General features: G+C 63.5%; 6 protein-coding genes across 6 annotated transcripts; 3 read left to right on the forward strand and 3 right to left on the reverse strand.

The window, feature by feature from the left end:
• Positions 1 to 9,343: 9,343 nt before the first annotated feature.
• LOC135892265 (guanylate-binding protein 1-like) lies at positions 9,344 to 17,164 on the reverse strand. Its single transcript, XM_065419965.1, has 10 exons — positions 16,987 to 17,164; positions 16,418 to 16,545; positions 15,114 to 15,223; positions 14,670 to 14,872; positions 13,002 to 13,235; positions 12,282 to 12,562; positions 11,693 to 11,905; positions 10,505 to 10,607; positions 9,723 to 9,916; positions 9,344 to 9,490 (listed from the first exon to the last, which is right to left on the reverse strand). Exons 1-10 carry the CDS (start codon positions 17,162 to 17,164, stop codon positions 9,344 to 9,346), a joined length of 1,791 nt encoding a protein of 596 aa, XP_065276037.1.
• Positions 17,165 to 59,636: 42,472 nt separating this feature from the next.
• PAFAH1B3 (platelet activating factor acetylhydrolase 1b catalytic subunit 3) lies at positions 59,637 to 64,488 on the forward strand. The gene is made up of 6 exons (XM_065420287.1): positions 59,637 to 59,717; positions 60,520 to 60,614; positions 62,725 to 62,814; positions 62,919 to 63,035; positions 64,019 to 64,141; positions 64,222 to 64,488. Exons 2-6 carry the CDS (start codon positions 60,534 to 60,536, stop codon positions 64,486 to 64,488), a joined length of 678 nt encoding a protein of 225 aa, XP_065276359.1. The 5' UTR covers positions 59,637 to 59,717; positions 60,520 to 60,533.
• Positions 64,489 to 66,399: 1,911 nt separating this feature from the next.
• Positions 66,400 to 88,282, reverse strand: CIC (capicua transcriptional repressor). Its single transcript, XM_065420305.1, has 20 exons — positions 85,810 to 88,282; positions 77,313 to 77,462; positions 76,853 to 77,057; positions 76,299 to 76,428; positions 75,234 to 75,416; positions 74,807 to 74,972; positions 74,527 to 74,714; positions 74,082 to 74,301; positions 73,765 to 73,865; positions 72,421 to 73,564; positions 71,794 to 71,981; positions 71,594 to 71,724; positions 71,331 to 71,515; positions 70,574 to 70,798; positions 69,776 to 70,224; positions 68,705 to 68,955; positions 68,417 to 68,571; positions 67,883 to 68,014; positions 67,551 to 67,682; positions 66,400 to 66,695 (listed from the first exon to the last, which is right to left on the reverse strand). Exons 1-20 carry the CDS (start codon positions 88,280 to 88,282, stop codon positions 66,400 to 66,402), a joined length of 7,104 nt encoding a protein of 2,367 aa, XP_065276377.1.
• A 12,679-nt stretch (positions 88,283 to 100,961) lies between these two features.
• Positions 100,962 to 109,279, forward strand: ERF (ETS2 repressor factor). Its single transcript, XM_065420413.1, has 4 exons — positions 100,962 to 101,065; positions 107,080 to 107,314; positions 107,537 to 107,652; positions 108,138 to 109,279. The coding sequence occupies exons 1-4, from the start codon at positions 101,044 to 101,046 to the stop codon at positions 109,277 to 109,279; spliced, it is 1,515 nt and encodes a 504-aa protein (XP_065276485.1). The 5' UTR covers positions 100,962 to 101,043.
• Positions 109,280 to 112,553: 3,274 nt separating this feature from the next.
• Positions 112,554 to 121,123, forward strand: GSK3A (glycogen synthase kinase 3 alpha). The gene is made up of 11 exons (XM_065419966.1): positions 112,554 to 112,764; positions 117,597 to 117,850; positions 117,936 to 118,019; positions 118,233 to 118,343; positions 118,429 to 118,559; positions 118,856 to 118,959; positions 119,046 to 119,143; positions 120,049 to 120,144; positions 120,353 to 120,539; positions 120,610 to 120,711; positions 121,062 to 121,123. The coding sequence occupies exons 1-11, from the start codon at positions 112,554 to 112,556 to the stop codon at positions 121,121 to 121,123; spliced, it is 1,440 nt and encodes a 479-aa protein (XP_065276038.1).
• A 2,803-nt stretch (positions 121,124 to 123,926) lies between these two features.
• On the reverse strand, positions 123,927 to 126,425 carry LOC135892267 (zinc finger protein 526-like). The gene is made up of 2 exons (XM_065419967.1): positions 124,481 to 126,425; positions 123,927 to 124,436 (listed from the first exon to the last, which is right to left on the reverse strand). Exons 1-2 carry the CDS (start codon positions 126,423 to 126,425, stop codon positions 123,970 to 123,972), a joined length of 2,412 nt encoding a protein of 803 aa, XP_065276039.1. The 3' UTR covers positions 123,927 to 123,969.
• Between the last annotated feature and the right edge of the window lie 77 nt (positions 126,426 to 126,502).

Consider the following 126,502-nt stretch of genomic DNA (forward strand, 5'->3'; position numbering starts at 1 on the left):
GGCTCCGGCTCAAGGCGTAGTCCTTAAAACGCCCCATCTGCTCCTGGAACATGGGGTGCAGCTGGTCTGCGGGAGACGGCGGCTCACCGTGCCCTCCATCTGCTCGGGGGGAGCAGAAATGGAACAGCTTCCGGCAAGGGAATAATCTCTGTACGCAGCTGGACGGGGAGTCCTCCGAATCTGCGAGAGAAAGGGGGGTGGCGGGTGAACCCTGGGGTCACACCGAGTGGCAGGGGACGCTGAGGGCAGAGATGTGGCCGCTCTGGGGCAGGGCGCGGAGGCTGTTTCACACCAGTGCTCGTTTAGGACAGGAAGTGAAGCAGGCTCCTGTACCCCTCTGAGACGGCAGGGTGAGTTGGGGAGGCAGGATGGAACCTGAGCTGGGCTGGGGACCAGCCCGGACGCCGGGGTTCCTCTCCCCTAGGGGAAGGGCCCCGATGGCCATGCACCTTGCGGGGAGCTGAGAGCCGAGTCCAGCTCGTGGTCCGTGGCTTCCAGCACCTCGTCCAGGCAGGGGTCGGGCGCCACGTCCCGCAGGCACCACACGAAGTCGGGCAGCACGGTGCTCAGGAGGAAGCTATTCTGCCAGGAGCACTCGTCCAGCACTCGCACCACCCGGGGCAGATCCCTCACATACCTGCAGGGGGCGCCGTGAAGGAAAAGAGAGGGTCGAGCGACGGGAACCGAACTAGGCAGGGGTGGAGCAGGGTGGGGCAAATGGGACATGGGGCATTTCCCCTCTGGGTCACCAGCTCCCATCCGGCCCCAGGGCAAGGAACTGGCTCTGGGGGGACGATGGGGAATAAGGCCCGGGGCCTTTCCCCTCTAGGGGGCGCCGGCTCCCATCTGACCGCAGGGCAGGGACTGCCTGGCTCAGGGGGTAGAGAACGGGAGAGGGGGCCATTCCCCTCCAGGGGGCGCCGGCCCTGATCCAGCCTCGAAGTGGGGGGACCAGCTGGCACAGAGGGGCAGGGAATGGGACACGAGGCCTTTCCCCATCAGGGGCGCTGGCCCCGATCCGGCCCCAGAGCAGGGTGGGGGCCGTGCTGGGAAGGATACGTCAGGCGGTCGAGCTGCCTCTGGGGGTCGCCCTCACTCCTGGTGTTATAGACAAAGACGCTGCTGAGCAGCACGTTCAGGAGGAAGAGTCGGGAGAGCTTCGTCTCATCGCCCTGCAACGGCAGCGAGAGGCACATGAGCAGCGGGTCTAAGCACGCCCCCCCCTGCTCTAACCACTAGACTCCACTGCCCTCCCAGAGCCGGAGAGAACCCAGGAGTCCTGGCTGCCAGCTCCCCCTCTAACCACTGCACCCCACTGCCCTCCCAGAGCCGGAGAGAACCCAGGAGTCCTGGCTGCCAGCTCCCCCCCGTCTAACCACTGCACCCCACTGCCCTCCCAGAGCCGGAGAGAACCCAGGCATCCTGGCTCCCAGCCCCCCGCCCTCCCCACACACACACATTCACTCTAACCACTGCACCCCACTCCCCTCCCAGAGCCGGGAGAGAACCCAGGAGTCCTGGCTGCCAGCTCCCCCCCCCCAACCACAGCACCCCACTGCCCTCCCAGAGCCGGAGATAACCCAGGAGTCCTGGCTGCCAGCTCCCCCCCCCCAACCACGGCCCCCCACTGCCCTCCCAGAGCCGGAGAGAACCCAGGAGTCCTGGCTGCCAGCTCCCCCCTGCTCTAACCACTGCATCCCACTGCCCTCCCAGAGCCGGGAGAGAACCCAGGAGTCCTGGCTGCCAGCTCCCCCTCTAACCACTGCACCCCACTGCCCTCCCAGAGCGGGGAGAGAACCCAGGAGTCTTGGCTGCCAGCTCCCCCCTGCTCTAACCACTAGACCCCACTCCCCTCCCAGAGCTGGGAGAGAACCCAGGAGTCCTGGCTGCCAGCTCCCCCCCGTCTAACCACTGCACCCCACTGCCCTCCCAGAGCCGGAAGAAAACCCAGGAGTCCTGGCTCCCAGCCCCCCCCACACACACACACTCTAACCACTGCACCCCACTGCCCTCCCAGAGCTGGGAGAGAACCCAGGAGTCCTGGCTGCCAGCTCCCCCCCTCTAACCACTGCACCCCACTCCCCTCACAGAGCTGGGGAGGGAACCCAGGAGTCCTGGCTCCCAGCCCCCCGCCCCCCCCCCCACACACACACTAACCACTGGACCCTACTACCTCTTGCTCGGGGAATCCCTCCGTGTCCAGCAGCACCAGGGCCTGGTCAGGCTGAGTCGGGTGGGGCAGGCACCACACCCAGATCCCCGGGGAGCGGGGGAAACCTGTGGGGACGGAGAGGGGCACTGAGTGGGGGCTGTGGGAAGAAGGGGAGAAGGGGAGGCCCCAGGCGGCAGTTCTGGGAGACCCAGGCGGGCGGAAGGATGGGGGAGGACCAGGCAGAGGGATCAGGGAGGCGCAGGTGGAGGGGTTGGGGAGGCCCAGGCGGGCAGAGGGATTGGGGAGGCCCAGGCCGCGGACCGGGGAGGCCCCAGGCGGGCGGAGGGATTGGGGAGGCCCAGGCCGCGGACCGGGGAGGCCCCAGGCGGGCGGAGGGATTGGGGAGGCCCAGGCCGCGGACCGGGGAGGCCCCAGGCGGGCGGAGGGATGGGGGAGGACCAAGCAGAGGGGTCAGGGAGGCGCAGGTGGAGGGGTTGGGGAGGCCCAGGCAGGCGGAGGGATGGGGGAGGCCCCAGGCGGCAGATCTGGGAGGCCCAGGCAGGCGGAGGGATTGGGGAGGCCCCAGGCGGCGGATCGGGGAGGCCCAGGCAGGCGGAGGGATGGGGGAGGACCAGGCAGAGGGGTCAGGGAGGGGGGGTCGGCCAGGCGCTGATGGAGGGTCAGCGAGGCCCAGCAGAGGGATAGAAACGTAGCTGCGATTCCCGGGCCAGCGGGGCCCCCTGTGACCATCCAGCCTGACCCCTGACAGCCCAGCCCAGAGACCGGCCCCCAAACCAGCCCAGAGCCGGTCACCGGGAGACCTGCCCCGTCCGCGATGGAGACGCTCCGCACGCGGCTCCCCTGGTGAATTCCCCTCACCCGTCACAGCTGACGCCTGATTCCAGCCTGAATAGATCTGGACTCCCCGTCCCGCTGGGACTCCCCTCCCCCCTCTCCCCTATGGGTCGCGTCCCCCCTTCCAAGGTTTCATCCTCGGGCTTCTGCTCTGACCCTCTGCACCTGACCCACCTCCTCCCTGAGCAGAGCCGGAAGGGCCAGTGTAGGCGCCCGCCCTGGTGCTGCCCATTTTCCCCTTTTCTCCTCCTCCAGTGACGTCCCTCACGCTGCCCCTCACTCCCTCCCCCCAGCCCGGCCCTCCGGAGCAGCCGGACCCCTCTGGCCAACACCCCAGCTGTGCCAGGGATCCCGTCGCGGCTCCGGGCAGCCGGTTCAGCCACAGCTCGGTTTGCCTGCCAGGACTCCCCGCTCCGCGTTCCCCGCGCTCCTCGCATCAGGGCACAGGCATCGGAGACGCTGGGTGGGCGGGTCCCACAGGGACCCCCAAGCCCAGCTTTCAGCTCTGTCCAGGGCTGGGTGAATAGGGGGAGGCCAAGGCGGAGAGTCTGGGGAAGCCCAGGCAGGGGGGTCAAGGGAGGCAGGGGAGGCCCAGACGGGGGAAGCCCAGGCGGGGGCACAGGGGGATGGTGAAGACACAGGCAGAGGGAACGGGGAGCAATGGGGACCCTTCACTTCACCTTCGCCCTGCCCCGCCAGCCGGTCCATGAGGAAGGATTTCCCGGTGCCACAGGGCCCGAAGACAGCGAGGACGTGGAGGGGCCGGGTGAGGCCTCGGAGCAGGCCCAGGGCGGCCGGGTTCACCCGCAGGGCACCAGAGCTGGGCACCGGCTCTACCAGGCAGACGGGCTCCATGGCGTCCGTGGGGGGTCGGGCGCACGGGGCTGGGGGAGAGAGGGCAGTGTTACACCAGAGGCAGTGCAGTGGGGATGCCTGTCGCCCACAGAGCCTGGCCCATATCTGGGAGCCACAGCGCCAGGGGCTCTGGCCAACGGTTCGGGCCCATCTGCTCTCCGGGAGCGGGACCAGCCCAGGGCCCCGTCCCCAGACCTGTGCTGTGGAAGGAGGGATTTGTGGGTGTTCGGCCAGCTGGTACCACCAGCGCCAGGCCCACCCCAGGGCACCCACTCTGCACAAGGAGGGGGCAGAAGGGACCCGCTCTCCAGCCACACGGCCCCTCTGCAGGGAGCTGACTGGCTCTGTTTCAAAGAGGGGGAAACTGAGGCACAGAGCAAAGGCAAGGCTGACGACAGATCCCAGCCCCCGCTGCTCTAACCCACTAGACCCCACTCCCCTCCCAGAGCCGGGGAGAGAACCCAGGAGTCCTGGCTCCCAGCCCCCCCTGCTCTAACCCACCAGACCCCACTCCCTTCCCAGAGCCAGGGAGAGAACCCAGGAGTCCTGGCTCCCACCCCCCTGCTCTAACCACCAGCCCCCTGCTCCCCTCCCAGAGACGGGGAGAGAACCCAGGAGTCCTGGCTCCCAGCCCCCCTGCTCTAACCACCAGCCCCCACTCCCCTCCCAGAGCCAGGGAGAGAACCCAGGAGTCCTGGCTCCCAGCCCCCCCTGCTCTAACCACCAGCCCCTGCTCCCCTCCCAGAGCCAGCGAGAGAACCCAGGAGTCCTGGCTCCCAGCCCTGCTCTAACCACCAGCCCCCACTCCCCTCCCAGAGCCAGGGAGAGAACCCAGGAGTCCTGGCTCCCAGCCCCCCCTGCTCTAACCACCAGCCCCCACTCCCCTCCCAGAGCCGGGGAGAGAACCCAGGAGTCCTGGCTCCCAGCCCTGCTCTAACCACCAGCCCCCACTCCCCTCCCAGAGCCAGGGAGAGAACCCAGGAGTCCTGGCTCCCAGCCCCCCCTGCTCTAACCACCAGCCCCCACTCCCCTCCCAGAGCCGGGGAGAGAACCCAGGAGTCCTGGCTCCCAGCCCCCCCTGCTCTAACCACCAGCCCCCGCTCCTCTCCCAGAGCCGGGGAGAGAACCCAGGCGTCCTGGCTCAAACCTGGCTGGGGCCGTGCGAGGACCCCAGGCTGGAGCGGAGATGGGGTGCCGCAAGCTGTGAAGTGTCCCCGGCCTGTGGGAAGCAGGACTTTCACTTTCACTTTCGCGGCTGCCGACACTTCCCCCCACCCGGCAGTGAGGAGTCCGGTGGCACCAAAGACTAACAGATTGATCTGGGCGAAAAGCCCCTTCGTCAGCAAGCGGATGCCCAAATCAATCTGCTCGTCTTTAAGGGGCCACCGGACTCCTCAGTGTTCTTGTGGATACAGACTAACACGGCTACCCCCTGATACTTAGCGTTCAATCCGTGACCCTACGGGGGGAAGCGGGGAGCCAGGACTCCTGGGTTCTTTCCCTTGCTCGGGGTGGGGTCCAGGACTCCTGGGTTCTAGCCTGGCTCAGGGACGGGGGTGGGGTCCAGGACTCCTGGGTTCTCTCCCTGGCTCGGGGAGGGGAGTTTGAAGCTCTGTGTTCAGCATTCCTCTGTTATTGTTCATGTCGCTGCTGCCACCGTCAGGAACTAAATGAGAACGAGAAACGATTCCCCCACCCCTGCTGCTGAACAAACGCTAGACTGGCAGCCCCCCGTGCAGACACCCCCTCTCCCAGCGCAGGACGCAGCCCCTCTGGGGTGGGGCAGGGGCTGGGTATATGGGGACCGGGTCGGGGGTGGTTATATGGGGACCCCTTGCCCGGCGCAGGACGCGGCCCCTCTGCAATGGGACAAGGCAGCAACTTACCACCATGACCAGTAGCACTTTGGGACAGGAAGTTAAGGGCAATGTGTGACGAACTGGGACTGTTCTTAATGTGGTCTTTGAATGCTGAGTGGGGAGTGTGGCTAGGACGGTCTGCACTGGGGGATGGGAGACTGACCGATGGAGAATACCTGAGCATGTAACGTGAGAACCCAGGAAGGGGTTAGAGGCCAGGTGACACCTTTGCCCGGGAAACTGAACAAAGGCTGTGGGAGGGGTCGCTGAAGGCAGAGTCTGAGGGGCTGGCTAGTGACCAGGGTTGGGAGGCAGACGGGGCTCTGACCTCCCAGGGGGCTAGGGTGCCCGAGGACCCCAAGATGGACCTAACTGAGGGGGGTCCTATTGTCTGTGCCTGCAAGACCGGTCTTGGACTGTATTCCTGTCGTCTAAATAAACCTTCTGCTTTACTGGCTGGCTGAGAGTCATGGTGAATCGCAGGAAGCCGGGGGGGCAGGGCCTTGTGTCCCCCCACACTCCGTGACACAATGTCTTACCCGCTGACTGTGCAAAGGGAGTGAGAGGCTGAGCTGAACTGAGTCCCCCAGCAGGGGTTTAGTGGAGAACTGAGGTCAACGCCCCAACCCAGGGAAAACGGTCCTGGCCTTGGGGCTAAGACGACTCTGCCATGTCTGCTGGGCCAGGCTGCAGCACAGCATGCTGGGAGCTGCCACCTCCATGGGCCGCTCTGCAGTGGTGCATGCTGGGAGCAGTTGCCTTCATGAGCCCCACACAAGCAATGCCTGCTGGGAACTGTCCCCTCCCTAGGTCATGTGGGAGCAGTGCATTCTGGGAGCGCTTTACCTCCCTGGGTTCCAGCAGCGTATGACACTTTCAAAGGCCAAACCTCAGATGAAGCAGTGCATTCTGGGAGCTGTCGTCCCCACAGGCTACCTTGCAGCATTGCATGATGGGAGCTATTGCCTCTGGGAGCAGTGATTGCTGGCAGCCCTCACGTCCATGGGCTGCACTGGCGCATTGCATGCTGGGAACTACTCCAGCTCCATGGGCCAGGGATGCCATTTAGGGGAGGAAAGGGGGTCTTTCCCCCCTCCCCCCAAGTTTCGGTACATGTCCTAGCCCCAGGTGGAGCTCTTAACTGTACAGCCCTGGGCGGGTACAAAAATGTGTATCCACATCCGATCCGCAAAATTTGTCTGTGGCTCGCCGCTCCCGTGGCTTACTCTACTTACCATGGCCGGGCTGAAGCCAGAGCCCGGTCAGGGAGAGCCGCGCGGGCAGCTGTGGGGAGCCCCGGCAGAGTCACGGACCCTCCAGCTGCCCTCGGCCAGGTGGGGAGCCTGGGGGGTGGGGATACACCCAGGGGCTGCTCTCTGCCCCTCCCCACCCTGCACCGCGGGCAGGCGGAGGGTCCACCCCGGCTCCCCACAGCTCCACACTGGAGGAGCTGTTCAGGGGTTGCTCAGGCCCTCTGCCCAGGGCAGGTGGAGGGACCCAGTCTCCCCACAGCTGCCCGCGTGGCGCTCCAGCAGGGGCTGTGGGGGGAGCTCGGAGCCACACCCCGGCCACGGTAAGAACCAGGCCGGCAGCTGGGAGTCTGGGTCTCTCCACCTGCCCTGGGCGGGGGGCCCGAGCAGGCCCCAGCCAGGGCAGGTGGAGGGTCTGCACCACGGTTCCTCACAGCTGCCCGCCCGACTCTTACTGTGAGAGCCCTGCACAGATACGAAATTTGTATCCGTAGCCACGCTGCTATCCAGAAAAATGGTCCACAGATATAAAGCGGATACCCACAGATTTGCAGGGTTCTACTGGAGCGTGAGCTCAGAGAGGTGCCGCTCCCAGCTTGTGTCCCAGGGTTTTGTTTACAAACGGGGGCAGGGTGATTCAGAGAAGAAAGGGCTGGGTATGAAATTAAGGATCTGAAAGTCCTTAGATGAGCCTGTAAAACAGGAATCCCTCTGTGTGCGGGGGGGTTGGGGGCATTGACAACAGAACACAGAAGACACCCAGCCATGGTTACATTCAGAAAAGAGGGAGAGGTGAAAAGAAGGGGTGAAAACCAAGGGAAGGGCTAGTGGCCCCATCACCACAGTATCTGAGCACCTCACAACCTCTAGCCTAGGTCTCCTCACACCCCTCGGTGAGGCAGAGCAGGGCTCTTATCCCCATTGTACAGATGGAGCACTGAGGCACACACAGACTAAGGGCCAGATTTTCAAAGGTATTTAGGCCTAGGGGGATTTTCAAAAGTGCCTAGAAGGCTTGGTGCTTTGTAAACCCCACTGGATACCTGGCTGCATCTTTGGGTGCCTAAAGACCATTGAAACTCTGTCCCTAAGGCACTGGCCTGAGGTCGGCCAGAAAATCCATGGGGCTGGGGGAGAGAGTAAAACCCACGTCTCTCAGGGCTAGCACCCCATCCACTGCACCAGCCTTTTTCTCTGCTGCATGCTGGGGGGTGGGGAAGGAGGACTCTGATAGATGGGAGCAAAACCAAGTGTAACGATGCGGCCTCTGGCGGGACACAACTGAGAGTGTCAATTCAGGACAAATTGCTCAGAGCAGGGCAGTTACAACCCCAGGCTGGGGTTTCTCCACCTCTAAGGCACCAAACCAGACAGACAGAGAGGACTTCGGTCTCACCCACTGGCTAACCACGAGTCACACAAGCAATTCCCTCAGACACTCCAGTTTCCCAGTATCACCACCAGTGCCACTCGTTATGGGGACAAATGGTTATGAAAACCAATACCCCAGTAAAAGAAAAAAGGTTCTCCCGATCCCAAAGGACCAAGCCCCAGGCCAAGGTCAGTATACAAATCAGATCTTACCCACAAATCACGCTGTCGCCAATCCTTTAGAATCTAAAATCTAAAGGTTTATTCATAAAAGAAAGATAGATGAGAGCTAAAACTGATTAAATGGATCAATTACATCCAGTAATGGCAAAGTTCTTGGTTCAGGCTTGTAGCAGGGATGGAATAAACTGCAGGTTCAAATCAAGTCTCTGGAACATCCCCAGCTGGGATGGGTCATTCAGTCTTTTGTTCAGAGTTTCCATTTGTAGCAAGGTTCCTCCAGAGACCAGAAGCAGGATTGAAGACAAGATGGAGGGGTTTTCAGGGCCTTTTATAGCCTCCACCCCTGCTCCAAGTAGGGTGATCAGATGTCCCAATTTTATAGGGACAGTCCCGATTTTGGGGTCTTTTTCTTATATAGGCTCCTATTACGCCCCACCCCCTGTCCCGATTTTTCACATTTGCTGTCTGGTCACCCTAGCTCCAAGCTTGGTGAACTGCAGAAAGTAAATAGCCTAATCATCTAGATTTTTCTACAATAGTTTCAATTGTTGTATTCAAGAGTTAGTAACAAAGTAAGAATAGACATTAACATTGTCAACCTAACTGCAGTGTCCCTTCAGTGACTTGCCACAAGATGTCAGAACATGTTAGTATTAGAGCTGAGTGGGGCTGTTTATTCCATTTTATTTCTTTATATAGCAATTAAATACAGAGCTCCTATCAGCTAATTTCTAAGTTATTATCTGCAAAACAACCTGAGAGTTTTCAGGTGCCTGCGTAGCCCCTGGAATCACGGTTAAAGTTTCCTCTCACCCCCATCAGAATCCGAAATGGTACCACTTGCGCCGCTTGCGCCGCTTTCTCTTGTTCTGCATCTCCTGCATTTGCTGCATCTGCTGCTGCAACTGCTGCTGCATCTGCGCCGCCTCCCTCTGGAACCTCTCGCACAGCAGCTGCGCCTGGTCCTGGGGGATGGAGCCAGCGGAGGGTTAGCACCACTGACACGGGGCTGTGGGGAAGGGGGCAGCTGGGATAGAATCCAGGAATCCTGGCTCCCAGCCCACCCTCACTTTAACCCACTAGACACCACTCCCCTCCCAGATCCAGGCTAGAACCCAAAAATCCTGGCTCCCACCTCTCCCCCACCCTAGGCAACTCAGTCCCAGTCCCAGCTCCCCAGGGGCCCGGGGCAGGTACCTGCAGTTTCAGGGCCAGCACTCTCTCCTGCTCGGCCAGCAGCTGCCTCCTGTCCTGCTCCATCTTGGCCGTCAGCTGCCGGACGTGCTCCTCGTGGCTGCGCTCCTGGTCCTGCAGCAGCTGCTCCGTCCTGGCCTGCATCTCCTGGCTCAGCTGGGCCTCCCGCTCGGCCGCCTCGGCCCGCGCCCGCTCCGCTGGGGGGGGGGGGCACATGGTCAGGACCAGGGGTTTGGGGTGCAGAGGGGGGCCTGGCCCAGGGTCACTGGGTCATTGGCGCCCAGGAGGCACCGGATCTATAGAGCCAGAGCCCTGGCCCTGGGGTCTCCGCATCCATGGGCTCTGGATGTATGGGACCCTGGGGGTCACATCATCTTTGGGGCACTGGATCTATGGGGCCCTATGTCACAGCATCTATGGAGACTAGGAGTCTCCAGGCCTGTGGGGGCACAGAGCCCTGGCCCTGAGGTCACAAAGTTCATGGGGTACTGGATGTATGGGGCCCTGGGCTGGGATCACTGGACCTATAGGGTGCTGGGGTCACAAGGCCTTTGCCACCACAGAGCCCCTACCCTGCAGAGCCCTGGCATCTGTGGGGTCCAGGAGTCACAGGATCTATGGAGCCGTGAAGGCCAGGGGTCACGGGGTCTATGGGGCCATGAGGACCAGGGGTCACGGGGTCTATGGGGCCATGGCGTTCAGGGGGGTGAGTCTGTGGCCAAGGGATCACCAGATCCATAGGGCCGTGGGGGTCACAGGACTACGGGCCCCAGCTCTGGAGTCACCTTCGATCTCCCTCTGTCTGTCCGTGAGGCTCTGGTCCGTCTGCAGGACGGCCTGGGCCACCGTCTCCTTGGACTTCAGAAACTCCTGCAGCACCTCGGCCGCCTGGGGGCACCGGGGAGAAAGGGGTTGAGCTGGAGCCCACACCCCCTCCCACTTGCCTCCCCCAGATCAAGGGGACCACAGCCCCTCCTGCCTGCCCCCCCCCCACACCAGCCCCCCCAATCGAGGGGCCCACACTGCCTCGACCTGCCCCCCCACTGATCATGGGGCCCACAGCCCCTCCCTCCTACATCTACCCGCTCCCCCACACAGACACCAGGGGACCCCAGACCAGCCAGAGCCTCCACACTGCCCTCGCATCCCATCAGCCAAATATGAGCCCGGACCACAAACTGACTGAGGGATCCAGCGACGCCATCGATACTTCTCCCCCCCAGGGCGCCTGCGGGCTGCGTGTGCAGCTCAGAGCCACGGCCAGAGACAGAACCCAGGAGTCCTGGTTCCCAGCCCCCTGCTCTCACCACCAGACCCCACTGCCCTCCCAGAGCCAGGAGAGAACCCAGGAGTCCTGGCTCCCAGCCCCCTGCTCTCACCACCAGACCCCACTGCCCTCCCAGAGCCAGGAGAGAACCCAGGAGTCCTGGCTCCCAGCCCCCCCTGCTCTAACCCACCAGACCCCACTGCCCTCCCAGAGCCAGGAGAGAACCCAGGAGTCCTGGTTCCCAGCCCCCTGCTCTCACCACCAGACCCCACTGCCCTCCCAGAGCCAGGAGAGAACCCAGGAGTCCTGGCTCCCAGCCCCCTGCTCTCACCACCAGACCCCACTGCCCTCCCAGAGCCAGGAGAGAACCCAGGAGTCCTGGCTCCCAGCCCCCTGCTCTCACCACCAGACCCCACTGCCCTCCCAGAGCCAGGAGAGAACCCAGGAGTCCTGGCTCCCAGCCCCCTGCTCTCACCACCAGACCCCACTGCCCTCCCAGAGCCAGGAGAGAACCCAGGAGTCCTGGCGCCCAGCCCCCTGCTCTCACCACCAGACCCCACTGCCCTCCCAGAGCCAGGAGAGAACCCAGGAGTCCTGGTTCCCAGCCCCCTGCTCTCACCACCAGACCCCACTGCCCTCCCAGAGCCAGGAGAGAACCCAGGAGTCCTGGCTCCCAGCCCCAATTGATGCTATTCAGCCAATTCACCATGATCCCTTTCCCTGGCACCCTCTGGTATTTCTCCACCATCTCCCGTTGGTCGGCCAGGAGGCGCTGGTAGCCCCCGGGCACCGAGTAGCTCCCCTCGCAGACCCGCTCCTCCAGCTCCTGCGACAGCTCCCTCAGCGCGGCCGTGCACCGGTCCGACGACGCCACCTCGTTCTGGTGGCAGAGCTCAGCGCGCTTGGAGTCCAGCTTGTCCTGCAGAGAGAGGGGACATCGGAGCTGGTGCCCCATGGAGGGGAAAGGCCTCGTGCCCCATTCCCTGCCCCAGAGAGCCCGCCAGTTCCCTGCCCTGGGGCCAGCACCCCCTGGAGGCCCCATGCCCCATTCCCCACTCCACAGAGCCAGCCAGTCCCGTCCCTCCGCCCCCGGGGGCCAGATCAGGGCCAGCGCTCCCTAGAGGGGAAAGGCCTCGTGCCCCATTCCCTGGCACATGGAGCCAGCCAGTCCCCACCCTGGGGCCAGATCAGGGCCAGCGCCCCCCGGAGCGGAAATGCCCCGTGCCCTGTTCCCCTGTGGGTCGCTGCAGGCTGGGGCAGGAGGGGCTGTGCCCCCATCGCAGGGTCCCTGGTACCTTCAGCTGCCGCTGGTATTGCTGCTCGTCGTCCTTGAAGGCGCGCGCCATGAACGCCCGCAGCGCCTCCCGCTCGCACTGGGCGTGCAGCTCCAGCAGCTCCTGCACGGTCTCCGTGGGCAGCGCCGCCCGCCGCTCCAGCTGCTCCTCGTAGACAGCCACGGCCTCCCCCACCGCCGCCGAGTTCTCGATCTGCGCCAGGGCCAGCACCGCGCTCTCCATGCAGGGCACCGCCCCGCTGCGGATGGCGTCCACGTAGGTCACCGCCAGGTTCCCCAGCACTGCCGGAGGGGGCAGGGTCAGCGCCAGGTTCCCCAGCGCGGCCGGAGGGGCAGGGTCAGCGCCAGGGGGCCCAGCATGGCCGGAGGGGGCAGGGTCAGCGCCAGGGGGCCCAGCGCGGCCGGAGGGGGGCAGGGTCAGAGCCTGCTGCACATTCACCAAGCCTGGGATGCGCCCCCGTCCCCAGCCCTCTCAGAACGTTCTCCATTCCCCGTCCCCTGCCCCCAGGTATGCACCTGGGACATGCTCTAATCCCCTTCTAGTGCCCCCATTCTCCTGCCCCCAGGATGAGTCCCCATCCCCATCTCCCTGGGACGTGCTCCAATCCGCATCTCCATCACACATCACAGCCCTATCCTCTCCCAAGGGCCGCGTCCCCATCATCTCCTGAGGGCCAAACCCCAGTGCCCCCCTGAGGGCCGCTCCCCGATCCCCACTCACAGGTGCCCGTCACCACGTGGCCGCCGGGGAGGGTTTTGGTGCCCGCGTGCTGGTGGATGTGGCTGCAGAAGCACTGCGCCGGCTCCAGGAAGTCGGGGCTCAGCGCTGCCTCGGGCAGCTCGTCCAGCCGGGCCAGGTCGCGGCGCGAGGCCGGGCGGTCGAACACGAAGCACTTGCGGGAGGGGAAGTACTGGCGCAGGTATTTCTTGGGCAGATCCAGCTTCTCGGGCTGGCCTGGGAGAGACTGCCAAGGTCAGAGCCACGGGCCCAGCCAGCCTGGTACCCCCAAGCCCCTCCCCGCTGCCCCCATTAGACCCTCAGCCCCAGTCAACCTGGTACCCCCCAGCACCCCCCTGCTGCCCCCATCAGACTGACCCTCTGTACCACAAAGTAGCACCCTAGAACCCCCATATTCACACTGTTATATAATTATGATGTGTTTTGTACACAGTCTGCCTTGTGAGGGATCATTCTAAAAGTCTTGATCTCTTGAACATTAATACCCTGTTGGATTGGATATGCCAGCGCTGTATGGGGAGTTACCGCGTTTTGCTACGTGTGCGTTACTGAAATAGGTTGTGAGGTTGGGAACACCCCACAACCAGCCTTTCAGGTGTAACAATGGAGCAGCCAGACGTGCCGACGGCCCATTGAAGGGAATCCACACTCCCAATGGCCGTCCCAGAGACTTCTGAGAGAGCACGCAGACATTGGAGACGGCTTGACCAACGGGCCTGCCTGATCCCCATGTCAAAAGATCTTTCCAGCAAGCTGGAAGAAACTATAAAAGAGGGGAAGTGACATCATGGCTTGGCCTCAAACCCCCAAAGCCCAACACCTGGAGGACAAAGACTTTGAACTGGGGAGGACAGTCCCGGGCTGGAGGCCAGTCCCAGCCTGTGTATTGAGGATCTGTGACCGGCTTGTCCCATTTGTCAGGGTGAGACACTGCTTGAGTTAAATCCTGTTTAGTTTGTTGAACTCAGACTGCAATCAACTTTGATCTCTACACTTATTACTTATAATCACTTCAAATCTCTCTGTCTGCAGTTAATAAACCTGTTCTATATTCTACCTACAACAGTGCATTTGCTTGAAGTGCTTGGGGAATCTCAGCTCAGGTTACCAAGTCTACTGTATGTTCTCTCCACATCGAGGGAGGGGACGACTGGGTAATGAACTTACACTGGCCAGGCTTCTGACCAAGGCAGGACAGTACAGCTCTGGGATGCAAGGCTGGGGAGCTGGGGGAATTGGCTGCAGCCTCTCGATTGGTGGTTCCTGAGTGGCCGGGAGAAGCATTCGTGTAACTCAGGTGGGGGTGTCTGTGGGTGCCTGTGTGAGTGAAGTGACTGCCAGGTTTGTGGCTTAGCAACAGCATCACAGTATCAGAGGGAGACTCCAGGTTGGTGGGACAGAGGGCTCAGTGGTCCCACAGTCCAGGTTGTATCCTGGGGACCCCCCCAACTCACAGACCCACGGGCCCAGCCAGACTGGTATGCCTAGCCCCTCCAACTGCCCCCAGCAGACCCATGAGCCCAGATAGCTCAGCATCCTGCCCCACAGATCAGACCCACGGGCCCATCTACCCTGGTATCTTGCACCCTCCCTGCCCCCCAGATGAACCCCCCAGGCACAACCTGCCCGGTCCCCACCCATGGTTGGCACCTTCTCTGGGTTTCAAGGCGTTCTCCAGGTACTCGTCCTCGGTGATCTCCCGCCCGTCCAGCTTCAGCTGCAGCGCGAAATCCCGCACGGCCCACACGAAGGCCGGGAAAAACCGCACGAACTCGGCCGAATCCTCCCCCTCCTGTCGGCTGCCCCCACCTGCCGCCTTCACCTTGATGCGCTCCGTCAGCTCCGTCACGTAGCTGGGGGCCAGCTAAGGAACCAGAGACACGGTGCCCCCTGCAGGGAGTTCCTGAGCCCAGCACCCACAGCCCTCACCCCACTGCCCCTGAGAACCGCACCCAGCGGTGGCACTGGCTACTGGCACCTGCCCCAGACCCCTGTACCCATCAGGGTTCAACAGGTACGACCCGGTTATGAGGGGGCATCCCAGCTGCCCCCACCTCCTGGACTCCTGGGTCCCTCCCAGCAGGGGCAGGATACTGCAGCTGCTCCAGGGCGCACTGGTCGATGGTGCCCAGGCTGTTGTAGACCAGGGTGCCGCTGAGCAGCACGGCCAGCGTGAAGATCCACGCGTCGTTCTTCGCATCGCCCTGCGGGGAGGAAAGGGAGAAATCGCAGGGCGGCAGTGTCGGACCCCACTGCAGAGGGGTGGGGCAGGGTGAATATGGGGCAGGGAGCTGGAGCTCCCCCTGCAGGTCACAGAGGGAAGCACACCCCTCAGACCCCACTGCAGAGGGGCAAGGTTTTGGGGTGTTATGAAGTGGGAGATTTTCTTAGTGTTTTGCATGAACACTGTGTGTGCCTCTGTTTCCCCATGTGCTGTGTGTGTAACGAGGAGGTGGGAGTGGGGTTGTAATTGCAGGGGACCAGGTGTGACCTCGCCTAGCAGCCGGGACCCCGGACACCGGCCTGGAGATTGGGGACCCAGCAACTGGTGACCGGGGGGCCCAGCCCAGGTTGGGAGCAGCCAGTTCTGGACAGTGGGGGGCCAATGGGCTGAGGAGAGAGGGGCCCAGGGACCTGACCAGCCAGGTCCAGCCAGGGGGGAACAAAGGACGGCAGAGAGGGGCCCAGCGGCCTGTTCACCTGGGACTGAAGACAAAGGGCGGAGGAGGGGCGGGTGGGGGAGGAGATTTAGGGGGCTGGGCTGGAAGGAGAGGGCTGGGCTGGGCTGGGCTGGGCTGGGGACAAGGAGCAGCCGGACCCATGGGGACAGGACAGACCCAGCTGGCCGGGGCTGAGACTGGCCAGGCCCGAGGGCCCTGAGAACTGCCTGGGCTGGGTCCAGACGCTCAATAAACCTCCTGTGTGACGCTGGCAGAGTCACTGCAGGCTGGAGGTCTGGGGGGGAGGGGGGGAATTGCTCTCTCTGGGGGTGGGGGTCCCGCGGCCCAGATCGAGGGGACTCCCTGAGAGGGCCCATGGCAGAGACAGGCTGCTGAGGGCTCAGAGGTGCAGTCCCAGGAGGTGGCAGGGCCAAAGGGCCTGCCTGCAGAGAGAGCGTGCGATCCTCGCGGGGGGCTGTCACACTGAAGGGGGTTCCTCTAAGGGACCTGGGAGTATGTGACAGGGGGATATGGGCAGAGAGCTGGAGCTCCTCCTGCAGGTCGGGTGTGTGGGGAGGGGAGGGGGGATATTGGGCAGGGGAGATAAACCCATGCTGACCCCTGGACCACCCACCCCCAGACCCAGAGCCCCTCCCCTCCTCCAGGGGGTGCTTGGTCTCCCCAGGACTCGCTTAAAGTCTCCCTGGAGCTGAGACCTAGTGCCCCCCCCCCCATCACCTTCTCCACGTCGCCCAGCCCCTCGGTGTCCAGAAGCACCAGGGTGTGGCCGGCCCGGCGGGGGTGGGGCAGGCACCACATCCAGATGCCCTTGGTGTGTGACTGGATGGTGGAGCCCAGCGAGAACCCTGGGGAGAGAGGGGCGGAGCTGGGACAGACGCAGAGCGAGGGAACCCAGGAGTCCTGCCTCCCAGCCCCTCACTTCCTGCTCTAACCCCTGCACCCACTCCCCTCCTAGAGCTGGGAGAGAACCCAGGAGTTCTGGCTCCCAACCGGCCCCTCCCGCTCTAACCACTTAGCCCCCACTCCTCACCCAGAGCCAGGATAGAACCCAGGAGTCCTGGCTCCCACCCCCCTGCTCTGACAACTAGACCCCACTCCCCTCCCAGAGCTGGGGGCAGAGAGGGGCCAATGGGATTGATTGGCTGGCGCTCACCTATGACCTCTGTCAACCCTTCCCCACTACCCTGGATCACCCCACCGGCCATATAGCCTGGTTTTCCTCCCCACTCCCTGCCCCCGGATCAGCCCCACGGCCCCATCCACCTCATATCCCCCCCAGCGCTCACCTCCCCAGTCCTTGCCGGCCAGTCGGTTCAGAAGGTAGGACTTGCCGGTGCGGTACAGCCCAGCGATGGCCACCACCACCACGGGCTGGCGGACGCTCTGGAGCAGGGCCAGGGCTCGCTGGTTCAGCTGCAGCTCCCCATCCGGGCTGTTCTCGATCAGGCACATCGGCTCCTCCATGGCGCCTGGCTGTGCCGTGCCGGGGGCAACCTGGGGGCAGCAGGGCGGAGTTAGGCTGGGAGCAGGGGGGCACGGAGGGGGCTGTTTCCACTCCCCCCACCAAAGGCAGCCAGGAGGGGATTGGGGCTGGGCCGACAGGGGCCACTCACCTTGGCCAGGACCGGCAGGGCAGGTCGAGACGCCTGAAGCGGGACCACGTGCTCCATCTGTCCAGGAGAGACAACGGGGGGCAGATACATCATGGAGAGCGAGAGAGCGCGGCCGGATCTGCCACCCGCCAAAGGGCTGACGCACCCTGTCACCTGCCACAGAGCCGCTCAGCGCCTTTCCCCTCTAGGGGGCGCCAGCCCCGATGCACCCCAGGGCAGGGACGGGCTGGCTCAGGGGGGCGGGGAATGAGACACTGGGCCTTTCCCCTCTAGGGGGCGCCAGCCCCGATGCACCCCAGGGCAGGGACGGGCTGGCTCAGGGGGGCGGGGAATGAGACACTGGGCCTTTCCCCTCTAGGGGGCGCCAGCCCCGATGCACCCCAGGGCAGGGACGGGCTGGCTCAGGGGGGCGGGGAATGAGACACTGGGCCTTTCCCCTCTAGGGGGCGCCAGCCCCGATGCACCCCAGGGCAGGGACGGGCTGGCTCAGGGGGGTGGGGAATGGGACACGGGGCCCTGCCCCACTAGGGGGCACCAGCTCCCACCTAGCTACAATGCTCCATGGCTATAGTGGTTCCGTGTGTGACATGAGTTGCTGGGTCTCACTACCCCCCCCCCAATCGGGTACCCCACAGAGTAATCGCTGCCTTCCTGTTGGGAGCGGAAACCCCTCCATTAACTGGAGCCCGTCCCACCCCCACCCATTGCATCGATCCCATCGGACCCCCGCCCTGCCCCCACATGAGCCCCTCTGCATCCCCCAGCACCTGGGTGGATAAAAGTCAATTATTATTTTTATTTAAATCGGGTTTTTTTAAAAAATGCTTTTTGAGAAAAAAAACTATCTAAAGATAGTTTTAATTAAGCTACATTATAGCTCAAAGATCTCTCATCATGGACTAGGGATTATACATTCGAATTCTATAGTAGGAGACAATATAGTCATGTCATGTTTTGTAAATGAGTTCCAATAGTTCATGGATTAGGGACCCAATCTTATGGGGTTCCACAGGCTTCTGTATAGATTATTTAGTTAATCTTTCGACCTACCCAATGGGACTCAGTGCTCAGTCTAGAAGATACCATCGGAGATGCTTAGTTTTGCAGTTCTCAAACTGTGGATTTGTGTCTCCAGAGATAACATGCTAATTAACAGCTAAAATGTTTTTAAATAAATAAACAAATAATATAGAGAGGTGAGAAATAACAGACCTCAACCCCATTGTCCCTCTGCAAATTTGTGTATACAGAGTCAACCCCTTACCTCTCTCTAAAAGTGCAAAGTTTCAAAAAGTTCAATGAACAGAAGATTGTTGGGGGCGCAATAGATCTGGACAAGGAGAAGAAGACTGGAGATAAATGTGAGAAGGGAGGGACAGGCACTAGAAATGAAAGTGAAACTGTTTGAGCAGCATATTCCAGAAGTCTTGAGGTCTTTCTGAGTGTAACCTTCATTGATTTGAGATCTACCATACCATTCTCTCACTAGAAGGGAAAACCTATAATGGCAGCAGGCCGTAAAAGAGACCCAATATGGGAATATTTTAATGAATTTCCGCTACCTGTGGTTAAGACAAGCATGTGTGCAAAATGCAAACAGTGCAACAAAGAAATGCAAGGCCTGGTTGCCGGAATGAAACAACATCATGAGAAGTGTTCCTTCTCAGGAGGAAGCTGCGTTGAAGATGATGAAAGGAACATGTCTGAACATGCAGGATCTTCAGGTTGGTAAACTTTATTTCATATATTTTTCTTAAGGACTGCCTGTCTTCCTTCTGGACTATTCTTGAATTCTCATGTTTGAGCAAAAAATATAGTTGCTACTCTATGGTACTATCATCTTAGATGCAGTTGTGATAAAAAATAAATAGCTGAAATAGCAGATCTGCCTTTTACAATTTCACCTTTAAAGTACTGAGTGTCAGTGAATGCAATGAGTAATACTAAATGAGCAGTATGGTAATAATAATTAAATAACTGCATTGACTTATTTTGTTTAGGAGAATCCATCCTCAACATACAGGATTCTGAAGACTATCCACCTTCAAGTTCACCATCATTTTCTATAGTTTCAGAGTTATCTGCCAATGATAGTGTTTCAGTCACATCATGTGTGTCACATAGCCACAGTATATCACCTGTAGCAAAAAGAGAAAAAAACCCTCCATCATCCAGAAACAACCATAGAGAAGTTTGTGATAAGAACCAGCAGATTACAAAAAGAGGTAATTGACGAAAAAATTGCCCGGTTTGTTTATGCAACACACTCTCCTTTCTGTATAATTGAGAATCCACACTTCATGAATATGGTTCATCATTAAGACCAGGATAGAATCCACCCAACAGAGCCGATGTCGCAGGCAAATTGCTGGATAAAGTGTATGAAAGAGAAATTGAGCAGTGAGCAAAACGTCTAGAGGGTAAAATTGTTAACCTGAGTCTTGATGGGTGGAGCAGTGTCCACAATGATCCTGTTGTATGTGCTTGTGTGACAACAGAAGACGGGAATGTCTTCCTTACAGAAACAATCGATCCAGCAGGAAATGTGCACACACAGCAGAATACTTACAAGAAGTAGCAGTAAAACCTATAACAAACTGTGAAAAAAAATCCAATGTCTAGTATGCAGCTTGGGCACAGACGATGCTGGAAATGTATCCAAGATGAGAAGAAATTTAGAAGAGAGTCTCAAGCTAACATACGGTTGCAGTGCTCATTTGATGCACCTCCTAGCCAAAGACTTCAGTGTTCCAGAAATAAAGGCTAATGTTGCTGAAATTGCAAAATACTCCCGTAACAACCACTTTGCAGCAGCTGCTTTGAAAAAAGTGGGAGGAACCAGGCTAACTCTCCCACAAGACGTGGGATGGAACTCAGCAGTGGACTGTTTGGAGCACTATATCAAGAACTGGCCTAATTTGATGACAGTTTGTGAACAAAATTATGAAAAAATAGATGGCACTGTCACAGCCCAAATTCTCAACATTGGGCTTAAGAGAAATGTTGAACACATACTGAGTGCCCTGAAGCCTATTTCTGTGGCCTTGAACAAAGTGCCGGGAAATAGCTGTTTTATTGCTGACGCTGTGGAAAATTTGGAAGGAACGGAGTGAGATCTTAAAAAGAGAAATATGCAATGACAGAGATAAATTAGAAGCATTAAAAAAACGAATGGGACAAGCACGATCGCCAGCTCATTTTCTTGCAAATATTCTCAATACTCGGTACCAGGGTCAAGCCTTAACTGCTGAAGAAGAGGAGTTGGCTATGACATGGACATCCAGCAATCAGCCCTCCATAATGCCAACTAGAATAAACTTCAGCGCTAAGGGTGAACCATTCAAGAAATATATGTTTGCTGATGATATTTTAAAGAAAGTCACACCAGTGAACTGATGGCAGTCACTTAAGCACTTGGATTCAGAGACTGTTGAAGTGATAATCTCACTTTTAACAGAGTAGCTTCTTCTGCTGGTGTAGAAAGAAAATAAAGCAATTTAAATGTCTGTCTGGTGATGTTCTCCTCTTAATACAGCCTGGCAAGAAAATCCTCCAAATATTAATGATTAACCTGTTGAATTGGAGATAGTTCACCTCCCAATGACTTCATAAATATCTGCTTCAATTACCTTTGGTAAATGAAATAACCAATCATTCATTTTCTGATATAGCTGTAAAACTAATCTGAAAAGTTTTCAAAATAAATCACTTTAAAAATGTGTAGTGTGTACCTTCTAAAAATGAAACCTACATCTATCTCTGAGTTGTGAAGAATATGTATTAAGGTTATAACAACCAACAAGAATGCACTTTTATGTAGAAATCCATGATTAAATCGAGTCTTCCTGACTAGTGATTTAAATCAAATCCACCCTGTCCAGCACCCAGCCCGCTTCCGCCCAGCCCCTCCCTCACCTGCAAGTCATTGCAGAGCTCACTCAAGAGAACGGGCTCGTCCCGGGACAGCAGGTCCACAACGCGCTCCAGGAAATCAGCCAGGACTGGAGAGAGAGGACAGAGCAGGATTCGGTGGGCTGGGGGCTCCTGTCCAGTCACCCCCTCCCCCTCCGCCCTGGTCTGGCTCAGGTACTGAGGTTTGTGATGCTGCTGCAGGGTGGGCTAGGACTCCTGGGTTCCGACCCGGGCTCTGCGCTGGCCTGCTGGAGGCAAGTCACGGCCCTGCTTTGTGCCTCAGTTTCCCCTGCTGTACAAGGGGGACAATGATGCTGACCCCTTGGAGATGGATGGCTGGGAAGCACTAGAGAAGAGCCAGGGATCGTCATCGTTACAGGCAGCTGAGTTCCTTGTTCCCAGCCATCAAGGCGGGTGATTTTCCAGCCCGAGGCCGGGGCCAGAACTGGGCGACTGACGGGCTCTCGGGTCCTGGCAATTCCAAAAACGCAAATTGTTTCGAATCGAACGAAAGAATAAAACTGCTCAGAACTTCCAGCCAATTGAAAAGCCCAAATCCTGACCTTTCACCGACACCCCGAGAGCCCCAGCCTTCGGGGGCAGTTTTTCGGTTTAAATAAAATAGGAAAACTCAAAATGGAAAGTTGTCTTAAACTAAAAAAACAGACTTCTGCCACTATGAGAAGTTTGGGATTTTTTCCCCCCCTACACCAAAGACATGGAGAAAGCAAAGGGAATTCAGGGGAAATGTCTCTGCTGCCAAATCTGCATTTATCACCAAAACATTTTGCCCAGCAATACCCAGGTGCCTGACTTTTCACTTAGTAGTATCACTGCTATTTATTAGGTGTATTACGGTAGTGCCCAGGCCGGGCCCAGGACCCCATTGCGCTAGGTGCCATATGTTATGATTGCTATTTATTAGGTGTATTACGGTAGCTCCCAGGCCCATGACCTCATTGCGCTAGGCGCTGTACAGACACCCCACAGGCTGCCCACTCACCCCCAGCCAGACACTTACACGCCCCATCAACCACTCTGTTCCCCACCACGGTCTTCGGGCTCCGGCTCAAGGCGTAGTCCTTAAAACGCCCCATCTGCTCCTGGAACATGGGGTGCAGCTGGTCTGCGGGAGCCGGCGGCTCGCCGTGCCCTCCATCCGCTCGGGGGGAGCAGAAACGGAACAGCTTCCGGCAGGGGAATAACCTCTCTATGCAGTTGGACGGGGAGTCCTCCGAATCTGCGAGAGAAAGGGGGGTGGCGGGTGAACCCTGGGGTCACACCGAGAGGCAAGGGACGCTGAGGGCAGAGATGTGGCCGCTCTGGGGCAAGGCACGAAAGCTGTTGATACATGGACCCCTCGTGCATCATGGAGATGCAGCCACCTCTGGGGCAGGGCGCGGAGGCTGTTTCACACCAGTGCTCGTTTAGGACAGGAAGTGAAGCAGGCTCCTGTACCCCTCTGAGACGGCAGGGTGAGTTGGGGAGGCAGGATGGAACCTGAGCTGGGCTGGGGACCAGCCCGGACGCCGGGGTTCCTCTCCCCTGGGGGAAGGGCCCCGATGGCCATGCACCTTGCGGGGAGCTGAGAGCCGAGTCCAGCTCGTGGTCCGTGGCTTCCAGCACCTCATCCAGGCAGGGGTCGGGCGCCACGTCCCGCAGGCACCACACGAAGTCGGGCAGCACGGTGCTCAGGAGGAAGCTATTCTCCCAGGAGCACTCGTCCAGCACTCGCACCACCCGGGGCAGATCCCTCACATACCTGCAGGGGGCGCCGTGAAGGAAAAGAGAGGGCCGAGCGACGGGAACCGAACTAGGCGGGGGTGGAGCAGGGTGGGGCGAATGGGACATGGGGCCTTTCCCCTCTGGGTCACCAGCTCCCATCCGGCCCCAGGGCAGGGAACTGGCTAGCTCGGGGGAGGGTATGGGCAGGGCCGGCTCCAGGGTTTTTGCCGCCCCACGCAGCCCCAAAAAAAAAAAAAAAAAAAAAAACCCGCGATCGCGGTCTGCGGCGGGAGGTCCTTCGCGCCGAGCCGGAGTGAGGGACCGTCCGCCGAATTGCCGCCGAATAGCTGGACGTGCCGCCCCCCTCCGGAGTGGCCGCCCCAAGCACCTGCTTGCTAAGCTGGTGCCTGGAGCCGGCCCTGGGTATGGGGCACGGGGCCTTTACCCTCCAGGGGCATCAGTCCCAACCCAGCCGCAGGGCAGGGACTGGCTGGCTCAGGGGGGTAGGAAATGGGAGAGGGGGACTTTTCCCTCTAGGGGGCACCAGCCCTGATCCAGCCCCAAGGTGGGGGGACCAGCTGGCACAGAGGAGCAGAGAATGGGACATGAGGCCATCATACAATGATGGGGTCTAAATTAGCTGTTACCCCTCAAGAAAGAGATCTTGGAGTCATTGTGGACAATTCTCTGAAATCATCCATTGAATGTGCAGCGGACGTCAAAAAAGTGAACAGGATGTTGGGCATCATCAAAAAAGGGATAAATAATAAGACAGAAAATATCATATTGCCTCTATATAAATCCATGGTACGCCCACACCTTGAATACTGTGTGCAGATGTGGTCGCATCAAAAAAGATATATTGGAGTTGGAAAAGGTTCAGAAAAGGGCAACAAAAATTATTAGGGGTCTGGAACGGCTTCCGTATGAGGAGAGATTAATAAGACTGGGACTTTTCAGCTTGGAAAAGAGACGACTAAGGGGGGATATGATAGAGGTCTATAAAATCATGAGTGGTGTGGAGAAAGTAAATAAGGAAGTGTTATTTACTCCTCCTCATAACACAAGAACAAGGGGCCACCAAATGAAATTAATAGGTAGCAGGTTTAAAACAAACACAAGAAAGTATTTCTTCACACAATGCACTGTCAACCTCTGGAACTCCTTGTCAGAAGGTGTTGTGAAGGCCAATACTATAACGGGGTTCGAAAGTGAGCTAGATAAATTCATGGAGGATAGGTCCATCAATGGCTATTAGCCAGGACGGGCAGGGATGGTGTCCCTAGCCTCTGTTTGCCAGGAGCTGGGAATGGGCGACAGGGGATGGATCACTTGATGATTCCCTGTTCTGCTCATTCCCTCGGGGGCACCTGGCACTGGCCACTGTCAGAAAACAGGACACTGGGCTAGATGGACCCTTGGTCTGACCCAGTATGGCCATTCTTATGTTCTCCTATAGGGGACGCCGACTCTCATCTGACCCCAGGGTGGGGGGACCAGCTGGCACAGAGGGGCAGGGAATGGGACACGAGGCCTTTCCCCGTCAGGGGCGCCGGCCCCGATCCGGCCCCAGAGCAGGGTGGGGGCCGTGCTGGGAAGGATACGTCAGGCGGTCGAGCTGCCTCTGGGGGTCGCCCTCACTCCTGGTGTTATAGACAAAGACACTGCTGAGCAGCACGTTCAGGAGGAAGAGTCGGGAGAGCTTCGTCTCATCGCCCTGCAACGGCAGCGAGAGGCACATGAGCAGCGGGTCTAAGCACGCCCCCCCCTGCTCTAACCACTAGACTCCACTGCCCTCCCAGAGCCGGAGAGAACCCAGGAGTCCTGGCTCCCAGCCCCCCGCCCTCTAACCATGGCCCCCCACTGCCCTCCCAGAGCCGGAGAGAACCCAGGAGTCCTGGCTCCCAGCCCCCCGCCCTCTAACCATGGCCCCCCACTGCCCTCCCAGAGCCGGAGAGAACCCCGGAGTCCTGGCTGCCAGCTCCCCCCCCCCCCGCAACCACAGCACCCCACTGCCCTCCCAGAGCCGGAGAGAACCCAGGAGTCCTGGCTGCCAGCTCCCCCCGCCCCCGCAACCACTGCACCCCACTGCCCTCCCAGAGCCGGAGAGAACCCAGGAGTCCTGGCTGCCAGCTCCCCCCCCCCCAACCACAGCACCCCACTGCCCTCCCAGAGCCAGACAGAACCCCGGAGTCCTGGCTGCCAGCTCCCCCCGCCCCCGCAACCACTGCACCCCACTGCCCTCCCAGAGCCGGGAGAGAACCCCGGAGTCCTGGCTGCCAGCTCCCCCCCCCGCAACCACAGCACCCCACTGCCCTCCCAGAGCCAGAGAGAACCCCGGAGTCCTGGCTGCCAGCTCCCCCCCCCAACCACAGCACCCCACTGCCCTCCCAGAGCCAGAGAGAACCCCGGAGTCCTGGCTGCCAGCTCCCCCCCCCCCCGCAACCACAGCACCCCACTGCCCTCTCAGAGCCGGAGAGAACCCTGGAGTCCTGGCTCCCAGCCCCCCGCCCTCTAACCATGGCCCCCCACTGCCCTCCCACAGCCGGAGAGAACCCAGGAGTCCTGGCTCCCAGCCCCCCGCCCTCTAACCATGGCCCCCCACTGCCCTCCCAGAGCCGGAGAGAACCCCGGAGTCCTGGCTGCCAGCTCCCCCCCCAACCACGGCCCCCCACTGCCCTCCCAGAGCCAGAGAGAACCCCGGAGTCCTGGCTGCCAGCTCCCCCCCCCCAACCACAGCACCCCACTGCCCTCCCAGAGCCAGAGAGAACCCCGGAGTCCTGGCTGCCAGCTCCCCCCGCCCCCGCAACCACTGCACCCCACTGCCCTCCCAGAGCCGGAGAGGACCCCGGAGTCCTGGCTGCCAGCTCCCCCCCCCCGCAACCACAGCACCCCACTGCCCTCTCAGAGCCGGAGAGAACCCTGGAGTCCTGGCTGCCAGCTCCCCCCCCTCTAACCATGGCCCCCCACTGCCCTCCGACAGCCGGAGAGAACCCAGGAGTCCTGGCTCCCAGCCCCCCGCCCTCTAACCATGGCCCCCCACTGCCCTCCCAGAGCCGGAGAGAACCCCGGAGTCCTGGCTGCCAGCTCCCCCTCCCCAACCACGGCCCCCCACTGCCCTCCCAGAGCCAGAGAGAACCCAGGAGTCCTGGCTCCCAGACCCCCCCCCCCCCACAGCACCCCACTGCCCTCCCAGAGCCGGAGAGAACCCACGAGTCCTGGCTCCCAGCCCCCCCCACCACAGCACCCCACTGCCCTCCCAGAGCCGGAGAGAACCCAGGAGTCCTGGCTGCCAGCCTCCCCCCCCGCAACCACAGCACCCCACTGCCCTCCCAGAGCCGGAGAGAACCCAGGAGTCCTGGCTCCCAGCCCCCCCCCCACCACCACCACAGCACCCCACTGCCCTCCCAGAGCCGGAGAGAACCCAGGAGTCCTGGCTCCCAGCCCCCCGCCCTCTAACCACAGCACCCCACTGCCCTCCCAGAGCCGGAGAGAACCCAGGAGTCCTGGCTCCCAGCCCCCACCACCACCACAGCACCCCACTGCCCTCCCAGAGCCGGAGAGAACCCAGGAGTCCTGGCTCCCAGCCCCCCCCGCTCTAACCACTAGACCCCACTGCCCTCCCAGAGCCGGGAGAGAACCCAGGAGTCCTGGCTGCCAGCTCCCCCCTGCTCTAACCACTAGACCCCATTCCCCTCCCAGAGCCGGGAGAGAACCCAGGAGTCCTGGCTCCCAGCCCCCCGCCCTCCCCATCTCCCACCCCACACACTCTAACCACTGCACCCCACTCCCCTCCCAGAGCCGGGAGAGAACGCAGGAGTCCTGGCTGCCAGCTCCCCCCCCCCCAACCACTAGACCCCACTCCCCTCCCAGAGCCAGGAGAGAACCCAGGCATCCTGGCTCCCAGACCCCCGACCCCCCCCCGCACACACACACACACTCTAACCACTGCACCCCACTCCCCTCCCAGAGCCGTGAGAGAACCCAGGCATCCTGGCTCCCAGACCCCCGACCCCCCCCACACACACACACTCTAACCACTGCACCCCACTCCCCTCCCAGAGCCGGGAGAGAACCCAGGAGTCCTGGCTGCCAGCTCCCCCCTGCTCTAACCACTAGACCCCACTCCCCTCCCAGAGCCGGGAGAGAACCCAGGAGTCCTGGCTCCCAGCCTCCCTCCCACACACACACACACACACACACACACACTCTAACCACTAGACACTACTACCTCTTGCTCGGTGAATCCCTCAGTGTCCAGCAGCACCAGGGCCTGGTCAGGCTGAGTCGGGTGGGGCAGGCACCACACCCAGATCCCCGGGGAGCGGGGGAAACCTGTGGGGACAGAGAGGGGCACTGAGTGGGGGCTGTGGGGAGAGGGGGGTCGGGGAGGTGCCGGCGGAGGATCAGGGGAGGCAGGAGTTCTGGAGGCCCAGGCGAGGGGTTGGGGAGGCCCAGGCGGGGGGCACAGGGGGATGGTGGAGGCACAGGCAGAGGGAAGGGGGAGCAATGGGGACCCTTCACCTTCACCCTGCCCCGCCAGCCGGTCCATGAGGAAGGATTTCCCGGTGCCACAGGGCCCGAAGACGGCGAGGACGTGGAGGGGCCGGGTGAGGCCTCGGAGCAGGCCCAGGGCGGCCGGGTTCACCCGCAGGGCACCAGAGCTGGGCACCGGCTCTACCAGGCAGACAGGCTCCATGGCGTCCGTGGGGTGTCGGGCGCACGGGGCTGGGGGAGAGAAGGCAGTTTTACACCAGAGGCAGTGCAGCGGGAATGCCAGTTGGCTTCTGGAGGGGCCACGGTTGGGAGCCAGCTGGGACCACCAGCACCAGGCCCACCGCAGGACACCCGCTCTGCACAAGGAGGGGGCAGAAAGGACCCGCTCTCCGGCCACACAGGCCTTCTGCAGGGAGCTGACTAGCCCTGTTTTAAAGAGGGGGAAACTGAGGCATGAAGCAGAGACTGGGCCAAAGTCACACAAAGAGTCAATGGCAGGGCTGCAGACAGATCCCAGCCCCCCCTGCTCAAACCCACCATACCCCACTCCCCTCCCAGAGCTGGGATAGCACCCATAGCCTTTAAGGTGAGAAGGAACCATCATGATCATCTTTCTAGTCTGACACCTCACAGGCCACAGAACCTCACCCACCCCCTCCTGTAACAGGCCCCAACCTCCGGCTGAGTCAGTGACGGCCCCAAATCGCGGGTTACAGACTCAAGTGACAGAGACGCCACCATGGACACTAGTTTAAACTTGCAAGTGCTCCCTGCCAGAGAGGAACGTGAACCTCCCCCTGGGTCTCTGCCAATATGACCCAGGAGGAAACCCCATGGGTTCCAGTCCCCAGTCCCCCAACCCACCAGACTCCCCTCCCCTCCCCGAGCTGGAATAGAACCCAGGAGTCCTGGCTCCCATCCCCCCGCTCTAACCCACCAGACCCCACTCCCCTCCCAGAGCTGGGACAGAACCCAGGAGTCCTGGCTCCCAGCCCCCCACTCTAACCCACCAGACCCCACTCCCCTCCCAGAGCTAGGACAGAACCCAGGAGTCCTGGCGCCCAGCCCCCCGCTCTAACCCACCAGACCCCACTCCCCTCCCAGAGCTAGGACAGAACCCAGGAGTCCTGGCTCCCAGCCCCCCGCTCTAACCCACCAGACCCCACTCCCCTCCCAGAGCTAGGACAGAACCCAGGAGTCCTGGCTCCCAGCCCCCCACTCTAATCACTAGATTCCACTCCCCTCCTCGTTCTGAGAAAGAACCCAGGAGCTCTGGCTCAAACCTGGCTGGCGCCCTGCCCAAGGAGTCTCAGAGTGCAGGAAGGTCACAGATGTCCCTAGGCAGGGGAAAGCAAGGTCAGGGTTGTGCAGCACGTCTTTCGCTTTCATTGCTGCAGATTCCTCTTCTCACGCACAGTGGGGATGTGTTAAATCAGTGATCCTACAGGAGGAGGTGGGGAGCCAGGACTCCTGGGTTCTCTCCACACTTCTGGGAGGGGAGTGGGGTTTGGGGATTAGAGCAGCAGGGGCTGGGAGCCAGGACTCCTGGGTTCGCTCCCCAGCTCTGGGACGGGAATGGGGTCTAGTGGTTAGAGCAGGGGGGCTCAGAGCCAGGACTCCTGGGTTCTAGCCTGGCTCGGGGATGGGGGTGGGGTCCAGGACTCCTGGGTTCTCTCCCTGGCTTGGGGAGGGGAGTTTGAAGCTCTGTGTTCAGCACTGCTCTGTTATTGCTCATGTCACTGCTTCCACTATCAGTAACTAAATGAGAACGAGAAACGGTTCCCCCGCCTCCGCTGCTGAACAAACGCTAGACTGGCAGCCCCCCGTGCAGACACCCCCTCTCCCAGCGCAGGACGCAGCCCCTCTGGGGTGGGGCACGGCAGCAACTTACCACCATGACCAGTAGCACTTTGGGACAGGAAGTTAAGGGCAATGTCTTACCCGCTGACTGTGCAAAGGGAGTGAGAGGCTGAGCTGAACTGAGTCCCCCAGCAGGGGTTTAGTGGAGAACTGAGGTCAACGCCCCAACCCAGGGAAAACGGTCCTGGCCTTGGGGCTAAGACGACTCTGCCATGTCTGCTGGGCCAGGCTGCAGCACAGCATGCTGGGAGCTGCCACCTCCATGGGCCGCTCTGCAGTGGTGCATGCTGGGAGCAGTCGCCTTCATGAGCCCCACACAAGCAATGCCTGCTGGGAACTGTCCCCTCCCTAGGTCATGTGGGAGCAGTGCATTCTGGGAACACTTCCAGCAGCATATGACACTTTCAAAGGCCAAACCTCAGATGAAGCAGTGCATTCTGGGAGCTGTCATCCCCACAGGCTACCTTACAGCATTGCATGATGGGAGCTATTGCCTCTGGGAGCAGTGATTGCTGGCAGCCCTCACGTCCATGGGCTGCACTGGCGCATTGCATACTGGGAACTACTCCGCCTCCATGGGCTGCACTGGCGCATTGCATGCTGGGAACTACTCCGCCTCCATTGGCTGCACTGGCGCATTGCATGCTGGGAATTATTGCCTTGGTGGGCCCCTCCAGAGACATGTGCATCCTGGGCGATGGTACCTCTATGGGGCAGAGTTTCAGCCCCCTATTACGCAGTGGTTCAGTCCCCATCTCTACCCTTTTATCCCCCCCCCCAAAAAAATGGTTCTGTCCCCTTTTGCACAACGGTTCATTCCTCATTAACTCCCATGTACACAAGGAAGCAGCTCTTCCTACGTTTACAATGGTTCAGCTCAGTGGCTTCCCCTTTCCTTAGATGGTTCGGTCCCGACCGCAGGAGGTTCCCTCCTCCCCTATTATCCCGTCTGAGGCGCATCCGCCGCTGATTGGCTGGCTCCCAGGGAGCGCGGGAATGGAGCGGCCGCTCGAGCCACCCTGTTCCCTGAGGGGAGCGCGAGCCTGATTAGCTGCCCAAAGGCGGGAAAAGGGTTATCGCCTCTGATTGGACACCCGCTAGAAAGTGAGACGAAAGGAGAGGGGCGATTGGTCCACTCGTGAAAGGCGGCTGAAAGAGGCGCTGTGATTGGCTCCTTGGCTCTCGGGGCAGGCAGGGTTGGTTAGGTTCAGTCAGTGTAGGGGGAAGGGGCCAGCATAGAGCCCTCTGCAAATTCATGAGCCCTGAGGTACCAGGGCCTGCCCCCCATAGAGCCAGGCCATTCTTCCTGCGGTCATGTCAACCCCAGTGCACAGCCAGCACTTGGCTGGCAATAGCCACCGCCCCAGGGATATCAACCCCCGACGGCAACGGCAACACCAACACCGTTCCCTGGGAGACATCCCCACACAGACACCCCTGGCAACGTCAACCCCTGCACAGCCATCCCCCCTTGAGAGGATATCAACCTCCAATGGCAATGTCCCTGGGAGACGTCCACACACACAACCGCACACACAATGTCAACCCCTCCACCACCACCCTCCAAAGGGATATCAACCTCTGATGGTGACATCAACCCCTCCACAGCCATCCCCCCTGAGAGGATATCAACCTCCCATGGCGATGTCCCTGGGAGAAGTGACATCGATGCCCCCCCTCCCCCCAAGTCACCTTACAGGAGATGTATACCCTCTCCAAAAGCCTCCCTATGGTGCCATGGGGACATGCCTACAGGAGACATGCCCCCACCAACAACCTCCCTGTGGTGACGCCAACACCTCCACCCACCGCAGCATGATTGTCAACCTGGCCACAGAAGACACCCAAACAGCCTCCTCATGGTGACCTTAACTTCCCCTCCACCTACAAACCACTGTCCTACAGAAGATGCCCCCCAGCAACCTCCTGTAGTGACATGAACTCTGCCACAGCTGCCTCATCCCAAGGGGATGTCAAACCCCCACAGCTATCCCACAGAAGACACCCCCTGACACCGACCCAGTGCCAGTGGTGCCAAACCTTCCACAGCCGCGTCACATGGAGGGGATGTCAGCCCCCCCAAGAAACACCCCTCCAAGATCAGCCCTGTGGTGATGTCAACCCGCCCCCCACAGCTACTCCACAGGAGACTGTCACCCCAACAGTCATCCCATCTTGACACCAACTCACCCACAGCTACTCCACAGGAGATCCCCGCCCCAACAGTTACCCTATCCTGACATCAGCACCCCAGAGCTACTCCACAGGAGACCCCTGCCCAAACACTCACCCCATTCTGACAACAACCCCCCAGAGCTACTCCACAGGAGACCCCTGCCCCAACAGTCACCCTATCCTGACATCAGCACCCCAGAGCTACTCCACAGGAGACCCCTGCCCCAACAATCACCCATCCTAACACCAACCCCATCACAGCCACCCCACGGGAAACCCCCGCCCAGCAGTCGCCCCGTCCTGACATCAACTGCCCCACAGCTATTCCACAGGAGACCCCCGCCACAGCAGTCGCCCCATCCTGACATCAACCCCTCAACAGCTGCCTTGAAAAAGATTCTTCCCTCATAGTGATGCCAGGCCACGCTAGGCCTCACGGCGACAGCAACCCCCCTACACATCCACTGTATGGTGACTTACCCTGTCTGCTACCCCACAGAAGAACTCTCACCCACCTAGCCACAAGTGGCACCATTCCCCATCCCCACCTGTGCCTCCTCAACAGATGCCCCGCTGTGACATCAAGGCAACCCTGGCCACCGCATAGGGACGTCAACTCCCGTGCAGCCAACAGCGCCGCCCTGGAACAACTACCGCCCCCTGCCTCCCCACTCTCCCAACAGTGCCACCCCTTTGCCGCAGAATTGTGTGGGAGGTGGGAGGTAGCGTGTTTGGGCCAGAGTGAAAATGGGTTGGCCAGAGGTGCAGGTTGCATGGCCCATATATGATCGTGAGCCTGACACAAGCCATAACCTTGGTGCACAAAATGAGGCGGGTTGGGGGCAGATCCTGAGGCAGAGCCCCAGCCCCCCGCTTTGTCTGAGCTGAGCAGCTATGGAGATGCCTAGGGCCTGGGCTCTGTACCTGGGGTCAGGAATGGCCCTTGTGTTCACTCACTGCTCCCCCCTCAGGCTCACGGACCATGGAGGAGAGCGGCGACCCCTCCGCCACGGCAAGGCCACGCATTCAGTGCTGCCCCTCGGACTCCACCACAGATGACGGCAGTGCCCAGGACGAATGTGTCCCACCTGCCCCCACCCGCTCCCCGACCTGTGCCCGCTGCCGCAACCATGGCATCCGGGTCCTGCTCAAGGGCCACAAGAAGGGCTGCCAGTACCAGGGCTGCCAGTGTGACAAGTGCATCCTCATTCTGTACGTGCCGGGGCGTTCTCCCCACGGAGTCAGTGCCGAGCCCAATACGAGGGGCACTGTGCTGCAGGGAGCAGGGTGGGGGCTCAGAAGGGGGCACCCTCCCCTGGCAGTCAGGGCTGGCCCAATGCCCCAGCGTGGTTCTGAGGGGGGGCTCTCCTCTGGCAGTCAGAGTTGGCCCCAATGCCCCAACATAGGGCTGGGGGACCGGTGCTGCAGGGAGCGGGGTGGGGGGCTCTCCCCGGCAGTCAGTCTGGCCCCAATGCCCAATTTTAGGAGACACCCGTGGGGGAGGTCTGGGTTTGCACTGCCTTCTCTCTGCTCCCCTACAGGCAGCGCCGGCGTGTCATGGCTGCCCAGGTGGCCCTGCGCAGGCAGCAGGAGACGGAGCTGAGGAAGCAGCTGGCCAGGGGTTTGCTGCGGCTCAGGGATGGCTGTGCCACGGCCTCTCTGGGCTTGGCCAATCCCTGCGAAGGGGCCAAGCCAAAGGAGCAAGCAGCCGCAGGTGTGTATCTACCCCCCACCACCTGCAGACGGGCTAATGGCCCCCTGCTCACTTCAGGGCGACATCAGAGCTCACATCCAGCTTCTCTTCACACGCTCTCCTCCTTCCGCAGCCGCAAAGGAAAATGCCGAGCCGGGCTCCACGGCTGGACATACCCATCAGGGGACTGCAGGGCCCACCGACCACCGGAGTCATCAACCTGCCAGAAGGGTGATGAGGGGGAAGAGTATTGCATGTGGCCCCGAGGTGCTGGGCCTGATAGGATTGGAACTGGTGCCCCACAGAGGGGAAGGCCCCATAACCCAACACCCCCAACTCACCCAGTCCTTCTAACCCCAGTATGGATTAGAGTTGGTGCCCCATAGAGGGGAAGGCCCCACAACCCAACACCCCCAACTCACCCAGTCCTTCTAACCCCAGTATGGATTGGAGTTGGTTAGGGTTACCATTTTTTAAAATAACAAAAAAAGGACACTCCAAGGGGCCCCGCCCCCGCCCCCACTCCGCCCCCTTCCCTGCCCCGGCCCCACCCCAACTCCGCCCCTTCCCCAAAGTCCCCGCCCCAACTCCGCCCCCTCCTCTGAACGCTCCGCCCCCTGCTCCTCCCCCTCCCCTGCTTCCCGCGAATCAAATGTTCGCGGGAAGCCTGAAACAGGGAGGCAGCAGGTAAGCTGGGGCGGGGGGGGCGCGAGGAGGCACAGCCCAGTCCGGCCCCCTGGCCGAGCAGCTCGGGCCCGACTTGGCTCGGGCCCTGGGGTGCGAGCCCCAGTTCCAGCCGAGCACGCCAGCCCCGGCCCGCCCCGGCCCCGGCGGTTCCAGCTCGGCTCGGGCCCCGGGGCACCGGCCCCGGCCGAGCGGCTCTGGCCCGGCACGGCTCGGGCCCCGGGGCACCGGCCCTGGTTCCGGCCGAGCGCGCTGGCCCCGGCCGTGCGGCTCCGGCCCGCCCCGGCCCCGGCGGCTCCAGCTCGGCTCGGGCCCCGGGGCACGGGCACCGGCCCCAGCCGAGCGGCTCCAGCCCCGAGGCACCGTCCCCAACCAAACAGCTCCAGCCCCGGGGCACCGGCCGAGCGGCTCCGGCCCCGGCGACTCCAGCTCGGATCGGGCCCCGGGGCACCGGCCCGTCTGGCCCCAGCCCCGGCCGAGCGGTGCCGGACGGCGGCCAAGCACCGCCGGCCCCAGCAGCTCCGGCTCCGGCCCCAGCACGGATCCAAGCCCCACGACCCCTCCCTATTTTCCCAGACATGTCCGGCTTTTTGGAATTTTCCCCTGGACGGGGATTTGACGACCAAAAAACCGGACATGTCCGGGAAAATCCGGACGTATGGTAACCCTAGTCAGTTGGTGCCCCATAGAGGGGAAGGCCCCATAACCCAACACCCCCAACTCATCCAGTCCTTCTAACCCCAGTATGGATTGGAGTTGGTGCCCCATAGAGGGGAAGGCCCCACAACCCACTCCATCACCCCCCAGGCCCATCCAGTCCCACTAACCTTGGTCTGGATTGGAACCAGCACCCCCTAGAGGCAAAAGGCCCCTTAATCCATTCCACATGCCCCCAGAACCATCTAGTCCTTCTAACCAAGGTGCCCCTGGAAGGGAAAGGGCCCATATCCCATTTCTCAATTCCCCTTGACGCTGCCAGTCCCCTGACGTGGGGAATTCCCTTACAGAGGGGTTTGAGCTCCTCCGTGTGATCAGGCTGCTGCATCCCAGTGTTTGCTGTTTCCAAGCAGCTGCCTGTTTCCTGAGTCGTATGCACGTGTCCTCTGCATTGCTTTCTAGGAAAGCCCTTGGCTGCCTCTTCCCCACCAGCCTGAGGTGACTCAGCTGCCCTGGCCCCTTGGAGAATGCCAGCCACCCTACGCACCTTGGTTCCTGCCAGCTCTTCCCCTGCCACCACCCATCCTCTGCCAGGCGTTGCCCCAGGAGCCTCCCCTTTGCTTCTCAGCTCACCCAGGTGAGTAGCCCCATCTCCAGGATGACACGAATACAAGCCCCGGGGCCTAAGTGCCCTCTGGTGTTTCCTTGTCTCTTTACGATGCAGGATGAAAGGTTACAGACAGGGCGGGGAGGATTGGGCTGGACTCAGGGGCTCACTGGTCTGATCTGGGGGTCAGGGATATGGAGGTGCTGAGATACTGAGGTGGCAGGGATAGTGGGAGGATACCAGGCCGTGGGTCTGACCAGTCACAGCAAGAAAAGGGAGTGATACCTGGCTAGCCGAGGCCACTGGCCTGCTCTGGGGCGAGGGATACTGAGCTAGATGACTCTGTGGGTTCTGTCAGTGCGACAGCTCCTCTGTAAAGCTGGGCACAGCCAGGCTGCGGCTGTGCAACTCTCCTTAGCCGGGAGGAAAATGCATCACCTTGTCAACAGTGCCCGTAGCCCCAGCTGCTCAGCTCTGACTGACATCAGCTCGTATTTGTCTGGCAGGTTGTGATGGCGGCAAGATGACACATGCCCCAGGGGGTCTCGTGGCAGTCCCAGGACGGCTGCTCCAGCAGGCACCAAGCCCCCCCTGGTTCCCACCAGCAGCCTCTGCATCCACTGAACTGCTTGGGTGTGTATTTCTGCAGGGCCAGCAGCCCTGGCTGGAGCACGCTCACAGCGTGTAAAAGAAGCAACCTGAAATCGCATGGGAAACGACTTCTGAATTGGAGTATTTCAATATCTGCGGGCTGGAGGCAGCCTAAGATACTCCAGAGCCATCCCCTTTCCTGCCTGGTCCCACTAAACGCCAGCCTAGACCAGTCCTACTCTGTAAGCAGCAAACCCAACACCTGCCCCCGGAACAGAGCTGTGTGGTGAGAGAGCAGCCATGTTTACACATAGCAATAGCCACACGTCTGGTTAATCACACATGGGGAGGGCTTGGGGGCTAGCCAGAGGCTAAGGCAATCCACCTATTGGTCCCCATGGTGAAGACAGGGGGCCTCCATCAACTTTCAACCCTCAGTGCAGGTGTAGCAGTGCCACCAGCCTGATCTAGTTTCAGGCTAGCAGCTGCCTCAGTTCCCCCTCATGCAGGTTGGATCTCCCAATTATCCAGCCTGCTTTGGCTGCTGCAGCTTCTTCATTCTGCAGCTAAGACATAAAAGAAACAAGTCCACCCCTTCCGGGGGTTCAAAATAAGGGCTTGTCTACACTGGCAAGTTTTGTCAATGAAACTAATATCAACATGAAAAAATCGACAAAAGCAAAGTCGCCAAAGCGAGTCTACATTTGCCCCCCCGTCGACAGATCATGTCCACATTCGGGGCACCCTTATCGACAGTGTGAGCAATGCACTGTGGGTATGTATCCCACAGTGCCTGGTGACACCATCTGTCGCCAGGTGTTGTGGGAAGGCGGAAACGGAGCACGGCGCATCCTGGGACGTGCAAAATGTCCCGTCATGCACCGCTTTGTGTCCCAGCCCTCCAATGGCTTCTGGCTTCCTTTTGCGCCATTTTTCCAATTGTCAGTCTTTATAGTGCGCGCCAGCATCTGCAGTGAGAGAGGATGGATCCCGCACTTCTCTCCTATGTGCTGTTAACTGTCGTGAAGACATCACGCATGGCAGTAGAGTTACTCGCAAAGTTACTGACAGAGGATGAATCGCAGGCACCCGAGTGCGATATGGACAGCAGCAACTTATCAGTGCTTTTGGCATTCACAGAGCAGCTGCATATGGTAGACTGTCGCTTTTGGGCTAGGGAAACAAGCTCTGATTGGTGCGATCGCATTGTCATGCAGGTGTGGGATGAAGACCAGTGGGTACAGAACTTTCGGATGCATAAAGCAACCTTCGTGGAGCTGTGTGCTGAGCTGACCCCCGACCTGCGGCGCAAGGACACCAGATTGAGAGCTGCCCTTTCGTCAGAGAAGTGTTTTGCAATCGCTGTGTGGAAGGTAGCAAATCCAGACTGCTACCGGTCAGTCGCAAATCAATTTGGAGAGGGGAAGTCCACTGTTGGGGCTGTATTACTCCAAGTGTGCAGGGCAATAAATCGCATCCTGCTGCGGAGGACCGTGACTCTGGGAAATGTGCATGAAATAGTGGATGGCTTTGCAGAGATGGGTTTCCCTAACTGTGGCGGGGCGATTGATGGCACACACATTCCAATTTTAGCGCCAGACCAGCTTGCGACGGAGTACAGCAATAGGAAGGGATGCTTCTCCATGGTGTTGCAGGCGCTTGTGGATCAACGGGGGTGTTTCACGGACATCAGTGCAGGCTGGTCTGGAAAGGTGCATGATGCACGCATCTTCAGGAACAGTGGCCTGTACAGAAAGCTGCCGGCGGGGAATTTCTTTCCAGACCTCAAGATCACAGTGGGGGATGTGGAAATGCCCATAGTAATCCTGGGAGATCCAGCTTACCCCTTACAGCCCTGTCTCAGGACAGCAGCAAGGAGCGTTTTAACAGGCTGAGCAGGTGCCGGATGGTAGTCGAATGTGCCTTTGGCCGTTTGAAAGCTCGCTGGAGGTGTCTCAATGGCAGGCTAGACCTTACCGAGGATAATGTTCCCGGTCATAGCCGCGTGCTGCACTTTGCCTAATCTGTGTGAATCTAAGGGTGAAATGTTTGCTCAGGTGTGGACAGGGCCGGCTCCAGGGTTTTTGCCGCCCCAAGCGGTGCAACAAACAAACAAACAAACAAACAAAAGCCGCGATCGCAATCGCGATCTGTGGTGGCAATTCGGCGGGAGGTCCTTCGCTCCGAGCCGGAGTGAGGGACCGTCCGCCGAATTGCCGCCGAATAGCTGGACGTGCCGCCCCTCTCCGGAGTGGCCGCCCCAAGCACCTGCTTGGCAAGCTGGTGCCTGGAGCCGGCCCTGGGTGTGGAGCACTGAGGCAGAGCGCTTGGCTGCACAGTTTGGACAGCCAGATGCTAGGGCTATCAGAGGAGCCCAGAGGGCTGCTATTAACATCAGAGAGACTTTGAGGAACCGCTTGGACAATGAGGGGCACTAACACATGCCTGCTTTGGAGTTGCTTCTCTGGTGCATCCATGTACAATTTTGGGGCCCAAGATCTATGCAACAAAATGATTTAGAAGCCTGTTCCCGAGAGTGAATTGATTGCTATACGCCTTTGTAGAACACAGAATAAAAACGCTGTACCATTAAATACCTTGGCCTTTATTTATTGTTAAGAAGGGTAAAACCTCACAACTGTGTGTAGCTCCAGCTATCATTGTGCAAGCTGTGACAGGAGGTGGAGTGATGGGGAAACTCAGGAGTGCTGTGAAGTGAAAAGGAATGTGTGGGCACAGAGGGGGGTGGGGTTGGCAAAGAATTGTGCATGTGCATGTGCTGCAGTGGAGGTCGACCACGGATCTGCTCAGTCTGTAGCTGCATCAAAGACTTGAGAATCTCTGTCTGATCCTCCATAACTTTTATCATCCGCTCTGTTGCTTGCCTAGCAAATACTGCATTCTTTATTCTGTCCCTGGTCTGTCTCTCATCGCGCTGCAGCACTTCCCTGAACATGTCTTCTTTGCTGCGTCTCGGCTTCTTCCTTATCTGCTGAAGCCGGTCGGCAGGGGTGCGTGGTGTGTTCCTCAAGGTCTCGGCTGCTGTGGGCAATTCACAGAAGAGGGACTGTAACATTCCAGCAAACGATTGAAACATTTCAGTAACAAGGGCCTTTTGCAACTAGTAGCTATCACTTTCTCATGGAGTCTAGGCAGGCACACAGCTCTGCAAGCACCCCAATCATGGTGAGTGTCGGGAGTGGGGGGGAAGGCGGTTGTGCGTACAGACAAAACGGTCACGGCTTGCAGGGCAGCTTTGCAGGGAACTCATTCTAAAATTATCCCACACTTTTTCACAGGCGGCCAACCGCTGGCTGACATCTCGCTGCTGCAGGTGACCAGAGAAACCAGGGCTCAGCTGCTGAATGCTTGCGGCTTTCACCCCGGTCTATATGCAGCTCACTATGTGCCGCTTTGGTCCCAGCCCCTGTGATTGCTAAATGGCAGGGGACAGTTTCCTACAATGGGGGAAACTAACAAGGCTGCAATCCCTTGGAATCTGCGGCAGAGGATTAACAAGTACCTCTTGGAAACTTTCCAGAACCTCTCTCTGGAGGATTCCCTGCAGCTCTCGATGTCCATCAACACCCTGCTTAGCCATGCAGATTAGCTACACAGGGCAACGTCCAGCTCACAGAGAACACTACGTGCCTCCCACTTTTTGATTCCCTACACAAGCCACAGCAACTTACCCAGCGTCTCATCTGCTTCCTGCTCCCCGTACAGCACTTCTGGAGAAAAGTTCCTGGCTGCCTGCCCCACTGGGCGACCTTGATGGGAGATCCACGTACTCTTCTAGCTCGACTTCTTCATCCAGAATTTCAGCCTCCGGGTTATCCCCTCTTTCTGCTGCCTCCGAAGTATCCATGGGACAATCGGCGATGGAGGTGGGGTCACCACCGAGGATAGCATTCAGCTCCTTATAGAAGCGGCAAGTCTTCGGTGCACCACCGGAGCGATGATTTGCCTCCCACGCTTTATGGTACGCCTGCCTCAGCTCCTTTATCTTCACTCTGCACTGCTGTGTGTCCCAATCATAGCCCTTTTCACACAAGCCTCGAGAAATTTGCTCATATGTGTCCTGATTCCTACGGGTCACTCGCAGCTGTGACTGAACAGACTCCTCTCCCCATATACTGATCAGATCCAACAGCTCAGCGGTGGTCCAAGCTGGCGCGCGTTTGGTGCGGTAGCCAGCCATGCTCACCTGGGAAGCCGGCAAGCAGGAAATGAGATTGAAAATTCCAGGGGCTTGCAAGGGGGAGGAGCAGGTTGGCAGCAGGGCAGTGGAGTTCAAACTGCTGACCAGAGCGGCAGCATGGGAATTGTGGGACATTTTCCGGAGGCCAATAAAATCGAAAAAAAAAGGCATAGTGTCTACACTTGCTGTTTGTCGACAATAAAGGGAGGGGAAAAGACAAAAGTCTCTTGCAGGGGTGGAAGTTTTTTGTCGCCAAAAATGGGCGGGTTTTTTTGACAAAAGTCCCATTGCAGTGTATACGCTATCGCTGTTTTGTCGCCAAAAGGCAGTTTTTGGCGACAAAACTTGCCAGTGTAGACAAGCCCTAAAAGTCTTCCCCGCCCAGTCTCAAGCTGGGCACAGCACTCCTTCCTGAGGGTCTGTCCTCTCTCCCCTGGCCTCCCACCCCAAGGCTCTCCAGAGCAGTGGTTTTCAAACTGTGGGTCGCGACCCAGTACTGGGTTGCAAAATGTAAGGCACCGGGTCGCGGCGGCTCTGGTCAGCACTGCCGACTGGGCCGTTAAAAGTCCCATCAGCGGTGCTGCCCGACTAAGGCAGGCTAGTCCCTACTTGTTCTGACACCTTGCTGCACCCCGGAAGCGGCCAGCAGCAGGTACGGCTCCTAGGCGGGGGGGGCCACAAATCTCTGCACGCTGCCCTCACCCCGAACACCGGCTCCGCACTCCCACTGACCGAGAGCAGCTCCGTTGGGTCATGGGCATCAACAATTTTCTTCAGCTGGGTCACCAGAAAAAAAGTTTGAAAACTGCTCTAGAGCCTCCCTTCTCTTTCTCCACAGGCTTCTGTCAGAGGCCTGATCTAGCCACATGATCTGCCTGTCATCATGTGACTTTGCTAATTTTCTCCACCTGGGGAGGTGAGCTAAGGGTATCACACATGCCTGGAACCATCTCCTCTTAAAGGGCCAGAGGTTAATGTGGCTCTAGCTGGAAAGATTTCCATAGAGTGCTGTTACCCCTTCTTTCAGCACTGGTGTCTCATTGCCAACATCAGCATTACCCCTCGGCTTTGCAGGTCACCTTCCTCGTGGAGGAGAAATCAGTGACATGGAGTCTGGGTATTCTCTATGGGTAACATCTTTTATTTGCACTGCGTGCACCCGGTCCTGGAACAGAGCTTGTCACTGACATCTGCACAGACAAAACTAACCCCACAGTATTTCTCCAAAGGCTGAAAACTTGCTCGCACATTAAGAAAAAAATAACCTGTAAGACTCTGTGTATATGCTTCCCAGCCAGACCCATCTGGTGTCTCCCACCATGACAGTTTATTTGTAAATGTCATGGGAAAGCCAGGGACCCGGCATGGGAGACGGGCCATAAACAGACACTGAAATGACTCTCCCCAGCCAGCGGCTTTTGGTTCAGCAGACTTAGAGTGAGAGACAAGCTGCCAAGCACAGCGTTTTCTGATGCACTGTCTCTTGCCTGTTCCAGCCGCCTGGCGCTGAGGCCCTTGGATGGGAACATGGATTTGAGCAGCCACCTGGAGTCGACACTGCCAGGAGCCCAGGTGCGTAGCTCTGAGATCTGTCCTCCTCAGAGGGCTGAGATATGGCAGCCGAGAGACCCCCTTTTGTGTCCCCCGTGATGCTGACACATGCTCCCTCAGGGGACGGTTGTAAAGCTCAGGCATCCATCCCGGACTCGGCTGGCTCTCTTCTTCCTTTCCAGTATGTGTCCATGGCTTCCCAGGGCCTCAGCCAGTCCCTGAGGAGCGTGAGTCCACTGCACAGGAACGTGTTGTGGTGCTCCAGCCCCAGCACAGTGATCGGAACAGAGAGAGACGACTGGGCATCTTTCATTCAGCGCCGACCTGGGGCTGGACTCGAACTGCAGCCTCCTGTAGGGGAAAGGCCCCATGGCTCATTTCCCAAGAACCAGCCAGGGCCCCGTATCCCAGCCAGCCAGCTCCACCCTCAGCAGCTGTGTAATGGGGGGATACTATTGGGCTGGGGTGCCTATGTCCTGATCTCAGCTGGATCCGCGTGCCTGTCCCTCCCCTGATGTGGGAATCGTCTCTTCGCTCTCTTTCAGCTTCCTTTCTCCTCGGCTCACCTCCCGCTCAGGTGCACCAGGGGGCTTGTCTTCTCTCCCGTCTCCGAAGAGCAGCTGCAGAAGGAGGCTGCCGAGGCCTTGATGGTGCTGAGAAATTCCCCCCATCTGGCTCCCTCTGCTGCCATGCCAGACTTCCTGCCCCTCGCTGGTGCTGCACCCCCCTTGCTGGCCTTTCCTGCTTTCACCCCTCCCCCTGGAGACCCCGGTAACATGGGGGCATCTGATCCCACCCAGCAGCAGGCCCTGAAGGCCCCTGGTGACAAGGCTGGTGCTGGTGGGCAGCAGGGCTCGGGACGTGTGCTCCCCCCTTTGCTGCGCTGCAGCACTCTTCCTCAGCCACGCAAGAACTTCCGCCTGGTCTCGACGGTGCCACCCTGGGGGCCCCAGGCAGCCACAACCCTGATGGTTTCCAACATCCAGGTCTTCAAACCTAGTTCCAGCCCCCGGGGGATTCCCCATCCCGCCCCTTCTGACTCCCTGGGCTCCACTCCACAGACCCTCAGCCTGGCACAGGCTGCGGATCCCGGTGGGATTCCAGAGACAGCTGCGTCCGCCCCGGATCCAGCTCGCGCTGCCTCTGCTCTCAGCAGCCCTCGGTCCCTGCCCTTGTGCGCCCCTCCCGCAGAAATGCCCATCTCCCCACTGCCCACACAAAGCCCCCCTGTCATGGTGGAAGTGCACACGCTCCCCAGGCTGTCCTTACTGACTCCCAGCCCATACCTCATTACCCACCAGTCCCTCCCAGACACTGTGCTTGCCCCAAGGTTCAAGTCACAGCAAGGCCCTGCAAGCCAGGGGAGCGGCAGTGGCAGCAAGGGGCAGGTGGCAGAGGAGAGCAGCAGAAGCAGGGCACCTGGGACCTGGAGCCTGGCAGGTACAGTGCAAGCCGCTCGGCTGCTCCCATCACTGAGGGCACGTGTTCGATTACTGACCCTTCCCACCAGGGGTCCGGCCTGCTCAGGCACAGAGACCCAGCACACTCAGCTCCCACTCACAGACCACTGAACGGCTGTACGATCAGAACAGCGTTCATTCCTGAGCCCACCAGGACAGCACTGAAACTGGGGCCCCCTAGAGGGAAAAAGCTCCATGTCCCATTGCCCACCCCCTGAGCTAGCCAGTCCCCCTGGTAGGGTGAGCAGGTGTCCGGAACACCCGGTCAAAAAGGGAACCTGGCGGCTCCAGTCAGCACCGCCGACCGGGCTGTTAAAAATCCGGTCGGTGGTGCTGTGGAGCTAAGGCAGGCTAGTCCCTACCAGTCCTGACTCCCCCTGCACCCTGGAAGTGGCCAGCAGGTCTGGCTCCTAGGCAGGGGGCCCATGGGACTCTGTGCACTGCCCCCACCCCGAGCACCGGCTCCGCACTCCCACTGGCCAGGAACCGCGGCCAATGGGAACTGTGGGGGCAGTGCCTGCGGGTGAGACCAGTGCATTGAGCCACCTGCCATGTCTCTGCCCAGGAGCCGGACCTGCTGGCCACTTCTGGGGTGCAGTGCAGAATCAGGACAGGCAGGCAGCCTGCCTTACCCCATGTGCCACTGACCAGGAGCCGCCGGAGGTAAGCCCGTGCCCCAAGCCCCAACCCCCTGCCCCAGCCCTGAGCCCCCCTCAAACTCAGAGCCCCCTCCTGCACCCCAAACCCCTCATCCCTGGCCCCACACCAGAGCTTGCATCCCCAGATAGAGCCTCATCCCCCTGCCCCAGCCCAGAGCCCCCTCCCACACCCTGAACCCCTCTGTCCTACCCCCCAGCCTGGAGCCCCCTCCTGCACTCCAAATCCCTCATCCCCGGTCCCACCCCAGAGTCTGTACCCCCAGATGGGGCCCTCACCCCCTCCCGCACCCCAACCCCTTCCCCAGCCAGTGAAAGTGAGTGAGGGTGGGGAAGAGCGAGCCACCGAGGGAGGGGGAATGTAGTGAGTGGGGGGCAGGGCCTCAAGAAAGGGGTGGGACAGGGGGAGTGGCCTCAGGGAAGGGGCGGGACAAGGGGAGTGGCCTTGGGAAGGGGCAGGGCTAGGTTATTTGGTTTTGTGCAATTAGAAAGTTGGCAACCCTAGACCAGAGTCTGGATTAGAGCCAGCACCCCCTGGAAGGGACAAGCTGCATATCCCGCTTCCTGCCCCCCTGAAACCAGCCAGCCTTCTCCCCTGGGACTGGTTGGAACAGGTGCCTGTATCCCATTTCCATGAGCCAACCAGGGTATGTCCACACTGCCTCGTAAACCTGGTGTGACACATATACACCCCCGGGGTGCAACCTGGAACTGGGGGATTGCTGAGCCCTCTGTTTTACCAGTCTGGGTTCCCTCTCCCACTGACCTCGTGACAAGCAGCAAAGCCCTCCAAGCTGACCCTCACACAAACATCCACAGGCGGGGCCACACCCAGCCGTGATCATCAACGCTCTGGCCAGCCACTGCATGAACCAACACTAGAGAGGCTCCAGCCAAAATACCCCCAGCTCCCCAGCCTAGATCCCGGAGCTGTACCATCCTGCCCTGCCCAATGTGAATTTATTACCCAGTCCGCCACTTCTACAAAGGAAAGTGGACATGCACCAACTCTTGTTCCTGAGCTGAGATTTCTCCCCAAGCACTTCACTGGAACCACACTGTTTTAAGTAAAATATAAAACAGAATTATCAACTTCAGGTTTTAAGTGATTATAAGTGATAGCAAACAGATCAAAGTCGATTACCTAGCAAATAAACATAAACGCAATATAAGCCTAATATACCAGATAGGAGTTGAATTAAGCAGCATCTCACCCTGTCAAATAGTATAAAAGTCCACCAAGGTTTCCTACATAAGCAGGCTTCCTTCTTTCCTGCCTGGGGCCAGCACTTCGCCCAGTTCAGTCTTTGTTCCTCGGGTAGGGTGACCAGGTGTCTGGTTTTCGACTGGAACACCCGGTTGAAAAGGGACCCTGGCGGCTCCGGGCAGCACTGCCGACCAGGCCGTTAAATTAAAAGTCCAGTCGGTGGTACTGTGGTGCTAAGGCAGGCTAGTCCCTACCTATCCTGGCTGGCACCGCACTGCGCCCTGGAATCAGCCACCAGGTCTGGCTCCTAGGCGGGGGGGCCACAGGGCTTCACACGCTGCCCCTGCCCCGAGCACTGGCTCCGTACTCCCATTGGCCAGTTCCCAGCCTATGGGAGCTCAGGGGAGCAGTGCCTGCAGGCGAGAGTGGTGCATGGAGCCTCCTGGCCCCCCCCCCCCGGCTAGGACCCGGACCTGCTGGCTGCTTCCGGGGCGCGCTCAGCGCGGTGCCAGGACAGGCAGGCAGCCTGCCTTAGCCCCCCCCACAGCGCCGTTGACTGGGAGCCGCCCAAGGTAAGACCACGCCCCAACCCCAAGCCTCAACCCCCTGCCCCAGGCTTGAGCCCCCCCCAACCCAGAGCACCTTCCTGCACCCCAAACCCCTCATCCCCGGCCCTACCCCATAGCCTGCATCCCCAGCCAGAGCCCTCACCCCCTCCTGAACCCCAACCCCCTGCCTCAGCCCAGTGAAAGTGAGTGAGGGTGGGGGAGAGCAAGCCACCGAGGGAGGGGGAATGTAGTGAGCAGGGGGAGGGGCCTTGGAGAAGGGGCGGGGCCTCAGGGAAGGGGCAGGGCTAGGGTGTTCGGTTTTGTGCGACTAGAAAGTTGGCAACCCTATCCTCAGGTGTTTCCAGGCATTCTTTGGTGTGGGGAGTGAGCCCCATTGGTGATGTCACATCCCTCTTTTATAGCTTCTTCCATATGGCTGGAACCCCTTTGTTCCAAGCCAAGTCCCAGCCCAGTCTGTGCAAAAATACAGGTACCAAAATGGAGTTCAGTATCATGTGATCTAGTCACATGGCCTTGCATACTTTGCTGAGTCATGGCAGCCATTATCCATGGGCTGACTGAAGCCCCCCCAGGTGAGGATAAGCCTTTTCCATGGCCCTTGTCTTTGTTGATAGGCCATTCATGGTGTGCTGGCTAGCCTGAATGCAAACAAACGTTTGGGTGTTACCCAGGTGCAAGCACCTACAACGTCACTATTCATAACCCCAGATAAAAAAATTATACATTTATACAAAGTGGATAATCATATTCAGCAAACCATCACTTTTCCATAGACACCTCACAGGACATATTTTGTCCAAGATGCAGCATAATTATGTCATAATCATATAATCGTACCACTGTGATGAATAGGGGGTGCGGAGTGTCACCCCTGGGTCAGTGGGACCCCGGCTAGTGGTCTCGGTGGTTCGAAGTCGTGCTCTAGCCACCACCCTGCACTGTAAACCGGAGTTTACGACTGCTGGACCTGGGTTTCCTCACAGCCATGCTAATGCATCCATACTACGCTACACAGGCCTTCTGACGCGGGTCTGCAGCTTGAGCTGCCCATATTGCAAAATGACCTGAGTCCCAGTGGGACTCTGATACACCCCCCGCAGCAGGGTCCTAGGACCTGCGTCCTGAGTGCTCACTGACCCAGGTCAGACTGATGTGTGTGGACGGAAGGGGGGCTTGGGCTCAAACCTGAATCAGAGCCCGAGCTTAGTGCGCAGTGTAGACATACCCTCAGTCCTCCGGTACAGAACAGACCTGCCCACGTGACGTGCCAGGTAGTGAGTGGCCATATTCATGCCCCAAGTCAGGGGGACGCTCTGTGGCTTGCTCAGTATCAGCTTGCCTCCTGTGCTGGGAGGTGCAGCCACTGAAATCCCAACAGCCATGGGCCATACCTCGTCCCTGGGCAGCACCAGAGGAGAGTCACCGCGCCTGTCTTGGGGGAGTGCTTGGCCAGCCTGGGATCTGAACAGTGGAAGGGGGAGGGAGTGCAGGGACCGCGTCCTGGAACGTAACGCTGACTCGTGTGTTTTGTTTAGATCCCGCCACAGCAAGGACTGGCTTCCTCGTCCCCAAGCAAACATGCAGCTTCTCCATCCAGGGGGCCTTGCCCAGCCTCACCTGCTCCTCCAGCCCAGCGCCTCTCCATCCGCCACACTGACCATCGGCCAGCTGAGCTCCAGCTGGTTCCCCGGCTCCTTGGGGACCGGAGATGGAGCAGGCCCTGCCTTTAGGAGAACGGCACTGGGAGGAAGGCCATGGGGACCAAGATGGATAATCACGGGGAGCGGGAGGGAATTTCACCTTACCTCCCCACTGGGGCTTGTTTTTAAGGGGCTTGGGGAAAGGGCCACTTGTTGGTTTTTAAACTGCCTGTCCTGCTTTCCTTGTAGAAATGGAAAAAGCCAGGCCAGATCCATGCTGGAACATACGGACTGCAGTGTGGGGTGTGCGGGGACTCTCCATGTGCATCTTCACTAGGAAGAGAGGTGCGCCCTTAACTCAAGTCAGCTAGCGCAAGGTAAAACCCCAGTGAAGACAAGGCACTGCCGCTTGGAGTTTTCACACTGTAGTGGGTTGAGGTAAGAAGATGCGGGAGCCTAGGGTCTGTCTTGTCTTGCCTAGGATTTCACCTCGTGTTCATGACCGTGTGCTAGCTAACGTGAGTCAAGAACAAACCTTGCTCCTAGTGAAGACACGGCACACAGCTGGGTTTGTCATGGGAATGTTAAAGCAGTGTGTTTTTAATGGCCTTAGGGCCATGGGTTTTTAACAATATCGTATTGAGTAGTTTGAGTTCCTCCTGAAATGAACAGGGATTGAAATGAATTCCTGCTGGTTTTAAAGACCGGCGTGTTTATTTAAAAGCCACTTTCGAGCTGCATTGAAGGATTTATCCCCCTTCTGGCATGTCCAAGTTGCCAGGGAATTTATGGGGTTTAGTCTTTTGGGAATGAGCGGACGTGAGTATCATACCATGAGTGGGTCCCGCTATTTGTTGCCAATAAAACATTGTGAACCAGTCTGAAACGTCACTAGTTGTGAGCGTTATTATCCACAGGTGGAGGGATTAGGCCAGTTTTTTAAACACATATGGCGCTTTTGAAAATCCCATTAAGCTCCTACCAGTATCTTTAGTCACTGAAATACCTGTAAATATCTGGCCTTAGGTGGCTGCCTCTGGCCTTCCTTCCCCCGCCAGTACAGGGCAGGGTTGGATATTTCGGCATCACTGGGGCGGGTGCAGGGTTTGGGTTCGGGTTCCTCTCTGGGTGTTCTGAATGACCGAAGCCCAGCCACGGCTGCCTGGCCGTGACGTCAGCAGCTAAGCCGGATTTGATCGCTAACTGCCGAGGGACAGCTGGACAGTGGGAGGTGCACCCCCACCACTGACCCCGCTGCCCCAGCGTGGCACTGGGAGGCATCATGCTGCCGGCAGTGGGGGATACTGGGTGCCAGCCTTAATCCCAGGTGCTTCCTTTCGGAGGGCTCCTGTACCTATGAAGGGTCATTTACGCTTAGGAAGCAAGGAGTGCTGCCCGTGGGGTGACTTGGCCTCTCCATGCCCCACGGTGATTTGGGGGCAGTGGGAGGCATTGTGACTGCAGACATTGTGCATTTGTAGCCTGCTTTATATGAAGAGGGAACAGCCCAGGGGGACATTAGGATGGGGGGCTGTGAGGGTTGTGAGGGGAGATGTGCAGGGGGAGTTACACTGGGGGGGCAGTCAGGGGAGGATGGGAGGAACATCTCTGTGCTGGGGGGAGCAGGGTATGTTGGGGGTTACACTGGGGGCAGTCAGGAGGGACGTCTGTGTGCCACGGGGTAGTGGGGTACATGGGAAGGTTACACTGGCGGGCAGTCAGGGGTGGTTGGGGGGGATGTCTCTGTGCCAAGGGGAGCAGGATACGTGGGGGGTTACACTGGGGGGGCAGTCAGGCATGAGTGAGTGGGGATATCTCTGCGCTGGTGGAAGCAGGATACATGGAGGGGGGTTACACTGGGGGTAGTCAGGGGCGGGTGAGTGGGGGGACGTCTCTGCTGGGGGGTTACACTGGGAGGTAATGGGGGGTTGTCTCTGCTGGGGGAGCAGGGTACGTGGGGGGGTTACACTGGTGGCAGTCAGGGGTGGGTGAGCGGGGGGACGTCTCTGCTGGGGGGTTACACTGGGAGGTAATGGGGGATATCTCTGTGCTGGTGGGAGCAGGATATGTGGAGGGGGTTACACTGGGGGCAGTCAGGGGTGGGTGAGCGGGGGGAGGTCTCTGCTGGGGGGTTACACTGGGAGGTAATGGGGGGATATCTCTGCGCTGGTGGGAGCAGGGTACGTGGAGGGGGTTACTGGGGGGCAGTCAGGGGTGGTGAGCGGTGGGACGTCTCTGCTGGGGGGTTACACTGGGAGGTAATGGGGGATATCTCTGCGCTGGTGGGAGCAGGATACGTGGAGGGGGTTACACTGGGGGCAGTCGGGGTGGGTGAGCGGGGGGACGTCTCTGCTGGGGGGTTACACTGGGAGGTAATGGGGGGATATCTCTGCGCTGGTGGGAGCAGGGTACGTGGAGGGGGTTACACTGGGGGGCAGTCAGGGGTGGGTGAGCGGGGGGACGTCTCTGCTGGGGGGTTACACTGGGAGGTAATGGGGGGATATCTCTGCGCTGGTGGGAGCAGGGTACGTGGAGGGGGTTACACTGGGGGGCAGTCAGGGGTGGGTGAGCGGGGGGGATGTCTCTGCTGGGGGGTTACACTGGGAGGTAATGGGGGGATATCTCTGCGCTGGTGGGAGCAGGGTACGTGGGGGGTTACACTGGGGGCAGTCAGGGGTGGGTGAGCGGGGGGACGTCTCTGCTGGGGGATTACACTGGGAGGTAATGGGGGGTTGTCTCTGCTGGGGGAGCAGGGTACGTGGGGGGGTTACACTGGGGGTAGTCAGGGGTGGGTGAGCGGGGGGACGTCTCTGCCTGGGGGTTACACTAGGAGGTAATGGGGGGTTGTCTCTGCTGGGGGAGCAGGGTACGTGGGGAGGTTACACTGGGGGCAGTCAGGGGTGGGTGAGCGGGGGGACGTCTCTGCTGGGGGGTTACACTGGGAGGTAATGGGGGGATATCTCTGCGCTAGTGGGAGCAGGGTACGTGGAGGGGGTTACACTGGGGGCAGTCGGGTGGGTGAGCGGGGGGATGTCTCTGCTGGGGGGTTACACTGGGAGGTAATGGGGGGATATCTCTGCGCTGGTGGGAGCAGGATACGTGGGGGGTTACACTGGGGGGCAGTCAGGGGTGGGTGAGCGGGGGGGATGTCTCTGCTGGGGGGTTACACTGGGAGGTAATGGGGGGATATCTCTGCGCTGGTGGGAGCAGGGTACGTGGGGGGTTACACTGGGGGCAGTCAGGGGTGGGTGAGCGGGGGGATGTCTCTGCTGGGGGGTTACACTGGGAGGTAATGGGGGGTTGACTCTGTGCAAGGGGGGAGCAGGATACGTGCTAGCGTTACCACTTGGGGGCAGTCGGGGTGGGTGAGCGGGGGGACGTCTCTGCTGGGGGATTACACTGGGAGGTAATGGGGGGTTGTCTCTGCTGGGGGAGCAGGGTACGTGGGGGGGTTACACTGGGGGTAGTCAGGGGTGGGTGAGCGGGGGGACGTCTCTGCCTGGGGGTTACACTAGGAGGTAATGGGGGGTTGTCTCTGCTGGGGGAGCAGGGTACGTGGAGGGGGTTACACTGGGGGCAGTCAGGGGTGGGTGAGCGGGGGGACGTCTCTGCTGGGGGGTTACACTGGGAGGTAATGGGGGGATATCTCTGCGCTAGTGGGAACAGGGTACGTGGAGGGGGTTACACTGGGGGCAGTCGGGTGGGTGAGCGGGGGGATGTCTCTGCTGGGGGGTTACACTGGGAGGTAATGGGGGGATATCTCTGCGCTGGTGGGAGCAGGATACGTGGGGGGTTACACTGGGGGGCAGTCAGGGGTGGGTGAGCGGGGGGGATGTCTCTGCTGGGGGGTTACACTGGGAGGTAATGGGGGGATATCTCTGCGCTGGTGGGAGCAGGGTACGTGGGGGGTTACACTGGGGACAGTCAGGGGTGGGTGAGCGGGGGGACGTCTCTGCTGGGGGGTTACACTGGGAGGTAATGGGGGGATATCTCTGCGCTGGTGGGAGCAGGGTACGTGGAGGGGGTTACACTGGGGGCAGTCAGGGGTGGGTGAGCGGGGGGATGTCTCTGCTGGGGGGTTACACTGGGAGGTAATGGGGGGTTGACTCTGTGCAAGGGGGGAGCAGGATACGTGCTAGGGTTACCACTGGGGGGCAGTCGGGGTGGGTGAGCGGGGGGACGTCTCTGCTGGGGGGTTACACTGGGAGGTAATGGGGGGATATCTCTGCGCTGGTGGGAGCAGGGTACGTGGAGTGGGTTACACTGGGGGCAGTCAGGGGTGGGTGAGCGGGGGGACGTCTCTGCTGGGGGGTTACACTGGGAGGTAATGGGGGGATATCTCTGCGCTGGTGGGAGCAGGGTATGTGCGGCTTTGGACTGGGGGCAGTCGGGTGGGTGAGCGGGGGGATGTCTCTGCTGGGGAGTTACACTGGGAGGTAATGGGGGGTTGTCTCTGCTGGGGGAGCAGGGTACGTGGGGGGGTTACACTGGGGGCAGTCAGGGGTGGGTGAGCGGGGGGACGTCTCTGCTGGGGGGTTACACTGGGAGGTAATGGGGGAATATCGCTGCGCTGGTGGGAGCAGGGTACGTGGGGGGGTTACACTGGGGGCAGTCAGGGGTGGGTGAGCGGGGGGACGTCTCTGCTGGGGGGTTACACTGGGAGGTAATGGGGGGATATCTCTGCGCTGGTGGGAGCACGATACGTGCTAGGGTTACCACTGGGGGGCAGTCGGGGTGGGGGGCACATCTCTGTGCCGGGGGGGTTACACTGGGGAGTCTCTGTGCCATGTGACATGGGGGGACAGCAGTGGTTGGGGAGACATTGTCTGCGCCTCCCCCACAGCGGGGCCCGTTGGAAGATTCTAGAAGCGGCCAGTTCTTCCGTGCGTTCCGGGGGCGGGGCCGTGTGCAGAGGCGGCTGCCACGTGCAGTGTAACAACCGCCAACGGTGCCTCGCGTTGCTCCCTCCCCCTCCCCTACTGAAGGGGAAACGGCCGCTCCAGGCTCGCTCTGTCCCCACCCCCCTGCCGCGCGGTGATTGGTCGCGCGGCTCTGGAAGCCACACCCTGATTGGCTGGCCAGTTGCTGGCGCGAGCCCTTAGGGAAGGGTGTGTGCTGGACAGGTTGGATCCAGATTAGGCTGGTCTGGACTGGGCAGAGCGTGACCCCCAGGCATGCCCACCCACCCCATGGGGCAGTGTGACCCCGAAGCATGACCCCCCCCGAGCAAGCCCTACCCACCCCATGGGGCAGCATGACCCCCAAACATGACTGACTCATAGATTCATAGATTCATAGATTCTAGGACTGGAAGGGACCTCGAGAGGTCATCGAGTCCAGTCCCCTGCCCGCATGGCAGGACCAAATACTGTCTAGACCATCCCTGATAGACATTTATCTAACCTACTCTTAAATATCTCCAGAGATGGAGATTCCACAACCTCCCTAGGCAATTTATTCCAGTGTTTAACCACCCTGACAGTTAGGAACTTTTTCCTAATGTCCAACCTAGACCTCCCTTGCTGCAGTTTAAGCCCATTGCTTCTTGTTCTATCCTCAGAGGCTAAGGTGAACAAGTTTTCTCCCTCCTCCTTATGACACCCTTTTAGATACCTGAAAACTGCTATCATGTCCCCTCTCAGTCTTCTCTTTTCCAAACTAAACAAACCCAATTCTTTCAGCCTTCCTTCATAGGTCATGTTCTCAAGACCTTTAATCATTCTTGTTGCTCTTCTCTGGACCCTTTCCAATTTCTCCACATCTTTCTTGAAATGCGGTGTCCAAAACTGGACACAATACTCCAGCTGAGGCCTAACCAGAGCAGAGTAGAGCGGAAGAATGACTTCTCGTGTCTTGCTCACAACACACCTGTTAATACATCCCAGAATCATGTTTGCTTTTTTTGCAACAGCATCACACTGTTGACTCACGTTTAGCTTGTGGTCCACTATAACCCCTAGATCCCTTTCTGCCGTACTCCTTCCTAGACAGTCTCTTCCCATTCTGTATGTGTGAAACTGATTTTTTCTTCCTAAGTGGAGCACTTTGCATTTGTCTTTGTTAAACTTCATCCTGTTTAACTCAGACCATTTCTCCAATTTGTCCAGATCATTTTGAATTATGACCCTGTCCTCCAAAGCAGTTGCAATCCCTCCCAGTTTGGTATCATCCGCAAACTTAATAAGCGTACTTTCTATGCCAATATCTAAGTCGTTAATGAAGATATTGAACAGAGCCGGTCCCAAAACAGACCCCTGCGGAACCCCACTCGTTATGCCTTTCCAGCAGGATTGGGAACCATTAACAACAACTCTCTGAGTACGGTTATCCAGCCAGTTATGCACCCACCTTATAGTAGCCCCATCTAAATTGTATTTGCATAGTTTGTCGATAAGAATATCATGCGAGACCGTATCAAATGCCTTACTAAAGTCTAGGTATACCACATCCACAGCTTCTCCCTTATCCACAAGACTCGTTATCCTATCAAAGAAAGCTATCAGATTGGTTTGACATGATTTGTTCTTTACAAATCCATGCTGGCTGTTCCCTATCACCTTACCACCTTCCAAGTGTTTGCAGATGATTTCCTTAATTACTTGCTCCATTATCTTCCCTGGCACAGAAGTTAAACTAACTGGTCTGTAGTTTCCTGGGTTGTTTTTATTTCCCTTTTTATAGATGGGCACTATATTTGCCCTTTTCCAGTCTTCTGGAATCTCTCCCGTCTCCCATGATTTTCCAAAGATAATAGCTAGAGGCTCAGATACCTCCTCTATTAGCTCCTTGAGTATTCTAGGATGCATTTCATCAGGCCCTGGTGACTTGCAGGCATCTAACTTTTCTAAGTGATTTTTAACTTGTTCTTTTTTTATTTTATCTGCTAAACCTACCCCCTTCCCATTAGCATTCACTATGTTAGGCATTCCTTCAGACTTCTCGGTGAAGACCGAAACAAAGAAGTCATTAAGCATCTCTGCCATTTCCAAGTTTCCTGTTACTGTTTCTCCCTCTTCACTAAGCAGTGGGCCTACCCTGTCTTTGGTCTTCCTCTTGCTTCTAATGTATTGATAAAAAGTCTTCTTGTTCCCCTTTATTCCCGTAGCTAGTTTGAGCTCATTTTGTGCCTTTGCCTTTCTAATCTTGCCCCTGCATTCCTGTGTTGTTTGCCTATATTCATCCTTTGTAATCTGTCCTAGTTTCCATTTTTTGTATGACTCCTTTTTATTTTTTAGATCATGCAAGATCTCGTGGTTAAGCCAAGGTGGTCTTTTGCCACATTTTCTATCTTTCCTAACCAGCGGAATAGCTTGCTTTTGGGCCCTTAATAGTGTCCCTTTGAAAAACTGCCAACTCTCCTCAGTTGTTTTTCCCCTCAGTCTTGATTCCCATGGGACCTTACCTATCAGCTCTCTGAGCTTACCAAAATCCGCCTTCCTGAAATCCATTGTCTCTATTTTGCTGTTCTCCCTTCTACCCTTCCTTAGAATTGCAAACTCTATGATTTCATGATCACTTTCACCCAAGCTGCCTTCTACTTTCAAATTCTCAACGAGTTCCTCCCTATTTGTTAAAATCAAGTCTAGAACAGCTTCCCCCCTAGTAGCTTTTTCAACCTTCTGAAATAAAAAGTTGTCTGCAATGCAGTCCAAGAATTTGTTGGATAGTCTGTGCCCCGCTGTGTTATTTTCCCAACATATATCCGGATAGTTGAAGTCCCCCATCACCACCAAATCTTGGGCTTTGGACTCACCCCAGGGGCACTGTGACCCCCCTGCACAGGGCTGACCCGCGTGGGGAGAACATGACAGACCCACAGAGGGGAGCGTGACCCCTCCAAAGCAGGGCTGACCCTCGGGGGAGCATGACCCCTGAGCGGGGCCAACCCTGCAGCGTGAGCGTCCCAAGCAAGAGCCCTATGCTGGGCTGACCCCCAGGGCAGAGGGTGTGCAGGAGACTCCACCCAAGCCAGCCTGCTGCCACTAGGGGAAGGAGTGAGCTAGGGCAAGACCTCCCCGCCAGGCCAAGCTGAACCTAGGGTCCAGTGGGGCAGGGCAGGGCTTGGGGGCCACAGCGGCAGGGCCAGGGGAGCTGGCTCCTCGGGGGGCAGAATGGAGCGATTTTACACTTTGCATGGATGCTTTCGACAGGCCCGGCTCCACTCCAACAGGGATCCATGCAGGGCACTCCTGGCCTATGTGACGCAGGAGGGCGGGCGCGACGCTCAGCGGTCTCCTCCTGGCTGGCCGGAGCGAACTCTCAGGAGGTTGAGACTCATCCCCAGCACCTGCTGCTGGGGGTTGGAGGTTTCTTGGTGCTCTGTCGCTAGTCACAGCTGCAGCGGGGATCAGGGAGACCCAGGTTTTGCATTGCCGCCTGCTGCACCGTGAGCTTATTACAACAGTAACATCAGCTGGGCGAGCTTAAAATAAACGAGGCGTCTTTAACCTGGCCTGCCCTCTGCAAGGCAAGAGGCAGGACGTGCCCCTGGATTTACAGCCACTGCGAGAGTGAGAGAGATTTGCAGCCCTTGGGATGCAGGGACACCAGGTGACTGGGGCTGCCCACCTCCAGGGACCAGTTTGCGATGAGGACCTGAGGTGAAGGGTTTCAAAAGAGGGCAAGGGACTTAAGGGACCCTCTTCCCTCAAACCCCAGTATTTCCTGTCTTGGCCTGGTGCTTGATTCAGTATGATCTGGGAGCCTGTAAATGCCTCTGCCCTAAGCCCCTTATGCTCGCCTGGCTGTCTGGTCCGCGCGCTGCTAGTTTCCCTGAGCTGCAGCCCCAGCTCTAAAAAATGCTTTGCCTTTTAACAGGCTGAAGTGGCGACATTTTGTTGCAGTCGCCACCGCAGTCCGGGGAGGTCAGTGATTTCCACGGCAGACAGGGAGCAGTGCTGGCCCGGCCATTGGACTGCATTGGCATCACCAAACACAATCTGAGTGACTCTGAGAAACTGGTCAGGGGGGTAGGACCATCCCTGCTGCTGCTCCTCTCCCGGAGACCCCTGTGTGTCTGCAGCTAGTGAGGGCCCAGGCCCAGCGTCCCTTCCTCTGGGGTTACCATGGGTACTACGCTTGGGGCTGCAGGGCTCCTTTCGCACCCGACAGGAATTGCACTGCCTGTTTATCGCTATTGTCAGGCCTCCCAGCTCCTGTGTCTTCTATGAGCCTCGCAGAGCTCTGAGGACCCCCATCGCTTGCCAGCACTTCCCCTCCCCACAGCAAGTCCTAAAATCCCATCAGTGCTGCCGCATAACTGCCTGCAGGGGTTACCCTGAGTGAATCCCCCGCTCCAGGCTGCGCATGCAACCTGCGGGCTCCAGGAGTGAGAAATCCTGACCCAGCCTGGCAGTGCAGACTGGCCATTCCCAGCACCGGCTTTCCACACGAGGCAGAGGCCCCGAGCTGAGCTGCTTCGGGATGAGAATGAGCATGGCCCAGGGCGGCTGCTGAAGGCGCTTTTCTCTGCAGCAGGTTTGTGAGGCTGAAACCCCTCCTGGCACTCATCTGGACCCCGAGTTAAAGAGATGGCATCTCCCCGAACCAGTTACAATCAAAAGTCTCCTTGTCACTCGCTCCTGCAGCTGTGGCGTTGGTTCATCTGCCAGCATTTAGGAGCCCCAGCGTGGTTCCTCTTTCCGCACGTGCTGCCGCTGAGGACATCACTGCCGATTTATTTCTAAGGGGCCCAGCGCTGCAGTGACGGACGTACCTTGTATGTCTCCTGCTGTAGATCTGCCCAGGGAACCCATCGGAGAGATACATGGGCCTGACAGCACGGCGGAGAGAGGAGAAAGCCAGCGCCAGGGCGAAGGAGCCGGCAGATGCCAGCTCTTCCTGCACGTGCCACTGCATTCGCTTTTCAGCAGGTTCATGGCAGCTTCCGTCTTCCCCTTCTGTATGGATTGATCCAGGCCTGGAAGCTCCCCTGCAGCTGGAGTGTCTTGATTCTGTACCTGGCGGGAGAGAGGGAGGGTGGGCTGGGAGAATGGGATGCGCTCGCTGGCCGGAAGGGGATAAATGGAGGGAATCCGAGAGCATCGCTGGCTCCATTACACAGTGAGCGACTCCGTGGGGGAGTGATTCTTCATTATCTGCATCTCTGAATTTCTCTCCTCTGGAAGAGTGGCTGGGCCACAGACACAGCTCTGCGAGGCCTGTGCTGCCAGCCAGCTTTCCGCTCTCAAATGCCACAAGCACCCTTCCTCCGTCAGCGTCCAGAAACTGGCCTGAGGTGGGAACAGCCAGCCTCTCATCTTCAGAGAGCAGGCCCTGGAGGCAAACTCAGGAAAGTGGCAGCCGAAGACCCCGCAAGTACAAACCATCACGAGGTTTCCTGCTGGTGGAAACAGCTGCTCCCCGCCCCCCGCAACACACACGGAGGGATCAGCAACAACCCAATAGCGGCCCTGGCCCCAGAGCCCTGCTCCCAGCAGCCGGCAATGGACAGGCCAGCAGTGGACAGCATCCCCTGTGCTGCGGTGCGGACAGACAGGTGTGCCCTGCAGGGGGCGGGAGGGTGGAGCCGTGTGTGCTAATGGAGAAGGGGCAAAGCTCAGAGAGTTTGATCCTTTTCCCAGTTGTGTCCATAGGAGTGGGGCTGGGCTGCCCTAGTTCCCACTCAGCCCCCCAGCGAGGACGGTCATGGGAGCCAGGCTCTCACACCGGCTGTTTCTTTACCCAGCTCTGAGATGCAGCCACGACTTGGGGGGTGGGGTGGGGAAGCTGTTTATACAGTGATCCTTAGCCCAGCGCTGAAATGCGGCCATGTCTGGGGGGGAGCAGCTGTTTATACGGGATCCTTAGTCCTGCACTGAGATGCAGCCATGTCTGGTGGGGAGCAGCTGTTTATACAGTGATCCTTAGCCCAGCGCTGAAATGCGGCCATGTCTGGGGGGGAGCAGCTGTTTATACGGGATCCTTAGCCCTGCACTGAAATGCAGCCATGTCTGGGGTAGGCAGGGCCACTGGTTAATGGTGACCCCCCCCCCCCAGCACTTTGGGACAGGGAGCCAAAGGCGATCTCCTCTCCTGCCCAAACCACAGGTGGGGGGGATTTGGGGAGGCTGAAGGGGTTGAGCTGAAGTTGACCAGCCCCTCCCTCGCACCCAGAGAGCGCACGGGCCAGACCCTGCGCAGTGTGGGGCAGGGCCGGGGGTCACTGCAGACGCTGGCTGGGGAGCCGTGCGCGGGGGAGAGGCGGCACTGACGGGACGAAGCACCTCAGGGCGGGGGGGGGGGGGGGGCGCAGCAAGAGCCAGCTAAGGGGGAGGGGAAAGTGAACAGAACACCTGGGTTTACGGGGCAGGGGTACAAGGAACAACCAGACTTTGGGGGGGGGGGGCAATGCAGCTGGATGGGGGGTTGATGAGAACAGCCAGACTTGGGGGGGCGGGTAATGCAGCTGGAGGGGGGGGGTGAGAACAGCCAGACTTGGGGGGGCAGGTAATGCAGCTGGAGGGGGGGGGTGAGAACAGCCAGACTTGGGGGGCGGGTAATGCAGCTGGAGGGGGGGGGGTGAGAACAGCCAGACTTGGGGGGGCGGGTAATGCAGCTGGAGGGGGGGGGTGAGAACAGCCAGACTTGGGGGGGCGGGTAATGCAGCTGGAGGGGGGGGTGAGAACAGCCAGACTTGGAGGGGCGGGTAATGCAGCTGGAGGGGGGGGGTGAGAACAGCCAGACTTGGGGGGGCGGGTAATGCAGCTGGAGGGGGGGGGTGAGAACAGCCAGACTTGGGGGGGCGGGTAATGCAGCTGGAGGGGGGGGGGTGAGAACAGCCAGACTTGGGGGGGCGGGTAATGCAGCTGGAGGGGGGGGGGTGAGAACAGCCAGACTTGGGGGGGCGGGTAATGCAGCTGGAGGGGGGGGGTGAGAACAGCCAGACTTGAGGGGGCGGGTAATGCAGCTGGAGGGGGGGGGGTGAGAACAGCCAGACTTGGGGGGGCGGGTAATGCAGCTGGAGGGGGGGGGGGTGAGAACAGCCAGACTTGGGGGGGCGGGTAATGCAGCTGGAGGGGGGGGGGTGAGAACAGCCAGACTTGGGGGGGCGGGTAATGCAGCTGGAGGGGGGGGGTGAGAACAGCCAGACTTGGGGGGGCGGGTAATGCAGCTGGAGGGGGGGGGTGAGAACAGCCAGACTTGGGGGGGCGGGTAATGCAGCTGGAGGGGGGGGGTGAGAACAGCCAGACTTGGGGGGGCGGGTAATGCAGCTGGAGGGGGGGGGGTGAGAACAGCCAGACTTGGGGGGGCGGGTAATGCAGCTGGAGGGGGGGGGTGAGAACAGCCAGACTTGGGGGGGCGGGTAATGCAGCTGGAGGGGGGGGGTGAGAACAGCCAGACTTGGGGGGGCGGGTAATGCAGCTGGAGGGGGGGGTGAGAACAGCCAGACTTGGGGGGGCGGGTAATGCAGCTGGAGGGGGGGGGGGGTGAGAACAGCCAGAGTCACGCAAAGGCTGCATTCAGGGGTAGGGGGGTGCTGGGAACAGCCGGGCTCTGGTGGGGAGGGTAAAGGGAAGAGCCGGAAGCAGGGTGTGTGTGCTGGGAACAGCCGAACTGGCTCATACCATCTTCGCGCGGCGGTGGGGGGGGGGGCTGCACTTCCTCCCAGCCCTCCCCTGTCACATGGTTCCGCCCGCTGCTCCCCAACGCAGAGTGAACGTGCGGGCGGCTGCGGCGGCTCCGGAACCATTCGCTCCCCTCCCCTGCCAGCCTCTTAGGTGAGCCTCCCCCCGGCCCAGGGGAATGGTACCGCCCGCATGCATAGGGGGGCTCAGCGTGGATCTAACCATTATACCCACAGGAGGGTAGGGGAAGGGGAACCAGCCCCCTTTCTCTCCCTCCCCCCCAATGGTCCTACCCATTCTACATGGGGGGGCTCGAGAGGCGGGCCAAACCATTGTTCCCATGGGGGGATGGATTAAACCCCCTTCCGGGGGACCCTCAAGGGGCGGACCAAACCATTATCCTTCATGGGGGGATGTTATGAGGGCCTCAGCCCCCTTCCCCATACGCTAGCCTGGGAACTGAGTTTGACCCCGCCCCGCATGAACCTGAGGAGTACGGATCAGTCAATATATGCCGGTGGGGGGAACGATCGGCTCCCCTCCCAAAGGAATGGTATCTCCCACGCTGCATGGGGTCTGGGGGGATGGACCAATCATTATCTCACGTAAGGGGGTATGATGTAGCTGAGAAACGTACCTGTTACAGCCACCTTGAAAATGGTACAGTCCGTGGGTGTGCTGAGTGGATTCAACCATTATCCTCGGGCATGGGTAGAACGGACCCAACCATAGGGGGGGAAAAACCGTATCCCCCTATCCCAGGGAATGGTATTATCCACCCTGCATAGGACTTGAGGGTGTAGACCCTACCATTGTCCCACATGGGGGGAGGTTATAAAGGGCCCAACCCCCCCGCCCCCGCATCCCCCGAGGTCCATGGGGGTCTGGGGAGAACCATTATCAGAGCGGGGGGGGGGGGTGCTGCTGCCCCTGACCTGCTGGCTTTGCCTCCTAGGAGCTTCCAGAACCATGAGTGACGGGGACAAGAACCCGGCGAGCACCCCCACGCCGCTGGCCGACGTGCAGGGGGACGGGCGCTGGCTGGCGCTGGTGAGGGGGTGGGGCGTGGACACCCCCACCCTACGGGGACCCCCGCCCTGCCCCACGGGAACTCCGCACAGACACCCCCTGCACCGCCCCACGGGGACCCCCTGCCCCACGGGGGGCGCTGCACAGACACCCCTTCCCATGGGGACCCCCTGCCCCACAGGAACCCCTGCGCTGCCCTGCCCCACGGGGACCCTGCACAGACACCTCCTGCCCCACCCAATGGGGACCTCCTGCCCCACGGGGACCCCTGCCCTGCCCCATGGGAACTCCGCACAGACACCCCCTGCACCACCCCACGGGGACACCCTGCCCCACGGGAACTCTGCACAGACACCCCACCCCATGGGAACCCCCTGCGCTACAGGAACCCCCGCGCTGCCCTGCCCCACGGGGACCCTGCACAGACACCCCCTGCCCCGCCCCATGGGGACTCCCTGCCCCACGGGGACCCCCGCCCTGCTCCACGGGAACTCCGCACAGACACCCCCTGCACCACCCCACGGGGACACCCTTCCCCACGGGGCGCTGCACAGACACCCCCTGCACCACCCCACGGGGACACCCTGCCCCACGGGAACTCTGCACAGACACCCCCTGCCCCACCCCATGGGGACCCCCTGCCTCACGGGGACCCCCGCCCTGCCCCACGGGAACTCTGCACAGACACCCCCTGCCCCACGGGGACCCCCCGCCCTGCCCCACGGAAACTCTGCACAGACACCCCCTGCCCCACGGGGACCCCCCGCCCTGCCCCACGGAAACTCTGCACAGACACCCCCTGCCCCACGGGGCCTGCCCCATGGGAACTCTGCACAGACACCCCCTGCCCCACAGGGACCCTGCACGGACACCCCCACCCCATGGACACCCCCACCCTGCCCCACGGGGACCCTGCATGGATACCCCCTGCTCCGCCCCACAGGGATATTAACGATCTGGAGGATGGGGTGGACTGCACTCTCAGCAAGTTTGCCGATGACACTAAACTGGGAGGAGTGGTAGATACACTAGAGGGTAGGGATCGGATACAGAGGGACCTAGACAAATTAGAGGATTGGGCCAAAAGAAACCTGATGAGGTTCAACAAGGACAAGTGCAGAGTCCTGCACTTAGGACGGAAGAATCCCATGCACAGCTACAGCCTAAGGACCGAGTGGCTAGGTAGCAGTTCTGCAGAAAAGGACCTAGGGGTCACAGTGGACGAGAAGCTGGATATGAGTCAACCGTGTGCTCTTGTTGCCAAGAAGGCTAACGGCATTTTGGGCTGTATAAGTAGGGGCACTGCCAGCAGATCGAGGGACGTGATCGTTCCCCTTTATTCGACATTGGTGAGGCCTCATCTGGAGTACTGTGTCCAGTTTTGGGCCCCACACTACAAGAAGGATGTGGAAAAATTGGAAAGAGTCCAGCGGAGGGCAACAAAAATGATTAGGGGGCTGGAGCACATGACTTATGAGGAGAGGCTGAGGAAACTGGGTTATTTAGTCTCCAGAAGAGAAGATTGAGGGGGGATTTGATAGCTGCTTTCAGCTACCTGAAGGGGGGTTCCAAAGAGGATGGAGCTCGGCTGTTCTCAGTGGTACCAGATGACAGAACAAGGAGCAATGGTCTCAAGTTGCAGTGGGGGAGGTCTAGGCTGGATATGAGGAAACACTATTTCACTAGGAGGGTGGTGAAGCACTGGAATGGGTTCCCTAGGGAGGTGGTGGAGTCTCCTTCCTTGGAGGTTTTTAAGGCCCGGCTTGACAAAGCCCTGGCTGGGATGATTTAGTTGGGATTGGTCCTGCCATGAGCAGGGGGTTGGACTAGATGATCTCCTGAGATCCCTTCCAACCCTGAGATTCTATGATTCTACGACCCTGCACGGACACCCCCTGCCCCGCCCCACCCTGCCCCACGGGGAGCGCCACACGGCCCTACCCTGCCCCACCTCCCAGGGGCTGCATTGGTGGCGGGTGGGGGGTCCCCGTGCAGCTGGCCCCCTGCACCCCACCCCACAGGGGCCACGGCCCAGCACTGGGCCTGTCAGCCTGTGAGGGAGTCTCTGCCTGACACAGGCTCTGGGGCCCGGTTGCCCCCCGGCCCTGCCTGACCCCATCTGCCCCCCCAGCACCATCGCTTCATCGCGGACAGCAAGGACAAGGAGCCCGAGGTCGTGTTCATCGGGGACGCCCTGGTGCAGCTGCTCCAGCAGTTTGAGGTGAGCCCCCCGCTCGCCCTGGCCCTGCCCCGGCAGGCTGGGGGTGCTATATGGGGACCACAGCCCCCCCCAAGGGCCCTGGCGCTGACTCTCTGTCCCCCCAGATCTGGCGCGAGCTCTTCTCTCCGCTGCACGCGCTCAACTTCGGCCTCGGGGGCGACGGGACGCAGCACGTGCTGTGGCGGCTGCAGCAAGGCGAGATGCGGCACATCCGGCCCAAGGTGCGGGATCCGTGGGGGCGGGGGAGGGAGCAGGGCACTGGGGCCAAGGTGAATGGCGGGGGGAGCAGGGGGCACTGATGAGGTGCGTGGGGAATGGGGCACTGATGGGGCAGGGGAATGGGATGTGGGGGCAGGGGGGCACTGACGGGGGGCAGGTGAATGGGATGTGGGGGGCGGGGAGTTGACGGGGCAGTTGGCAGGTGAATGGGATGTGGGGACAGGAGACGCTGATGGGGGCAGGGGGCAGGTGAATGGGATGTGGGCAGTTGGCAGGTGAATGGGATGTGGGGGGCGGGGAGTTGACGGGGGGCAGGTGAATGGGATGTGGGGAGTTGACGGGGGCAGTTGGCAGGTGAATGGGATGTGGGGGGCGGGGAGTTGACGGGGCAGTTGGCAGGTGAATGGGATGTGGGGGGCCGGGAGTTGACGGGGCAGTTGGCAGGTGAATGGGATGTGGGGGGCAGGAGACACTGATGGGGGCAGTTGGCAGGTGAATGGGATGTGGGGGGCAGGAGACACTGATGGGGGCAGTTGGCAGGTGAATGGGATGTGGGGGGCAGGAGACGCTGATGGGGGCAGTTGGCAGGTGAATGGGATGTGGGGGGCAGGAGACGCTGATGGGGCAGTTTGCAGGTGAATGGGATGTGGGGGGCAGGAGACGCTGATGGGGGCAGTTGGCAGGTGAATGGGATGTGGGGGGCGGGGAGTTGACGGGGCAGTTGGCAGGTGAATGGGATGTGGGGACAGGAGACGCTGATGGGGGCAGGGGGCAGGTGAATGGGATGTGGGGGGCAGGAGACGCTGATGGGGGCAGTTGGCAGGTGAATGGGATGTGGGGACAGGAGACGCTGATGGGGCAGTTGGCAGGTGAATGGGATGTGGGGGGCAGGGAGCTGACGGATGAGGCCGAGGGAATAGGAGGCTGGTCCTGGGGACTCCCTAGGGGGCAGCCACCGTCCCCCCTCACACCTGCCTCCCTGCAGATCGTGGTCGTCTGGGTGGGCACGAATAACCACGGGCACACGGCCGAGCAGGTGGCGGGCGGCATTGAGGCCATTGTCCGGCTCCTCCAGCAGCAGCAGCCGCAGGCGCGCGTGGTGGTGCTGGTGAGTACAGGGCACAGTGGGGGGAGGAGGGGACGCCGGGGCCCCTCCACCAGGCCTGACGGCGCCACGTCTCCCCCCAGGGCCTGCTGCCCCGCGGCCAGGGCCCCAACCCGCTGCGGGAGCGGAACCGGCGGGTGAACGAGCTGCTGGAGGCCCGGCTGCCGCAGCTGCCCAACGCCTGCTTCCTGGACGCCGACCCCGGCTTCGTGCACTCGGACGGCGCCATCAGCCACCACGACATGTACGACTACCTGCACCTCAGCCGGCACGGCTATGCCCGCCTGTGCCCGCGGCTGCATGCGCTGCTGCTGCGCCTGCTGGGGGATGGCCAGGGGGCCGGGCCCTGAGCCGCCGCCGGGGAGTGCCACGGGGCCGGGCCCTGAGCCGCCGCCGGGGAGTGCCACGGGGCCGGGCCCTGAGCCGTCGCCACCCACACACTATACAGGGCTGTGACCCACCACTATCCACACCCACACACGGCTCCCCGCCCCCTGCACCACCACAACCATCCCACTTGGCCATGCGACTGCCCAGGGCCCCTTGCACCCACGTGGGCATTAAACACTGATTTGCCATCTGCCGGCTGATTCTTTGCCTGGCCCCCGGGTCTGGGGCAGATCTGTGCCCCGTGGGATGGGGCGGGGCTGGGGGAAGTGACATGGACCCGAGATGTGGGGTCAAGAGGTCCCACACGCAGGGTGGGGGGAGCAGCCGAGGGTGGGCTGCCATCACCAGGGCCCCGGGGGAGGAGCAGACTGGTGGGGTTGGGGGCAGGCCCCAGGGAGGGAGTGACAGACAGAGGTTTGCTGGCGTGTGACAGAGCGTTGCCAGCGCTGGGGGGGCAGAGACCCCAGATGAGGGGGTGTGGGCCTGAGCCCTGCGAGGCCCCGGCTGTGCCAGGGGCTAGCTCCCCCGGCGCGGGGCGACCAGCTGGGCCAAGCCAGAGCCCCTGAGGGGGCCTGGATGGGGGGCCGAGCCCAGATTTATCCCTGGCCCCCTAGGCAGCTGGAGGATCAGGGGGAGGAGCCCAACATGGCTGTGGGGGTGTCAGGGGCAGAGCCCAGCATGATGGGGGAGGGGGGTAATTGAGGGGCAGAGCCCAGCCCTGGCCCCACCCCCAGCACGGCAAGGGGTGGAGCCTGGCACAGTCCCCACCCCCAGCACAGCAGGGGGCGGAGCCTGGCACAGTCCCCACCCCCAGCACAGCAGGGGGCGGAGCCTGGCAGGCAGAGGCTGATACAAGCCAGGAAAGCATCAGGTCTCAAAATATTTAACATTATTAAAAGTCGTCACTTTCCAGGTGTCCATGTCCCCCCCGCAGTCCCCATGGCGACAGGGGTGGGGCCAGTAGCCTGCAATGGGCGGGTCTGGGTGCCACCATGGGGATGGGGGAAGCCACTGGCAGCGCAGCAGAGCAGACCATCCCAGCGGGGGGCAGGGGAGGCACTAGCATCTGTGTTGGAGCAGACCATCCCAGCGGGGGCAGGAGGGCAGGTACTGGTGTCCATGGCAGAGCAGACCATCCCAGCTTGGGGGGGGGGGAGGCGCTGGCATCTGTGTTGGAGCAGACCATCCCAGCGGGGGCAGGAGGGCAGGTACTGGTGTCCATGGCAGAGCAGACCATCCCAGCTTGGGGGGGGGGGAGGCGCTGGCATCTGTGTTGGAGCAGACCATCCCAGCGGGGGCAGGAGGGCAGGTACTGGTGTCCATGGCAGAGCAGACCATCCCAGCTTGGGGGGGGGGGGAGGCGCTGGCATCTGTGTTGGAGCAGACCATCCCAGCGGGGGCGGGAGGGCAGGTACTGGTGTCCATGGCAGAGCAGACCATCCCGGCTTGGGAGGGGGGGGGAGGCGCTGGCATCTGTGGTGGAGCAGACTATCCCAGCTGGTGGGGGGGGGGGGGGGGGCAGGCACTAGTGCCCGTGGCGGAAGAGACCATCCTGGCTGGGGGGGGGGGTGCAGGTGCTGGTGCCCATGGCGGAGCAGACCATCCCGGCTGGGGGGGGGCAGGCGCTGGTGCCCATGGCGGAGCAGACCATCCCGGCTGGGGGGGGCAGGCGCTGGTGCCCATGGCGGAGCAGACCATCCTGGCTGTGGGGGGCAGGCGCTGGTGCTCATGGCGGAGCAGACCATCCTTGCAGTAGGGCGCTGCAGTCCATGGCGGAGTGGACCATCCCGGGGGAGCCGGTCAGAGGTGTAGCAGGAAGGCGGGCGAAGTTCCCAGAATGCTTTGCTTCCAGCCGTGCCGCTCAAGGCCCTTCATCTGCTGCTGCCTGCAGCGCCCCCCAGGGGAGACGTCTGGCTATTGTCCCAGCTGGTGCTGCCACCAGCCTCTGCCCCTGGGTCCGAGTCCTGGGGGGGCACAGGCTCTGGGGGCTGCCCCTCCGCGGCACCGCCACTGCCCGGGCCCCCCGGCTCGGGCGTGCTGGGGGCCTGCTCTGTGGGGGTGGCCGCCTGCATGATCTTCTGCCGCACCTCACGGATCTTCAGCTGCAGGCAGACCTTGGTGGGGAAGATGTCGGAGTAGCGGGCCTGGAACGCGGCCGTGGCCTGGGCTGCAGGAGACGAGACACCACGTCAGCGACACAGGGCCGGTTCTGCGGGGACCCCTCGCCGGCGCGGGGACGCAGCCCCTGTGGGGTGGGGCGGTTCCGTGGGGACCCCTCACCGGTGCAGGGATGCGGCCCCTGTGGGGGGGGGAGGGGGCGGTTCTGCAGGGACCCCTCGCCGGCGCCGGGACATGGCCCCTGTGGGGTGGGGGGGGGCGGTTCCGCGGGGACCCCTCGCCGGCGCCGGGACACAGCCCCTGTGGGGTGGGGTGACGGGGAGGTTCCACGGGGACCCCTCGCCGGCGCCGGGACACGGCCCCTGTGGGGTGGGGGGGAGGTTCCACAGGGACCCCTTGCCGGTGCAGGGACGCGGCCCCTGTGGGGTGGGGGGGCGGTTCCGCGGGGACCCCTCGCCGGCGCTGGGACACGGCCCCTGTGGGGTGGGGGGGGGGGAGGTTCCACGGGGACCCCTTGCCAGTGCAGGGACGTGGCCCCTGTGGGGTGGGGGGGGCGGTTCCGCTGGGACCCGCCGGTGCCGGGGGTGGACAGGGTGGGGCCGCACAGCAGTTTGGGACAGGACACGAAGGAGACGCCTGAATCCCCCAACGCTGGGCTACAGAATCGCCAGGGCTGGGACTAGGCGGGACATGGGGTCCTGCCCCACTCCTGGACTCAACACACCGGGGAGCCCACAACTGTCCCTACATTACACCAAGAGATACCCCATGGCACCCCCTACGGAGCCCCTCGCCCTGCCCCACGGTGCCCCCTAATCCCGCTCCCCGCCCCACGGTGCCCCCTACGGAACCCCTGGCACAGCGCCCCCTAGCGCCGCGCTGGCAGTGACCCGGCGGCACTGACCCGAGGGGAAGAAGCCGTGGTCCTGGAAGAGCTGCATGACCAGCGCCCGCCTCTGGTCCAGAGTCCGGCGCAGCGACGAATACGGGACCTTCTCGTACTCCAACTCCCCCAGCACGTCCTCCGCCTCCGCGCCTGGGGGGAGGGGCCGTGAGCCTCCGCCCCTTCCTGCCAGCCCCGCCCCAGGGTGAGCCCCGCCCCTTCCTCCACGCCCCGCCCCAGAGTGAGCCCCGCCCCTTCCTCCACACCCCGCCCCAGTGAGCCCCGCCCCTTCCTCCAGGCCACACCCCATCCCCATCCCATCATTCCAGCTCGGCCCCGCCCCCAGGTCTCACCCGTCTTGTCGAAGGTGAAGATGTCGCCCTCGCACTTGGCGCTCTTGGGCGTGTTGGGCTCCGAGCTGCAGCTTGAGCGGCGCCGCATCTTCCGCTTGGGTGAGATGGGGTCCTCAGTGGAGGAGTCCAGGTCTGGGGGAGGCCAAAGGGTTAATGAGCCCCCCGCATCCCCTCCTGCATGGGGCCTCTGCCCCCCTGAACCTGCCAGCGCCCCTCACTCCCAACCTGCAGCCCCCCCGCTCTCCAGTGCCCCTCACTCCCGACCGCATCCCCCACGCACCGGTGCCCCTCACTCCCGACCCGCAGGCCCCCCGCTCTCCGGTGCCCCTCACTCCCGACCCGCAGCCCCCCAGCTCCGCTGGTGCCCCTCACTCCCGACCGCAGCCCCCCCCCGCTCTCCGGTGCCCCTCACTCCCAACCCGCAGCCCCCAGCCCGGCCAGTGCCCCTCACTCCCGACCCGCAGCCCCTCACTCCCGACCCGCAGCCCCCAGCCCGGCCGGTGCCCCTCACTCCCGACCGCAGCCCCCGCGCACCGGTTGAGTTCTTGCGTTTCTTGCGGTAGCTGCCCAGGATGGCACGGGGCGAGGTGGCCAGCGACTGCAGCGTGGGCGAGGGCAGAACCTCCTCGGGCTTGAACTCGGGCAGCTCCGCGAATCGCTCCTCGAAATCCACCTCGGTCAGAACCCTGCTGGGGGAGGGGCGGGGCGCGTCATGCACCGGCTCTCCCGGACGCCGGGATCCTCCCTCCCCCCAGCCTGACCCCAGGAGCGAGGGCCCCGAGCATCGCCCCGGCCGTGACCCCCGACCCCCCCGTCACTCACTTGTCCACCGAGTCGAAGGTTTTCTTCAGCGGGGGAGGCCGGACCTTCACCTTCTTGCCGCCCGCCCCCTCCTTGCGCTCCGGGCCCTCGGGCGCACCGGGGGTGGGGCCTGCCCCCCGGGACCCCTCCCCAGAGCCAGCAGGGGCGGGGCTGAGCGCAGAGGACGAGGGGCCGGCAGGGGGGGCTGGGGCTTCAGGGCGGCTCTCAGGACCCGGGACCCTCCAGTCGGGAGAGACGGGCCCCCGGGGGGTCTGCAGGGGAGAGAAGCGTTAGCACCAGGGGCAGGAAAGGCCTCGGGGGATGGGGGGTTCGGGGAGCGATGGGGGACAGGAGGGGATCGGGGGGTCACTCACCGTCTTGGGGCCCTTGTCCCCCAGGGAGCAGTGGGTGGGGTGTGGGGGTGGGAGGATGATGGGGGGGGTCACTCACCCTCTCGGGCCCCTTGCCCCCCAGGGAGCAGTGGGTGGGGTGGGGGTAGGGTGGGAGGATGAGGGGGGGGGTCACTCACCCTCTCGGGCCCCTTGCCCCCCAGGGAGCAGTGGGTGGGGTGGGGGTAGGGTGGGAGGATGATGGGGAGGTCACTTACTGTCTTGGGGCCCTTGCCCCCCGGGGAGCAGTGGGTGGGGTGGGGTGTGGGGGTGGGGTGGGAGGATGATGGGGGTGTCACTCACCCTCTCGGGCCCCTTGCCCCCCGGGGAGCAGTGGGTGGGGTGGGGGTAGGGTGGGAGGATGATGGGGGGGTCACTCACCCTCTCGGGCCCCTTGCCCCCCAGGGAGCAGTGGGTGGGGTGGGGGTAGGGTGGGAGGATGATGGGGGGGGTCACTCACCGTCTCGGGCCCCTTGCCCCCCGGGGAGCAGTGGGTGGGGTGGGGGTAGGGTGGGAGGATGATGGGGGGGTCACTCACCCTCTCGGGCCCCTTGCCCCCCAGGGAGCAGTGGGTGGGGTGGGGGTAGGGTGGGAGGATGATGGGGGGGGTCACTCACCGTCTCGGGCCCCTTGCCCCCCAAGGAGCAGTTGGTGGGGTGGGGTGTGGGGGTAGGATGGGGAGATGATGGGGGGGGTCACTCACCGTCTCGGGCCCCTTGCCCCCCAGGGCGGCTCCGGGGGTGCTCGCCAGCTCTCGGGGTGTTCGTTCCTCGCTGGCCCCCGGCACCGCCTCTCGCTGGCTCCAGCCCTCACCGCTCTCAGCCTCGGGTGCCGGGTGCTGGGGAGGCGCGGGCGAGGGGGGGCGCCCATCCCAGCTCTCCGGCTCTGGAGCTGGCCCGGGCCGGGGGGGCTGGGGCGGGGGGGAGGGGGCAGGCGGCTCCGGGGGCTCCCTGGGGCTCTCCAGTTCCCGGGGGACGCGGGGGGGCCCCCCGGGCTCCGTCTGCTGCCCCCCCGGAGGCCGGGCGGGGCTGGGTGACAGGGCCGACTCGTAGGAGCCCACAGGGATGCTGGCGATGGCGGCCTTCACCTTCTGGGGGGGCTTTGGCGGGGGGCGCGGGGGCCGGACGGGCGCTGGGGGGAAGGCGAGGGGGCCTGTGGGGGGAGAGAGACAGTCATGGGGGGCCGGGGGGGCCACAGGGACCCCCCACTCACACCCCGCAGCCCCACCCCCACCCCAAAGCTCCGGCTCCAGTTCCATACCCGTGAGGGTGGAGCCTACCCCGCCCCCCCCAGAACTCTGCCCCCAGCCCATACCCATAAGAATCTGGCCCTGCTCAGCCCCGCCCCTTCCATAGCCCCGCCCCTTCCATAACCCCACCCCCTGGTCCACAGCCATGTGGTTGGGGCCCTGCTGAACTCTGCCTCCTGTTCCATAGCCCCACCCCCATTCTGTGGCCATGGGGGTGGGGCCCTGCCCAGCCCCGCCCAGCCCCATTCATACCCATGGGTCCAGGCCCCAGTGTGCCCTGGCTGCCGGCACTGCTGCCCTTGGGCAGGATGGGGGCCGGGGCAGGGCTGGCCACGCTGTAGATGAGACCGTGGGCGGGTGACGGGGCGGGGCCGGGGTAGATGGCCGTGATCACCGGGCCGCTGCAGGAGGGGGGCAGCTGGGGGCTGGGCAGCGGGGAAACCCCCACCTGCCCCGGGGCCAGCAGGGGGCTCTGCCCTGGGGAGAGAAACGCCAAGGGTGAGACGGATGGACGGACCCGCCCTTGACCCCGTCTGGTGCCATCCCCTCCCCCCCCCGCTCCCCTGCCCCCATCCAGCGCCGTCCCCCCCCCACCCGCTCCCCTGCCCCAGCCCCCTGCCCCCATCCAGTACCGTCCCGCTCCCCTGCCCCAGCCCCCTGCCTCCATCCAGCGCCATCCCCGCCCCAGACCCCCAACTCTGTCCCCGTCTGGCACCAGCCCCCCGGCTCCAGCCCTGACCCAGCCCCAGCCCTGACCCAGCCCCCTGCCACCATCCGCTGCCAGCCCGTGCCCCCAGTGTCCCCAAACCAGCCCCCCGCCTGGCACCAGCCCCACGCAGGTCACCCGCGTCCCCCGACCCAGTCCCAGCCCCTGTCCTCCCCCCACGTCCCCGACCCAACTATCTGCCCCTCCCTAGTACCGACACCCCAGCGCCAGCCCCGCCAAACACTTGGGGAGAGCAGGGGTCTGGATCGAGTGCATCACCCCCCATTCACAGCCCCCCCTTACCCGAGAGCAGCGGCTGCACAATGGCCGGCCCGCTGGGCCCGATGGCTGTGAAGCCCAGGGCCATGGGGGCCGGCCCCACAGGGGCCTGCACATAGGTGGCGGCGGGGGCGGCGCCAGGCTGCGAGGGGGAGGCCGAGGTTCCCAGGGTCAGCTGGTGCCCACCTGTGGACTGCACATAGGTGATCCTGGGCAGAGAGGGGGGAGCGTTACTGGCAGGCGGGGGGGACACGGAGCCCTGGCCCCCCCACTGCCCCAGTGCCTACCTGGTGGAGGACGACGGCAGCAGCACCTTCTGGGCCTGGCTGGGGGGTCCCACGAGGGCCGTGGCGGGGCTCAGGGGGGGCGCCAGGGCGGCGCTGTTCGGCGCGGGGGTCAGCGGCGTCAGCTGGATGATCTGGGGGGCAGAGCAGGGGGGTTAGAGGGACCACCAAGCCGCCCCCCCCCAGCACAGACACGCACTCACCTTGCTGGCGGGCTGGGATCCGTTCTGGAGGGGCAGCGGGAAGGGCGGCGCCACCTGGGCCATGGGGCCGGCCCCACCCCCGGACCGCACCGTCACCTGGGGGGCTGCCACGGGCACTAGCACCTTGCCCTGCACCAGTTGGGCCGAGCCTCCGGGGCCCGGGGCCTGCACCGGAGATGCCGACTGGGCTGGGGGGAAACAGGGGGCGCATCAGGGCAGGGTGGGGGAGAGGGAGCCCCCACCCCATCCCCCATGCACCAGCCAGCCCCCCGTCCCATTTCCCACCCCCCGAGCCAGCCAGCCCCCCACCCCATTCCCCACCCCACCCCCGAGCCAGCCAGCCCCCCGCCCCATCCCCCACTCCTGAGCCAGCCAGCCTCCCGCCCCATTCCCCACCCCACACACCAGCCCCCAATCCCATCCCCCACCCCCCAAGCCAGCCAGTCCCCCGGCCCATCCCCCATCGCCCACCCCAGCCAGCCCCCCGCCCCATTCCCCACCCACCAGCCAGCCCCCCATCCCATCCCCCAATGCCCACCCCAAACACCATCCCCCCCCATCCCCCACCCCAGCCAGCCCCCCACCCCATCCCCAAGCCAGCCAGCCCCTGGGGCCAGCGCCCCCCACCTTTGGGTGCGGTGGAGACGACGGTGACGGCGGTGCTGGCACTGCTGGGCCCAGGCTGGAGGATGGGCAGGCCGTGGGGCGCAGTGGCGAGCACCTTGCTGCTGGTGGGGGGCAGGGTGAAGTGGATGCTGGCGGCTCCGGCCCCTGGCCCCTTGCCCCCGGCCACCTGCAGCTGCTGGGGCAGGGTGGGCAGGATGTACTGCACCTGGGTGATGCCCCCGACCTTGCCTGGCGCCCCTGACAGGAGGCCCTGGGGCTGCAGGATGCCCAGGGGGACCGGCCCATTGGGCCCGACCCCCGGGGGGTTCTGGGTAATGAACTGCACCGAGGGCTGCGGCGGCAGCACGGTCACAGGGGCCGGCCCGGCCGCCGCGCCCCCCGCCTGCCCCACCAGCAGGTTGGTCACCACGTTGCCCGGGGCCACTGGGGCCTTGCCCATCGGCCCGACCACCAGGTGGGGGGATGGGGCCTGGCTGGCGGGGGGCGGGGGCTTCTTGTCGGTGTAGAGCAGGCCGATGCGACCCACGGGCACGGCCTCCGGCTTGGCACCCCCCAGCACGGCCAGGGGCGGCGGGGCCAGCTCCAGGGCTGGGGGGCTGAGCAGGGGCCTGCCCTCACCTGCCCCCCGAGGGAAGGGCTTGCTGGCGATGGGCACGGGGGTGCTGCTGACCGGCTTGACCACGTTGGTGACCACGGTGGAGGCGGTGCGTGCCAGGCCCGGCGCCCCGCCGTAGCCGCTGAGCGAGGGGGCTGGCACCAGCACCGTGCCCGCGGACAGGCGCCCCGGCTCCGGCAGCACCAGCGCCTGCAGCACCCCCCCGGGGGAGGAGATGACCGAGGGCCCGGCCACGCCCGTCTCAGCCCCCCCAGCGCTGTCAGCCCGCTTCCGGCGGTAAGGGGGGGCCGGATCAGGGCGCTTGGCTGGCGGGGGGCCAGGGGCCCGGGGCCCCCGTGAGTCCTGGGCCTTGAAGGGGCTGAGCGCCAGCGGGAAGGGGCTGTAGGGCTTGGCCAGGGGGGGCTGGTCGGGGCCGTGGGGCAGGTCCAGCTCGGTGGGGGCTGGCGGGCGGCAGGGGGCGAAGGCGCCCGAGGAGGGGGGCAGCGGGGGGGAGCGGATCACCGGGGAGAAGAGCTTCCGCCCAAAGCCCTGGGGGCAGAGAGAGACACAGGGGGGAGGTTAGGTACTGCCCCACATAGCTCCCCCCTCCCTGCCCCCCATCAACCCCGGCACAGCCCCACTGCCTCCCCCTGCCCCCATCAACCCCCACACAGCCCCACTGCCTCTCCTTGCCCCCCATAGCCCTTCCCTGCCCCCATCAACCCCCCCTCCAGCCCCCCCGCCCTCACCTTGCCGTCGGGCTCCTCGCCCGAGGAGGTCTCGCTTTCGCTGTCCGTCACCCGCTCCTTGCACTTCAGGTCAATGTCGGGCGGGTTGAACCCGTCGTCCGCTGGGGGGCAGGAGGGGGCAGAGTCAGTGACGCCCGCAAGGCCCCCTCCTCACTGCCCGGATCCACCCCCTCCCTGCAGAGCTGTGCCGGGGGGACACAGCTGTGGGGTGTGCAGCCATAAAGCGGGGCCACGGGGGGGGGGGCTAAGCGGGTTCTGGGGGGCAGTGGGGAGTCCGGGGGCTCTGGGCAGGCTCTGAGGAGTTCAGGGGGGCTCACCAATGACATCATCGTCCCCCTCCTCCTCGCAGATGACCATGCGCTCCTCGTCGCTCGTCATGTCCTCGCTGGCCACGCGCTGGGAGCGGGCGGCGCGGGGGGCCGGCGGCAGCAGGGGGGGCCGGGGACTCTCACTTGGAGCTGCGAATGGGGACCCCGAGGGGCCCGGCCCCCCATACTGCCCCTTCTCACTGCGGTAGGGCGACGGGCCGGAACACATCTGCAACAGAGCGGGGAGCGATTGAGGGCTGGGACCTCTGCACCTCCTCCCAGCAGGGCCCCCCAACCCAGACCCAAGACCCTCTTCCCCATCAGGGGTCCCATCCCCCCCGCCCCCAGCACGGCCTCCCCACAGGGGACCCAATACACCCACTCTGCACCCCCCCAGACCCCAATCCACCACGAGCCCCCAGCCCACCCCCCCAAACTCCCAGCCCCCTGGTACCTGCGTGAGCTCCTGCAGCGCCTGGCTGTCCCGCTCCCCGGCATCCAGCCCATGCACCCCGCTGTGGGAGAAGGCCCGGGGCCGCTGCGCCCCAGCCCCCGGCACGTGGATCAGCCGCTCCCCGGGCACGTGTCCTGTGCCCCCTGCCTTGCTCTCTGGCCCCGCCAGCGCCGGGATCTCCGAGGAGGCTACGGGGAGAGAAGAGAGCGGCTGAGCGGGCTGTCGGGGGAGCCCCAAGGAGGGGGCGGGGGAAAGAGGGAAGGGGGGGGGGGGGTCTCACCTCCCAGCACGGCGGCCGTACCCGTCTCTGACATGCTGCGCTCCCGCGCCTCCTTGGGCCCCCCCCCGGGCCCCAGCGCCGAGGGCTTGGCATCCGAGCTGGACTTCTTCCGGTCCTTGTTACACCACTTCCAGTCGGGGTGCGCCTTGAAGTGCGCCTCCTTCACCTACGCACAGACCAGGTTAGGGGGCGTCCCGCTGCCCCCCCGCGCCGCCCGCCCGCCGGATCCCCGACTCCCCCACTCCCCCTGCCCGAGTCACTGGCCCCCGAGCCCCCCACTCACCACCTGCAGCACGGTGTCCCCATGCCCACCTCCCCGCCCCCCGGCTGACCCCAATGCTGGGCCCCCGACTCCCTCGTTGACCCCCGCCGCAACATGGCGCCCCCTGCTGACACCCCCGCCCCGGCCCCGCCCCGGTGCCCGCACCTGGAAGGCCAGGTCATGGTACTTCTGCTTCTCCTTGGGCCCCAGCGCGTACCACCACTCGCCCAGGATCTTGCTGACGGTGCGGTTGTCCTGGTTCGGGTGCCGCTGGTGCACCAGAGCCCGGTGCCGCTTGCTGAAGATCATGAAGGCGTTCATGGGTCGCCGGATATGGTCCTTCTCCCGCTGCAAACGAGCAAAGCACCCACAGCCAATCACATCTCTCCTACTGGGAGACTGGGGGGCGTCTAGGGGAGGGGTCACAGCCAATCATATCCCTCCCCCACGGAGGGGAGCCTATGGGGGGTCCTCATGGAGTGTTCCATGTATTAAATAAAGGGGGGGTGAGTTCTCATGGCACATTCCATGTGGGGGATTAAGGAGGCTGGTGAGTTCTTATGGAGCATTCCATTTGGGGGATGGAGGGGGAGTTACCATGGAGCGTTCCAGATGGAGGATGGGGGGGGCGCATGAGGTCTTGTGGCGCGTTCCATGTGGGAATTAAAGGAGGGGTGAATTCTCGTGCTGCATTCCACATAGGGGATAATGCACTTGGCCTTGGGGAGGTGCAAGTCTCTCTGGACTGTTCCATGCACACAGCACTGCGGGGGGAACACTTGTCTCTGTACCATTCCATGCACAGGGATGGGGGGGGGGGAGCAGGTCTCTCTGGGCTGTTCCATGCACACAGCGTGTGGGGGGACGACACTTGTCTCTGTACCATTCCATACACAGGGATGGGGGGGAGCAGGTCTCTCTGGGCTGTTCCATGCATACGGCGTGGGGGGGGACGACACTTGTCTCTGTACCATTCCATGCACAGGGATGGGGGGGAGCAGGTCTCTCTGGGCTGTTCCATGCATACGGCGTGGGAGGGGGGATGACACTTGTCTCTGTACCATTCCATGCACAGGGATGGGGGGAGCAGGTCTCTCTGGACTGTTCCATGCACACAGCACTGCGGGGGGAACACTTGTCTCTGTACCATTCCATGCACAGGGATGGGGGGAGCAGGACTCTCTGGGCTGTTCCATGCACACGGCGTGTGGGGGGGGCAGTCTGGCTCACCTTGTTGGGGCTGCGCCCATCCTTTTCGGAGGAAGAGTCTCGGTCCTTGGGCAGGGCGCTCAGCGACTGCGTCCGGCGCTTCCCGGGCTGCAGAGGGAGCTGGATCTCGGGGGACACAATCGACAGGAACCTGCGCGGGGCGGGCACCACTCTTGTAACCCTGCTGCCCCTCGATCCAGGGACGTCCCTGACCCCTCCCCAACCTCCCCCCAGCCTGGTCCCTGCCCCAGATCCCCCCACATCCCGCCCCCGACCCTGCCTCCACCCCACAAGCCCCAATCCCCCAACCCATGTCCCCCTGCCGGCCCTGACCATGTGCCACAAACAACCCTCCTTACTCCCCCACCAGCCCCACGTCCCCCCATCCTCCTCGAACCCCTGCACCAGCCCCATGTCCCCTGTGCCAGCCCCCTGTCCCCCCATCCCCCTTGTACCAGCCCCATGTCCCCTCATCCCCCTCATACCCTCCGCCAGCCCCAGCCCCCGCGTGCCAGCCCCGTCCCCGCATCCTCCTCACACTAGCCCCATGTCCCCCAACCCCTTCCCCCACTCACGGGTCATCGTGGTCGCTCTCTGTCTCGCTGTCCAGCCTTGGGGGCCCCGGGGCCTCATCCTCGAGCTGGGAGGGGCCCTCTCCCCCTCCAGCCGCTGCCGTGGCCTGGGGGGCTGAGGCTGGACTGTCGGGGCGGGAAGCCCCCAGCTCAGCCCCCGACACCACCCCCGGGAGGTCATGGGCAACGGCCGCTGATTCTGGAGGCTCTGGTGGGGGCAAAGATCAAGGGCGACAGCCCATGAGAATGCACCAGGCAGAGAGGGGCCATTTTTGTGGGTCACACTGAAATACAACAGTGCGAGCTCCCCCTGCTGGCTGCACTCCTTGCTTGCTGCGCGGGCACCATTTTGGTGGGTCACACACAAAAGCCAGCAGCTCCCCTGTGCTGGCAAGGAGCTGGGCAGGCTCACAGCCCCCCTGGCCCTCCCCAAGTGCCCCACATGGGGCTGTCCCATCCTCACCTTTGTTCTGATTGGACACCGCGGGGTGATTGACAGGCTGCTGGCCCTCGCTGGGCTGGACGGAGGAGTCTGGCTGGCTGGGGGCCAGGAAGGGCACAAGGGAGTGCCACGGGAACACGGCCACAGACCGCGGCTCCACGTTGGTCCAGACTGGAAGGGAGAGAGCAGGCAAAGGGTTAAACACACAGCCAGGACGCCTGGGTTCTCTCCCGGCTGGGGCGAGGGGCTGGGAGCCAGGACGCCTGGGTTCTCTCCCCAGTTCTGGGAGGGGAGCGGGGTCTGGTGGTTAGAGCAGAGGGGGCTGGGAGCCAGGACGCCTGGGTTCTCTCCCCCCGGGTCACTCTGCCCTGCACCGTACCCCAGTATTGGGGCTTCCTGGCCCCCCAGACTCCCAGCAACGGGGAAGGACTCTGGAGTTTTCCTTTGCACCAGGATCCCTCCCCCCAACCTGGGGGTGAATGGGGGGAGGAGCCCCAGAAGTGCTGGTTGTAGGAGAGGAGGGCAGGTTGGAGACGCTGCTTTGACCCACAACGGCTGCCAAGCCCAGGGATGTACGCGGGGAGGGGAGCCACCCAGCACTGATCTGCCCAGCACTGAGCCGCCTAGCACTGAGCCAGCAGCCCCCCAGGGCTCCCCAGAGTAGGGCATCACCCCACGCCCCTCCCTGGAGGGTGTAGCTCAGAGCGCAGGACAGGGAAAACAGGCAGCACTGTGTGTGTGTCCCCACCGCTCCAGCCCCCCCACATTTTGCAGCCCCAGCAGATCCTCTCCCCCATTCCCGCAGGGCCTCTCAGGGTGAGCAGCACTTCCGGGGGAGGAAGGGGGGGGCAGGGACACAACCACACACACAACACCTGCGGCCCTGCCACACACCCCAGCACAGTGCAACACGCACAGCAACACACCACGGCCATGCACCACAGACACACACACAGCAGCACAACACAATGTCCTACAACCCATCACAGCCCTTACACACACAGATGCAATGCAGCTGGGCCATCCAACACACACAGAGCTGTACCACATCCTTCAACACACACACACACTGCAACGCTACACAGCCATGCAACATAACACAACACACACCATCCTGTAGCGCAACGCAGCTCCGCAAACACAAATACACCAGGACATCCTGTAACGCACCACGGCAACCCGAGTCCTACCCAACCTGCATCACACAAAGCACCGCCAGACACCCGAACGCAACAACCTCCGCACCCCACCAGCGAGACCCCAGGCTGCCCCCCACACCTGCCTGTTCAGGCCCCGGCCTGACCCCTGCCTGGCCCCAGCCCAGGCACCTACCTCAGGGCAGTCCCCACATGGGCAGCCCGGACGGGCGCTGCAGCCCCAGCTATGTGGTGCCCTACACGCGAAGGTGCCCACCCCCCAGCTGCTTGTGCCACGGCGGGGAGCTCCCCACAGGCAATGGGGCAGCATGCCACGGCCACCCCCCCACGTCGCAGCATCATAGCCCCAGCCACCTGCACCAACCCACCTCCCACCCCAACCCCGACGCGAGCCGCCCCCTCAGCGCCCCTGCTGCCCGTCCTGTGGATCCCGCCCAGCCCCCTGGCCTGCAGGTCGCCCAGGCGCTCCCCCCGGCCCAGGGCGCGTGCGCGGCTAACTCAATTATTAAAGCCCTTAAGTGGCTGGTGGTGGGGCGCTGCCGGGAAGCCGGCGCTGCCTTCCTGTTCTCCGGCCGGTGACCACATCCCCCGCGGGGGGGGGGGGGGGGGGGGGAGAGAGATGAGAGAGGATTTCAGCAGGGGGTGGGGTGTCGCTGCAGCCCCCCAGCCTCAGGGGGTCACGTCACTGCTCCCCATCCCCCACGATGGCGCTGAACTCCAACCGAGGATAGGTTTGAAGGGCTGAGGGGGGCACAGACCCACACCCCGCAAAACGCGTCATGGCCATGAGAGCACAACGCCCCACGGCAGGGTCAGGCAGGAAACCTGAGGGACTGGCCAAGGTCACACAGCCAGCCAGGGAGAGAACCCAGGAGTCCTGGCGCCCAGCCCCCCTGCTCTGACCACTAGACCCCGTTCCCCTCCCAGAGCCGGGGAGAGAACCCAGGAGTCCTGGCTCCCAGCCCCCCCTGCTCTAACCCACTAGACCCCACTCCCCTCGCAGAGCAAGGGAGAGAACCCAGGAGTCCTGGCTCCCAGCCCTGCTCTAACCACCAGCCCCCGCTCCCCTCGCAGAGCAAGGGAGAGAACCCAGGAGTCCTGGCTCCCACCCCCCAACCACTACACCCATTCCCCTCCCAGAGCCGGGGAGAGAACCCAGGAGTCCTGGCTCCCAGCTCCCCTGCTCTGACCCCCCAGCCCCCACTGCCCTCCCAGAGCCGGGGCGAGAACCCAGGAGTCCTGCGTGCTGCACCTGGCAGGGAGGGGCAGGTCTGCGCTGGGAAGTTAATTCAGACTCTGGGGATGGCACGAGCTCAGTTGCCCCCAGAGCCCGACTGCCCCGGGGGAGCCCAGGGAGGGGGCAAGGGGAGCCCTGGCGTCGAGGGGGGGAGCAGGGGGCCCCGGCGGCCCATCCAGTCCTCAGCCATTGTGCTGGGGCTGCGACCCAAACACTCGGTCACTGCCCTGGAGCCGGATCGGGGCCAGTGCCCCAGAGGGGAGGGGCCTCATGCCCCATTCCTGTCCCGGCCCAGCAAGACCCCCCCATGCACCCGGGTGGGAGCTGGCAACTCCTAGAGGGGAGGGGCCCTGCGCCCGATTCCTGCCCCCCCGGCCAGCCCCCAAACATGGATCTGGACAGGACCTGGCGCCCCCCAGAGAAGAGGGGTCCCACACCCCATTCCTGCCCCCCCGGCCAGTCCCCCCCCCACAGGACCTGGCACCCCATAGAGAGGAGGGGCCACGTGCCCCATTCCTGCCCCCCCGACCAGCCCCCAAACATGGATCTGGACAGGACCTGGCGCCCCCCAGAGAAGAGGGGTCCCACACCCCATTCCTCCCCCCTCGGCCAGTCCCCCCCCACAGGACCTGGCACCCCACAGAGAGGAGGGGCCCCGTGCCCCACTCCTGCCCCCCCGGCCAGTCCCCCCCCCCACAGGACCTGGCACCCCACAGAGAGGAGGGGCCCCGTGCCCCACTCCTGCCCCCCCGGCCAGTCCCCCCCCCCCCACAGGACCTGGCACCCCACAGAGAGGAGGGGCCCCGTGCCCCACTCCTGCCCCCCCGGCCAGTCCCCCCCCCCCCCACAGGACCTGGCACCCCACAGAGAGGAGGGGCCCCGTGCCCCACTCCTGCCCCCCCGGCCAGTCCCCCCCCACACAGGACCTGGCACCCCACAGAGAGGAGGGGCCCCGTGCCCCACTCCTGCCCCCCCGGCCAGTCCCCCCCCCCACACAGGACCTGGCACCCCACAGAGAGGAGGGGCCCCGTGCCCCACTCCTGCCCCCCCGGCCAGTCCCCCCCCCACACAGGACCTGGCACCCCACAGAGAGGAGGGGCCCCGTGCCCCACTCCTGCCCCCCCGGCCAGTCCCCCCCCCACACAGGACCTGGCACCCCACAGAGAGGAGGGGCCCCGTGCCCCACTCCTGCCCCCCCGGCCAGTCCCCCCCCACACAGGACCTGGCACCCCACAGAGAGGAGGGGCCCCGCGCCCCACTCCTGCCCCCCCGGCCAGTCCCCCCCCCACACAGGACCTGGCACCCCACAGAGAGGAGGGGCCCCGCGCCCCACTCCTGCCCCCCCCCCGACTCTCCGCCCGGGGCTGCCAATGGGGCTCGGTCGGGGGCAGCTCTGGGGGTCCCCCCGCGCCAGGCTTCAAAGGTCACCGCCCCCCCCGCGCCACTGACCGAACATGCCGAGCCCGCGCCGCGGCGGGGGGGGCAGCGCTGCCGGGGGTCGCTCCGTGGAGAACATCGCGGGGGGGCGGCGGCGGGCATGCCCCCCCCACGCCCCCTGCCGGCCGGGGGCGCCTCACCCGGCGGGAGCGCGCGGCGGGGGGGCGCGCGGGGCGGGGACTGGCGCGAGGCCGGGGGGGCGCGCGCGGGGCCGCGCGGGGGGTTGGCGCGCGCGCGGAGGGGGGTCTCCGCCTGTCGCCGTTGCCGGGCACCCGCCGCCTGTCGCCGCTTGTCCCGGCCCGGCCCCGCCTGGGAACAAGGGCGGCCCCCCCCCCCACGCACCCCGCGTCACGCAGGCCCCATCGCCCCCCGCCGCCCCATTGGCTGCCGCCGCCCCGGGTCATTCACATGCAAATGAGCGGCGCTCACACACGCCGCCCGCCCATTGGCCGCCGCGCCGACGTCACCGCTATGCAAATGAGCGGCTCGGCTCCCGATTGGCGGGGGGCGGCGGCGCCAGCCATTGGTTGCTCTCCCGCCCCGCAGCCCCGCGAGGGGGGGCCGCTCAGCCCGGGTCCTGCTGCGCCGCGCCCCTCACCCGGGCCTCAGGGCACGGCAGGACACGGGGTCACGTGGGCCGGCCGGGCACGCGCCTGTGCACGTCTGACACGCCCGCACACACTCGCGTGCACATCTGACACACTCCCTCATGCCCCACACACCCGCTCGTGCGCTCGCTCACGCTCCACACACGCGCTCGTGTGCACTTCTAACATTCACACGCCCCAAACTCCCTCAGCTGACACGCTCGCAGCAGTGTGTGCTCCCCAGCCACGCTTGCCTGCGCTTCAACCACACTCCCACCCAGGCCTCCCACTGATGCTCCTGGTGGGCATGAAATGCTCCTATGTGCTCACACAAATACCTGCATTTACACGCACACACAGGCACTGACACACTCACAGAGCGGTGTGCACTACCATGTTTTCACACACAGCTGTACACATTCACTCTCACACAGAGCTGTGCATATGTACACACACGTGGACATGTTGACACTGACACACGTGCATTCCCTCTCGCTCACACAGCTGGGCATGCTGACACGCTCACACACAGACTTGGAGACACACGCACCCCGCGCTCTCACACCCACACCCTGACGCATCTGGCTATGCTGACACACACCCACTCTACCACACACACCCACACGCTCCCAGGGGCACTGGCTGCCCGCTGACCGCTCGCTGGGGGCCCCGCTGCATTCTTGGGATAAGCTCCCCCCACACCCGGGGGCGGGGGGAGGCGCCGGCCCTGCCAGGGAGGCCGTGGCCCCCACGTCCTGGGGCCCTGCCAACCCGGGGCCCGTGCGCGCTCCCCACATAGGTTGCTGGGCCTGGTAAGAGTCAACACAGCCTCTGCCCACACCCCGGGCAGGCAGTGTCGTCCCCCCCCCCGGGTCAATGGGGAGGGGGCGGAGAGAGCCCAGCAACCCCACCCCACCCAGCCCCGGGCTGAGAGCTCATGGGGGGGGGGGGCGCAAACACACAACACAAATGTGAGAGAGAACCACCACCCCAAAACACATACACACCGCAAGCAAGAGACACACAAAACCCCTCCCAAACACACACCCCCCAGCACCCACAGACACACCGGAGACACATCCACGCAGAGAGAGACACGACTGTACAGTAGGCGACACATGCACACGCACCTACACCCCACAAAAGAGACAAGCTACACTGAGAGGGATGCACACACACCAGTGCACTGGAACACCACACTACGCACAGCTGCAGTTTAACACACTCGGACACGTAGAGCAGAGACACAACGAGTGCAAGACAGTTACCAATGCGACAACACACCCAAAGAATAAGAACATGCACACCCTGTACAGAAAAAAACCCACACGCCACACAGCCAGCAAGAGACAGTCCACAACACACAGAACCACCCACAATGTACAGCGTTACACACACACACACAGCAGGACTTGGCCCCTCCAGCAGGGGGCGGCAGGGACACATAGGCTTGGGGTCCCCCTCCCCCCATGCAGTTCTGGGGGGCAGCGATGGGGGATGGCCCGTGGGACGTTCCAGTGGCCACCAGGGACGCATCTCGCAGCCAGGGGCCCCCTAAGAACACGGGGGGGGGGGGGCGACCATGAGGCCATGAAAGGAACTAGGGGGCAGCCTGTCCACCCTCCCCCACCCTGGGGAACCCTGCCCCACACAGGAAGGATGTGGTCTCCCTGGCAACCCCAGACACACACACACACACACCCAGAAAGCAGCAGCCGTTGCCAAGGACTCCATGGGGTCTCCAGGGTGACCCAGAGCCCAAGTACCCCCCCAGCAATGCCAGTGTGAGCGTGCGAGACACCCCCCCGGGGGAGGCGAACATGCAGAAGCAGACAACAGCGCATGAGGGAGGGATGGAGGGAGTGCAAAGGGGTGCAAGAGAGTGCGAGATGGCAGGTGAACGTGCGATGCGTGCAAAGCTGCCCGGGCATGGCTGCGCCAGAGACATCCAGCGCCACCGGGCCCCTGTGCGTGTGAGCAGCTGCTCCAGCCCGGCGAGCGTGGCACTGTGGCTGAGGGCTGGTGTGAGCCTGCGCCCCCTCCCCCCCAGGTGAACCCCCAGCCCCACTGCTGTGAGACCCAGGTGTGGATAACGCGTCGGAGCGTCTAGGCGGTGTGCCCACACCCAGCATCTGTGTGGATAACACACTCGTGTCTGTGGGAACGGGGAGGCATCTGTATACACGCTATGCACGGTTGACAGCCTGGAGCTGCCAGGACAGGTGTGCACAAGTGTGCAGGAGCAGCGGGCGAGGTGTGAGCACAGTGTGTTAGGTGTGCCAGAGCCACGTGTACACCACAGGGCTGTGACTAAGGTGACGGGGTCTGTGAAACATTCTGTCCATGCAAATGACACGTGAACCGGGCGTAACACACTTGTGTTCATGAGTGTGCTCCGTGTACGTATGTCATGTGTGCAACTGCTTTGGTGCACATCTGTGCCAGCCACACGTGCGCTGGGGAGAGATTGGGGAGGTGGAGAGGCCGGCTGTGTCATGTCCCCTGAACTCGTGCGACCCCATCGCACGCCCACTTGCACACCCACCCCACTCGCTCCAATATAAATAGAGACGGGGTTGGAAGCACAGGGAGATGGTCGCTCTGGTTACCGGTTGCCAGGAGACAGCAAACTACATCCCCACTCCTGCAGGGATGGTGATGGGAGGGGAGCGAGTGAGCTGCCCGTTCACACCCACACCCCTGGGGCAGGGAGCTGGGCCCCGGCTCAGTGCGACAGCGACTGTGTGAACCCTGCACTGGGAACTCCAGACCTGTGCAAGAATAAGCGTATGAGAGGGCTAGTGTGCGAGCCCCTGGTGCAAACGCTGCCCCAAGAGCCCCAGGCTGTGCAAAATTGAGCGCGCGAGTCCCACGTGCAAGCCTTGCACCAGAGATCCAGGCCTGGGTAAGAACAAGCGTGCAAGAGAAAAAGCCCCATGGAGAATCGCCGAGGCGCCCCGCCCCAGCCCTGACTGAGGGCCAGGCAGCGTGAGACACACACACACACACAGCGTCCCCTTCAGGGCACGGGCGTCTCTCACACACACACCCAGGGCTGTGCACGCTCAGCATCACACGCAGCCACGTTCCTCCCGTCCCACCCGCTGACCCCAGACCCCGTCTCCAGCCAGAGGGCGTGGGGGGGGGGGGTTGCCTTTTAGGCTGAACTAGGCTAGAGATCGATGTCGAGAGCTGAGCTGAGCCCACAGACTAGTATTCAAACCAAGGCACAACTCCTAACTCGGCATCCCTCGCCCAGTGCTGAGATGCGGCCACCTCTGGGGTGGGGCCCAGGGGCTGGTTATACAGGGACCCTTCACCCGGCACGGGGATGCAGCCACCTCTGGGATGGGGCGGGGGCTGGTTATACAGGGACCCTTCACCCGGCACTGGGATGCAGCCATGCAGCCACCTCTGGGGTGGGGCGGGGGCTGGTTGTACAGGGATCCTTCACCCGGCACTGGGATGCAGCCATCTCTGGGGTGGGGCCCAGGGGCTGGTTATACAGGGACCCTTCCCCCGGCACGAGGATGCAGCCACCTCTGGGGTGGGGCCCAGGGGCTGGTTATACAGGGACCCTTCACCCGACACTGGGATGCGGCCACCTCTGGGGTGGGGCCCAGGGGCTGGTTATACAGGGACCCTTCACCCGACACTGGGATGCAGCCACCTCTGGGGTGGGGCCCAGGCGCTGGTTATACAGGGACCCTTCACCTGGCACTGGGATGCGGCCACCTCTGGGGTGGGGCCCAGGGGCTGGTTATACAGGGACCCTTCACCCGACACTGGGATACAGCCACCTCTGGGGTGGGGCCCAGGGGCTGGTTATACAGGGACCCTTCACCTGACACTGGGATGCGGCCACCTCTGGGGTGGGGCAGGGGCTGGTTATACAGGGACCTTTCACCCGGCACTGGGATGCAGCCACCTCTGGGGTGGGGCGCAGAAGCTGTTCATACAGGGACCCCTCTCCCGGCACAGATATGCAGGTTCAAGAGCAATGTATACGAGAGGGGAGAGCGCCCCCTCCTGAGCCCCCACCCCGCTCCCTGCAGCACCGCGCTGAGGCCAGGCCTGAGGGCCCCTCGGAGGTCCCTTACCTGTGCCAGGCCGGCCCATGATGATCTCTTTCTTGGGGGCCGGTGGCCCGGAGTAGTCGTTGGGCACAATGACGGGCAGCAGGGCGGCCGGGGAGGGGTGGAAGGCGACCGGCTGGAAGGGCGAGGAGACGCTGAAGACGGGGGGCGCCTGCTCCGGGGCCGGGACGGCGCTGGGCTGGCTGCAGGGCAGCGCCCGCCCCATATTGATGGGCACCGGCACCTGCAGCTGTTCTTTGGTGCCCACCTTGCCCAGCCGGGGGCTGCCCACCCGCCCGTCCCGCGGCTTCTCTGTGAACTTGGAGGGCAGCGGCACGTCGGGGTTGCGGACGATGACGGGCGAGTCCCGCTGCACAGCCGGCACCCGGCGCACCGTGGGGCTAGGGTCGGAGGTCAGCCCGGTTGGCGGGGAGAGCAGCAGCAGCGGCGAGGCCTGCTGGGAGCGGGAGGAGAAGGGCCCGGGGCCGGGGGGCGAGACGGCCCGGAAGCCGGCGGGCATGGAGGGGGTGGGGGTGTGGGAGACCGACTCCACCCCCGAGTCCAGGCTATCGCTCTTCTGGAAGTCGGTGCCCCCACCCGGCCCGCCGTGGGGCGCCTCCGCCTTGCGCTTGCTGGGGCTCATGGGCACGGTGAAAGTCAGGTTGGTCTGGAAGGTGGGCACGATGCCCGAGGAGTGCCGCTCCCGGTGCGGGGCGTGGTGCAGCATCTCAGGGCTCAGCACGCCGCCCCCCGCCCCTTTGGGCGTGCTGGCACTGACGTGGCGGCTGCGGGCAGCCGCCCGCTGGATGACGGGCGAGGCGTTGATGGGGCTGAAGTTGGCGGGCCGGAAGCCGAAGAGGGGCGAGGGGGACGGCGAGGGGGCGGGCGAGAATGGCGACTGGGTGGAGACGGGCGAGAAGGACGGGGTGCCCGAGCGCGAGCTGCCCAGCGACACTAGCATGACGGCCGCCTCGCACTCGTCGAACTCGAAGCGGGACAGGTCGGCCGGCGCCACCAGGCGGGGGCGGGAGTCGCCGCGGGCGCTGCTGGCCTCGCTGTCGCGGGACGTCTCATCCCAGTCGAACTCGGCGCTGCCCTCCCGCAGCCCGCTGGCCCGGCCCTCCGACAGGCTCTCCAGCTCCTTGGTGCGCATGGAGAGGTGGCGGGAGCAGTAGCCGCGCCGCTGCGACTCCTTCATGCAGCCCTCGCGGGAGCAGAGCCGGCGCCACTGCTTCCCGTTGAACTTCTTGCGGATGCCGTTGGGGGTGCAGACCACGTCCCCCTTCTTGTACTTCTGCTGGGCGGCCGTCAGGGGCGTGCGGGAGCGCGCCGAGCCCGGAGTGCTGCACTTCTCCACCGACACCACGCTGCTGCTGCGGCTGCCGCCTGCCTCGGGGCTCAGCAGCGGGGAGGCCTGCTCCGGCAGGCGGGCAAAGGCCGGGGACTTGGGGGGCGACAGCAGCTGCGGGGGGGCGGCCGGGGGCTTCTCCTCCCCGGCCCCCCGCACGCCGGCGCTGATCTTGGAGACCTCGGCGTCCTCCGGCTGCTTGGGCTCAGGGCAGGGGGGCTCCTCCTCCTCTGGCTTGGGGGGCGCGGCGACAGCCGGGCTCCAGGGGGGGCGCAGCAGCCGCAGGCCAGAGCGCGGCACCCACACCGTGTCCTTGCGGGGGGCCGGGCTGGGGCCGGCGAGACGCACCTTGTAGGAGGCCGGCTTCAGGCTCACCTCCAGCACGGTGCCCTCGTAGTAGGCCGTCTCCTCGGGGGCCACGCTGACGCAGACACGGGCCCCCACTGCCACAGCGCCTGCAGGGGGCGTGGTGTCCAGGACCACGTCCAGGGCCCCCGAGCCCAGCGCCCCCTCGTAGTACGTGACGGCCCGGTCGCCGGCGAACTGAAGTCCCAGGTCCTGGCCACGCCGGACGTGCTTGACCACGGCCGGCTGGAAGATGCCCTGGCGCCGGGCCAGGACCCGCTGCGAGCGCAGCAGCCGCAGGTCGTAATCGCTGGGGCCGGGGGCCGGGCCCCACAACTCCCCCCCGGCTCCCTTGGCGTCCTCGTCGGCCGAGTGCTCGCTGGCCGTGTCGGTGCTGGAGGAGGGGCAGTGCCCGGCGCCCTCCTCGCCAGGCGCCCCGGAGCCCTCGGACCCGCTCCACTCCTCCCCGGCCGCCGGGTTCTTGCGGGGGGCTCGGGATTTGAAGGTGGCCGTCTTGCGGCTCAGAGGGGGCTCCCCTGGGGGGTCGTCGCACCCCGGCTCCCCCTCGGGCGGCTCGTAGGGGTCCATCTTCACTGGCATGAGATGGGGGCTTGGCAAGGGCGGGGGCTGGGCAGGGCTTTCCTCCCCGCCTCCCCCGCCCCCCTCCTCCTCCCCTGCCGGCTTGGGCCCCCCCTCAGCCGTCCTGCGCTTCTGGGTCTTGGCCCGGGTGGAAGGGGGAGAGCGGCTGCTGCTGCTGGACGAGGAGGAAGAGGAGGAGCTGGCAGCCTTCCTCGCAGGTTTCATCTTCCAGCCTCCAGGCCGGGTGGATACACAGGACCTGGGAGGACGGGAGGGGGAGACCAGGTCAAGGGGTGAGGTCTGGACAACCCAACTCAGCTCTGCTGGGCCCCCTGAACCCCAACGCACAGGCCCCTGCTAGCCCAGCCCTGCCCCCCCAGCTCTTCTGGGGCCCCTCAACCCCGACCCACAGCCCTACTAGCCCAGCCCAGTCCTGCCCCCCAGCTCTGCTGAGCCCCCTGAACTCCAACGCACAGCCCCCTACTAGACCAGCCCTGCCCCCCCAGCTCTTCTGGGGCCCCTCAACCCCGACCCACAGCCCTACTAGCCCAGCCCGGGGCTCCCCCGACATCCCGACGGGCAGGAGGGAGTTTGTGTATAGTCCCGGGGAGCAGAGGCAGTGCTGGGACCTCCTGTCCACCCACACATGGGGAATGGGGGGGAAGTGGGCTCCTGGGGGGGCCAGTAAGCTCCTGTGTGGGAGAGGAACATCCCCTTATACACCCTGTTCAGGGCACGGGGCTAAGTTCCCCCCCCCCCCATACCTGTTTGCCCCGAATCCTGGCCCGGCCCAGCCTTCCCCAGGCAGGGAGAGGTTAACCAAGGTTGTGGGGGGTGGGGGGGAAATCTCTGCCCATGTGCAGATCTTAAAGCCCCCCCCCCCCCCAGTGTGTAAATGCGGGTGGGATGTCCCAGCTGCAGAGATGCCAGGGGACGATCCCTGCCCCCCCAGTCTCAGGCAGAGCCCCAGGAGTGGCAGGAATGCCACCCCCTCCCCCCCTTAGAGGGAGGGACAGCGGCTGGGCCCGGCCTGGCTCCTCTGGAGTCCTGGGCCACTTGGCCTAGCAGGGCCCCTCTGGGAGGAAATGGGGCCAGAACCACCAACCCTCCCAATACCAGAGAACCCCAATCCCAACACCCCCCAGGCCAGCCCCGTCCGCCTTTTCTGCCTCGCCTCCTCATCTCCCCCAGCTCCAGCCTTCCCCCAGCCCCAACACTGACAGCCCAGCCCCCTAGGACATCCTGACATCCCCCTTGCCCTGGACCCCATTTCCCCTAGTTCGTCAGGCCCAGAGAACCCCCTTCACCCCCAGCTCCCCCCAGACACACATGCTGGGGTCTCCTGAGTGGTTCACCACTCTCCACCCCATAATACTATCCCAGGGGGTCCCTCTCACCCGGGAAACCCCATCCCATAATAGCAACACAACCCCCTTGCCGACCCCACAAAAAATGGTGCAGCCCTTTCCTGCCACACTACTGAAGGTTGGTACTGCCCGGGGGAGGGGGCTCCCCTCATTTTCAGAGGGGGGGGTCAGTACCACCCGGGGGGCTCCCCCCATTTTCAGGGGGGTTGGTACTACCCCAGGGGGCTCCCCCTATTTTCAGGGGGGGCTGGTACCACCCCAGGGGGCTCCCCCCATTCTCGGGGGGGTTGGTTGGTACCGCCCGGGGGGCTCCCCCCATTCTCGGGGGGTACCGCCAAGGGGGACTCCCCCCATTCTCAGAGGGGGGGTTAGTTGGTACTACCCGGGGGGGCTCCCCCTATTTTCAGGGGGGCTGGTAGCGCCCGGGGGCTCCCCCCATTCTCGGGGGGCTGGTTGGTACCGCCCAGGGGGCTCCCCCCATTCTCGGGGGGGTTGGTTGGTACCGCCCGGGGGGGCTCCCCCCATTCTCGGGGGGGTTGGTTACTACCGCCCGGGGGGGCTCCCCCCTATTTTCAGGGGGGCTGGTATCGCCCGGGGGGGCTCCCTCCATTCTCAGAGTGGGGTACCTCCCGGGGGGCTCCCCCCATTTTCTGACGGGGGGGTTGGTATCGCCCCGGGGCCCCCTTACCTGTTTGCCCCCCCCCCCCCGTCCGAGGGGGAGACGAGTACAGCCCTGCCCCCTATCCAGGGGGTTGGTACAGCCCGGTCCCCCCCCGCACCACGGGATGGTCCAGCCCGAGCCCCTCTCGGCCCCTCCGAGCCCCTTTTACTCCAACAGACAAAATGGTGAATGAATGTGGACCAGCTGGGGCCGCCGGCCAATCAGCGCTCACAAACCTCTGACTGGCAGCCGCGAGGGCCAACGGACACGAGGCATGACCTGCACACGGCCCGCCCCCTAAGAGTGGCAGTAGCAGTGGCCATTTAGAGGCGAGGAGAGGCGAGTACTATCCCAGGCTCATCCTGCCCCTTCCCTTCGAGTGACACTTACAGTAGTCAATGAGAGGCCGATAGCGGGCAAAGGAGGCCGGGGCAGGAGGTACAGTAGCCAATAGCAGAGAAGGGGCGGGGCGGGGCCAGGCCCAGACTTGTTTACCTGGCGCTGAGCGAGGAGGAAGCGCGAGGCCGCGCCGCGCGTCATGGGAGTTGTAGTCCGCATCCCGGCACGAGTCCCGGCGCCCCCTACCCGCGGAACCACTACGGCTCCCGGCATGCAGAGCGGCCGCTTCCCGCTCCGCGCGGGACCTGCCGGGAGATGTAGTCCACGCCGGCGAGCTCCCCACACTACATCTCCCAGCACCCCCCGCGACCGACCCTACTCCAAGGCAGGCCAGTACCGCACGGTGCATGCTGGGAGATGTAGTCCCCGCCGTGGCCCGCCCCATGGAGGCACCTGGGCGCCCCCCCCCCCCGCGGAAAGACTACAACTCCCATCACTCCCCGCGGCGGCTCCGCCACCTCCCCCCTGCAGGGCCTGGGAGCGAAACTCCAAGGGGAGAGGGCAGGAGCCCCCTCCGGACGCCCTCCTGGGGAAGAGTTATTTGCATGTCATTTGCATCTCATTAACATAATCATGCGCTCACCCGGCGGTCTCTCCCGGCCCGGTCCTGTCGCGCCTCGTCCGGGCTCCTCGCGCTTCCTCTCAGCAACAGCGGAGCCGCCGCGGCCCGCACCGCGGCCAATCAGCGCCCGGACCGGGAACCCCCCCGCCCCCAGCACACACACACACACACACACGCCCCACGTGGGGGCCGGAGGCGGGGCTGGCCACAGCCAATCCGCGCCCGGGGCGACCGAGGGATGAAGTCATCGCACTGTGCCCCCATTGGCTAGGAGCGGCAGAGCCCTCGTCCAATCAGGAGCCGCCTCCGGCAGGCCAGGGAAGAAGGCGGGGCGGAGGGTGTGTGACACGCTGGAGCCTGGGAGTCACGGCCGCTGGTATCGCCCCGGCGCGCGCCCGCCCGCCGTGCATGTAATGCAACATACAAACCCCGCGCGCACCGATGCATGCAACGCAGGCCACCCACACACCAGTGCATGCGATGCAGCTCCTTTCACACACGCCTTCCTATGCAGTACAACCGCCCTGCACGCAGCAATGCATACACTGCAACCCCCCCACACACACACCGGTCCATGCGTTGCATGCTCTGACATGCCTGCAAGGGGTTGCATGACATGCGCCGATGTGTGCAGAGGTGCTTTTTAATGCAACCCTACATGTGCACCAGTGCATGCTATGCAACCCACCCACTGCTCCGTGCGTCGCATACAATGGTGTGTATGGGGGTTGCATTTTAATACAACCCCTGCACACATTTGCTGCATGCAATGCAAACTCTCCCACAAAGGGACTGCTGAATGCTATGCAATACCCCGCTCCCGCACATGCATGGGTGCACACAATGCAACCCTGTACACACAGTTGCATGGAATGCAACACCATCGCCCTGTACAGACACAGTTGCATGCAATGCAACCCCTTCCTCACACAGACAGCTGGGGATGCAATACAACCCACCCCCTCACAGACATAGGTGCATGTAATTCAACTTCCTGTGCACAGACACTGGTGCAGGCAATGCAATCCCCCTCCCCTCCCCCTGCACAGACACCAGTGCATGGACTGCAGAGAAACACCCACACAGACGGGCGCATGCAATGCAATTCCCCTATCACCACGGACAGACATCCGCACATGCAGTGCTGCTCCACCCTCCCCCGCGCCACAGAAATGGTTCATGGACTACAACTCCGTTCATCAGTCCATGGCATGTAACCTGCACGCACAGGTAGAAGTGGCAGTGTATGCAGCACCATGTCCATCTGCTTGTTCATACACTGCAACCCCCTCTATACAGAAACACTGAGGCATGGAATGCAACCCCCTACACAGATACAGATACCTGCAACATATCCCCTGCCCGGGCCTGGTGCTTGGAATGCAACTGCCCCCACCAGTGTATATACATGCGACACTGAATGCAATGCAAACCCCAGCAGTGCATGCAAAGCCGCCCCCTCACAGAGACACTGGTGCATGCAGTGCAACCCCACACAGCGCAGGAAATGGAATCCACCCACAGTGCATGCAAGGCGATGCTCCATACCAGTGGTGGGCAGCCTGCGGGTAATCTGATTGCGGGCCGTGAGGCATTTTGCTGGCGTTGACAGCAGGTTGCCCACCACCGCCCCATACACACATACAGATACCAAGGAACATGAGGCCACTCTCCACCCCAGAGTGAAGGCAATTCCACAGCCACGGAGCATGGCTGGTTGCACGGCAACTCATTTCCGCATGTGCGCAATGCAGCTTACTCCCCTCACATCCTGCCTCCACACACACGCCCATGCCCCCATTAGTGGAAGCCATGCAATGCACATTCTGCCCCCTGGGGTGGCTACCATAGGGGTTTGTGCTGGCCCTTTAAGAACCTGTCCCATCTTCTCTCTTATCAGCCCAGGTGGGGGAGGGATAGTTGTCATTGGGGCTAGTGCATTCCAAGGGGAGGGGTCCCATGCCCCACCCCAAGTAGGGTTGCCAACTTTCTAATTCCACAAAACCAAACACCCTTGCTCCACCCATGCCCCGCCCCTTCCTTGAGGCCCCACCCCTACCCCGCCCCTTCTCTGAGGCCCCGCCCCCACTCGCTCCAGCCCCCCCTCCCTTCATCGCTTGCTCTCCCCCACCCTCACTCACTTTCACTGGGCTGGGGCAGGGGTTGGGGTGCGGGGAGGGGGTGAGGGCTCCAGCTGGGGGTGCAGGCTCTGAGGTGGGGCCAGAAATGAGGGGTTCAGGGTGCAGGAGGGGGCTCCAGACTGGAGGGTGGGCAAGGGGGACTCAGGGATTGGGCAGGAGGATGGGGTGCGGGAAGGGGTGAGGGGTGCGGGCTCTGGGAGGGAGTTAGTGTGCGGGAGGGGGTTCCGACCTGGGCCAGGGAATTCGGGGTGCAAGTGGGGGTGCAGGCTCTAGGACTTAGGGTGCGGGCTCCAGCCGGGCGGCACTTACCTCAGGCAGTTCCCGGTTGGCAGCGCAGCCGGGCTAAGCCAGGCTCCCTGCCTGCCCTGGCTCCGCACTGCTCCCAGAAGTGGCCGCCATGTCCGGCTCCTAGGCGCAGGGGCGGCCAGGCGGCTCTGCGTGGTGTGTGCTGCCCGTGCCCGCAGGCGCCGCCCCCACAGCTCCCATTGGCCGCGGTTCCCGGCCAATGGGATTGCAGAGCTGGCGCTGGGGGCGGAGGCAGCACACAGGGCTCCCTTGACCACCCCTGCGCCATGACATGCCGGCCACTTCCGGGAGCCACCACTGTCCCTTTTCGACCGGGCACCTGGGAACCCTAACCCCAACCTCTCTGGGCTCCCTTCCCCCTCCTCAACTGTATCCCTGCTCCCGCCTCCCCTCTCCTGCCCCTCCACTTCCTCCAGCCCCCCCAGCCACCCTTCCATCACTTCCCCAGACCTCTCCTTTCTCTGCAGACCAAGAAGGAGACTCAGTGCTGCGAGCTTCCCCACAGCAGTGCCCCCAGCCATGGACCCTGGCACTGTGAACTTCCCTGCAGCAGTGCCCCAGCTGGGGACCCCAATGCTGCGAGCTTCCCCCCAACAGTGCCCAAGCTAGTGACCAAGTTTCTGCTTATGTGAGCTTGGCTGTAAGTGTATGAGTGTGTATGTGCTAATGTACACGCAAATGCCTGTGTGCATGTCTGCTTGTTCAAATGAGTGTGTGAAAGAATGACTGTGCCTGATTGTGTCAATGAGTGTGCAACATGACCACGTGGCACCTGCTTCTGTGAGCAAGTGTGCAAGAGGACACTGGTGCATGCCCATGCTGGTGCAAGAGGGCACCGGTGCATGCGTGTGCGAGAGCACGCCGGTGCACATCCAGGTGCCAGGCAAGCCTTGTGCCCATGCGAACCCCTGCAGGCATGTGCCTCTCCCCTGTGCGTGAGAAGGCTGGTGCGAGCCCGTGCGAGCACTCTGCCTTGCCCACAGCCTGGCAGCCGGGGCAGGGCAGGGCTGGGCCGGGGCTCTGCCAGCTGGCTGCCGTCCAGGGCTGGGGACGGGCCCAGATTTCGCAGCAGCTGTTTTTAGCCCCTGCTAATTCAGCGGCAGGAACAAACTTTTCCTTTTGCCTCCCGTGCTATTTCTGCTGCCGGCACCCACCCTGCAGCACCAGACGCATCCTCCCCACTGCCTGTGCCCCCCACCCTGCCCCTTCCCACGCTGTCCTTCCCTCCTTCCTAGGAACCCCCACCCCGGAGCTAAATACCCCCCCACACACTGCACTCGCCCTCCCCCTTCCCACGCTGTCCTTCCCTCCTTCCTAGGAACCCCCACCCCGGAGCTAAATACCCCCACACACCCTGCACTCGCCCTCCCCCTTCCCACACTGTCCTTCCCTCCTTCCTAGGAACCCCCACCCCGGAGCTAAATACCCCCCCACACACTGCACTCGCCCTCCCCCTTCCCACGCTGTCCTTCCCTCCTTCCTAGGAACCCCCACCCCGGAGCTAAATACCCCCACACACACTGCACTCGCCCTCCCCCTTCCCACGCTGTCCTTCCCTCCTTCCTAGGAACCCCCACCCCGGAGCTAAATACCCCACACACACTGCACTCGCCCTCCCCCTTCCCACGCTGTCCTTCCCTCCTTCCTAGGAACCCCCACCCCGGAGCTAAATACCCCCACACACACTGCACTCGCCCTCCCCCTTCCCACGCTGTCCTTCCCTCCTTCCTAGGAACCCCCACCCCGGAGCTAAATACCCCCACACACACTGCACTCGCCCTCCCCCTTCCCACGCTGTCCTTCCCTCCTTCCTAGGAACCCCCACCCCGGAGCTAAATACCCCCACACACACTGCACTCGCCCTCCCCCTTCCCACGCTGTCCTTCCCTCCTTCCTAGGAACCCCCACCCCGGAGCTAAATACCCCACACACACTGCACTCGCCCTCCCCCTTCCCACGCTGTCCTTCCCTCCTTCCTAGGAACCCCCACCCCGGAGCTAAATACCCCCACACACACTGCACTCGCCCTCCCCCTTCCCACGCTGTCCTTCCCTCCTTCCTAGGAACCCCCACCCCGGAGCTAAATACCCCCACACACACTGCACTCGCCCTCCCCCTTCCCACGCTGTCCTTCCCTCCTTCCTAGGAACCCCCACCCCGGAGCTAAATACCCCCACACACATTGCACTCACCCAGGCGCTGCTCCTCCCCGGGGGGTGGGGGGCATCGGAAAGCAATAACACCCCCCCGCCCCCCACCGCCTTCTCATGCCTGCCACATCCATCCTCTTCCTCGCTTGCTTGCTCTGTAAGTGACCTGGAGCTTTTCCTACTATTGGGTATTTGGGGGCATTGAGAGCAGGACTCCTGGGTTCTCTCCCTGGCTCTGGGGAGGGAGTGGGGGCTGGGGGGGACGGGGGCTGGGAGCCAGGACTCCTGTGTTCTCTCCCCGGCTCTGGGGAGGGAGTGGGGGCTGGGGGCGACGGGGTCTGGGAGCCAGGACTCCTGGGTTCTCTCCCCGGCTCTGGGGAGAGAGTGGGGGCTGGGGGCTGTGGGGGACGGGGTCTGGGAGCCAGGACTCCTGGGTTCTCTCCCCGGCTCTGGGGAGGGAGTGGGAGCTGGGGGCTAGGGGCTGTGGGGGAGGGGGTCTGGGAGCCAGGACTCCTGGGTTCTCTCCCCGGCTCTGGGGAGGGAGTGGGAGCTGGGGGCTAGGGGCTGTGGGGGAGGGGGGCTGGGAGCTAGGACTCCTGGGTTCTTTGATACTAACTCAGGGCCTGAGATACGGCAAGTCCTTTTGCCATCCCATGTCTCGGTTCCCCACCTAGAAAACAGGGACCAGACACTGACTTTCCTAGGGCTGCGAAATGCCCCAGGCCGCTGGAGGGGGAGGGGCAGCAATAATTAGCAATGATGATTCTTATTAAATCACATGTCATCTAATCTTAGAATGAAAAAGGGACCCAGCGCTGCGAGCTTCCCTGGGGCAGTGCCCAGCCGGGGACACAGCGCTGCGAGCTTCTCTGGGGCAATGCCCAGCCGGGGACCCGGCGCCATGAGCTTCCCTGGGGCAGTGCCCAGCCGGGGACCAGCGCTGCGAGCTTCCCCTCAGCAGTGCCCAGCCGTGGACCCAGCGCCGCGAGCTTTCTTGGGGCAGTGCCCAGCCGGGGACCCAGCGCCGCGAGCTTCCTTGGGGCAGTGCCCAGCCGGGGACCAGCGCTGCGAGCTTCCCCTCAGCAGTGCCCAGCCGGGGACCCAGCACTGCGAGCTTCCCCTCAGCAGTGCCCAGCCGGGGACCCAGCGCTGCGAGCTTCTCTGGGGCAGTGCCCAGCCGGGGACCCAGCACTGCGAGCTTCCCCTCAGCAGTGCCCAGCCGGGGACCCAGCGCTGCGAGCTTCCCTGGGGCAGTGCCCAGCCGGGGACCCGGCGCCGTGAGCTTCCCTGGGGCAGTGCCCAGTCGGGGACCCGGTGCTGTGAGCTTCCCTGGGGCAGTGCCCAGCTGGGGACCTGGCACCGTGAGTTTCCGCCTGGTAGCGCCCAGCCGGGGACCAGCACCGCGAGCTTCCCTGGGGCAGTGCCCAGATGGGGGCCCGGCGCCGTGAGCTTCCCCTCAGCAGTGCCCTGACAAGCTCCATTCCTTCCAGTGCAGTTGGGGGGCGGGCTGTGTTTGCTAGGTTCCTGGGCTCTGGTTTGCCAATTTGCTCCCCAAGCAGGTGGAGGGTGGCTGGGGGGGGGGGGGGTCGGGGCACAGGGGGAGGGGCAGGGGCACTGTGCCTAATGCATCCGCCCGGCCACAGGCTTCCCAGACGATAATTATAGCAAGAATAACGCTGCATTATTTATAAGGGAGCTATTTATACCCGGGGTCCAGAACCGGCGGCACCAGCCCCGGCCCGCTGCTCCGCGCCCCTCTCCCCCTAGGCACACGGGCAGCTCCGGACGGAGGGGTCCCCCCAGTAGAGGGCGCTTCCCCCACGGCCGGGGGACATAGGGCAACACAGGGGGACCCCAGGGGGCTCCCGGCTACTCCAGCCCCGGTCTCCCCCGGCAGGGGGCGCTGTGGGGGGGACAGGGCAGGAGCCCTGGCTCTATGGGTCTGGGTGGCTCAGGGAGGGGGTTGGGCGCCGGAGGAGGGGTCTTCCAGGCAGGTTGCCCTGGGTCTCCGGTGCATTGTAACCCACCCCCCACTTCTGTCCCCCAGTGCCCCCCCAACCTGCGGCATGTACTACCGGTGCCCCTCCCTGGAGCACAGACGGGATGGACCCACCTGGAGAGGGCAAGGTAAGGGGGGGGGGGTTGGGGTACACCCAAGCATGCAAAGGAGGGGGCACACCCAGGCCATCATGCCCCATTGCACACACAGATTCCATGGCGGGCCCCACACCCTCTCTCCCTTTGCACACCCACTCTCCCCTCCTCCTCCTCTCTCATGCACACTCATCCTTTGCACGCCCACTCACACGGCCTCTTGCATACACACTCATCCCCTTTGCACACACACTTGCCCCCTTTGCACACACACTTGCCCCCTTTGCACGCCCATGGATTCCCCCTCAGATGCACACTCATCCCCTCTGCACAGCCACTCACATGCCCCCTTGCACACTCGCGCCCTCCCTTTGCACACACATGAATCCCCTTTGGATACATACTCACTCCCTTGCACACTCACTCACACAGACCCCCCTTATCTCACACACCTGCTCACACCCCTTGCACGCTCCTCTCTAGCTCGCACACGCGTGTAGAAATTCCCCACGGCAGCTGCCTCAGGCCTTCGTAACAACCCAATTAATAGTGATCGTGTCGCTGTTTCAGAGCAGGTGTCCTCCCCAATCCCCCCCAACTGAGCACCTGATTTAGGAACCAGAATCTCCCCCCGAGTAATTTGGGCCGTACTCGGGGGGGGGGGGTGAGATCCCCTGGCCTCTGACCCCCGGCTGCGGGGTCGCCCCCCCCGTGCGAGGGGGGAAGGTTTCCTGCTCTCTGAGCGGCGTGTGGTTGCATCAGACACACACACGTGCACACACCAAACAAAAGCCACTTGTGTCTAAATGAGGCAATCGAAAACAAACACCTTTATAATTACCCCCCCGGGCCCCACGTGTGCCAGAGCCGGGGGAGGGGCCCGGAGAGACCCACACGCGCACACGGACACACAACACAGACACACACACACAGACGGCCACACGCCACACACACAGACGGACACAGGGAAACACGACACAGACACGAACACACACAAGGACAGACACATGGACACGTGACACACACACACGGATGGACACATGGATGGACGAACGTCACAAACACACACGTGGATGGACACAGGGACGCACACATGGACACATGACAGACACGGACGAACACATGGACACACAATACACACATGGACATGGACACATTGACACACACGGACAGACACGGGGACACACACGGACACATGACACGGACGGACACGGGAACACACGGATGGACAGGTCGAAGGTTCTGGGACCTGGCTCGGCGCAGGCGCTGCACTTGCTGACTTCTTGAGGTCGCTTCCAGCCTGACTTTTCCATGATTGTGTGACACACGGACACGCACACACATGAACATGGACACACAACACAAGGCCACACCCACACGCAGCCAGATGCAGACACACAAATGTTCCCACACAGCCAGGGAGGGGCTCCCACAACAGTGACACGCGCTCGCTCGTACCCCCCACGCCCAGCCCCACCACCAGGCACCGAACCCCCTCTGCCCCTCAGCAAGGGCTGGGTTACGTCGCAGAGATGCCCCAGGCTCGCACACCCCCTCCCCGCTCTGCACACTCACGCCCTTTACCTGCAGCCACATATGCTCCACACCCTCTGCACACGCCCCACACCCTCAAACACACCTTGCATGCCCCGCACCCCCAAATGCACCTTGCACGCCCTGCACCCTCAAACACACCTTGCACGCCCCGCACCCCCAAATGCACCTTGCACGCCCCGCACCCCCAAATGCACCTTGCACACCCCACACACCTGGCACTGCACACACCCCTACCTCTACGCACCCCACCCCCACTTTGCACACACGCTCCCAGACACCTGCAGGCAGGCGAACCCTTCACACGCACTGTGCACACCCGACCCACAGCTTGCACCTGCCTCCTCCCCCACAGGCAGCCCAGCTCCCGCCCCAAATACCCTCCCCATCTACCCCCGCTACCCCTCCCCATCTACCCCTGCTACCCCCAGCTACCCAAAATACCTCTTCCCCATCTACCCCGATATCCCCATCTATCCCAAATACCCTCCCCATCTACCCAAAATACCCCCTCCCCAGCTACCCCCAATATCCCCATGTACCCCAAATATCCCTGCTTCCCCATCTACCCCCGCTACTCCATCTACCCAATATACCGCTTCCCCATCTACCCCGATATCCCCATCTACCCCCATTACCCCCTCCCCATCTACCCCTGCTACCCCCATCTACCCAAAATACCTCTTCCCCATCTACCCCTGATATCCCCATCTACCCCCGCTACCCCTCCCCATCTACCCAAAATACCTCTTCCCCATTTACCCCTGATATCCCCATCTACCCAAAATACTCCCACTTCCCCATCTACCCCCAATATCCCCTCCCCATGTACCCCAAATATCCCCATGTACCCCAAATATCCCCACTTCCCCATCTACCCTCAATACCCCCTCCCCATCTACCACCAATATCCCCATGTACCCCAAATATCCCCGCTTCCCCATCTACCCCATCTACCCCAAATACCCTCCCCATCTACCCCCGCTACCCCTCCCCATCTACCCAAAATACCCCCACTTCCCCATCTACCCTCAATACCCCCTCCCCAGCTACCCCCAATATCCCCATGTACCGCAAATATCCCCGCTTCCCAATCTACCCAAAACACCCCTTCCCCATCTACCCCGATATCCCCATCTACCCCGATATCCCCATCTACCCTCCCCATCTACCCCCGCTACCCCCATCTACCCCGATATCCCCATCTACCCTCCCCATCTACCCCCGCTACCCCCATCTACCCCGATATCCCCATCTACCCTCCCCATCTACCCCCGCTACCCCCATCTACCCCGATATCCCCATCTACCCTCCCCATCTACCCCAATATCCCCATCTACCCTCCCCATCTACCCCCGCTACCTCCATCTACCCCGATATCCCCATCTACCCTCCCCATCTACCCCCGCTACCCCATCTACCCTCCCCATCTACCCCCAATACCCTCATATGCGCCCTTCCCGTATCTCCATCTAACACCCAGATACAGCCTCCCCATCTACCCTGATACCCCCAGCGGCCCCCATTCCTGCCCCACTCCCTCCGCGGCCCTTTTAAGCCGCCCCTCCCCTCCGGCGTCTGTGGGCGGAGCCAGCCGAGGGGGCGGGTTCAGTGTCCATGGCGACGCGGCGGTGACGTGCTTGCAGGGGGCGTGGGCGTCCCGGCTCCATATGAGGCCGGGAAGGGGCGGAGGGGGGGAGCCGGGGGGGGAGCGACCGAGACCGACCCGGCGGCGGCGGCAGCGCAGGAGCCATGAAGACCCCTGCGGACGCAGGTGGGGACTGCGGGGGGGCCGGGACCACGTGGGGCATGGGAAGTTGGGGGGCGCCCCAGGGTTTGGGGTTCCCCCGGGGTTTTGGGGGGCTGAGGTTCCCGCTGGGGGGGCTGGAGGAATTTGGAGGTGGGGTGTCCCTCTCAAGATTTCGGGGGGCTAGGAGCAGGGCTTGGAGGGGGCACCCTGGGCGCGTGGTGTGGGGGCGCCTGGGGGGCAGGGAGAGGCGGAAGTGGGGGGCTGGGAGCAGTGAGGGAGGAAGATGGGGGCGGGGGAGGCAGAAGTACCGAGGAGGGGGACACAAGCGGTGGGGGGCGGGGAGCTGGGGGGTGAGGGCGGGGGGGCTAGCAGGACTCGCTCTTGGCGCTTGTGATGGAGGCGGCTGGAGCGGGGGGGGGGTGGAAAGTTCGGGGGTCCTGCCCTGGGGCTGGGGGGCTCCTCCCCCTCCCCACGGCTTGTGGGGGGCCCGGGGCAGGCGGCGGCGGAGTTTGGCGCAGCGGGACCTGTTGCATTTCCCGGCCCCAGCTGCTGCCGGGGCCGCGGCGTGGGGGGCCCCGCGCGTGGGGGGAGGGGAGCTTGGGGGGCTCCGGGGTGACTCCGCCTCTCGGCTTGTGGGGGAGGGTGGATTGGGGGGGCGTGTGGGGGCGCGTTATTTTGCCGGGGGGGCTGCACCCCCGGATACCCCCCGGGCTAGCAACACCCCCTCCCCCCGCTGTCGGTCCATGGGGGGGTGTCTCTGCACCTGCCCCCCGCCCCCGGGGTCCCGGGCAAAGAAAAGTTGCAAAGTTCCGAACTGGAAACTCAACGTTCGAAAAGGAACTTTTTGTTTCCGACAAACAACGCGGCGTTAAGGTGGCGCCGGGCGGGAGGGGGGGAATCTCTGCCCCCCCCAACCTTTAATGTTTGTGTTGCGGGGGGGCGGCGGTGTGTGTGTTCCATCCAGGAAGACCGAGCCGGTTGGAATTCTCTCTCCCTCCCCCCACCCCACATTTTTTAACCTTTAAGAGGACGATACCACCTTAAACCCAGCGCCAATCTTGTCTTCTTTGGGTGGGGGGTGTTAATCGGCAGGTTTACCCCCCCAGCACACCGAAAAAGGGGGGGGGTCGCAGCTATCGCTGACCTAGATCCCCTCCCCAACTACAAACAGGCTTATACCACCTTAAATCCAGCGGGGGGGGGGGATGGGATGTGTAGCCTTTAACTCCGGACTTTACTCTGGGGGGGGGGGGTCGATTGTGCTATGGCTGAGCTGGCTTTGTGGGGGGGGAGGTGAAGCCACTTTCCAACCCGCTTTCCGTGGGGCGGGGGGGTTCACTGTCCACTCTGCGGCTGGACTTTGGCCGGGGGGGGGGGGGGGGATTGAGCGGCTCCATGGCTTGAAAATGCCCCGTCCCCTTGGCTGTGCGGGGTGGGGGGGAACTCGCTCTGCAAAGACCTGCCCCCCCCTTTCCCCTCCCCCTGGCTGGTTTTGTGCTGGGCTCCCCCTCCCCCCCTGGCGCCACCCACCCCAGCCCCATTGTCTCCAGGAATCTGCGTGTTTTTTTGAAGTGCTTCTCGCTTCTGTTCAAACTTGTCTCCCCCCCCCCCCCCCCCCCGCCCCATAAGTGAGGCGGCGGCGGCGGCAGAACTTTTTCCTGTCTTCGACTCTGGGAAAGTTCCGGACAGACCGACCGAGGCGCCCCCCCCCCCAAATCAGAGCCCTCGGATTTACCCCCCCCCACACACACACTACTCCGGTCTCTGCTGACCGATCCCCCCCCCCCATTTTGTACTGACCCTCCAATTCGAGCCCCCCAGTTTTGAAGGCTCTCTGAGGGGGGGCGCTCAGCGCGCAGACACCCTCCTGTGATGTGGTCCCCCCCGCACCCTCCCAGCCGGAGGCTGCGGCTTGAGGCTGCTGGAATGGGAGTGATGTAATATTCGGGGGGGGGGGGGGGGCTGGAATTCGATCCCGGCTCTGGTAGCTGCTGGCTCCAGGGATTAGTCACAGAGGTGGTGCGGTTTGGGGGGGGGCTCTTAAAGAGACAGTGACGCCATCTCCCCCCCCCCCACACACACAAATTTGGGGCCCCCAACTCCAGATCCCACCCACTCCAGCTAGCCAAAACCTCAGTGGTGCTCCCCCAGGTCCGGGAGGGGGGGTGTGTGGGGCTGGGCGTGGGGGTCCTGCCCCCCCCCCGCACACCCTGAGGTGGGGAAAGAGGCGAATGGTGTCTCTCCCCCGCCCCCTCCCCGAGCCGGGCTGTGCCCCAGACGTGCCCGCACTTAGGGAGCAGTGGAAAATGTGTGTGTGGGGGGTGGGGGCTTGGCTGGGAGCTGAGACTTGGAGGACGGGCAGGGAACAGTCTGTGCATTGTGTGTGGGCAGGGGCTGGCCCGGGCGGGGGGAAATGGCCTAGGCTGCTTCTGGGCTGAACCCCGGCAAATTCCAGCCCCCCAACTCTCTGGAATTGCCCCAGATCCAACATCTCCCCTCTCCCCCCCCAGCTCAGCTGAGCGGATGTTATGGGGCAGCTGGGTTACATAACGGAGGGGGGGGACCCTGTTTCCAGGAGTTTGCAGCTGGCAAGGCCTGGGGGGCGGGTGGCAGCACCCCCCCTTCCCGGCGTCTGGCCTTCCCACCCATTGGCACCAGGCTGCCGGCGTCTCGTGCCAGACCCGGGGGCTGCGCCTGCCAGCAGACGGTGGTTTGTGCCCCCCCCCACCCCCTTCTCCCTGGCGGAGAGCTGGCGGGGGATGGGGACATTGGCGGGCGGGAGGTGGGCACCGCTTAGTCACTGGCTGCTCTGCCTTTGTGGGGTGGCATAGACCTGACACCCCTGGAGGCACTGAGCTGGGAACCCCTCAAAAACTGTTTGGGGGGGCAGTGATGTGGGGGGCTTTGCTGGGTTTGGGGGACAGGCTGGGGGTTCCCTGAGTGTCCTGGGTGGCTGAGGGGGGGGAATGTTCCAGTTCCTGGCTGGGGGTCTGCTGCCTCACCTCTTTCTTACAGAGGTGGGGCTGGCCTGGGGGGCCACCCCCAGGCCTGGATCTAGGAATCACCTCCCCCACACCAGCAGCCATTGGAGTGGGGGTGCCACCATCTGGGGAGGGGGGAGCATGCTTCAGTCACCTCCCCTACAGCAATAAAGGGGGGTTATTCACCCCCATAAATATGGGGCTGTGGTTTCTACCCCCTAAAGTCCCAGTGGGTGTAGGGTGGGGGAAGCCTGGGGTGTGGGGGTGTCCCACCCAGTGCCCCACTCACGTATCCCTGTATTGGGCCCCCCCCCAGCTCTTGCACCTGGGGAGGGCTTTGTTGGGGGGGGCTGCAGAGGGGGGGGGTCACCCCGCGTGTCTGGCAGCACCAGCCGGGGAACAGTGACCCCATTCACGGGATCTCTGCGGGCGGCTGATGTCAGAGCCCCCCCCTTCCCTGGGCTAATTAGCAAGAACAGGCCCCTGTGTGTAAGTGGGGCTGAGTCAGAGGCTGGGGGGGAGGGGCCCGTGGGGGGGAGGGGAGCTTCCAGCTATCTGGCTGGGGCCAGTGGGGATTTGGGGATGGGGGGTTTCATACCCCATGGTCCCTCCTCCTTCCTGCCCCCTTTGCCCACTTGATCCTCCGGACCAGTGACCCCACTTGATCTTTCTGGAGAGAAGGTCTTTTGGGGGGAGGGAGGGATGTCTCCTTCCAGCTGCTCCTTGCCCCAGGTCTGAAGGCATTACTGGCACTAAGACACGGCCCCTCTGGGGTGAGGTGCAGAGGCTGGTTATACAGGGACCCATCGCCTGGCACTGGGATGCAGCCACCTCTGGTGTGGGGGGCTGGTTATACAGGGACCCCTCGCCTGGCACTGGGATGCAGCCACCTCTGGTGTGGGGGGCTGGTTATACAGGCCCGCCTCGCCTGGCACTGGGATGCAGCCACCTCTGGGGTAGGGCGCAGGGGGCTGGTTATACAGGGACCCCCGCCTGGCACTGGGATGCAGCCACCTCTGGGGTAGGGCGCAGGGGGCTGGTTATACAGGGACCCCCGCCTGGCACTGGGATGCAGCCACCTCTGGGGTAGGGCGCAGGGGGCTGGTTATACAGGGACCCCCGCCTGGCACTGGGATGCAGCCACCTCTGGGGTAGGGCGCAGGGGGCTGGTTATACAAGGACCCCTCGTGCTGTGCTGAGAAGTAAAAGGCAATTGTACGGCTGCATCCCAGGTGGGACTCCAGGGAGGTGGGGGAGGGGAGGTGTCCTGATCACCTGGGTTCCTGGCACGTGGGGGGGAGGGACTGTGGGTGCCAGGGGCCCTCCCCAGCCTGCTCCTTCCCTCGGCCTCCCGGCAGGTTATTTTTAGTGCTTGGCTCCTTGGCGCGCTCTGTTGCCTGTTGCTTGGAGACTGGAAGCTGGAGGGGGTGGGCTGGACGTGTTTGCTGAGGCCACACGGCACCCAGTGTGTGTTTGGGGGGGCAGGAGACTGGGGGGACCCCCTCAGTGCTTTGGGGTGCAGGGCTGGGTGTTACCCCACATTCCTCCCATTCCTGGTGCCTTCCCCCCGGTTTGGATTGGGGTGCCCTGGCCCCCAAGGGTGGGAGCTGCCTCCGTCTCTGAGCTGTGTGTATGGGGGGGGGTCTTCTCTGCTCCACCCCTGCCGGGGGGGGGGGGGCTGGGCTGGAGTGGGGGTGAGATCATCGCCCTAATGGCTCCGTCTGCGGCTCTGCCCTCGCCCCCCCTCGGCGCCCGGCCTCCATTACAGAGGCTCTGAATTATTGATGGGCTGTGAGCGCCTGGGGTTTGGGAAATGGGAAACCGCCCCCCCCCCCAGCTCGGGGGGGGGGGGGGGCAGCCAGGGCTGGGATGCTGGGATGGGCCCCTTTACAAGGACACCCTCCTGCCACTGGGGGGGTCAGCTTCCCGCCCCCCAGCTGGGCTGCGTGGGGGGGCCTGGCCCTGACAGGGTTAACGGGGTGGGGGGGTGCTGCCCAGCACTGCCCCCGTGTACTGGGGGAGCTGGGCAGGCTGAGGGGCTGGGGCTCCCCCTGATGTTTTTGGGGGGCCAGTGGTTTGCGGGAGATGCTGCTGGCTCAGCCAATCAGGGGCTGGCGAGACTGGCAGGGTATGGCGGGGTGGCCCACGGCATGCTGGGAAATGGCCTATTGTCTGTGCTCCCTGTTACCAGTTGTGGCGGGGGCGGGTCGAGGTGCAGAGACCAGACCCCCGGGTGGGGGCTGAGCCTTATGCTAAACCGTGATCCTGCAGGTGCTGCCTCCTGCCAGGGTGTGGGGGGGGGGGGAGGCCGGGGGGTCGGCAAGGCTCTGGTGGTGTAGGTTGGGGGGATCGGGGGGAGAGGACGGCAGGCTGTGGAAGGAGGGGGATGGACAGGGGCAGCTCGTCTGGGAGGTGCTGACCTCAGCCGCTTGCCTGCAGCGCAGACACCCCCGACCCCTTCACAGTGCTGGGGGGTTGGATTCTGCCCCATGCGTGAGGCAGCCACAACTGAGTGTGGGGCAAGCCCGGGGGGTGCAGGGACCTCTCATGAGTCCTGAAATGCCCGTGGACCCAGCCTGTAAGCAGCTTGGTGGGTCTCCGTTTCCTGTTACCTCCCGGAGACGCGCCCACCTTGTGCCCGCCCCGGCACTTGGCATGGGGGCATTAACCCCTTACACCCTGCTCCCCTCCCAGAGCCAGGAGAGAACCCAGGAGTCCTGGCTCCCAAACCCCCCCCCTCCCCCCCGCTCTAACCCACCGGACCCCGCTCCCATCCCAGAGCTGGGGAGAGAACCCAGGAGTCCTGGCTGCCAGAACCCCATGCTCTAACCACCAGACCCCACTCCCATCCCAGAGCCAGGAGAGAACCCAGGAGTCCTGGCTCCCAGCCCCGCCCCCCCGCTCTAACCACCAGAGCCAGGAGAGAACCCAGGAGTCCTGGCTCCTGTCATCTTGTTTTGAGGGGAGCCAGTTTGGGCATCTCTGGACCCCCATGTGAACCAGACCTTAAAGGGCCGGTGCCCCGTGCTGGCTAACAACCTGCCCCTTCCCCCGCAGGGTTCGCCTTCCCCGACTGGGCCTACAAGCCCGAGTCGAGCCCCGGCTCGCGGCAGATCCAGCTGTGGCACTTCATCCTGGAGCTGCTGCGCAAGGAGGAATACCACGACGTGATTGCCTGGCAGGGCGACTACGGCGAGTTCGTGATCAAGGACCCCGATGAGGTGGCGCGGCTGTGGGGTGTCCGCAAGTGCAAGCCCCAGATGAACTATGATAAGCTGAGCCGGGCCCTGAGGTGAGCGGGGACACCATGGCGGCGGCGGGGAAACTGAGGCAGGGAATGAGAACACCATTCGTCGGTGTCAGATCTGGGGAGAGAACCCAGGAGTCCTGGCTCCCAGGCCCTCCCCCCAGCTCTAACCTGGAATGGGAGCTATGGCTGGGGGAGGGGGCTGGGGGGTTCATTGGGGTCCTGATGGTCCCGGCTCTGTCCCCCTCCCCCCCACCCCCCCCCCAGGTACTACTACAACAAGCGGATCCTGCACAAAACCAAAGGGAAACGATTCACCTACAAGTTCAACTTCAACAAGCTGGTGCTGGTGAACTACCCCTTCATCGACATGGGCATGGCAGGTGAGGGGCCGCGGCGAGGAGGGGGGGCCCTTCTGGGAAGGATTGGGGGGAGGGCACCGCTCAGGGCCTGGGGACTTGGTGGAAAATAGGGGGGGCAGTGGGGGAGGTTAGGCCAGATGGGGGCACGGTGGGGGGTGCTGTGAGGATGGATGAGGGGGTTGGAGGCAGTTCCGGGAGGGAGGGGCAAAGGGTGGGTGTGGGGGATGGGAGAGGATTGGTTGAATTGGGGGGAACTATGGAGGTGGGAAGGGATGGGGCCGGACTGTGGGTGGGATGGGGGCTGGCATGCGGGCTGGGCAGGTGGTGAGGGGGCGGGGCTGCTGTCGAGATGGGGGCTGGGCAGGGTTGGGGTCGGGATGGTGGGTTGGCGCTGGGGGGCCAGGCAGGCGGCGGGCTGTGGTGCTGGGGATGGGGGGATGGTGGGTTGGCGCTGGGGGGCCAGACAGGCGGCAGGGGTCCCCCTCACCCCTCTCCTCCCGTGGCAGGCGGCCCCGTGCCCCAGAGCGCCCCGCCGGTGCCCTCGGGCGGCTCCCACTTCCGCTTCCCGCCCTCCACGCCGTCGGACGTGCTCTCGCCCGGGGCGGAGGAGCTGCGCTCGCCGGGTGTCTTCTCGGCCGTGGCCCGGCGCCTCGCCCGCGGCTCGGTCAGCGACTGCAGCGACGCCACCTCAGCCACCTCGGAACTAGAGGAGCCGCTGGGCGAGGAGGGGCGCCGGGGAGGGGGGCCGGGCGAGGGGGGCGGCTTCCGCGGGCCCCCCCTGCCCGCCCACCCCCGGCTGGCCCACGACAGCTTCTTCCGCGCCTACCCCCGGCCCCGTGGGCCTGAGCCCCTCAGCCCCTTCCCGGTGTCCCCCATGGCCGGCCCTGGAGCCCTGCTGCCCCCTCAGCTCTCGCCCGCCCTGCCCCTCACCCCCACCCACATGAACTACACCCCCTCGCCCACCCCGAGCCCCATGTACCCCGGCGGCTCCCACTTCTCCTTCAACCCCGAGGACATGAAGCGCTACCTGCAGGCGCACACCCAGAGCGTCTACAATTACCACCTCAGCCCCCGGGCCTTCCTCCACTACCCCCATATCCTCGTGCCCCAGCCCCAGCGCCCCGAGAAGCCGCCCCCGCCCGAGGAGCCCCCCGCCCCCTTCAAATTCAAGCTGCAACCTCCCCCGCTGGGCCGGCGGAACCGGGACAAGGCACCGGCGCCCCCCGGCGAAGGGGCCGCCCCGGAGCCCCGGCTGCCCTGCATCAAGGTGGAGCCCATCTCGGAGGGGGAGTCGGAGGAGGAGGAGGAGGTGACGGTGGAGGTGACGGACGTCAGCGAGGAAGACGAGGAGGTGTTCAAGGCTCCCCCCGCCCCGCCCGAGAAGCCTGGGGAGCCCCCGGTGGCCCCGGCCCCCCGGCAGGGCGAGGAGAGCAGCCAGTGCATCCCCCTTAAGCTGCGCTTCAAGCGGCGCTGGAGTGAGGACCAGCGGCTGGAGGCGGGCGGGGGGGGCGGCCCTGATGAGGCGGATGACAAGAAGGTGAAGGGGGAGCGGGAGGGCGGGGGTGCCCCGGCCGGGGGTGGGCGGCGCGTCAGCACCGACCTGCCCCACGCCACGGCCCAGCTCTCGCTGGAGAACAAGGACTCGTAGAGCCGGCGCCCCCAGGGACGGACGGACAGGGCTGGGGGGGCTGGGGGGCCGTCTTCTGCTGCCTTAACTCAGAGATTTTAACCCTTCTCTGGGCCGCCTTCTCTCTGGGACCCTGTATGTTGAAATGGGGTAGGGGGCGCTCAGCTGTTTTTACTTCGATATACATATATATATATTTTTGGGGGGATGATTTTAAATCTGGGGGCAGCTTTCCTTTCAGGGTCTCTGGTTTTTAAAGAGGGGGCAACCCCAGGAATTTATATCACGTAGAATTTTGTTTTTAACCTTTTCCCACCCCCTGAATCCCCTCGTTTATATCCAGTCGCTGCCTTGTTTGGGGGAGGGGTCATCTTAATGTGGGGGGGATGTTGAGGAATCTCAATGTCCCTCGCCCCTCGTTTGGGGGGAAACGGGCTTTAAAGCACAATAAACTCTCTTTAATCCCTGTCTGGCTGGATCAGAAATGGAAACCAGTCCTGCAGCACCCCCACATTATTGGAGGGCTGGGGGGGCATAAGAACGGCCAGACTGGGTCAGACCAAAGGTCCATCTAGCCCAGTGTCCTGGGAGAGAGTGGACGCCATATTGTGCCCCCCGGGGCCTATGGACCTAGTGTCCCCCCAGGTTAGATTGGTCTGTATGAGGCTGTATGGCCCCTTCTTTCATTGAGGGGGGCAGTCTGGCGTTTGGGGGCCCGCAGATTGCTCGGGGTGCTCGAGATGGCTTTAGATAACCAAAAATGAGTGGGGTGGGTGCGGCCGCTGGCCTGAGCCACCCCGGGGGGGGGGGGAGATCTCAAGTGCCTGTTGAAGTACTGTCTGTGTGGGAAATGGGGGTGGGAGGGGCAGGCACCCTGTGTCCCCCCCCCCCCAATGGAGTAGGACCTGAACTGACATTTCCCCCCACTTCCCAATGCGGTTAGCCTATTGCCAACCCTGCAAGGACGCGAGGAGCCATTCCCTTGCTTCCCCGTCGCGAGAATGGGGGGGATCCCCACTGTGGGGGGAGCTGGGGGTTCTCACGAATCGGGCGGGGCCCTGGCTGATTGGTGTGGGTGCAGCTGGTGCATGAGGGGAGCTGGGTACCCCCCCAGTTCTCCTAGGGTGGGGCTTGTGGATCCAGACCTGGAAGCAGGGTGGGGGGCTGACTCCGGTCTGTGGGCCCACTGTTAGTAGGGGCTGGGGGGTGACTTATGAAGCCTTATTCGAGTTCCTGTACAGCCGGGGCGGGCGGGCTCGGGTTACGAATGTATAAAAATAACCAATAAAAGTTGGAAACTTTGTCGCTTTTTCTCCTTTTTGTAACACAACAGCAGGGGGTGCGGCGGGGAGGGGGGGCAAGCGCCCATAGGTGCTGCTGGCGGGGGGGGGGGGGGCAGCTGGGGACACGGTTGGTGCTCCACCACTGTGGCAGGCTGGGGGGCACTGGAGAGAAGTGCTGATGTGAGTTTCTGGTCCTGGGTGGAAGTCTGTGGCTGGGCGTCCTGGGCGGCGCAGCTGTGCCTGGGGGACGCCGTGGGGGGGGGGGGGCTCTTGGACCCCTCATGGCTGGGGCCAGCTGTGGTGTCCTGGCAGGGGTGGGGGCCTGCAGCCCTAGCCCATGGCTCTGTGTCTGTCCACACCCACTGCTGGCCCCATGGCCCCTACTCTGCCCACTGGCCCCCACTCCCTGCCCAGGGTCACTGATAGATGCTCTGGGTCGGGGGGGCATGGGGGGAGGATGCCTGGACCCCTCCCCTGGGGCAGTCCCCATCCCGTGCTAGGCACCCGGCCGGATTCATGTCCCAGGAATACAAGGACCCATCGTTAACCTGGGGGACTCACGGCTGGGGGCTTGAACTGGGGGGGGGGGGGGCAGTGCTGCGACCCTGGGGCTGGTGGTCCCGGGGCGCGGGAGCCCCGTTCTGGTCGCCCCGGGGAGCAGCTGCCCCCAGTGCGGGCGGCCGGACACAGGCCCTTCCCTCACCTCCCCATCCTGGTGAGGGGGATCCCCCAGCACCGATCCCTGCGCAGGACGCCTGGGTTCCGAGCCTGGCTGAGGGCGGGATCTGGGATCCCGGACGCCTGGGTTCCGAGCCTGGCTGGGGGCGGGAGGGGGGGGATCTGGGATCCCGGACGCCTGGGTTCCGAGCCTGGCTCGGGGCGGCGAGGGGGGGATCTGGGAGCCCGGACGCCTGGGTTCCGAGCCTGGCTGGGGGCGGCGAGGGGGGGATCTGGGAGCCCGGACGCCTGGGTTCCGAGCCTGGCTGGGGGCGGCGAGGGGGGTCTGGGAGCCCGGACGGCTGGGTTCAGAGCTTAGCTGGGGGCGGCGAGGGGGGGGATCTGGGAGCCCGGACGCCTGGGTTCCGAGCCTGGCTGGGGGCGGCGAGGGGGGTCTGGGAGCCCGGACGCCTGGGTTCCGAGCTTAGCTGGGGGCGGCGAGGGGGGGATCTGGGAGCCCGGACGCCTGGGTTCCGAGCCTGGCTGGGGGCGGCGAGGGGGGTCTGGGAGCCCGGACGCCTGGGTTCCGAGCTTAGCTGGGGGCGGCGAGGGGGGGATCTGGGAGCCCGGACGCCTGGGTTCCGAGCCTGGCTGGGGGCGGCGAGGGGGGTCTGGGAGCCCGGACGGCTGGGTTCAGAGCTTAGCTGGGGGCGGCGAGGGGGGGATCTGGGAGCCCGGACGCCTGGGTTCCGAGCCTGGCTGGGGGCGGCGAGGGGGGTCTGGGAGCCCGGACGCCTGGGTTCCGAGCTTAGCTGGGGGCGGCGAGGGGGGGATCTGGGAGCCCGGACGCCTGGGTTCCGAGCCTGGCTGGGGGCGGCGAGGGGGGTCTGGGAGCCCGGACGCCTGGGTTCCGAGCTTAGCTGGGGGCGGCGAGGGGGGGATCTGGGAGCCCGGACGCCTGGGTTCCGAGCCTGGCTGGGGGCGGCGAGGGGGGTCTGGGAGCCCGGACGCCTGGGTTCCGAGCTTGGCTGGGGGCAGGAGGGGGGTCTGGGAGCCCGGACGCCTGGGTTCCGAGCCTGGCTCGGGGGAGGCGGGCATTGTCTGATGGTTTTACCCGCAGGCCGGGGAGCGGGCGGGTTTCCTAGGGTGCGGTTGAGGAAACTACATTTCCCGGCGGCCCCCGCGGCAGTGAGGGGGCGGGGCCCGGACTCCGTTTCCCGGCGGCCCCCGCGGCAAGGTGGGGGCGGGGCCCGGACTCCGTTTCCCGGCGGCCCCGGCGGCAGGGAAGGGGCGGGGCGGGCGCGGCGCAGGCGCACTCTGACTAGCCCCCCGCCCCCCCCCCGTCCGGCCTCGCCATGAGCAGCGGCAGCGCCGGCCCCTCCCGGCCCCGGACCAGCTCCTTCGCCGACGCCGCCGGGGGCGGGGCCCCCCCCGGCCCCGGAGCCCCCGCCCCGCCCGGACCGCCCCCGGGGGCCGCGCCGGGCGCCAAGGCGGGGGCGGCGGGGCCCGGGCCGGGGGGGGGCGGCGGCGGCGTCGGGCCCTTCCCGCCGGGCCTGAAACTCGGCCGTGAGTGGGGGGGGGGATCGCAGGGGGGGCTGCGGAGTGGGAGTCGGGGGGGGGGAGGAGCAGGTGTCGGGGGGGCAGAGGAGGGGCTGGGGGAGGAGTGTATGAGTGGGGTACTAGGAGCGGGAGGACCCATGGGGGGGCTCAGGAAGCTGTAGATGGCCCGAAGGGGTTCACAGGCTGTTCGGGGGGTGGGGGGCATTTCTGAGCAGGGCAGGGAGTGAGGCTGAGTTGTAGAGAGGGAAGAGGTGCTAGAGGGGGGGGGGCAGGAGAAAGGGGAGTGGGGGAATCCATGGGGGGGAGAGAGGTGCTAGAAGGGGGGGGGCAGGAGAAAGGGGAGTGGGGGAATCCATGGGGGGGAGAGAGGTGCTAGAAGGGGGGGCAGGAGAAAGGGGAGTGGGGGAATCCATGGGGGGGAGGGAAGAGGTGCTAGAGGGGGGGGGCAGGAGAAAGGGGAGTGGGGGAATCCATGGGGGGAGGAAGAGGTGCTAGAAGGGGGGGCAGGAGAAAGGGGAGTGGGGGAATCCATGGGGGGAGGAAGAGGTGCTAGAAGGGGGGGCAGGAGAAAGGGGAGTGGGGGAATCCATGGGGGGAGGAAGAGGTGCTAGAAGGGGGGGCAGGAGAAAGGGGAGTGGGGGAATCCATGGGGGGGGAGAGGTGCTAGAAGGGGGGGCAGGAGAAAGGGGAGTGGGGGAATCCATGGGGGGAGGAAGAGGTGCTAGAAGGGGGGGCAGGAGAAAGGGGAGTGGGGGAATCCATGGGGGGGAGAGAGGTGCTAGAAGGGGGGGCAGGAGAAAGGGGAGTGGGGGAATCCATGGGGGGGAGGGAAGAGGTGCTAGAGGGGGGGGGCAGGAGAAAGGGGAGTGGGGGAATCCATGGGGGGAGGAAGAGGTGCTAGAAGGGGGGGCAGGAGAAAGGGGAGTGGGGGAATCCATGGGGGGAGGAAGAGGTGCTAGAAGGGGGGGCAGGAGAAAGGGGAGTGGGGGAATCCATGGGGGGAGGAAGAGGTGCTAGAAGGGGGGGCAGGAGAAAGGGGAGTGGGGGAATCCATGGGGGGGGAGAGGTGCTAGAGGGGGGGGCAGGAGAAAGGGGAGTGGGGGAATCTATGGGGGGGAGAGGTGCTAGAAGGGGGGGCAGGAGAAAGGGGAGTGGGGGAATCCATGGGGGGGAGGGAGAGGTGCTAGAAGGGGGGGCAGGAGAAAGGGGAGTGGGGGAATCCATGGGGGGAGGAAGAGGTGCTAGAAGGGGGGGCAGGAGAAAGGGGAGTGGGGGAATCCATGGGGGGGAGAGGTGTTAGGGGGGGGGGCAGGAGAAAGGGGAGTGGGGGAATCCATGGGGGGGAGAGGTGTTAGAGGGGGGGGCAGGAGAAAGGGGAGTGGGGGTATCCATGGGGGGGAAGAGGTGCTAGAAGGGGGGGCAGGAGAAAGGGGAGTGGGGGAATCCATGGGGGGGGGGAGAGGTGTTAGAAGGGGGGGCAGGAGAAAGGGGAGTGGGGGAATCCATGGGGGGAGGAAGAGGTGCTAGAAGGGGGGGCAGGAGAAAGGGGAGTGGGGGAATCCATGGGGGGGAGAGGTGCTAGAAGGGGGGGCAGGAGAAAGGGGAGTGGGGGAATCCATGGGGGGGAGAGGTGTTAGAGGGGGGGGGCAGGAGAAAGGGGAGTGGGGGAATCCATGGGGGGAGGAAGAGGTGCTAGAAGGGGGGGCAGGAGAAAGGGGAGTGGGGGAATCCATGGGGGGGAGAGAGGTGCTAGAAGGGGGGGCAGGAGAAAGGGGAGTGGGGGAATCCATGGGGGGGAGGGAAGAGGTGCTAGAGGGGGGGGGGCAGGAGAAAGGGGAGTGGGGGAATCCATGGGGGGAGGAAGAGGTGCTAGAAGGGGGGGCAGGAGAAAGGGGAGTGGGGGAATCCATGGGGGGAGGAAGAGGTGCTAGAAGGGGGGGCAGGAGAAAGGGGAGTGGGGGAATCCATGGGGGGAGGAAGAGGTGCTAGAAGGGGGGGCAGGAGAAAGGGGAGTGGGGGAATCCATGGGGGGGGAGAGGTGCTAGAAGGGGGGGCAGGAGAAAGGGGAGTGGGGGAATCCATGGGGGGAGGAAGAGGTGCTAGAAGGGGGGGCAGGAGAAAGGGGAGTGGGGGAATCCATGGGGGGGAGAGAGGTGCTAGAAGGGGGGGCAGGAGAAAGGGGAGTGGGGGAATCCATGGGGGGGAGGGAAGAGGTGCTAGAGGGGGGGGGCAGGAGAAAGGGGAGTGGGGGAATCCATGGGGGGAGGAAGAGGTGCTAGAAGGGGGGGCAGGAGAAAGGGGAGTGGGGGAATCCATGGGGGGAGGAAGAGGTGCTAGAAGGGGGGGCAGGAGAAAGGGGAGTGGGGGAATCCATGGGGGGAGGAAGAGGTGCTAGAAGGGGGGGCAGGAGAAAGGGGAGTGGGGGAATCCATGGGGGGGGAGAGGTGCTAGAGGGGGGGGGCAGGAGAAAGGGGAGTGGGGGAATCTATGGGGGGGAGAGGTGCTAGAAGGGGGGGCAGGAGAAAGGGGAGTGGGGGAATCCATGGGGGGGAGGGAGAGGTGCTAGAAGGGGGGGCAGGAGAAAGGGGAGTGGGGGAATCCATGGGGGGGGAAGAGGTGCTAGAAGGGGGGGCAGGAGAAAGGGGAGTGGGGGAATCCATGGGGGAGGAAGAGGTGCTAGAAGGGGGGGCAGGAGAAAGGGGAGTGGGGGAATCCATGGGGGGGAGAGGTGCTAGAGGGGGGGGGCAGGAGAAAGGGGAGTGGGGGAATCCATGGGGGGGAAGAGGTGGTAGAAGGGGGGGCAGGAGAAAGGGGAGTGGGGGAATCCATGGGGGGGAGAGGTGTTAGAGGGGGGGGCAGGAGAAAGGGGAGTGGGGGAATCCATGGGGGGGAAGAGGTGCTAGAAGGGGGGGCAGGAGAAAGGGGAGTGGGGGAATCCATGGGGGGGGGGGAGAGGTGTTAGAAGGGGGGGCAGGAGAAAGGGGAGTGGGGGAATCCATGGGGGAGGAAGAGGTGCTAGAAGGGGGGGCAGGAGAAAGGGGAGTGGGGGAATCCATGGGGGAGGAAGAGGTGCTAGAAGGGGGGGCAGGAGAAAGGGGAGTGGGGGAATCCATGGGGGAGGAAGAGGTGCTAGAAGGGGGGGGCAGGAGAAAGGGGAGTGGGGGAATCCATGGGGGAAGAGGTGCTAGAAGGGGGGGCAGGAGAAAGGGGAGTGGGGGAATCCATGGGGGGAGGAAGAGGTGCTAGAAGGGGGGGGCAGGAGAAAGGGGAGTGGGGGAATCCATGGGGGAAGAGGTGCTAGAAGGGGGGGCAGGAGAAAGGGGAGTGGGGGAATCCATGGGGGGAGGAAGAGGTGCTAGAGGGGGGGGCAGGAGAAAGGGGAGTGGGGGAATCTATGGGGGGGGAGAGGTGCTAGAAGGGGGGGCAGGAGAAAGGGGAGTGGGAGAATCCATGGGGGAAGAGGTGCTAGAAGGGGGGGCAGGAGAAAGGGGAGTGGGGGAATCCATGGGGGGAGGAAGAGGTGCTAAAAGGGGGGGCAGGAGAAAGGGGAGTGGGGGAATCCATGGGGGAGGAAGAGGTGCTAGAAGGGGGGGCAGGAGAAAGGGGAATGGGGGAATCCATGGGGGGGGAGAGGTGCTAGAAGGGGGGCAGGAGAAAGGGGAATGGGGGAATCCATGGGGAGGAAGAGGTGCTAGAAGGGGGGGCAGGAGAAAGGGGAGTGGGGGAATCCATGGGGGGGAAGAGGTGCTAGAAGGGGGGCAGGAGAAAGGGGAGTGGGGGAATCCATGGGGGAGGAAGAGGTGCTAGAAGGGGGGGCAGGAGAAAGGGGAGTGGGGGAATCCATGGGGGAGGAAGAGGTGCTAGAAGGGGGGGGGCAGGAGAAAGGGGAGTGGGGGAATCCATGGGGGGAGGAAGAGGTGCTAGAAGGGGGGGCAGGAGAAAGGGGAGTGGGGGAATCCATGGGGGGGAGAGGTGCTAAAAGGGGGGGCAGGAGAAAGGGGAGTGGGGGAATCCATGGGGGAGGAAGAGGTGCTAGAAGGGGGGGCAGGAGAAAGGGGAGTGGGGAATCCATGGGGGAAGAGGTGCTAGAAGGGGGGGCAGAGAAAGGGGAGTGGGGAATCCATGGGGGAGGAAGAGGTGCTAGAAGGGGGGGGCAGGAGAAAGGGGAGTGGGGGAATCCATGGGGGAGGAAGAGGTGCTAGAAGGGGGGGGCAGGAGAAAGGGGAGTGGGGGAATCCATGGGGAGGAAGAGGTGCTAGAAGGGGGGGGCAGGAGAAAGGGGAGTGGGGAATCCATGGGGGAGGAAGAGGTGCTAGAAGGGGGGGCAGGAGAGAGAGGAGTGGGGAATCCATGGGGGGAGGAAGAGGTGCTAGAAGGGGGGGCAGGAGAAAGGGGAGTGGGGGGAATCCATGGGGGGGGGGACAGGTGCTAGAAGGGGGCGGGCGACAGGAGAAAGGGGAGTGGGGTGGGGGCTCTGGAGGCTGAGGAGAACGGGGGTGAAGCTAATTGGGGGTTGGGGTCAGGCTCTAGGGTCCCATTCGGGGTCAGGGGGCTGGCGGGTGGCTCTGTCATTAGATTTGGGAATCAAGTGTTGGGGTTCAGGGCCTTGGGTGAGCCCCCCACTTTGTACCCCTTCTCTCTGCTGGGGGTGAGATGCTGAATGGGGGGGCTACCGGGGGTGGGGATTGGGGGTTCTCATGGCAGGATTTCTCTGGTTCCTGGGCTTCCTCTCCATGTTTCTAACCCCCCATCCCCAGGGCCCAGCAGGAAGGAAGGGAGGGGCAGTGTTGGGGTGCTTTGGGGGGGTCCCTGGTGTGTTTCTAGTCCCCTGTCCCCAGGGGCCAGCGGAAAGGGCAGGGCTGGGGGGTCCCTGGCCGTGGCTCTAAACCCCCCCACATCCCCAGGGGACAGCGGGAAGGTGAGCACGGTGGTGGCCACGCCCGGCCAGGGCCCGGAGCGCCCCCAGGAGGTCTCCTACTCGGATATCAAGGTCATCGGGAATGGTTCCTTCGGCGTGGTCTATCAGGCCCGCCTGGCCAACTCTGGGGAGCTGGTGGCCATCAAGAAAGTGCTGCAGGACAAGCGCTTCAAGGTGAGCATGGGGGGAGCGTGAGCCGGGGCGGGGTCCCCCATCCTTGCCGGGCTCCCTCGCTCACCCCGTCTGTGTCCCCCCCCAGAACCGGGAGCTGCAGATCATGCGCAAGCTGGATCACTGCAACATCGTGCGGCTGCGCTACTTCTTCTACTCCAGCGGGGAGAAGGTCAGGGGGCACCGGGGCGTGGGGGAGGACGGGTCCATACAGCTGGGGGGAGGGGGGAGGTCTGGGGGGCGGGGTGCATCCTGGGTTCCCTTGCATCCTCCCTGTGTGAAGAGTCTGTGGGGTGTGTCCTGGGTCCCCTCACCCCCAATGGGGAGGGTCCATGAGACTTTGCGGGGGGTCCATGGGGTCTCCTCTCACCCAGCCCCGTTGCAGAAGGACGAGGTGTACCTGAACCTGGTGCTGGACTTCGTGCCCGAGACGGTGTACCGCGTGGCACGCCACTTCACCAAGGCCAAGCAGCCCATCCCCGTCATCTATGTCAAGGTGAGCCAGGAGCCAGCCACGCAGAGGTGGGGGGCTGTGGCAGGCGCCTCCGGGCTGGCTGTGACTATCTCCCCCTTCCTGCCAGGTGTACATGTACCAGCTCTTCCGCAGCCTGGCCTACATCCATTCCCAGGGGGTCTGTCACCGTGACATCAAACCCCAGAACCTGCTGGTGGACCCCGACACCGCCGTGCTCAAGCTGTGCGACTTCGGCAGGTGGGAGCTGGGGCCCCCTGGTGCGAGAGCTGTGCAAAGGGGGAAGGGGTGGGCTCGTGGGACAGTCTCTCCCTGAACAGCACGGGCCTTCATGTGACTGGCGAGACGTACGGGGAGGGGTGTCCGCCAGGCAGAGCGCTCGGGCAGCGGGTGAAATGGTTGGCCCCACACATGGACCGAGGGCCGACATGGGGTCTGACCCGGCCATAGCGCACCCGTCTGGCCGAGGGACAGGGGGTCTGGACTGGCGCGGGGGGCAGGGCTGGCCCACTCACCGTGGGCGGTTGGTCTTGCAGTGCCAAGCAGCTGGTGCAGGGCGAACCCAACGTCTCCTACATCTGCTCCCGCTATTACCGCGCCCCTGAGCTCATCTTCGGGACCGACTACACATCCAACATAGGTGAGCTCCCACCCCTCCGTCACCTCTGCCCCGCGCACAGCGAGGGAGGGAATCCAGGAGTCCTGACCGCCCCTGTCCCTCCCCAGATATCTGGTCAGCGGGCTGCGTCCTGGCCGAGCTGCTGCTGGGTCAGCCCATCTTCCCTGGGGACAGTGGAGTGGACCAGCTGGTGGAAATCATCAAGGTAGGAGATGCCCCCCCCTGCTCTAACCCACGAGACCCCACCCCCTCCCAGAGCCAGAGAGAACCCAGGAGTCCTGGCTCCCAGCCCCCCCTGCTCTAACCCACGAGACCCACCCCCCTCCCAGAGCCAGAGAGAACCCAGGAGTCCTGGCTCCCAGCCCCCCCTGCTCTAACCCACGAGACCCCACCCCCCTCCCAGAGCCAGAGAGAACCCAGGAGTCCTGGCTCCCAGCCCCCCTGCTCTAACCCACGAGACCCCCACCCCCCTCCCAGAGCCAGAGAGAACCCAGGAGTCCTGGCTCCCAGCCCCCCCTGCTCTAACCCACGAGACCCCACCCCCCTCCCAGAGCCAGAGAGAATCCAGGAGTTTAACCTCCTGGGTTCAATTCATGGAGGTTGGAGTGGCTATCAGCCAGGATGGGTAAGAATGGTGTCCCTAGCCTCTGTCTGTCAGAGGGTGGAGATGGATGGCAGGAGAGAGATCACTTGATCATTGCCTGTTAGGTTCACTCCCTCTGGGGCACCTGGCACTGGCCACTGTTGGCAGACAGGATACTGGACTGGATGGACCCGTGGTCTGACCCAGTACGGCCGTTCTTATGTTCTTATGAGTGCTGGCTCCCAGCCCTCCTGCTCTGACCACTAGACCCCATTCCATCGCAGAGCCAGAGAGAACCCAGGAGTCCTGGCTCCCAGCCCCCCTGCTCTAACCACTAGACCCCACTCCCAGAATGGGGAGTCCTGGGCTGGACTCATTGAGGGGGGCCTTACTGGGAACATAGGGGCCTTCATTCCAAGGTTTGCTGCAGGCATTGCAGAGGGGTCAGGAAATGCCCCTTGGGAGTAGCTGGGGACATGGGCTCCCCCAGGAACCGGTCGTAATGGGTGCCCACCCTCCCCGCCCAGGTGCTGGGGACGCCAACGCGGGAGCAGATCCGGGAGATGAACCCCAACTACACAGAGTTCAAGTTCCCCCAGATCAAAGCACACCCCTGGCTGAAGGTATTGGGGGAGGGAGGGGGCACTGCCTTGGGGAAGCTCACAGCTTCAGGGCATGGCTCAGGACAAGGGGGCGTGACTGTGTCTGGGGATGACCCCAGGAGAGGCTGTGTCCTGGGCTGAGCTGGGCGGGGGCGGGGCTGTGTCCTGGGCTGACCTGGGTGGGGTTTGGTGTGGGGCTGTGCCCGCGGTGATCCCCCTGGCCCCCCAGGTGTTCAAGCCGCGCACCCCGCTGGAGGCCGTCTCGTTGTGCAGCCGCCTGCTGGAGTACACGCCCGCCACCCGCCTCTCCCCGCTGGAGGCCTGCGCCAACGCCTTCTTCGACGAGCTGCGGGAACCCAGCGCCCGCCTGCCCAGCGGGCGTGACCTGCCCCCCCTCTTCAACTTCAGCCCTGTGGGTGAGTGCGGGCACCGGGAGGGGGGGGGGGTGCCCGGGGCCGTCTGACCCCTCTGCTCTCTCCCACACAGAACTGGCCATCCAGCCCTCGCTCAACCCCTCGCTCATCCCGCCCCACCTACGGGCCCAGACCAGCTTGCTAGGGTGCGCGCCCGGCACCCCTGCCACACACGGTGAGTGCTGGGGGGGCGGAGTGGGGTACTGTGCTGGGAGCCTGGGGGGGCCAGGACTACCCCACCCACACACACAAGCAGTTCTCCTGGGCTGGGGAAAGGAGCAGGTCCTCTCCCCCCTATGCTGGGAATGGGGTGCTCCACCCCCTTTCCTGCAGCCTGCTGGGGCGGGTCCAGGTGCCCCCGCTGCCCTAGGGCATGCTGGGAACAGGGGGTGGAGCCGGGCAGGTGACCCTGCCATGCTGCTGGGGGGGGGGTCTGGGTGCCCCCGCTGCCCTAGGGCATGCTGGGAGCAGGGGGTGGAGCCGGGCAGGTGGCCCTACCACGCTGATTGTTCCGTTCCCATGCAGGTGCTGACAGGAGCCAGCCAACACCGGGGGACGGCGCGGGACCCATCGCCAACGCGTCCTGAGGGGCTGGGCTGGGGGGCAGGCCCCCTCCGCACCCCTAGGCCACCCCATGGACTTGTCTGAACTGTGAACTGGGTGGGGGCGGTGCCCACGGACCACACGGAGCCTGCTTCCCATTGGCTGGGGGGCAGCCAGTCAGATGACGCTGCCCCTTGCTAACCCACCAGGCCTCAGTGCGGGGGGGCGCTGGTCACGCTGCTTTCCCAGCCCGACCTTCTCAAGGGGCTGGGGGCCAGGGGGCTCGGGCCCCCTGGATTTTAAGTTGCTTTTGGTTTTTAACATCCCACCCCACTGCCCCCCTCCTCTTCTATGCTGCTGTCCTGCGTGGGGCGCAGGGCCTGGCCCCCCTCATAGGGGAGATGGGTGCCCCTTCCCCCGTGCCAGGGGTCTCCAGCACGTGGGATCCTGCAGTGGGTCAGGAGTGGATGGATGTCTGAACATGGGGTGTCCCCCGGGCATTCCCCCCCAAAAGCCCCATGATCAAGGCTCTCTCCTTGGTGGGAAGGGCACAGCTCTGTGGGGGGGGGGGGGGGGGAGTTTTTATTTCCCCTCCTGCCTGCCCCCCCTGTAAATACCCCTCCCCGTAAACCAGTTTCTTTTACCGATCGCTGTGTACATAGATGATTTTTTCTTAATCTGAGTGCCCCCTCCCCCCCCCCCCCCCCCCCCCCCCCCCCGGAAATGTGTGTTAGTTTCTCTTACGTTCTGGCTCTGTACAGGCACCCGGTTCAATAAATTATTGGCATGAAAAGATGCAGGGGAGCGTGGGGCTGCTGGGGGACCCCTGGGCTGGCTCTTGTGGAAGCTTATTTCACTGGGCTGTGATTCTGTCCCTGTTTGTGTGGGGGGGGTGTCTGCCCTGGGGAGGGGGGCGGGGGCTGGCAGCTCATCACCGCTGCCCCATGCTTGGCCCTGGGGACAGTCTTCCCTGAGGGGGAGGGGGAGCATTCAGCCTGGCCTGTTGCTGCAGTTCCTCTGGGTTAGGCTGTGGGTGCCCCTGGATCCTGGGGGTGCAGAATGAGTGGCCATCTTGCCACCCTGTTACAATCCAAGCTTGGGGGGGGGGGGGTAGTAAACCACTGAGCCTGAGCCCCTGGTGGTGAGAGAGGGGAGCTGCCCTGCTGGTGCCTCTGCCTGGGTCTGGGGAGAGCCTGTGGGGGGTCAAGGGGGGGGGTGGCTGACATTGTGGGGAGCCTGTTGCTGGGGGGACTGATGGGGTGACACTCCGTGAGTCTGTTGGGGGGGGGGGGAGGAGATGATGGGGTGACACTCCGTGAGTCTGTTGGGGGGGGGGGGAGGAGAGCGGGACTGACAGGGTGACACTGCCTGAGTTTGTGCCTGTTGCTGGGGGGACTGATGGGGTGACACTCCGTGAGTCTGTTGGGGGGGGGGGGAGAGCAGGACTGACAGGGTGACACTGCCTGAGTTTGTGCCTGTTGCTGGGGGGACTGATGGGGGTGACACTCTGTGAGTCTGTTGGGGGGGGGGGGGAGAGCAGGACTGACAGGGGTGACACTGCCTGAGTTTGCGCCTGTTGCTGGGGGGCTGCCCAACTCCAAAGGTTAATCTGTTAATGCCCCACCCTAGGTCTAATGACCATGGAGCTGGTGCAGCTCATGGGTTAACCTGTGGCCCCCCCCCCCCCCACACACACAGGGGCAGAGGAAAAGGGGAGCAGCTCCCCTCAGCACCAGTTCTCAGGCTGCAGGGACAAGAGTAGGGTCACACCGGAGGGGATCACTTAGTGCCCCTTGGCTGCTCCAGCACCATGGCAGGGGCCCTTCCCCCCAGCAAGTAACCGGTGAGAGCCTTGGCCTCTAGCACTGGGAGATGGCGCCTTGCACAGGAACCGCAGGCGTCAGGACTCCTGGGTTCTCTCCCTGGCTCTGGGGGCTAGTGGGTTAGAGCAGAGGGGGTGGGAGCCAGGACTCCTGGGTTCTCTCCCCAGCTCTGTCCTGCCTCAGAACCCTTAAGGGTCAGTCTCCCCCATGATGGAGGTGGTCACCCAGCTGAAGGTGTGGGTGGTGCCCGACATGCTCTACAGGGAGTGTGGGGCACCCTCCAGCCAGGTCCAAGGCTGGGCTTGCTGCTCCCCCCTTCTCCATATGCCAAGGGTTGGGGGAGGCCCTGGCTCTGGGGCTAGCCCAGGAAGGGGGGGCCTACGCCGGAGCTGAGGTCACAGACTGCTTGGCCTCTCCAAACAGGTCTGGGGCAGCAGCCTGCCCCATTTCTGCCCCCCCCCCCCAAGCCAGTTCCTTGCCCTGGGGGCAGATGGGAGCTAGTGCCCCCTAGAGGGGACGGGCCTCATATCCCATTCCCTGCCTTCCTGAACCAGTCCCCCCATCTCCTTGGTGCACACCAAGCCATACGGGTCCCATGCTGGCATCCCCCCCAGCCAATCCCAAGTCTGTTGCACCTGCCCCACTGCCCAGCCCCACACCCTGGCAAAGAAAGGGGCAAAGGGTGGTACAGATTTGGCAAGAAGGAGCAGCTGGGGGGCAGGGGATTCCTACTGAGACCCCTTCCCCTGGCTGGTTTCTTGACACCCCCCCCCCCCCCCAGCCCCCTTCCAGAGCAAGATTCCCTCGAGGGAAGGGCCCAGCCCCTGGTGCCAGTCCCCCAGCTGGGGGGGAAAATAACCTTGGAAGGCTCCAGTTTAAAGCCCCGCCCATCCCACCCTGCTATAGGGGGTGTGCCTGGAGAGCAGGGGGGGGGGGCAAAAGGACACGCTGCCCCCATACCCAGACAGCAACCCCCCCCTCCCTCCGTGCCAGGATGAGACGCAGCGGGGGGGCCGGGCAGGCGAACGGGCGAAACCAGAACTTTTATTTACAGGGGGGCTGTGCCCCTATACGAAGGCGTTGACCTGCAGATTGTCCACCTGGAGGCTGCCCTCCAGGGCAGCCTGGTAGATTTCGATGGTCTCCACCAGGGGCAGCGGCTCTGCCGTCTCTATGATGGCGATGGTCTCCCCGAACTCGGTGCACATGATGGTCTGGGTGGGCTGGGCAGCGGGCGGGGCTGGGGGGGCGGCAGCAGCCCCATGGGTCTTGCGGTGGGCTGCGCAGGTTGGAGAGGGTCTTGAAGGCCTTGGCGCAGTGCGGGCAGCGGTGCGGGCGCTCCCCGGTGTGGATGCGCCGGTGCTCGGCCAGGTGCATGGACTGGATGAAGGCCTTGCCGCACTCCGGGCACTGGTAGGGGCGCTCGCCGGTGTGCAGCCGCCGGTGCTCCCGCAGGTGGGTGGCCTGCCGGAAGGCCTTGCCGCACTCCGGGCAGGGGAAGGGGCGCTCGCCCCGTGTGCGTGCGCTGGTGCAGCTGGAGCCCCGAGGCCGCCACGAAGGTCTTGGAGCAGAGCGGGCACTTGTGGGGGCGCACGCCCGTGTGGCGCTGCTGGTGCCGGCTCAGCCCGCTCGGGTTGGTGAAGCCCTTGCCGCAGAGGCTGCAGGTGAAGGGGCGCTGACCGGAGTGCACCAGCTGGTGCAGCGCCAGCTTGGCCAGGGAACCCAGGCACTTGCCGCAGGACGGGCACGGGTAGAGCTTCTTGTGGGCACAGCGGTGCTCCTCCAGCTTGGCCAGGCGGACAAAGAGGGCGCCGCAGTCCGGGCAGCGGTGGGGCTCGCGCCCGGCATGGGCCAGCCGGTGCAGCTCCAGCAGCCGCTTGCGGGCGAAGGATTTGTCGCACTCGGGGCACTGGAAGGGCAGCTGGCCCGTGTGGCTGACACGGTGCAGGGCCAGCTTGTGGGCACGCGAGAAGGTGGCGTCGCAGTCCTGGCAGGGGAAGGGGCCGGCGCCCGAGTGAAGCAGCCGGTGCTGCTGCAGGTTGGAGGACTGGGTGAAGCGCTTTTGGCAGACGTCGCACTGGTAGGGGCGCTCGCCGGTGTGGGTCAGGTGGTGCCGCATCAGGTTGGCCTGGGAGGCGAAGGTCTTGCCGCACTCAGTGCACTGGAAGGGGCGCTCCCCGGTGTGCGTGCGCAGGTGGTTTCGGACGTGCACCAGCTTCTTGAAGGTCTTGCCGCAGGTGGGGCACTTGTGCTTGCGTTCCAGCACGTGCACCACCCGCTTGTGCCGCACCATGCGGATGTGGCTGGAGAACTCCTTGCCGCACTGCGGGCACAGGAAGCCGCCGCCGGCAGGGGGCGCCGGCGAGCCGTTCACCGCCCCGGCGGCGGGCGGCTGGGCTGGCTCCGGATCAGGCGGCTGGGCCGGCTCCAGATCGGGGGCGCGAGCGCGGGCCGGCGGGGCCCCACTCTTGCCTGCGTGGGTGCGGCGGTGGTAGAGGAACTTGGTCATGTTGCTGAAGGTCTTGCCGCAGGCGCAGCGGTGCAGGGGGTTGGCCGTGTGGCTTTTGCGGTGCACCACCAGCGTCATCTCGGTGCCGAAGCCCAGGCCACAGTCGACGCACAGGTACAGGGCCTCGCCCTTGTGAATGCGCATGTGCTGCTCCAGCGAGGCCGCCTTCTTGAAGACTTTGCTGCAGTTGGGGCACTCGTGCGTGCCGTCCACGTGCACGCGCTGGTGAGCCAGCAGCCGGTTGGCTGTGGTGAAGCCGCGCTGGCACTCGCCGCACAGGAACTCCTCTGAGGCGTGCTCTCGGCGGTGGCGCCGCAGCTCCTCCGCCGTGCCGAACTCCTGCTTGCACTCGCCGCAGCGCCAGGCCCGCGGCGGGGCCGGCGTCGGCATCTGCTGTGAGGGGGTGGGGGAGCTGGGGACTTCGTGTTTGACCCCCTCAGGCACCGCCGGCTCCCCGCTCTCCTTCTCCGTCTCGGTGAAGTGCTCGCCCTGGTGCTCCAGCAGCTCCTCAGGCGTCTGGAAGAGGCCGGCGCACTCCGAGCATTCGTAGGGGTGCATGGCCGGCTGGGCCGGAGAGGGGGCTGGCGGGGGAGGGGGCGGCGGCTGGGGGGCGGCCACGGGCTCCTGGACCTTGTGGCTCTGGCGATGGGCCAGCCACAGGTCGGGTGCGGCAAAGAGCTCCTTGCACTCGCTGCACTGGTAGTGAATCTGGCTGGCGGAGGCAGGGGGGGGCCGGGCGGGGCGGGCCCCTGGCGGGGGGTGCAGGCTCTGGTGGGCCAGCAGCTCGTCGGGCGAGAGCAGGACGCGCCCGCACTCCAGGCACTGGTAGTGGTTCTCCTGCAGGGGCCCCACGTCGAGGGCCACGGCGGGGGCAGCGCCAGGGGGCTGGCAGGGCTCCCCCAGGTGGCTCTGCTGGTGGATCAGCACCTCCTCCAGCGTGTTGTAGAGCAGGCCGCACTCGGAGCACATGTACTGGTGCTGGAAGAAGAGGGAGGGGGGCAGCTCCTCTGCCATTGCCTGTGGGGAGAGACCTGGTGAGCGGGGGGGGGGGGCCCTGGGCAGCTCAGGGGCAGCTCCTGGGGGGGGGGGCA

Source organism: Emys orbicularis, chromosome 20 (genome assembly GCF_028017835.1).
Source record: "Emys orbicularis isolate rEmyOrb1 chromosome 20, rEmyOrb1.hap1, whole genome shotgun sequence".
Taxonomy (NCBI): Eukaryota; Metazoa; Chordata; order Testudines; family Emydidae; genus Emys; species Emys orbicularis.

What these genes read in the sequence shown, in the direction of transcription:
- LOC135892265 (XM_065419965.1), bottom strand. Translation starts at nt 17,164, where the DNA reads ATGGAGGAGCCGATGTGCCTGATCGAGAACAGCCCGGATGGGGAGCTG. An exon ending in TGCGCCCTGGAGCAGCTGCA is followed by an intron (nt 14,873 to 15,113) that starts GTATCCTGCCCC and finishes GCTGGCCCCCAG; the next exon opens with CTACGTGACGGAGCTGACGG. An exon ending in CAGACAGAGGGAGATCGAAG is followed by an intron (nt 9,917 to 10,504) that starts GTGACTCCAGAG and finishes CCCCCCCCCCAG; the next exon opens with CGGAGCGGGCGCGGGCCGAG.
- PAFAH1B3 (XM_065420287.1), top strand. Translation starts at nt 60,534, where the DNA reads ATGAGTGACGGGGACAAGAACCCGGCGAGCACCCCCACGCCGCTGGCC. An exon ending in AGCTGCTCCAGCAGTTTGAG is followed by an intron (nt 62,815 to 62,918) that starts GTGAGCCCCCCG and finishes CTGTCCCCCCAG; the next exon opens with ATCTGGCGCGAGCTCTTCTC. An exon ending in TGCGGCACATCCGGCCCAAG is followed by an intron (nt 63,036 to 64,018) that starts GTGCGGGATCCG and finishes GCCTCCCTGCAG; the next exon opens with ATCGTGGTCGTCTGGGTGGG.
- CIC (XM_065420305.1), bottom strand. Translation starts at nt 88,282, where the DNA reads ATGAAACCTGCGAGGAAGGCTGCCAGCTCCTCCTCTTCCTCCTCGTCC. An exon ending in CTTCACCTTCGACAAGACGG is followed by an intron (nt 67,683 to 67,882) that starts GTGAGACCTGGG and finishes CCCTCCCCCCAG; the next exon opens with GCGCGGAGGCGGAGGACGTG. An exon ending in CCACGGCTTCTTCCCCTCGG is followed by an intron (nt 66,696 to 67,550) that starts GTCAGTGCCGCC and finishes CGTCTCCTGCAG; the next exon opens with CCCAGGCCACGGCCGCGTTC.
- ERF (XM_065420413.1), top strand. Translation starts at nt 101,044, where the DNA reads ATGAAGACCCCTGCGGACGCAG. An exon ending in GAAGACCCCTGCGGACGCAG is followed by an intron (nt 101,066 to 107,079) that starts GTGGGGACTGCG and finishes CTTCCCCCGCAG; the next exon opens with GGTTCGCCTTCCCCGACTGG. An exon ending in CATCGACATGGGCATGGCAG is followed by an intron (nt 107,653 to 108,137) that starts GTGAGGGGCCGC and finishes CTCCCGTGGCAG; the next exon opens with GCGGCCCCGTGCCCCAGAGC.
- GSK3A (XM_065419966.1), top strand. Translation starts at nt 112,554, where the DNA reads ATGAGCAGCGGCAGCGCCGGCCCCTCCCGGCCCCGGACCAGCTCCTTC. An exon ending in AAGCTGTGCGACTTCGGCAG is followed by an intron (nt 118,560 to 118,855) that starts GTGGGAGCTGGG and finishes TTGGTCTTGCAG; the next exon opens with TGCCAAGCAGCTGGTGCAGG. An exon ending in AGCTGGTGGAAATCATCAAG is followed by an intron (nt 119,144 to 120,048) that starts GTAGGAGATGCC and finishes CTCCCCGCCCAG; the next exon opens with GTGCTGGGGACGCCAACGCG.
- LOC135892267 (XM_065419967.1), bottom strand. Translation starts at nt 126,425, where the DNA reads ATGGCAGAGGAGCTGCCCCCCTCCCTCTTCTTCCAGCACCAGTACATG. An exon ending in GGGCGTGCGCCCCCACAAGT is followed by an intron (nt 124,437 to 124,480) that starts GCCCGCTCTGCT and finishes TCGGGGCTCCAG; the next exon opens with CTGCACCAGCGCACGCACAC.